Below are 144,179 nucleotides of genomic sequence, written 5' to 3' on the forward strand. Positions count from 1 at the left end.
TTTAAAGATTTATTTATTTATTTATACAAGCATTGGGTACAGGCAGAAGCGCGGGAGGGCGAGAGAACTCATCAGAGCCAGAGCGGGGAACAGAACAGGTAGACTGACAAAGAAATACATTGCTGAGGGGAGCAGCGGTGGCGGCAGGAGAAGTCTGCGCGCCACATGGGCCCCTAGCTGGTGGCCGGGGATTGAACCGGCGCTGCAGAGGCTGCGGGCAGCTTCGCAACCCAGCGCTCAACCGCTGCACCACCTGATGTTTGAATTTTTGCTCAATTTGGAGATGAACATTTTTATAACCAAAATTGCTTTCTTTCACACAGATGAATACTCACCATTGTACTGTTGGCTCGGAACAAGGTAAGCATGGGTTCCAGAGAAGATTGATTTCAAACACAAAGAGTCTGGATGACCACAGAAAATGGACCTCCTTGGCCAGATTGAATTGACTATGACTGGTCCTTTCATAAGGAGGTATTAATGAGCAAGTCAGGCCAGTTTTTAATGAGAAAGAGAAAAGTAACACCTGAAGTCTCTAGCTGAAATTTGGTGTTCTCCTGATAAATAATTTGCAGAACATAAATATAAGGTGAGGCTACTCTATGATCACTTTGCATCAGGACAAAAATAAGACCACTCAGTAATAATGTCTGAACAAGTAATAGCCATGAACATTTTTCACACCAAATAACCAATTGTGATCAAGATGAGTGCTTGTTGCCTCTTTACCAATTACATCTTTAGCTTCAATCCAGATACCCAATCACAGTTATCCACATTTCCTGAGCTTCCCTGAAACCTCTCCACAAATCATAATTACAAATCCTATAATAATATTGTTCTAATACCCTCTTCTGCTCTCCAGTTCCCTGCTGAGTGTTTTCCCTTGATGCAAAGTACCATTAAACCCAACTTATTCAGCCACAGGTGCACTCCTGGTGACCTTGGGCTAGACAGTGTTGACAATCATTTGCTGTATAGACAATGATGTAGAAGTTAATTTTATGAATGAGGTCTTTAAAACTTTTCTATGGCTTAAGCAAAATGATTTGATTTTTATTTCCTTTTTCTTTCCCTTGTTTTGAACTGAGGTGACATTGGTTTACAACTCTGTATGTGATCAGAGGCAGAGGATTAAAAAAAAGATCAAATGTATGAGTAGCTCAAAACATGCAAATACTAAAATGCAGAAAGGCATAAAGAAACATCTGAAAAAGACTTTGATATCATCAGAAACTTGGAAAATCTCTCTTTTTCTCACTCTCTCCTCTATTTTCCTCTGAGTATTTATTTTAACTCACTTCCCTTTTTCCTGTAGAATAGTTTTCTCTGAAGTAATATAGACTCCTTCAGCTGCTAGAAACAATTACAATTTAGTAACACAGGGAAGCTGATTCCAGGGTTTGCATCATAGATAGTCACACATCTGGCTTGTCCCAAACAGAAAAAGTAAGACCACATGTCTTATGATTGAATAAGCTTAAGAACATGACCCAAACCCACTAATGATGACTCAAGGGCTAGGAACAAACTGTAAAAAGTGTTATCACATGTTGGAATTTTATCACATAAGCTAGTTATGGTCTCAATTTTTTTTGTTAACTTTATGACTCCTAAATTATAAACTGAAGAAATGTATATATAGACTCATTTGAGAATTGAGGTAATAGTAAATATTGCAGTCCTTACAATAAGCAGAAATTTTAAGGTATTTTAGACATAATATAACTTTTCCCTAGTATGTACTGTACATTTCATATTTATGAAAACACCCATCCATTTGGTCTAAAACAATAGCAAGACAGTGTTTAAATCACTGTTATGATTAGGCTGTGTTCTGATGGTCTTCCCAATGGCAGTCTCCTAGTCTCCTGGCCTCCATCTCAAATCTCTGAGAGCCACTTCTCCCTCCAGGGTTTGGCTGCTGCTACCAAACCAGCTCAGCTGGTTTGAGTAGCTCAAAACATGCAAATACTAAAATGCAGAAGGACATAAAGGAACATCTGAAAAAGACTTTGAAATCATCAGAAACTTGGAAAATCCACAACCCCCACAGCTGATATAACAGGAAAGTTCTGGGACAGAGGCCATAGATGGTACCAGGAAATAAGCACAGTAAGAAGAGACTCGCAGTCCCAGGCATTTGAGGGTGTCTATAATTCCAAGAATGCTGCATTTTGTACATCTGTTGTGGTCTCCACTTTTGATGGATGGGGAAGTATTGTATCACTTATGAAGGTATCTTCAAGACTCTGCACCTTACCTTTGAACTTCCTGTAAACACTGTGCATAGAAAGCTTCTGAGCCAGCAGGAGGCCCTTACCAAAGAAACAATATGGAATCAAAGAGTTTAAATCAAATGATGTCATACTTGTTTCCTTCCAAAAAGTTCAACCATGATATTAAATACAAGTTCACTGATTCAATGATGACTATGAACTTGAAGGTAAATGGGGAATACAAAGAAAAGGTGCTTCAATGCAGGGACAGGGTAACAGCAGCAATGTCTAAGACCCCAAATCACACATGTTCAGTGGATGGACTCCATGAAATGTTCATGTTTAATGAGGACTACAATATAAAGGCCACCTGTATAAGCAGTCTTTCGTATATGGTCCTCTTAGAGAAGGAAATGCAAAACAGTTCCTTCAGTAGGGGAAGTATGCAGGATACTTGATGTAAGAGTTTGAATTGAGTCCCCTGTACCACTTGTGGATTGCCATTGAGAACCATGACCAATGCATTGAAGAGGGGAAGCACACTTCTGCAGAGCAGCACACACCCCATGCCCTTTTTGCCACCATTCACCTGTCCTATCCAAATGATGCCCACCAGCTAATGCTGGCTACTTTGACTACTGGAGATAGCTATAATCCAGTTCAGCACTAGGTGGGGCAGGTCTCAGCAGTATCTGTAAAAGTCACAGCAGTATCTGTATACTCAGGGTTCCTGAGATTTGTGTTGCCTTTTCTGCTACCAGAACCGTCTTCCCAGTCTCTTCAGAGGAGCTTTCTCCTCCTAGCTACTATGCATACTATCCATGTCCACCAGTAGTCAAGCCAGCAAATGATCACCATGGCCTGTGTGACCTAGGCCAATGGGTCACAATGGAATCACAGTAATTCCACCACCCTCATCCTTGGGTCACCTCCTGCCCCAATGGGTAAACGCTACAGCATCGACCTCAGAGACATGCCACCAGACAACTCCTCATCCCCAAGGTGGGGTGCTCTAGAGTGTAGTGCCTCCTCTCTCAGCTTCCTTACCACTTTATCCCTACATCCCTATATCCACCACCACCACATTCAATCTTATGTCTACCAGTAGTTGCCTTCTGCTCACTGGGGAAATGGAAAATTGTCCAGGCCATGACCTGAGACCTCCATGAGCAGAGTGAACAATGACCTGTCTCTTCCCCCAGCAGCTCAGATCAGTCTCAATCTCCCATGCCCCCCTTTACCTGAGGGAACTGAGGGATTCCTGACTGTACCTTGAATGGCAGGGACCTCAAAGTGGGCAGGGCTAGGGTCCCGGTGTGGAAGGAGGGTTCCTGCTCTGCCCCTGCCATTCCCAGTCCATCTTGACCTTCCATCCTTTCTGCTATCCCCCACTGCAGATGAAAGAACTTATATTTTCTAGTCTTTATAACATCAGACATTCTTCCCCATTAACTTTCATGATCTTGTAGACACATATATGCACCATAAAGGTGGTTGGACAAGAACTTCTGTTACTTTCTGTACTTAAAAGTATTTTAAAATTTAAAAGATATTTTAACAAAAAAATCAATATTTGATCAAATCAATTTTACTTTCTATCAATAAGTATTTAGACTAGCATTGATTGGCTATCTCTTTAACTTTTAATCCTTACCCAAGAATCTCATACTTAACATGTGGTTGAGTTTAGCTTATAGCAATTCACAAAAATAAAATTATCAAATAAGTTCAACCAAGGAGGATATTTATAAATAGACTTGATTGTTGCATAAAGAAAAGGATTTTTATTGGGTAAAAACCAAATGCTTAAAAATTATGTGAGTTCAGGTTGTTCAGTAACATCCTCAGTCCCAAAATGTCATAAAATTAAATTGTCCATAAAATTAAGTTTTCATGCTGAAAACTCATAAGTTTAAAAAATTATTTATTGGCTGTTTTGACTGAAAAAGTATATGTGAACTGTTTTAATCAAGCATTTAATGATTTCCAAAGAATGTAGATAAGTCTCGTTAATATTATAAGGAATTGTTAACATGCTTACATTTGTATTGTAAATAAAATTTTGCTTGGATCCTTTTCAGAGAGATATTTTGAAATGCTTATTTAAGTAGGTTAGTAATTAAGTTTTCAATCTCTTGCAAGAGTGATGTAGTCTTTAAAATAAATGTATACTTACATTAAGATAGATTAATGTTCATAAAGAATGTTTCCCAAAATAATCCCCTAAACACCACCTCATCAATATGCAATATGCTCCGGGAGAAAAGTTTTCTGTAGAACAATATGCTTAGGGAATTCTATACATTGTTTCTTTCTGTTTGATAGTCACAATACATTAAAAATGTATTGCAATCTTGTGGCATAGAGATTGGTTCAAAATAGTTTAACTTGTATTTAAAAATCCTCTATCCATGGAAACCTTTATCTTTAAAATAAAAATTTTTTCTTAGGATAAAATTTCAACTGTGTTGCTACTGAGAAAAATTAGTGTATTACTTGCTGATTTTTTCCCTGAAAATTCACAAAATTCCTCGATAAAAATAAATAATGGCTGTACTCAAATTTGAAGAAAGAAATAAGGTGATTAATGAGGCAATGCATAGAACAACATATATCGACTTTTTGTTCTACTTTAGGTGGCTAGATCTAATTGGAATATTTTTTTCTAACGCTAAAATCCTAGAGGCTTTTCCTCTTACAGTTCAGGAGAAAAGACTCAATTCAACAACATTTATTGATTGCCTACTGTGGGCAATGCATACTTCTAAGTACTATTAGGGAGAGAACAATAATCAGACATTAATTTTTGTCAGACAGAATTTCAGCATCTCGTAGGGAATTACCTTCTCCACTTCTAACACTTATTACTCTAAGATAAATTGTGAAAAATACTTGACTGAAGAATGGACAAAATGTTTACAAATCTTATAGCACAGGGAACAGTAGATAAAGACTTCCTGGAAGAGGATACAAAAAAGATTAACATATTTGAGCTTGGAACTGCTCAGGATGATAGGGTCATAACTTAAGAGGTCAGTTCATGGACAGACAGTTATGAATCGAAATTACACAACAGTTAAGGGATGTGATATGATATGTGGTATGACTGGAAAAAAATAGCCATTGAAATATTATAGGGAATCTATAATTCTAGGAAAAAGAATTTGAACCTGACTTTGTACTATGAAAAACTGGATATTGAGTAGCCAACTGAATATTTAAATCAAGGATTATCTTTTGAGTAAAAAATTTACAATTTTCTAAAGATAATTCCAGTGGAAAGATATCAGACAAACTAAAGATCATATAACCTAGAGACAGAGAGACCAATTTAGAGGCTATTTAAATTATTCAGAAGAGTATTCGAAGGCCTGACTTATAGCAAATAGAAAGAACTGGAAATTGCACATACAGGAAGAATTTCAGAGACAACACAGTGTAAATGATTGAGACGCAATGTGGGAGCATGAAAAAGTTGAGGAAACACAGAGGATATGAAACCTTGGATCATCGAGGAAGATGAAATGTATGTGGTTTTCTAGATAAGTGAGTTAAGCTCTCCTTCTTCTAATTTCTGCTCTTTGCCAGTAAAACCACCCCAACACATAGGGACAACATTCACTCCAGGATCCTCACAAATCTCCATTTACCGGTGGAAATTGAAGTTTTGAGTCTAAATGACTTAGAAGGATGAGGATTCTGCAAGGAAAAAAGGCAGGAGAAGCAAGAATGGAGAGGAAAAGACTGCTACTTACTTGTTCTTTAAAATCTAGAGGTCTTGGGCCTCCCCTGGTGGCACAGGCAGTTGAGCACAGCCCTGTGAAGCTGTCCCCAGCATCTGCAGCACCGGTTCCATCCAGCCGGTTGGCGAGGGTACCCCATGGCGCGGCAGACCTCTCCTGTCTAGCCTGCTGCTCCCCTCAGCAGTGTATTATTTTGTCAGTCTTCCTGTTCTGTTCCCTGCTCTGTCTCTGGTAAATCCTCTCACCCTCCTGCGCATTTGGCCTGGACTCCTGTTCTTGTATAAAAAATAAATAAATCTTTAAAAGAAAAAATGAGACTCAACAACAACAAAGAAACTAATCCAGTCCAAAAATGGGCAGAAGAGCTAAAAAGAAACTTCTCTGAAGAGGAAATGCAAATGGCCAACAGGCATATAAAAAAATGTTCAACATCACTTGTAATCAGGGAAATGCAAATCAAAACTACCATGAGATACCATCTTACACCAGTGAGAATGGCACATATTAAAAAAACTAGCAACAACAAATGTTGGCGAGGATGCGGAGAAAAAGGAACTCTTCTGCACTGTTGGTGGGAGTGCAAACTGGTCCAACCACTATGGAGAGCTGTGTGGAGATTTCTGGACCTACTAAACATAGAGCTTCCATATGATCCAGCAATTCCACTCCTAGGTATTTACCCAATGGACACAGAAACATCAATTCCAAAGGACACCTGCACCCCTATGTTTATAGCAGCACTATTTACAATAGCTAAGCTTTGGAAATAGCCCAAATGCCCAAAAATAGATGACTGGATCAAGAAGATGTGGTACATATACACCATGGAATATTACTCAGCATTCAAAAAAGACAAACACATGCAATTTGCAGCAACATGGATGGCACTGGAAGGGATCATGCTCAGTGAAATAAGCCAAAAAGAAAAAGAAAAATACCGGATGGTCTCACTCATAGCAGGAATCTAGAAAACTTAAATAAGGGACCAGGAAAATGAATAACTATAAGAAAGTGAAAATCAAAATCAACAAAAAACTATGAACCAGAGATACTTTTTGGGGGGTGGGGGCGGGAGGGGAGGGATTGGGGTCAGAATGGGGGGGTTGAAATTGTATGGGGAATATAAAAATAAAATTAAAAAAAATAATGAATAAAAAAAAAACATAGTAATGGGAAACAGATGGCTGACTATACAAATAATAATCCAGTAAGCACTGAGTACTGTGCAGCGTACAGAAAAAAAAAAAAAAGAAAAAAGAAAAAAAAATCTAGAGGTCTTCCATCTAGGGAGCTCAGAAATAAAATAAGTCATTAATAATCAAGACAGTTCAAAATTAGTGTTTTAGAGAGTCAGTTCTTCAAAAATTTAGTGAAGTTAGCAAAAGTTGTTAAATTATGAGATGAAAGCCTTTTAATGGACAGAATGTAGATAAGCCAAGCGTGGAGTGGACATTCTAAGTAATGTGAATAAAGACAAGGACACTTGTGTACATGCAAGTTCATTTACTTAATCTACCATCCATTCGTTTACTAAGTTTTGAATGCCTACTAATGTTCAGACAAAATCTATAGAGAGTATTAGAAGATAATAAAGTCAGACAAAGATAATTGTAGTAATTTATAATCCAAGTAACCCTTACTGACTGACCACTGCAGGAGATTCTTTGCCTACTTCAGTGATTTAATCTTAGTAATATTCCTTTGTAGATAAGCAACATAGTTTGGAGATATAGAGGAACATGGTATCTTTTCAGAGAAGAAAACCACATCAAGCACGTGTTCTGGTGCAATTCTTCTACACATCTTACATACGGTAACTTTCAGGTATGGGTGCAATCATTTTTAAATTTGGAGGTTGAGAATAGAGAAAGATTGTGAAGGATCTCAAAGTTAATGACAGGATTTGTTTTAGTCCTGAAACAGACGGAAGACATACTAATTCTGTATTATCAATTCCAGGCAGGGCCACACATGACTTTCATAGGACCTAGACTCTTAAGCTCTTTGTGTTCCTACCTCCATAAAATGTATTAGCAACTATATTTCATGACTGGATTGGTATAAAGATAAATATATATAGTTTAAGATCTTAAACCATTGTGGGCTATCTTGAGTTTCAGTAATGTTTGTTCTATGTCTTTGAAGAATGCCACTGAAACTTTGATTGCCTTAAATCTGTATATTGCTTTGGGTAAAATAGTCATTTTAACATTGTTCTTCCAATCCATGAGCAGGGATATGTCTCCATTTCTTTGTGTCTTTTTCTATTTCATGTAACAACATCTTATAGTTCTCATGATCTCTGTCCTTTGCCTCCTTTTTTCGGTTTAAATATTTTATTCTTTTTGGTGCAATAGATTCCTTGATTTCTTTCTCTTCTGGCTTAACCACTAATTCTCTACTCTCCTCCCAAGAATAAGGTCTGCTAGCCACGCACCCCTCTTTATTAAATGGACCAGGCACTATTCTTAATTTCCCTTGAGTAACGACTTTCAGTCACATCCTCCACTGGGAACCAAGGGCCTTCTCACCCTCTGGTTACTCCAAGGCAAGTCTCTTATTTCCCTCTCACTGTTGATGCTGTGCTGAATGAAACCAGTGAGATCTGCATGGTGCAGTGAGTTGCTCTGCCAGACATGGAGCACGTGTGATTAATATGCTGTTGTCTTCTCATCTGCCCAGCATCACCTGTCCCTGTTTTGAGTATCATTGTCCTCTTGGCCCAGGAATCCCTCTCTTACCAGTGGATGAATGTCAGAACAGCTTGTTAACACTATATATTAATATTAATGATTTTCTTTGAATCTAGCTCATTTTCTAAATTCGTATTTTAAAAAGAAAGCTGTTTTGTGAACTCCAAATGTATTGCTGTTCCCATACACTGTGCACACTGGAGAAGTAGACACTGGTCCAATATCCAAATCGACTGCAATAATATTTTGGGGTGTACTTTTTAAAATATAAACTCTTTATCTCAAGTGTTTTTAAAAAGAGAAGGAAACAATATGCATCCCCATAATTTTGTAAGGAAAACAGTTCATTCTAAATTAAGCTGTTTTTCCTTTCCTCATTATACCTAATACAACTAGACTTATGATCACCCTTAAAAAGTCATTACCAGAAGATTTGAAATGATATGCTTAAATAGATTCTGATTGCTAAGGCAGGAAGAACATGGACAATATGCTTTAAATCATTTTGTGAGCTATAAAAACCTGCATGAGTGTAATGAGTCATCTTGTCTGGGTCAGTGAATTTTAAAGATTGCTGAAAAAGCCACAGGGTTTCTCCTGGGTATGTTGCGAGTTATTGGAAGGGCATGTATAGAGGTGGGTGGGGGCAACAGGTTCTGCCCTAACCTCTGCCCCTTCCTCTTCTCTCACTCCTGGGTAACTTGAAATAACCAGTCACAAAAGATTTTATGGCAGCAATGATCCTTCTGCACCTGATGTTTTAAAATTTGTTTCTCCTAATCTTATTTATCTCTGACTTCATCCAGCAAATGTAGAAAATTTTACACTTGAGAAACCAGAAGATTAAGTCAAAGTTGAATTCAATAAAACAAATTAATGTGAAAAAAAAAACCAGTTAATTGCAACTTGGTAATAATGACATACGCTTAAAGTGATGAATTGAAATACAAAAATTTTTTTGTTGTTGTTTTCCTTGTTGGAAGATAAATGTGGGCATCTTGAAAAACCCCTGAACAACTTTTTGAACTTTAAAATGTTACAGTCCATTATTTATACCAAATATACACAAACATGTGTATGACAATGTTTGCTAACAATGTATTCTAGGGTTGCCATCCCTTAACAATACATTCCCTCTCAGCTTTCCTATTTATGTCCTCCTCTTACCTACTTCAAGTGGATATAAGAAACACTGGTTATCATCCTGTTCATTACAGTCCTTGTTTTGAAAGAATAATTCCTATTGTCTCTTTTACAAAACCAGGTCTCGGTTTTCTTAACCTTTCTTCATAACTATTATTTTTCAGTTGTTCAAACATCCTTCTGATTTCTCTGGACTTTCTTCATGGCCTCTGTAGGCATTTTAAAAAGTGAATTGATATAATCTCTACCAAAGACATTGCTATTTTGCCTTTTAAGGCAAACTTCACATAACGTGATGTTTTTTCCTTGTTATATTTTTCAGGGATAGTTTGCTATGTACTTTTTAAAGTCTAGTATTATGAATATTCTACTTACTAAAAAGTTTCTGAAGGTTGGGATTATATCCTAAATATAGTTAGTCACCAAACGCCTTCCATGATTGCATGTTATAATCAAAGTAATACAGAAGTAATAAAAGGCACAATGATAAAATGCTCAGAGCCAAAGTGGGAAAGAGAACAGGAAAGAACAGAGCAGAACCAACAGAATTCACCTGTTTCTAGGTGCTCGCCATACTAATCTATTTTCAATATATTCTTAACATCCATGCTATACCAGAATTATTTTTGACATTGAGGATACTGAAATGACAGTAATGTTTCCTGTCCTCATAAATTTTGTGACCTAACAGGTAATATGAATGTTGCAGGAATACTTACACAGTAGTTACTCATGATCTTAAGAAGTGCTACAAAGGACGAGTACTAATCACACTGAGAACACAAATATCAGGGTACCTGCGGGGTGGGGGTGTGATGATATCTTCCTGGGTGGGAAGGATTGATAGTTATGGACTTTTCCCAAAAGTAATGCTTAAATTAGTTTCTGAAAGTAGGATTAGTCTGAAGCAGAGGGCAGTGTGGATAACCAATTCTCTCTCTTACTCTTATAAGAAGTTAGGTGGTACCTGATTAGATGAAATGTAGTGATTATCTTTTCTGTTTTGCTTAAAGATAATTTTAGACTTTTCTAGTGCAACATTTAAAGGAACTAATTGAACCATATTGCAGAGACACTTGCAATTAGATTAATTTTAATTAGTTACAATACATTTAAATTACACAGTATGAAATTGAGTTACTTCTTGCTCTAATATTTCTTTGTGCAGCAGCTTCATGATGTGTTTCTATTTTGGTAAGTGAATGTTACATTTCTGGCTTATTTCAAGTGTAATTTCATTTTCATTTTTTTAAGGCAAATAAATTGAGTGAAAATTAGTTTCCCTTTCTTGAAATTTCATTTGCTTATTAAGGTTAAACCATCCCATAAAGTGTTTCAAAGGATACTATGCCATGTGGAAATAAGACAGATCCAACGGAGGGATAGTTTCCTCTTTATATTAAACATTTGAATGATATTTTTTTCTACAAGTATGTTGCTAGTTAAATAATCCTAATTTAAGAATATCTTTATTAACGATCATCTTAATCCTTTAAGATTAAGGATTATTTTAAATCTTTTTTCTTTTATTCCTCCTCCATGTACATTTGAAATTTATTACAGAGTCAGGAGAAAAGAAAAAAAATGCAAATAATACTTTTTGAGTGAGGACATGAGCATATATTTGATGGAATAACTATTGACAGTTGGTTGTATTGTCAGATCTTTCACTGAATAAGTGAACTCTTCATTAACAACTTTTAACTGAAGAACAGGCTACAATGAAACTAGACAAAAAAAAAAAAAAAAAAAAAAAAAAAGCCCAAACAAAACAACAACAAAAAAAACAAAAAAGATCACATAGATCTCATAGATTTTTTTTAGAATATTTCTCTATCACTCTTGAAAGAATTTCTCCTGTTTATCTGCCCAAACTGTTTGCTCTCATAGCTGGTGTCCTCTGCCCACCCTTTTTTTTGGAATTGATAATTTATATTCTACCTTTCCTTCCTTTTTTTTTTTTTTTTTTTTTGTAAACTGTGAATCCATCTTCCTTTACTGTATGTTAAGTAGCCACTGCTTTTTTTTTTTTTCTTTCAGAAAACTAGTACAAGTCAGATTCCCAGTTACTAGCTTACTTAAAACAACAATTTGTGTAGTTAATAGCCTCTTAGACTAAAATCTACCCAATGCACTGGGCAGCTCTTTGTCTATGTTGTGAGAAAGGCAAAGCCATTATGAATGGTATGTGATAAAATGATAATGACGAAAAATCACAGAGGCTTTCATCGAATGTGCTTCCAAAAACAAGGTCAATGAAGGGGTCTCTACTCTTCTATTTATACTCACATTAAAGGTAATGAAGCTCAAAATTTCCTCGTGATCCACTGGAGTGGAATAAAGACTTCCACACAAATTTGCAAACAGCCATTGAGTCATTCAGTTTAACAATGTGACAATCCGTTCTAATTCTCTGTAGTTAATCTTTAAATGCTATTACACATTTTTTTGAGTCAAGTGAAAGAAATGACCTTAACACAGCTCTTTTAGTTTTTTTTCCCCTTTGATTTTATTTGATTTTTAATACAATTTCCCCAGGTAGCTATTGGCTTTGCATGCATGGACATTATAAATTAAAGTCAGAAATAACTCCTCATTTTATTCTATTTTATATTTTATTTAACTCAGAAAATACATTTTTTAACACTTTTATATGTTTTAGGAATACAACTTCATACCTTTTCCAATTTATGATACTGCACCATGCCTACCACTAAAATTCTAACAACCTTCCACCAATAACCAATAGACTCTCCTCTATCTGTTCCTTTCACCACCACCTCCTACCCTCTTCTCCTCTAGGAACCATCTTTTGTTTTCAGAACCTTATTGAGTAGAATATGTGCGTGTGTGTGTGTGTGTGTGTGTGTGTGTGTGTGTGAAATATGGAAGTGATAAAAGTCCATAGATAGGAGAGTATGGGAAGTAGATTCTCACAAGTCCCTCCAATTAACTTGTGCAGACAGTATAATCCACAAATCACTGATTAACAAGTCACAATCCATGCATAGATGACCCACAGGCAACTTAGTCTTGCAACTATGTTTGCTTGATATTGGTGTTAGATTTGGTGTTAGTATGCAGTATTATAAAAATGGTATCAGTTGCCAATATTTAAAAATCTGACTATTTTGGGGCCTCCCCTGGTGGCGCAGTGGTTGAGCGCTGGGCTGCGAGGCTGCCCATAGCCTCTGCAACGCCGGTTTGTTCCCCAGCTGCTGGCAAGGGTCCTACAAAGAAAAAAAAATTCTGACTATTTTGCATGCATTATTGACTTAGTTTTTCTTGAAAAGGGTCAGTCTCCAGTTTGCCTGCATTTCTGCATGATATCCATCAACCTGAGTTGAGTGCCCATGGCTTCCTTGGGCAGGCCAGGGGCTCTCTAATTTTACTTGTTTTCTTAAATTGTCTTATGCCAGCAGTTAATTGATCTGTGATCACAGATCAAAGTGCTTAAAAAAGAGGAAAAAATTAAGAACTATTTAAGAAGTGTATTTCCACCTTGAGCAAAATATCATATAATAATTGTTGTATACTTGACTAAAGACCCAGCAGATGCAAGATCCAGTGACCCTCTCCCCTCATTTAACTCTAACCAGTCTCTCATATTTATTCAGAACATATACCAAAAAATTAAAATGAATTTTAATTTTTTGGTATATGTTCTGAATAAATTCTTCCAGGTCATATATTTTCTTATTAACTGTGATTAATCTAATATTTAATTTATTCCATGAAGCTTCTCTTTTATATTTCAATAATTATGTTTTTTATTTTTTTGCTTGGTTCTTTTACTTATACTTTTTTCATTGTATCTTTTCCTTGTTTTTTTTTTTTTGTATCTCTTATCATTTTAGACATGTTTTATCATACGTTATAATTGTCACATTATCCTATGTTTCTGTTTGTGTGTCTGCTGATTCTCATGTCATCAGCGGAATGATAGGGTATTGTTCAGTTTGTACGGTCAATCCTATTAAGAGAGGATTTGGGGGCCTCCCTGGTGGCACAAGAGGTTAAGACACAACCTACGAGGCTGTCTGCAGCCAGGGAGCAACCCACATGGTGCAGAAGACCTCTCCTAACTTGCCTGCTGCTTCCCTCAGCAGTGTACTTCAGTCAGTCTGCCTGTTCTGTTTCCCACTCTGTCTCTGGTGAATCCTCTCACCCTCTGCACCTCTGGCTTGAGCCCCAGCTCTTGTATGCATAAATAAATAAATCTTTTAAAAAAAAAAGAGAGAGAGAGGATTTGGTTTGAGTTGGCCAATTGTTCTAGAGACATTACTAACTCAAGAATACTTTGATTTAATTTCTGTTTAACAAAGCATAGGTGATTGAAATTAGTCTCTAATAACTTGTGGTGTAGGATCCATAATTATAAATCATAGAGGAGACTAAATTTTCCATCCAAAATCTCAGGTCCAAATATGAACTTCATTATTTCCTCTTTGTGCAGATATATGGAGTTTTTAAGTTGACATTTTTGAGGAGGTAAAGCTCTGAAAGTCCAGAACTTTGTGCAAAGTATCAGTTCCAATTTTCATCCATACAGGCTTTCACAAGTCCTCCTATGAACATCAAAACACAGAAACCCTCTAGGTTCTTGATGACAATGAGTTCCCCAAGGATGCTGAGTGTCAGTTTTTGTACTCACTACTTTGCCTTTCAATGACCTCTTCGTTTTATGACCTTGAGGAATTCACTTAAATTTTGTTAATAAAACTTTGAATATAAAAGCACATATATAATATGTATGTATACTACATATATATGCATATATATATATAGGTATATAATATTTTACCCAACATTACTATTTGCTTTGTGGAGGAGAGTTTTCAGGTTATCTAACCTATAATATTGCCAGAAATGGAAGTTTCCATACTCAATAGGAAAATTCATTTATTCCAAAAGCTATTACTGAGTGTCCATAATTTAACAGGTAATGTCTATTCTGTATTATATTAAAAACATATCATATATATAATATTAATGAATTTTTAATGTAGTAAGGAATTAACCAATAGAGAAAGAATAAATGATTTAAGTGACTTGCCAATCAATATTGCTAAAACAACCCAGCTTTTTCAATATATTTCATATTTTGAGTACACTCAGAAAATAACACTTCTGATATATTCAGTTTTTCCTGTTTCCTAACACAAAAATACTTATTTCACTCTGACTGCATTGCATTTTACTCTGACATTTACTTTCTGACCTTTTGTTTAAATGTGAATAAATAAATGTTTATGCAGATAGTCCCTAACTTAAGATAGTTCAGCTTGTGATTTTTTGATTTCACAATGGCATGAAAGCTTTATGCATACAGCAGAAACCATACTTTGAATTTTGCATTTTGATCATTTCCCAGGCTAACAATAAATACTCTCTTGGGATGTTGGACAATGGCAGTGAGCTGTAGCTCCAGCTCTGTCACAGGATCTTGAATGAAAACAACCTATCCAGTCTGTTAATTACTATCCATATAGTACTCAATACATCATATGTGATTGTCAACACTATTATAAAACATGTTTTGTGTTAATAATTCCCCAATTGTAGACTGATGTCAGTGTCCTAAGCAAATTCCAACGTAGAAAGTTTGAAGTTGCAACCAAAAGTAAAGCAGAACTACAAGGAATTATATGTTGTGTATTGGATGCATCTAAATGACAATAATAGAAGATGAAATTATAATTCAGTCAATAATTATAAAAAACATTTGCTATTTTATGTGAAAATCAATAGTATATAAATTATATTATCCTTGGGCCTCCCCTGGTGGTGCAGCAGTAGGGCGCTGGGCTGCGAGGCTGCCCGCAGCCTCTGCAGCGCTGGTTCATTCCCCAGCTGCTGGCGAGGGTCCCACAAATAAATAAATAAATAAATAAATAAATAAATAAATAAATAAATAAATGGCAAGCCCATTTTAAAAAAAAAGTATATTATCCTTGTCCTCAATAAACTTTTCTTCTACTAAAATTAGTTTTCCTTTTGTTTAATTTTGTTTAATTACAAATTTAATGAAAACATTTCTAACAATATAGATAACTATATTATAAATAAAGTTTCTTAACCTCCCCAATTCCCAGAAATGTTTCGTTTGCTTGCTGTATACCCTTCAAAATATTCTTTATTATTCATGAAAACACATGTGTACACTCAACTTTTGTTGGTTTATGAAAACAACATTTTACTTTGTGACTTGTTCTGCAAGTTGGTTTTTTAACTAAATATTTTGTGGTCATTTTTCATTGTAGTACAGAAAGACCACCCATATTTTTAGTGGTTGCATGGATATGCTGTCCCATAATATGCAACTATTTTTAAAAATTTCAAATATTTAGGCAAGTTCCAATGTTTATCTTAAATTGAACAGTCTATAAACTAAAAAATATTATCTACCCAAACAGTGATGACCTGCTGAAAAATATCTGGTTGGAATGTATATACTTTTCCCGTTTGTTACCACTTCACTTTGTGCTGTGTAGATCAATTCCAAGGGCTTTCTGAGACCTGGTCTTTAACTAAACAGCACTTCTTCCAAGCCATAGACTACCTCCAGATTCTCCACTTTTAGTTTTTCAAGAGGAAAATTATATTTATAAAGATCTTGAGTCTCATGGCCAATAAGAATACTCCTATATAAAAGTAGGTATGAAAAGAATGAATGAACTGGAGGGATTAAAATGGAAATGCTATCAAAAGCATGCTTTATGTGCACAGACAGCTGTGTATTTCAAAAACACACTAAAATTAACATGTTCAAGTATCTTTGCTTGATCTGGATAAATAGCCTATGGTTTGCAGAAAAAATTACATGTTTATTCTGGTTTATAAAAATCCATTTTAGAGATACAAATTGGATATGGACTATGAGAGTTATGAGTCTTTCTAACTCATAAAATAAACATAGCTAGTTTCCATATATTTAAAGGAATCAGTCTACAGTGCCTTAAGTCTAGACTCTAAAGGGAGAAAAATCATTTCCTCTAATGTATATTTAATAAACAAAACTGTCTACACAGAATTACTAATAGAAATTGCTTGGCCTACCAAATAGTCTCTGACCCAAAAGAAGATCATTAGAGAATGATCTTGCAATTTTTGAGTGAAAACTTGCTGTCTTTTTTTTTTTTATTATTGAGAAACTCCTCTTTGTGATAGGTATATTAAAAAATCTATTTCCTACTGTGTTCTCCCCACTGGCCATTGCACATTTTTCTACTGACCCTGAAACAATAAGCTCACTTCCAAACTGGCAGATAACTTCATTTACTCTGTTGGTAAAACGATATAAGTCTTTTAAAATGCATTACCTCCATTCTCTTCTCTCACCCTAAAAATGTATCTGTAGTTTTAACAATCATCTTTCTCGAATTTATGGGAACACGTATCCTCACACCTCTCCAGAATTAAGCTCTTGCTTCTGCCCTCAATTTTATATTTTATTAAATATTATAATTTTATCATTTATTTATGCATTAATTTCCTCACTGATTTAAGCTCCCATTTAAGACAACAGTGTTTTTCTTATATTTGTATTTCTTCAGTGTCTGCTCTTTATCTCATATATCAACCCTGACTTAAAAGATCTTCAGAGTCAAACTTTATGAAGATATACAACAGAGATGTTGCCAGACTAGGACTCTAGCAAGTTTCTCCTAAATCTTTTTGGTTTATACTAAGCCTTTAAATTTGTACTCATGAGTATCTTTAATAGCTTTTTAGATCTTTCTGGAGGTAGGTTTCTGGAGGTAGGTTTTAGATCTTTCTGGTAGGTAGATACAAACACTAATGAAATAAATGATTTATAAGTATTAAAGTTATCAAAAATCTTATTGATATACATTTTAGATATCTAGAGGTTAACTACCACTGTACTTAGCACAGCAAACTTTTATTAGATCTATTTAGACTCAAATTCGGTTTGACTTTCTTTTTTCATTACCTTTTATTGTTTTTTTTTGTTTGTTTGTTTAAAGTTTCAGAATTCATTTATCTGCATATTTAGTCCTTACAACAATTATCTGGTCATTCAGTCTTCTAATATTGTACATCTTTTAAAAGAAGGGGCATGTTTTACTGAACTGGCTTATGCTTATTTTGAAGGAACTGAAAAATGATTCTTCTAAAATGTCAAGAACACTGTATTATATCCTACCTTTATTCCAAACTTCTACAACACATATATTTCTATACAAAGATTTGTGAGTAGAACTGGTAAGTGAGAAAGTTATAATTGGGAGAGAAACCTGACCTCAATGACTGGGTCATGGCATGCTTTGACATCACTGCTCCAAAACCTGTCAGACCTTCAAAAACTCTGACTAAGCACCTGTTGCCCAACATGAAATGTGACTGAAGTTCTGAGCTGGGAAAAACTGTCCAAACCTTGACATGGGTTGGGGTGGAAAGTAAGATTATTGATAATATTATGATGAGAGCTCACCAATGAAAAACTATAAGCTATTTAAACAAGTTGGAAGTAAACAGAGTACCATAATTGCCTATGCATCTTTTTATAATAAATACACATTTTTTTGTTGTTGTTGTTCAGATGAAGAAAATTGCCAGAGAGAGTGTTTATGGAGAAAGAAAAAGTCTTCCTGATCATTCAGTGGGCTGATGCTCCAGGAAATATGTTTGCAATGAGGCAAATGTCACTGGCCCTTAAAAAGAAATCAACCTACCAGCTTTTCAGGAAGTACAGTGCCAGATGTCTCATCAGTTTCTGGAGCAGAAACTTGCCTTTTACTCAGGCAAGGGAAGAACAAGCAGTACTTCAGGAAGGTGAGGTCAGGAGAAGCTTTATTACTCATGCATAAGGTTTCAAACCTGGGTAGCTCTGTTAGGTCTGAACACTGGTCTAGAGACAAAGGGTCTCTTTTATACATAACCATCTTACAATGGTAACATCAGTCAGTGAGTACAAAAGTTCTTGACAAAAGGGGGAAAGATGCAGATATCCCAGCATGGCTTGGGAGATCAATCAGCCTGGCTAGTGGTCCAACCATGTTAGAATGTCACCTCCTTTAGATATGTTTATTAAGGAAGCAAACTTGTTATTTACATTTACTTTGCATTATTTACTGCACCAGGCCTGTGACTCTATAGCAGGAAACAGGAAAGATTTTGTTTGCTAAGCAGTTCATTTCCTCCCTTTGATGCCTTTGTGAATTGTTATCTCATAGGGCATCACAAGGAGACCTGACCCAGTAGGATATGGAGAGCAAGGATTCATTTGGTAATATACTTGAAAGATGGCAGGATTTGAAAGTAGGAGACTCACACTTAAGGTATACACAGTAAAGAGGCAGGAAGCGGGTGGAGCAGAACAGAGCATACTGGTAACAGTGAGACCTTTCTTGAATAAGTGTGCTGCCCTAACAACTGAGTCCAGGAGACAAGGGACCGACCACTGAAATAGAGACAGTGAAGCATACCTGAGAAACTGCAGAGCCAAGAAGTTTGAAGAAGGAAGACTTGCTTTTGAGGATAAGGAAGAGATTGAGCAGACAGAGAAAGGAAGTAATGCTATTATTAATTATGGAGGTAAATGAATACCTATCAATTGAAGATTGATTTACACTATAAAATGTACTTGCTTACTAAAACATTCTCTCAATATTAGTCACAGTATGACTTGGCACTCTCATAAATCTTGACTCCCAGGCCACTGGTGCTTATGTTACACTGCTAAATTGTAAATTAAGAAGGAGGAGGGTATTAGATTTGGGTCAATGAATTGCTGCTGACAACAGGGTCTTTTTGAGATAAATAAAGGAGGACTGAAGAAATACATTTTCCTTATGCTCTTAGTGATTGTGGAGAGGTCAGAAAAAAAGAGCAGCCTATAGCTAGAAAAGAACATTACAGGCCCTCCCCTGGTGGCCCAGGCAGTTGAGTGCAGCGCTGTGAAGCTGTCTGCAGCCTATGCAGCGCTGGTTCGATCACAGCGGGTGGGTGAGGGTCCCACATGGTGTGGCAGACCTTTCCTGTCTCACCCTATGCTCCTCTCAGCAGTGTATTTCATCAGTCTGCCTGTTCTGTTCCCCGTTCTGTCTCTGGTGAATCCTCTCACCCTCCCGCGCATCTGGTCTGTGCCCTGGTTCTTATAAATAAATAAATAAATAAATAAATAAATAAATAAATAAATCTTTAAAAAAAAATACAAAACTCTGAAAAGAATTCACTAAGTTAAATTACATATAAGAGATTTAAAATATCTCCTGAAAATAATTTTCAATTTAGTCTTCAGTGGAAAAAAAAAGTACAGTTTTAATGTAAAAGTGTTCAAGGCAATAAAGCTCAATAAACAAATATTTCGGGAAATTCAAGAAGGAAAAACCAAGTCCTCCTCCTCCCCCCCAAAAAAACCCCAAACAAACAATCAAACAAACAAAAAAAATAATAGAGTTGAGGAATGGAAGTCTTGGAACCACTTACTGTATTTTTTTTTTCTTATTTCTTAAAGTGGACAAACCTAGAGTATTGAAAAAATAAGGTAGGATTTTTGAGAGAAAAGACTCAGTAATGAGAACACATTTTTTTTTTAATAGAGGCATGTTTTATTTGTTTGTTTGTTTGTTTGTTTGTTTATACAAGCACTGGGTACAGTCAGAAGTGCGGGAGGGTGAGAGAATTCACCAGAGCCAGAGCAGGGAGCAGAGCAGGCAGAAGGATGGAAGTACTAGGCTGAGGGGAGCAGCGGGCGGCAGGAGAGGTCTGTGCGCCATGTGGGACCCTCCTCCGGTAGCTGGGGAGCAGCCAGGGATCGAACCAGCACCGCAGAGGCCGCGGGTGGGCAGCCTCGCAACCCAGCGCTCAACCACTGCGCCACCGGGGAGGCCCATGAGAACACATTTTTAATTGCCACTGATGGAGGACAAGAATAGGAAAAAAAAAAAAACTGAAAAGGAGGTGCACCACAAGACCAGAAACCTGACTCACACAAGGAGGTGGGGGTAGAAGAGATTAGCATAGCCAGTGACACAGCTATGGAAACCAAGATCCTTAGGCGCAGACAACACAGTTATGGAAACTAAGATCCTTAGGTATAGATGACACAGTTGCAAAACTAGTGTCCTTAGGCATGGAGGCCTAGATTACAAAGCATAACATCCAAGCAGGTATCCCAGGGCACATCCAAAGGTAAAGATAAGGAAATTGAGCCCATTGTAGAATCTCCAGTCCCTTTCAAATTCTACATAGTTATACAAAATTAGCAACCAACTGACAACTCACAAGGAGTGAGCCCCTCCCAAATAGAAGAAAATTATATCAGTTCAGTGTCTGCACAGGCTCGGGGCAGCAATCCCACTGCCCACCTGTGACTGTGCAGGTGCTTCTTTTCACCAAAGGGCAGAAGCTTCCTGCCTGCCTGTGACCTGTACCTGCCGGGGCTTCTCTTCACTGATCTCCCTCAGCAGAGGCCACTCTCCTCAAGGCCAGCCTGCCTGCAGCCATGCAGGCCTCTCTCAGCAAACCTGTCCCTTTGGGACAGCTCCTCCAGCCCGCTTGTGTCTATACAAGTGTCCTTTATTCTTCTGTCCCTTTAAATATAACTACCATCTCTGTCTTGTGAAGACACTCACCTGGGAAACTCACCACGTGTCATTGAAAGGGGAGCTCTGGTGAAACTGTTATAGGGCAGGGAGAGGGTCAGCCCAAACCCCGCAAACCTGCCTATTCTATATAGGGTTCTGCCATTGGCCGCATCAACACAAAACATATGAGATTTTAATGGGAAGAAACTTTAATACAATTAGTGAACAATACAGAAAAGACAAAGAATACAGTTTCTAAATCAAGCACCCAAAATTACCCGACCCCTCGTGGGTAAAATTCCATCCAAATGGGATTGGTCCAGAGCAAGGCCCCAAAGCCTGCCACAAGTCTAAAGCATCTTCCAGTGGGGACCCACAGAAAAGGGTCAGAAACAACCAGACAAGACCGGAAGGAAAAGAGCAAAATTGAAATCAAGATAAAAACTGCCATGGTCACCTCCCCACGGGTTTCACCCACATCTGTGTCACCCAGTCCATGACCAAAAGACAAGCGCAGTTTCTTCACGTGTCTCTAGGCCCCATGTGCCTCCTCCAGGTCTCCTTCTTGTTAGGGGGAAAAGGATGTCCTAAAGCTAATTCCATACAGGCTTTGTGGACTCCACCTCCACCCCAGGCCAAAGCCAAAGACACTGGGAACTCCAAATCCCATCACCACCAAAGGGAAGGTGGCTGGGACCTGAGGGTGGGGTTAAGCAGCCAGGTTGGTATAAAGCCAGACACGTGGGCTTTGGAGGGTTTCCCCCATTTTTGGCTCTCCACCAGCTCACAGCGTCTGGCCAGCTCTGAGAGTGCTTTTGGGATTTCCAGGCCGTGGGATCGGGTAGGACGCATTAACGACTTTATTTCCCTATTTTCTCCCTGAGTTGTACATTTTCCTTATTTCCTTTTCCCTTGTAAATAAACCTTGTATTAACCTTTTGTGTGTGCCTGTAGTGGAGTATTAATAAGTCACTTTTACGCGCGCAGGTGAGGACCCACCGCCAGGCAACCCGTTCAATATCGGGGCTGCCCTATAACAATTTCACCACAATCTGTCCTTATGGGATAGCTGGATTTCTTACATGGAAACTCAGAGATCCCCAGAACACAACACGGAATCCACCAGATCTTTATAAAGCAAAAGCTGCTAGTCTCATTGTATCACTTCTACCACGTTTGAACGCATAAATAGTATATGTCAATAATCAAGTACAGTGGACCAATAAAGAGCATGGAACGCCAGAATCACCTCGGAAAGTTTTGCCATTAAAAATTCACATTCCTCCCTCACGAAAGTTATATTCATACCTTCTGCAGACCTCCCAAGGGGTCTAACTCCTTCGGGGCATCTGACTGAGGCTCAAATCCCATTTCTTGGTTTCTAAACCAGGTTGTAGCATGGTTTACACCTACCTGCAGTATTTTCCTATGACTCGGCTCTTTAAGTTCAGTTTCTTTGGATGGAAGACCAGGGATTCAATGGGACAATTATCTGCTTCACATTTGCTGAACATACAATGATGAGAGGGACAAGGTAAGCACAATAAACTCCACCTTTCACAAGGACTGTGGAAGGAGGCAAGGTGCACAGCAGCAGTGTTGTGGCTCAGACGAGGGGCGAGTGCACCCTGTGTGGTCACTAAGGTTGTTTAATATCTGTAATAATTAGTAAACAACAATTTACTTGCCTAAATTAAATCTCAGAATTCTCTATGTCCCCACACATAGGCAATATAATGGATGTCATTCATTCATCAGTCTTCCTCCCAACAGAGGCACATGGCTGGACCCTTCAGTCTGATACAATTCTGCTGAGCAGTCACTCATCCACAGCGATTCTGAAATTCAGAGTCACATGACGCCTGTCCTTTAGTACAGTATAGCCTGGGCAGTGGTTCTTCTTGCTCCCTGGCTTCTTTTTCTCCGTTGCAGGCTGCACACCTCAGTGGCGAAGATTAAAGCTCCATGCATTGCAAATTGTGTGACAAAGAGCAGGTGACATTATCTCTCTGAGCCTACATGTCATCATGGGGATTTTCTACTAGTGAGACTTAAATGAGATATTACATATAAAATCAGTACTATTTTACAAACATATATCACATATTAAAATGAAATATTTAAATAAACTACATGTAAACAACTTAAACTTTATCTGACATGAAGTAATCCTCAATAGAATTACACTATCATTATTGTTTTATATATGAATCTGCTCCATAAAATGTCATATGAAGTGAAAAAAAGATGGTCCTAGAAAAGCATTGTATGCTGCTCAAATAATATAAATAGATATATAATTTTTTCTATGTGCTCATTTACACAAGAAAATAATTTGAAATTGTCAACACTTTATTTGCAATTGGGAATACTTGAAGAGATGAAGTGATAACTGAAGATTAGAGCAGAGTATAAATCTTAAAACTGGAACATGAATTGATTTAGATTATACAGTGCACAAAATCAGTGTAAAAAGTTATAATTAAGTTAATTTTCCAACAAATTTAAAACATGTTCAGGGCAGCATGAAGGACTTTGTAATAGTCTCTTTTTTATGAAAAGGGCACATAATGTAAAATCAGTTGTCATGATGCTCTGGTTGCAGGGGGATGGTATCCAATTATCCTCATCCACTACTAGAAGGCTGTGTAACATGTTACAAGGTGCTGCTTTCAAAGTCCAAAATGACAGTCCCATCAGGAAGTCATATCCTGCTCCTCCTTCCAGCAAGTATTGAAATACTGAGGGAAGTCAAGAAGAGTTGAATCTTTCGGAAGGCCGGGTGAAAGCATTGATACATTGGAAGGGAAACAAAAGTTCCCCCTAGATGTCAGATCCATGTTGTGTGCATAAAACATTGTTTAAAATATAATGTCTGCCCTCATTTTATCTTTTTTTGAAATGTGTCTTTTCGTGGCTCCTCTTGAATTCTTTCTTCAACTTAAGATTCGAAATTTTCCAAGTTGTTTAAATCAGCCTGCAAAGGAGCAAAATGGAAACCATTTTAAAAATAACTTTTTCTAAATAATGGACAAGGATCTGAAATTCAGTCATACACTCAGATCTACAAGCCTTTGGCCCAGTGCTTGCTCTTGGGTTACTGAGTTTATATCCTGAATCTCTCCCTCTGTGTCTGACCTAGGATTTCCTTAATTTATTGTCTGACCTTCACTATCTACTTCCTCAGTGAACAAAAATCTCACTTTTTCCTAGGTGCTTGCTATTTTAAGCTAGTTGTACCACCTTTACTAAGTGATAGAAAATACCCAGCATTTTTTACTTGAGACTGTGTATACTTGGCTAACAGTTGTTGCTCACTCTTTGTGACATAAAATCTCACAATCATTGTGGTTCAGTCTTTTGGTGCCTGCTGCATGAGAGAGATTGTTTGGAATGATTGTTATAATTCTCAGTTCTTATTTCCCTGCTATGAAATCTCATCAACTGACAACCTCCGTCAATTTCTAAGGCAAATCTGCATAGTAAAGATGTCCCTTGGATGCTGTTTTTACACCATCCAGATGTCCCTTTTTGGAACTAATACAATTGCCTCAGTAGTTCTTTGTCTCATCCTATAAAATGGTCTTCACCTCACATCCTACTGTGATACAAAGACTTCTACCTTAACTAGTCAATTTAGGACATGTGTGATTTCTGTTTTGATATTTAATGTGCTGCTTAGTGCTGTTCAGCAAAAAGTTATTGTGACAAATCAACAGCTTTGTTGTGTTTGTTTTCTAATTAAAATGCACCTGTAAAGTGTAGCCAAAAGAAATGCTGCATTTATTGACAGGCTTTACTGAGCAGGATATGTTCTGTATGAAATAATTAAGTCTTTATAGGAAATTCCTTTTAAAAAGTAGAGTTAGTCAATGATGCTAATCAGTGCAAAAGAAAACAAGAATGGATAATTGAAACTAGAGATAGTCCACACACCCTACTTTTCGCATCTTTTTTTTTTTTCTGAGCACTGACCATGTAGGAGTGTTTCAAGTGGGCTAACAACAAAGTTTTTTTCATAATCTTTCCCATTATTAGAAAAAAGAAATGATGTATACAAAAAATCACCAGCAGATGGAGGAAGAAAAGAAATGTTTCCTAGATAAGTAAACAATTATTTCTTATTTCTATCCAAATTCCCCTGAGGTGGTTGAGGAAGGAGACAACAACCTTGTGAACAAGACCCACACACTAGAAGTGGCACTGAAACCTGCCCAGCGCTTGGAGCAGGGGTCATTCCTGCGTTGTTGCAACTAGGAAACCAGACATGATCCAATGGGAACCTTAGCTGAGCCCTGACTGAACACTAATGTCCCCCCTTTGTATCTTCTTTGAACTGAAGATCTACAAGCCTGATGCTTGAACAGCAATGACAGACTGCACTTTGATGGTCAGAGAGATATTTGTAGTCACACATGCTCTTCCAGAGGGTTGACATTCTCCATCAGAGATAGAGTGTGTACTCTCTCTTTTGGAACAGGGGAAGCTATGCTCTGCTCTAACCAGCAGAGTTAGTAGTACTGCTGCTGTTAGGCTTGCAACACAGCTCACAATGCTTTTCTCCTGCAACCCTTCCCCCTGGAGCCCAGCCTCCTATAGTGAGGAAGACCCATCAGCATGAGGTTGTGTATAAAGGAGCTTGACCAACAGCCCAGCTATTGTCTCTGCCTACATGTACTGCCAACATCTTGAGTTTAAGTGAGTCTTCATAATGTGATTCCAGCCTCCAACTTTGAGACTACAGCAAGCTTCAGATAGCCTAGAGCCCTGAGTGGGAAGAAGAATGTTCACTGTGTTACCTATTTGTAACTTTTACAACATATGAATATATTACCAAGTTAAAACTAAATAAGATTTTTTTTTAAAAGAACTATTTTTTTTTAAAAGATCCAACTATATTATAGTAAATTTCTTTATGTATCGGTATTACTGCCAGATTAGGGGCACCTAGGATTTACCCCTGTACAGTCCCAGTGACTGCTGATGTCTGTGCTGAAGACACAACAGGAATTATTGCACTTGTGGGAGGACTTCAAGGTGACCAGTGCAGGCAGGACGACATAGCCACCATCTACTGTGCTAAAGAGATTCAGAGGACTTGAAGTGAAATTCCACATTGCAGATTTTGGGAAGACCTCTGGGAAGAAAGTAAAGACATGTAAGGAATGAGATTGGGCAGGAGTGCCGTGTGGGCATGAGGAAAAGATGTACGGCTTCCAGAAATTTTGAGTAGACTGAGGTGACTGAGGTAGACTTGCTAGAAGGGAACAGTATGCAGTTAAGAGGACAGATCGAGAATGATCTTCACTTGGTGAGCATGAACACGGAGCATCAGTTGTTTAGTTAGTGTAAAGGCCCTGGCAATCAAAACAAAGCTTGATGTGTTTTAATGATTGATGACTAATTGAATCAGGTCGTTGTTGCCAACTATAATTCTTCATCACTTCACTAACCAAGCCACTATATGTGGCTTGTATAACAGATGCTAGCTGCTTGGAATAGGGAAATGGAATTCAAAGAAACAATTTTTAATGCTATAGTACAGATTCAAAAGTTACTCTGTCAACCTCAGAAGACAAAAAAGTAGAAACATTCATTTGAAATTTCTGAACAGATGACTTCAGTTTATATTTACAATTTTAAATCACATCTCTACATACATACAAATTAGCATTTATTATATTAACATCTGGTGTTTATATAGTGCAGACAATCCCCCACATTGCAATTGTCACCTAAAAATGCTTTCGTGAATTTGTTTATTTTCATAGAAATAATGTTGTAAATGATAGCCAATATTCAGGCCAGTTTGCAGAAATTAATCTCAGCATCATGTACCTGAAGTTTTATATGGAGAGCATTCCTTTACCTCGATATCATGATTACACCCCACTCAGTGTGTCTGAGAGAATGCACTGCAACAACAGGAACTTATTTCTTCCAGTATTGCCATAGAGATGAAAGTACCAGCCTCTGAACATGAGCATGTATTCCTTCTCTGGTGATTTTAACCTTTCTATTATGCACAGTGAAGAGTCTAATCTATGGACACTACATTTTGGGTGTTCACAGATGAAAAACAAAGAACAACTGCCAGGGGCTGCTCTGGTCAGGCAGCCTGGATTCAAATATTTAACCTTTGCTTTTCTACATGGTTGACTTTGGACTAGTGATTTAATCCAATGACTTTCAAACTGTGCTACATATTAGAATCTCCTGGAAAAATTAAAAAATCTTCCTGCCACATAGACCTGAAACCTTATCAGTTAAATAAATTCTGAATCACATTTCAGTATTTTTACCCCTTTTCCTCCAGACGATCCCAACCAAGCTTGGGCTTCTGTTCATCATCTGTGAAATGGAAGAATTGATAGTTGCTATCTCTCAGTGGAGTTAGAAATTGAAACAAATAATCTAGGTAAAGCATTTAGCACAGTATCTGGACCATTAAGCTCCTGATAGAGTTTTATTTTTATTTTATAAAAATCACTCTGACAGTGGAATTATTCAAACCATCTGTGTTTTTCAGAAAATGGAGTGATTATCTACGTTCCATCTCGCTCCTGCATTTGGTTTGTAGTCTCTATCCCCTGGATCATCTGTCAGAGTTTCCCTATACCATAAACTTGTATGTGGAAAAAGGATCAATACCTGGGTGCAGAAATAGGTCTGCCCTTATATGAGCTTGTAGATGTTGGGGAAGGCTTTGAATCTGTCTGTGGCATCTCTGCATTTTCCACAGAATTGCATTCACTAAATACCAGCAATGGGCAAGAAGGCATTGCCAGGCTCAGGGATCCAGGACATATAAATATCCAGGCTCCTATTCCCCTTGACATTTCCTGTAATTACTGTTATTGTTCTCTGGAGGGAGGGAGGGAAGACAGAAAAATATATTTTTGTTATATATAAACTGACTGAAAAAAACAGAAATTGGCAGAGAGAAATGCGGTGCTGTTATTACAAAAAACTATCTGAACAGAATGCTGACACTTCAAGACCTGAGGAGAATGCCTCCAAAGGTAATTTAGACATCATCATGGAGCTGCTGCCCCTTCAATTCCAAAACAGGAGAAAGGCATAATTTTGCTCGTAACACTATAGTGATTTCTGCCCAAAGATGTGGGATAAAGGCTTCCCAGAGCCCCAGAGTGAGACCTCTGTTGTGGGGGCAGGAACTTTTCCTCTGTGGGGTAGAGGGTGGGACCACTGATCCAGTAGACCTGGAGCATGGTGCATGGACGAAAAAAGATTATTGTTGAGTCTTAAGATTTCATGAAGTTTCCCTTACTGGGCACTGGACTTGTTTGGGAACTTCATGCTCTTAATCCTTATTTCTTCTTTTTGGAATGGGAATGGCTTTTTTACTCCTATCTTACCATTATATTGTGGAGAAATACAATTAATTGTTTGGTTTCACTGATAGACAGTTGGAGCGGAATTTTACATCAGAATTAATTGTTGCTCAAATCTCATCTGTATCTGATTTAGAAAGCTAGTGCTTAGATGTTACAGCCCATATGAGCAAATCACAGAGACTGAGAGCAGAAGAAAACCAGCTGTGTGATATTTAGGTGACACTTGGGACATTAGCGTTGATGCTGGAAGAGTTAAGACTTTTGGAGTTGGTGGGATGCAATGGACATATTTTCCATATGAGGCAGACAAGAATCTCAGGAGCCTGGGGGATTTTAATGGACTGAATGTTTGTATCCCTCTCAAATATAATATGCTTATTAGTAAGTAAGAACTTTGGGTGGTAATTAAGTCGTAAGAGTGTAATATTGGGCCTCCCTGGTGGCGCAGGCAGTTGAGCAATACACTGTGGAGCTGTCTGCAGCCTCTGCAGCAAGGGTTTGATCCCAGCTGACCAGGGAGAAATCTACATGGTGCAGCAGACCTCTCCTGCCTCACCTGCTGCTCCCCTCAACAGTGTATTTCATCAGTCTACCTGTTCTGTTCTCCCCATCTGTCTCTGGTGAATTCTCTTGACCTCCTGCACCTCTGGCCTATACCCTGGTTCTTGTATAAATAAATAAATCTAAAAGAAAAAGTTAAAAAAGAAGAGTGTACTCTTCATGAATGGGTTTATGGGATTAATGCCCTTATTAAAAAAACATGCAAAAATTTCTCTCCGTGGTATATATACACAATGGAATACTATTCAGCAATCAAAAAAGATAAAGTCATCCATTCACAGGAACATGGATGGAGCTAGAAGGAATTATGCTCAGTGAAATAAGCCAGAAGGAAAAAGAAAAATACTGGATGGTTTCACTTATAGCAGGAATATAGGGGAACCCAATAAGACATCAGTGTAAAAAAATAATTACAGTACAAAACACAACAAAGCAAAAACAGACAATTGTAAACCAGAGACATCCTGCAGGGGAGGAAGAGGGAGCGGGACCAGAGGGAGGGAGGGATGAGCACAGGGGACTGAGATGATGGTGCACAGGTGCCTTGGAGAAGGAAATTCTATGGGGACTATACCTGAGGGGGTGGGGGGAAGCAAATACTGTTTAAAAATGAACAATGATGTAAAATATTTTAAAAAATTAAAAAAATAAAGTAAAAAAATGTCTCTCCCTCCCCTCTCATCACCCCACTATGTGGGGACATTGGGAGAAGACAATATCAATGAATGAGGAAGCTGACTTTGACCAGACATCAGATCTGCTGGCACCTTGATCCTGGACTTCTCAGACTCCAGAAGAGTGAGAAGTGAGAGATAAATTTCTGTTGTTTACAAGTCACCCAGTCTTATGGCACTATGTTATAGCAACATCAACTGACTAAGGCTATTTTTGACCTCTTTCCTAATTATCCTCCAATTCCTCTTCCTCCTCCTCTTTTTATATCTGCTCTAACTTATCTCTATTGAAGATAAATCACTGAGACAGCCTTTTTAAGAACCTGTTCCCTTAGGACAACTTTCAAATAAGACTTTGATATGTGTTAATAACCCATTTGTCTAAAAAATGGCTGTAATCTATTCCTTTTCACTGTGTAGCCAGGTGGTTCCACCAGTGGCCAACATTTCTCATTCCACAAGACTGACAGCAAAGTGGAGATTTAGCGTGGGTATAGGTCCAGCCTCTCAATAGCATTTAATCTAGGAGAGGTTTAATGGGCTTTTCCAAGTCATATGCTTTCCAGTTAATTAACATTGTTGAAGCCCTGATTTATTAGACAGACATCACTGAGAATTAAATGTTTTCTTCTCAGGCTTTAGCTGCAGGATAGGCACTAAGACTCCTACCACAAAACCCTCAGTTATTAATAATTATAAAAGTCATAACCATCATTTTGTGGACATTTCCCCTGACACTTATCTCAGTGCAGGCAAAAGGAAGGAAATTAAATGTGCAGCCGAGTAGAGAATAAGAAGGCAAAAGCTTGAGAATGTACACTGGTTCATATATTCTCTGGAAAACTATAATTGTTTTGCCTCTTCACTCCATTATTGCTTCCTTTCCTCTTTCATTGAACAAATAATTGTTTGGTACAGACTGCTTGCCACTATAACGCAAGAATGAATAAGGTAGATCTCATAACCATCATCTCCACATAGAATTCTGCCCAATAAGAAGACAGACACTGAACAAGTAATTGCAATTACAAAAGGAGGATAAAATGGAGGCAATACAATGTAGACTGGAGATTCAGATCATATCTGGCTGAGAAAGAGATTTTAAGCCAAGACATGATGATTGAGAAGGAGATAATTGAGTCGCATGTAAGAAAAGAAGCATCCTGGTCATATTAGAGGCTTAGAAAAGGCAGTCATCAGAGCCACAGGGCAACAAACAACCATCTGTGCTCCTTAATCTTAATCTCACAAAGACGTGGCCACCCAAATATAAATTTTGAGCTCATGACTTGAGCTAGAGAGTAGGTGTCTGATATTCCAAGCAAAATTTTATTACTTTTATTCAAGGCACTTTCTGGGCAACGGTGTTAAGGTACAATTGTCTTGAGACAGAAATAGCTCAGGCTATAATTCACCACATTGAGAAGAAGAAATTATATCTATAACTGCAAATGCATGGGCTGAAGAAGAAGGAGTAGCTCAAGGGTTACCCCATGAATGACTGCATTCAAGGATAAAATTGCATGGAATTTGGTGAAGCAAGAATTACCAAAATTTTTGTTTTTAATTTAGAAAATGTTTTAAGATATAGAAAATACATAGAATATTGAAATAAATATGCCACACTAATAGCCTATATCGATAATCATCAATACATGATCATGCTTTCAATTAAATTAATCATATAATACAAAGTTGAATTTGAATTTAAGATTTGTATTGAATGATCTATAACAAGCTAAGGATCAAAGAGTTAAGGTTAACTATCATCTCTTTCTTAAATTGGAAAGTGGAGTTTCTGGTACTTGGGATACCAAACATTAATATGAAGTAAAGAAGAGTAGAAAAATGATAATAGAAAGTGAAGTGAATATTTATGAGTTACACTTGGAGCCACAAACTCAAATGTTCATGGAAACCAGAAGGTCAAGCAGATAAGAAGCTGTGAGAAAAAATTTAAGCTGAAGAGGGCAATGGTATCTTAATTGGTGTGAATCTTTCAGGTCACTGACCAGTGCTACTTCAGCTAACAGAGAACTGGGTCTTCCAAGAATAGGTCAAGAGTACCATTAAACTCTGAAAGCCAAGAAAGAGGTTCAAAGTTCTGAATATTACCAAAGAGAAGAAACCTGAACAGTTTCTCACCAATAGGGAACACGGGCAGCACTGTCCTTTTGGGTACCTGGGAAGGTGTACCAGGGAGGAAAAAGAGTTGTCACAATGGAAGGGGTGAAAAGATACATGGGAAGGAGAGAAGAGAGAATGAACCACACAAATGTGAAAGTGATCCCTTGGCAAAATTCCTTTCTTAAAGGTAATATAAATGTGGGGCTTCCTGGAGAAAGGTCAAAATGCCGCATGTATTCTGGGTCCCCTTGCTCCCTAGATGTGTGTTCTTGGGTTAGTTATTTAAATTCTCTGAGCCCCAGTCTCAGAAAATCTCATGGATTGACTGTAAAAATTCATTGAGATAATGTGTAAAAAACAACTCTATAAATCCTAACGTGTTATAAAAGAATGCAATATCATTAAATTGCTGTATTGAAGCATCCTTCAGCATATACGTACTTAGGTGCGGAGGACATAAGCTGCTCAGGCACAGAAAGGAAACTGAATCCTGTTAGCATCTCCAGATATTCTGCTTTCTGGGTATATGCAGCAAACTTGCAGTGTTGTTTTCCAAGAGCATTTTTCAACCCCATAGCGAAAAAATACATGTATGATCACCACAAGGCCATATATTCAGATCCTTTGTGGTTTAGAATTTGAAATTTGAATGTTGGGGATTAATGAGGACTCTGCTAGGGGCTTGTGTTGATCATAAATTTTGCTTCAACATTTGCAATTACATTAATTCCCAGAAGAACACAAATATTTAGTATAAAAAATTACCCAGACTGTTAGCATAGCATTCAAACTGAAGTATGGCAGTTGCAATTTCCCCCCCTAGAATTAAAATGTCTGCTGTTCTGTCATTTTGATGCTCCCACAATATGCTTTACTTTCATCATAATTATTTGCACCACCCTCAAATATCTTTTGCTCTACCTATCAGGGTCCTTAAATTTTTATATTTACAGATTTATTCTGCAAGAATCTTCAGGTATAATTTTTTTTTTTTTTTTGCAAATGGAGAGTGATATAAATTGTTGAAATCAAGATGTGAATTTGTTCATCTTATACATTCAATATTTGGTAATTTGCTATGTACAGCTGGGTCAGTAGCTGGATCATAATGCTCTCTTGCTGATCCTGCTCCCTAAATACCTTTCAAATTTCCCTGAATCTTTCCATCCTCATTACTCATAATAAGCTCCCAGTCTGCACAGTTAGTGTTACCAAATTTCAGCATGGTTGAGATTTATCTGCGAGGCAAGCTAAAATATGCAATGTTCCAGATTCTACTTGAGAAATTCTGAGTCATTTTGTACTGATCTGCTGTGTGGGAATTTGTTTTAAAAGGAGGTTCTCAGGTGATTCTGATGCAGTTGATTCCTGGATCACATCCGGAGGCATACTTTCCTTGATTACCTAATCTAAATGAGCACTTCTTCCTACCAACCCTTAGTAAAGTTGACTTTATTACATCACCCAGTTTATCTCCCAGACAGCATTCATGTACTCTCTTCCTTTAGAATGTAAATTCTCAGAGGCCAGAGTTTTGTGTTTCTTAATTATTTTTGTATCTCTAGTTGCAAACCTAGGACTTAGTTTGTAATGGTACACTGTAAATACTTACAAATAAATTTATGATTATTTTCGGATTGAATAAATTGCATTGATTGCTCCTAGTCTTCAGTACACCCTTCCAATTGTTTCAAAGTTAATTTTGGGGCTGACAATTCTGATCTAACTGCTCTCTCTCTATTGTCTGTGGATCACTTACAAAAGAAATATAAACTCCCTAATACAAATAGGAGGACTTTCAGTCATCCTAAATTTATATTCTCATTTGGGACTGCTATCCCCAATATACTTTCTTCTTTAGTTACATTATTCTTGAAAAATTCCCAGCTTTTATTCCACATGTCCATTCCTTTGCTCATTTTATTTTTATGCCTGAAATACCCTTCTCATTTTTCGCTTCCCCCAAACTCCTGCTGGAATTCCTATTCTTATAAATTTTAAATGAAATGTCACTTCCTTTATAAAGTCTGCTCTATTTCCTTTAGAGAGAGACAGTGATTTGTTTGGTTTTTTGTGCACCCATTTCATTCTTTCAATGCCATTTTTAAGCATCTCCTATATTATTCTGGGTCTCACTTATTTGTTTTTTTTTTTTTTTAAGATTTATTTATTTTTTCAAGCACTGGGTACATTCAGAAGCGCAGGAGGGTGAGAGAATTCACCAGAGCCAGAACGGGGAGCAGAACAGGCAGATTGATGAAATACACTGCTGAGGGTAGCAGAGGGCGTGGCAGGAGAGGTCTGTGCGCCATGTGGGACCCAACCAGTGCTGCAGAGGCTGCATGTCGCAGCTCAGCGCTCAACCACTGTGCCACCAGGGAGGCCCAGTGTCTCACTTATTTGTATCTTAAGGACGTAAGACAACATCTCTTACATGACAAATATTTTAAAAGTGATCCTTCAAAGGTGACTTATAAATTACACTTTTTCTTTCTCAGAATGAGAATGAGGATAGGAAAACATGGAACCCATTTAAAGCATGCATATTTTGGGCTTGCAAGGTGCCCCTCGTCTGCCTGCTAACAATTCGGTAAACAGAATAGTATAAAACACCTCCAAGCAGGAAAAAGTACACAAAAATGCCTTGTCCAAAAGTTACTTACAGAAGTATAGACTCCTGCAAAATAGAGATGAAATCTAAGATAAGGGAAGAAACAAGAGAGAGAGGTGAAAGGAATGCCCAGGTACAGAATTGCCAGCAATCACCTACTCCACATGATCCATCTTTTTCAACCCTGGCAAGAGCATCTTGATTGCTATCAATAGGTTGACTTAGTCCTATGATAGATCTCAAAAAATATCAAGAAGATAATTTTTCATTGGAATTTTATGAAGATACTCAAAAAAATCCCAAATTTTATTCTAGTGAGAACTCTATTGTTTACTACAGAGTTAATTTTACACAACTGGAAAAATATAATTTATTCTTCGCTAAGACTAGCACTTCACTCTTGTGCTACTTTGCTTTTTTTGTTTTCTTTCTGTCCTGGTAACTATATGGACTGCGTCTCAGGTAATCAATTCTGCGATGGAAATTTCTCCTTCATTAGGGCAATGAGCTATACTCTACTTTCTTAGATATGTTTAATTTCCTTATAGGGCACCTCAGTTTATAATATATCTCCTTTTAGTAAAAAAAATAGTAAGAAGAGGAAGCCCTAGTTTTCTATGTTTATTGCCTATGGTAGGACAGCACTTTATATCCACCTTTCTCTGGGATACCCTAATTTTCAAAGTTCATGGTTGAACTGTTAATACCTTCTTTTTAGGCTTCCCAAACACATAATATCTTGAGGAAGGCAAGGTTGTGCAGCTTATAAATACAAATATTCTATAATGAGTTTCCCTGATAAATTATAAGAACAAAATATGAATGTATTCAGTAGTTAGTATCCAAAGTTTTGAAATCAATAGTTAATGACAACCAACCAATGTATCTAGCACTATTGTAAAACTTTAATAAATTAAAAGAATATGTAAAACAGTTCCTGATCATGGTGAATTCTTTTGGAGATCAAATACAGAAACATGAAGCAGAATATAAGATATTGTTTGATATCATTTTATATTGTTTGATATATAAATGTGTGGTATAGATCATGGGTTACTTTGGAAGCAAGAGACAAATGTGTGTTTCTACAAAAGAATAATGGTAGCTCCCCTATTACAAAATGATATTGATTCTAGCTGGCAGTAAAACTCAAGGATTGGGAGTCAGCCAGCGGTTGAACTCATGCAGAGAACCATATGTCAAAACTAGACCTTTTGTGAATAATACAGTCTGTCCACAGCAAAATCTTTGTCACAGACAAATATTTTCAAGATAATCCCAGGGTTCAAAAGTCATTTTAACTCTTAGTGGATATAAACAAAATGTAGAGATAAATGAATTTGAGTGTCCAACAATATTGCCTTACCAATCTGCCATATGATAAACGATTGCAAATTCCAAGTTTTGCAAAATAAACTGCAATGTCAAATTTTCCTATATAATAGGATTGCTTCATTTTTCCCCCAGAAGTGCAGGTTCTTATATGAAAAATGATCCTTCCGATAATAAGGAGATCTTGTTTTTCTTCTGGGGCCTTGTTAAATGTCAGTTTATGCCTAGGGTATAAAAATTATAAAGAAATGGAATAATTAAATCCATAAGATGCTAAAACTCATTATAAGATATTTGAGGTTTTTAAAATGCACCTGAAGGATGTTTGAATAGCTTCAACAACCATTAAGACTTTTGTCTGCCTTCAGGGGAAATACTGCAGATTTTCATTCACATTAAAGATAAATGTAGACATTTAATTGACACTGCATAAAGTTACCTTCAGTTTCAATGCTTTCAATACTTTACATGAACAAGGTAAGTTGTGTACTGCTGAGTTTCATAAATGCTCTGAAGTAGACTTCACAGTGTACTTATCACAAGCTGAAGTAATTTGCCAATGACAAGTAGGTCACACTGATTTTGCTGGCTCATTTTTATATTGATTAGTGATTCTTTTGACCTACTAGCTTTAGTATGTGTCTCCCTAAACTAGGAAGAAGCATAAAAGAAAATGTCTAACATCAGGAAATACTTAAAAATTATGAATTTTTATAATGTAGCAAGTTCTAATTTCCCTTCTGTTCTTTCTGAAGAGATTCATTGAAACATTTCTTAAAGTGGAAGAAAAATCTTATTTTTTTAGCTGTACTATTTTTGAAAAATCTGAATTAGAACCATAAAAATCTTGCATGTTTGAAGTCACAGTTCAACCCAATCTACAAAATGACTCAAATTCTTTCTAGGTGTGTAAACCAATAAGTATAAATTCAGATGACCTCAGAGTCCTTCTTGGAGGCACTGTAATAATCCATTTGAAAGTGTATCACAAAATCTTTGAGAAAGTTACACCATGTCTTTGCCTTTCATTTCACATACATGTGTAAACACCAATCTCATACTAAAATCCCCACTGATATATTTAATTGTTTAAAAGAACATGATGATGTAGGGTATAATAGAAGTAAACATTGGAAAGCAATTACTAAAATGCAAAGAAAGTTAATTATCTTTTTAACCTCTTTGGACTGTAGTTAAGAACACATTACAAAACTTTATGGGACTACTATAATTGCAAAAGCTGGTATCTTGAATGAAACTGAACGGCTTGAAGACCTGTATGATTTTTCTTGGTCTGCACAATCAAGGCAACAGGCTCAGCCATCTCAAGAGTACTTCCTGCAGTGTGGAACTTGTGTGAGGTATGCTTAAAGCAGATGGTCAAGAGGGGCAATGTCCAGCATGGAGCAGTGACCCAGATAGCTACAGGCTTCTGCGAGCTCAAAACAAATCTAGCACCAAATACTGGGCTTGTGGAAATGGTTTCAAAAACACTTGGAAAAAATTCACAAGCTGTTCACTAAAAGAGCCCTAAGCACAGTTTGATTTCTGCCAGCATTTATGGAAAGCGACAAATGAAAGTCTTAAATGGAGAAATGTCTGAATACATGCTGTTCAGTTTGAAAAAAAAAATGTCTTTTTTATGCATATAGTGGTGCTGGGAAAAAATTTCCCAACACCTTGAGTTCTTCTTGGTCTGTTTTAGTGGACAAATGAACATCAGATGAATTAGTAGGAGAAAAAGACCAAATTCGATTACACAGTTATGGTGAATTTACATCCCTATAAATTCTGAAATTGGTGGCATGGACTCTGGATCAATACCCTGATTACCTAGGAATGGGATAGGGGTCTGGGACATCCAGGAGAGAGACGGGGGTCTCATATTGAAGGCACAAAACAAAATACACGCTGGGAAAAGTCTTTTGCCTATTTTAACCATAGTGGTAACCCTTAGAATACTTAGTTGTGTCCCTTAGATCAATAACATGCCAACTTCCCTAAAAGTCCTGAAGCAAACCTCCAGCATTTTCCACTGAGCTTTTCTGTTGACAGATGAAGCAGGGAGATAGGACCCAGACCCATTCTTCCCTAAGGGAACCGTCTTTTTTTTTTTTTAAAGATTTATTTATTTATGCATACAAGAGCTGGGGTACAGGCCAGAGATGCGGGGGTGAGAGGATTCACCAGAGACAGGGTGGGGAACAGAACAGGCAGATTGACCCAAGTACACTGCTGAGGGGAGCAGCAGGTGAGACAGGAGAAATCTCCTTCGCCATGTGGGTTTCTCCCTGGCTGGCTGGGGATCAAACTCATGCTGCAGAGGCTTCAGATTGCTTCATGTGTAGTGCTTAACCCCTTGTGCCATCAGGGAGGCCCACCCTCTTAATAACCTAAAACTAACAGCAGCAACAACTGCCACAAAAAACTCCAAAACTACTAGAAACTCCAAAACATCAGAAACCTGAACAGTCATGCTGACAAGTCAAAGCTTCTCTAAAGATACCCTTATAAAAATCTTACCCCAAGCTCAGAGATTCCAGACTGTAGTCCAGGAAGGGCACAGAGATGGTTCTTTATGACAAAAGCAGACCAGACCGGTAAAGGAGAGTCCTGGAGCCCTCAGTGGCTTTCTCAGGCTTTTATTGAGCTTTTACATGAAGTGCAGCAACTAGGTATATGGCAGGAAGGGGTGCCAGAGGGCTTGGAGGCTGGTAGGCCTCCAAACCCCTGGCAGGCCTCTAAGCCAGGGGAAAGTCTTCACTCTGAGAGTCCCTGGACTTCTTTGTTCCCTTCTCTCTCTTGCCTCTCTCCTGCCTCTGATTCTCTTCTTCAATATCCCAGTATCACTGCCATGGCCCACCAAAGTAAACAATATAATTTTTAACAAAATAACAAAATGCAGGTGCCCCATCACCCAGGGCAATCCTAAAGGCAGGAGGGCAGAAAAGCCTGAAAACCATTTACCCTACACAGACACTTTCATTACAACTGAATCAGCCATCCCCTTGGGAATACCAGTTTTCTGAGTAAACATGGCTTTCCTCGCCAGTTCTTGTATTTTGCTTTTGGCTTAGGAGTGGTGGGCATCAGGACCTGGGTCTTTTGGGATGACTTTGTGTGAAAAAAGGTGGTTTTTTTCCCTAGATGTTTTATCTTGCCTTGAGGTAGGTTTCCTTGATTAAAAAAAAAAAATTATTTTTTGAGATGATCCTAAATCTGGTTAATCTACATTCTTTAAGGATACAGTATCAGTTTGTTTTGAATCCAGCAGGGCCTTCATTGACTTTAGCCCCACAAGCCAAGGTGACATGTACTGAGAAAGCTCTGTACGTCCAGGAAAAATGCTATCTCAACATTTTGTGCACAATGATCCTACACATAGTGTAGTTAAATAGAACTTTGTTTACTCATTTCATTACAGAACTTTGTAAATCTTGCTTCTCCCACAGTTCTGTATAAATAAATAAATCTTTTAAAAAAAGTCTTTAATAATAAGATGAAGAAGAAGAAGAAGAAGAAATGGAGAGAAGTAATGTTTTCCACTTCACGTTCTGTGCTGATAAACATTTGAGTCTAGTCAAGAGAAGAGAGGAAGAGCCTGATAATCATTATGTAGTGAGAGTTAGTAATATGTAAATTAAATATTTAGGGTGTGATTGATAAAAGTAAACTTTGGGTGCCAGCAACTAAGTTTTGTTGTGCTCCCCACTGAGTCTATAAAATATCAATCCTTTTATTTTCCCATGTGGTCAAATCTGCCAAGTAATTATTAGTAATTACTTATTTTGGAAGAAATAATTTTGCCAGAAACTTCCAACTTCCTATAGAGCTCTGTGCTTGGGAATTGCCTCCAACTCTCTTCTTCAAAGGGTCTTTCCTATTTTAGTTTATGTATCTAATATATTTTGAGACTATACTCTAGCAATTTCCTTACAAAATATATATGGGCAGTGTTTTTTAGAGCCTTTGCAAATTTGAAAACATCATAATTCTACTCACAAATTTAATTAGCATAATAGGTTGTTTTTTTTTAAATCATCCTTCTTGGGATAGTAAAATCCCTTAAAGAAGGATCTATTCAGATGATAAATTTTTGTGGGTAGAATTAGGACATTCTCAAATTGCTGTGTGAATGCATGATATTTATTTTTATTTTTTTTTTTTTTACTTTTTTAAAATTAATATTTTATTTTATATAATTCTTACATCATTTTTAATTTTTGCACAATGTATGCATTTTCTTTTTTTTTTTTTTAAATTTTATTGTTATATTCCCCATACAATTGCCGCCCCCCATTCTGACCCCAATCCCTCCCCTCCCGCCCCCCCCCCTAAAAGTGTCTCTGGTTCATAGTTTTTTGTTGATTTTGATTTTCACTTTCTTATAGTTTTCATTTTCCTGGTCCCTTATTTAAGTTTTCTAGATTCCTGCTATGAGTGAGACCATCCGGTATTTTTCTTTTTCTTTTTGGCTTATTTCGCTGAGCATGATCCCTTCCAGCGCCATCCATGTTGCAGCAAATTGCATGTGTTTATCTTTTTTGAATGCTGAGTAATATTCCATGGTATATATGTACCACATCTTCTTGATCCAGTCATCTATTTTTGGGCATTTGGGTTGTTTCCAAAGCTTAGCTATTGTAAACAGTGCTGCTATAACATAGGGGTGCAGGTGTTCTTTGGAATTGATGTTTCTGTGTCCTTTGGGTAAATACCTAGGAGTGGAATTGCTGGGTCATATGGAAGCTCTATGTTTAGTAGGTCCAGAAATCTCCACACAGCTTTCCACAGTGGTTGGACCAGTTTGCACTCCCACCAACAGTGCAGAAGAGTTCCTTTTTCTCCACACCCTCGCCAACATTTGTTGTTGCTAGTTTTTTTAATATGTGCCATTCTCACTGGTGTAAGATGGTATCTCATGGTAGTTTTGATTTGCATTTCCCTGATGACAAGTGATGTTGAACATTTTTTCATATGCCTGTTGGCCATTTGCATTTCCTCTTCAGAGAAGTTTCTTTTAAGCTCTTCTGCCCATTTTTTGACTGGATTATTTTCTTTGTTGTTGTTGAGTCTCATCAGCTCTTTGCAGATTTTTGTGATCAGTCCTTTATCATTAGTGTTGGGTGCAAAAATGTTCTCCCAGTTGGTGGGTTTCTCTTTGTTTTTGTTATTGTCTCTTTTGCTGTGCAAAAGCTCTTTAATTTGATATAGTCCCAGCTGTTTATCTTTGCCTTCACTATCACTGCTTTGGGTGATGTGTCTGTAAAGATGTCTTTGATGTGCAAATCACGTAGTGTTTCGCCTATATTTCCTTCTATATATTTTATGGTTTCAGGTCTTATGTCTAGTTCTTTAATCCATTTTGAGTTGATTTTTGTGTATGGTGTGAGGTGGTGGTCAAGCTTCATTCTTTTGCATGTAGCGACCCAGTTTTCCCAGCACCATTTATTGAACAAACTTTCTTTGCTCCAATGCATAGTCTTTGCTCCTTTGTCAAAGATTAGTTGACCATAAATCTGTGGGTTTATTTCTGGATTTTCTATTCGATTCCATTGGTCTGTATGTCTGTTCTTGTTCCAATACCATGCAGTTTTGATGATTATGGCTTTGTAGTATAGTTTGAAGTCTGGGAGTCTGATGCCTCCATTCCCTTCTTTTTTTTTCAGGAGAGCTTTGGCTATTCGGGGTTTTTTGTGATTCCATATGAATTTCATCAATAATTTTTCTATTTCTTTGAAGAATGACATTGAAATTTTGATTGGAATAGCATTGAATCTGTATATTGCTTTTGGAAGGATGGCCATTTTAATAATGTTTATTCTTCCAATCCATGAGCAGGGGATGTCTCTCCATTTCTTTGTGTCTTCTTCTATTTCTTTTAACAGTATGATATTTATTTTTATCATTCTATTTTGCTGTACATAATCCTCTCAAATTCCTTCCATGTTTTAAAAAATGGTGCATTTCTTCCATTCTTATGGTAATATAATACTCCATGGTGTACATATACCACATCTTTTTGATCCATTTACTGTTGAAGGAGATTTAGGCTGCTTTTTCCATATCCAGGCATTTGGAAATAATGTTGTAAATATTGTGTAACGTGTGATTTTTGTCAGTGGTTTCATATTCTTTGGCTATAAGCCTAAAAGTGATTGCTGAGTTATATGGTATTTCCAGATGGCTTTTCATAATGGTTTCTTCAGTTCACATTTCTTTAAGACTGTAATAGGATTCTTTTTTGTTTGTATTCTCTCCATCACTTGTTGTTGGAGATAATTTTGTTATACAAGTTTTTGTGAATCTTTGAATAAAAAAATATTTTCTTCAAATATTAAAAGAATCTCTGTTTTCTTATTTCAGAAGTTTCTTTTGCTATGTCTCTTGAAATTATAGTATTCCACTCTTTAATATAATATGCATTTTTTTCAGAATTTTTCTTTACCCTTGCTGTTCTGAAATGTCATTGTACTGTACTTTAGTAGAAAACTTTTTTATTCATGTGTGTTGCATTCTAGAGAGTCAAGTCCATATAAATTAGAAAAATAGTCTTTGTTTCCCAACAGTCATTTCTGTTCTCTTTTTCTGAAGCCATATTTTCAGACCTCTTAGATTGCTCCTCTGATTTTATAATTATTTAAACAAGTAAATTGTTGGTCTTTCCTCTTTTATCTATCATATTGAAATTGTTATTATGGATTTTTCTAGGAAATAATCTTTGTTCTTTGAATATTCTCTTAATATGATTTTGTTTTTTCCCAAGGATAAATATCTTTTATAATCTCTCTCATATATTATATATGCTATATAAATAATATACATATCTAGACATACATTGTCAATGTGAGTATTTAACTCTATATTTTTTTTCAATTTTTTTTTCTTTTAGAGATCTATTTATTTGTTCATACAAGAGCTGGGGTACAGGCCAGAGATGCTGGGGAGAGAGGATTCACCAGAGACAGAGTAGAAAACAGAACAGGCAGATTGACTGCTGAGGGGAGCAGTGGGCGAGTCAGGAGAGGTCTGCTGCGCCATGTGGGTTGCTCCCTGGCTGGCCCAGGATTGAACTTGTGCTGCAGATGCTGCAGATTGCTTCATAGTGCGGTGCTTAACCCCTTCCACCATCAGGAAGGCCCTATATTCTCTTTTTAATGACTTTCTATATCTTTTACATGTTCTTTTGCTTTTAAAAATTTGTGATCACAGTTAAGAGTAAGATGCTAAAAACCTGATTGAATGGAGGTAGCTTGTAGATTATCAATTTCTCTGTGATGTTATGAACTGATGTTTGCCCCTTGCCAGTATTATAGAATTTTTTTCTGGAGTGGTTCAGTTTCCATAACAGGATTTTTCAGTCTCCTGCATAATAAGCAAACTCCCAGTTACTAGTGCCTGAGCTAGTTCAAACAAGTGAGACTTTATCTTACACTCCTGTGCTTACTAAAGTGTCTTTAGCTCCTCTCCCTTCCAATAACCACATCCTCTGTTCCCTTAGTGAGGACCTCTCTGTTTCAGACTCTCCAGAGACTACACATTCTACTCTTTCAAAGGCAGGGGGCAACTGTCACCTGGCCCCATAATTAGGAGGGAAATGAGCAGCATGTGAAGTTCTGATTACTGTGAAACAGATTTCCACACAATTCCCATTTCAGCCCCTCTTTTACTCTCAGTCTTTAAGTGTATCTTGTGCCTACATTTTCTAAGCCTTTCTGGAGTTTGTCCAAGAAAATAAAATTATCCTTTTTTCTTTTTGCTTAGGTTTGACCTTTTATCTGCTAAGTCATTTACCTTCCTCTATTATAGTCTATCTTTTTATATTGTTTCAGGGTTACAGATGTTGCCTTGTTTCATAGAAGATGGATTTTTATATTTCTTTTATACTTCTTTTTGGGGTGATTTTTAAGAGGAGACAGGAGCAGAATAGTTTTTTTTCTGCCTTCTATTTGGTTAAGTAGCAGGAAAAATTAAGAGTATTTTTATGACATTTTGTTTTTATCCTATGTGTGTAATGTGTTCTTTAAAATAAGCTCATCCTTCTTAATGATGAATGCAAAGAAGCTTAAAGACCAATTTATGATTCTTCTGTATCTGAATAGGTGTCATGTATTAGTCTGCTAATTTAAATTTTAGTTTCAACATGTTTCACTATCCTTTCTCTTCATTAAGATTGTATAAAATATAATACATTGTATATCATACACATGCATATATATAACACATGCATGCATTTATTTTATTTTGAAATGTATCTATTTTTAAAAGATTTATTTATTTATGCATAAAAGAACAGGGGTACAGGCCAGAGGTGTGGGTGGTGAGAGGATCCACCAGAGACAGAGTGGGGAACAGAACAGGCAGATTGACTGAAATACACTACTGAGGGGAGCAGTGGGCGAGTCAGGAGAGGTCAGCTGTGCCATGTGGGTTGCTCCCAGGCCAGGGATCAAACTTGTGCTTCGGTGGCTGTGGTTAGCTTCATAGGTTGCATCTTAACCCCTTGCACCACCAGGGAGGCCCAAAATATATCTATTCTTATAACTAAAGTAAACCAACTATTCTCTTACTCTCTGGGCAAAAACAGGTAAATGAATATCTAGAGAAAAAAAAAAGGAGGGAAAGAAAGAGCAAAATTAAGGAAGAGAGTACAAAAATAATTGAAGAAAAGACAATTTTGGTATTCTTGTCTATAAATTAGGGGTAATAAAAATTACTTTACAGAGTGATTTTAAGTTGATATATATTGGCATTTTAGAATGTGGCACATGGAGGCACTTAGTAAATAAAAGTCCCATACCAAACACACACCTTTCTTCTTCACTTCTTATAATTGCATGCCAGTGAAAAAGTAAGAGTAATAGAGGTGCAAATAGTAATGATAGTAATGTCTGATGCTACCTTAGAAGAGCCCTACTGTGAGGCAGAAATTGTTCTGAACTTTATACATGACTCATTTCTAGGACTAAAGGATATAACAAACAAGAGCTTAGCATAACAACTGATATAAAAACTGCTCAAATATGTTTTTCTTTCAAGTATTTATTGATTTTCTTCTATAATCATTTATCTTCTTCTGAATCTTTCATTTCTAGTTTGATAGTAGTCAAAGTAAGTACCTAATATGAGGTATTTCTAAGTGGTATTGCTGTTTTCTTCAAGTCTCTATAATCAAAGAACTTTTGTCTGACTGTTCTTTTTTTAGATTTCATGGTCTCTGGGTGACCGGACCAGGTTCCTGGCTTCATACCAACCATGGCCTCCCGGAAGACCAATCATTTTTTCAGGTCATATGGAAAGTTAATTGGAAACATGGGCATTTTAATCTGGGGGAGTTAGCTTAATATTTAAAGCATTGGATATTTATTATTTGCCTTTCAAAGACTGTATGTACTTGTTTTCCTGTCAGCCTATGCACATTTGACCCCTAAATTTAAAAACATAGCTTATTACATGATAACATGCATTTCTGTTACATTCACTTTTATTTCAGTCTTCTATTTAGGGCCTTGTGACATGGATGTTCAATGCCACAGGTTCTCTAGCTGCCAAATGTGGACTTTTTAGCATTTTCTCATACAACTTTTCTAATCATGTTAAAATGCACATTAATCTTATTTTGTCTTTCCAAACACAACCAATCAAGGGCCCAAGGTGGATGATAATTGCCCATTTTTTTCCATTTCTAAAATTGGAAACTAGCATCATTTTTTAAAAATAATCACTGATATCTATCATCATTTCCCAAATGATAACATGCTCTGAGAAGCTGACATTTTTCTTGATAATAATCACAACTAATTTTTCCAAATTTTGAATACCAAAGGTCTGTGCACAAAATGAACTAATAATTACTCTAAGTAGAACTGTAAACAATGAGAGGTCCCGTGGGTTCATTTTTCCTTGATAGGTCTGTGCTGTTCATACTGACTTGCTCTAGAGAAGATGAATGAGACTGACATTCTAAGTGAAGACAAAGTTGATAACTGGATTCTAAATGTTCATTTCTGCATATTGATGTCAATTGAGGGAACTATTAACACCCAATATGATGGTATAAATAGCTTTTAAACTCGTGGCTCTAAAAGAAAAGGAGACTGTAATGGGATCAGAATTGACAGGGATGATTAAGAGAATATTTGTGCCAGAATATTCATATGAAACAACAAAAAATTCTATGGATGATTTTTAAAAAGTGAAAAGACAACATTGATATTCATTTGTGACATTACTTAAATGGCTTGGCTCTACTAAACTTCTGTGATTTATTTTCTGAAATTCTATGATTTATGCTTGGGCTTGAATTTTTTCTTTAAAGATTTATTTATTTCATACAAGAACTGGGGTACAGGCCAGATGTGCAGGAGGGTGAGAGGATACACCAGAGACAGAGCGGAGAACAGAACAGGCAGACTGACGAAATACACTGCTGAGGGGAGCAGCGGGCAAGACAGGAGAGATCTGCCACACCATGTGGGTCTCTCCGCAGCTGGCGGGGATCGAATCGGCACTGAAGAGGCTGAGAACATCTTCACAGTGCTGCATTGGGCTTGAATTTTTGAGAGTCCTAGTTTTCATGATTTAGAAATACATAGAGTATAATGAATGCATATGTATATTAAGTTTATATAAATTTTATTCAAGTGACTGAAAATCTATAAATTTTAATGTTACTGAAGTCTGACTGCTACAATTTTACTATTTTATAATTCTAACTCTTTTCCTCTTGGAAAATCTCAAATTATAAATTCTATTTCTTGTCATAATTACAGATAGAATATTTATCACAATGGGTTTTTTTTTATATTTCTCTTACTGCCATTGTGATTATTACAATTAGTAATATTCACTATATATGGATATATCCTAAAAAGTTAACAAATTAAAAATTTTCCAATATAGTTTACAAAATTAAACTCATGATAACTTTTAAAATGTTCCTACCTTTTAAGGTCATTCATCTTTTATTTATTCATTGGCTGTTTTCTTGTGAGTTACTCTATTCATTAACAATAGGAATGAAGAAAGAAAACCAGAACCAATCAAGCAGCTCTTGTCCCAAGACTGCTTGACTGAGTCTGCTTAGGTGACTCTTTTAACAAACTTTTCCTTTTGAAAAGCAGAAGCTCTTTCTGCCCATTTCTGTCTATGTGAGTGTCTTCTTTTCTATTTGTAAATAAAACTGCCCTTTTTGGAGATATATATCTATATATATATAACTAAGAATTTCTGATCTCATGTTTAAACTATTCAGTAATCTCTAAGACATCTGTCACAAGTAGTGAAATTGAGGGAGTAGTCAATTGCTGTAAATACTGAAAATCTAACTTATTCATCCTCTGAGGCAGCTTTAGGGAACTCTAGCTCTAACTTGGTTTTACAACATGGGGGAATCTCCTGGTGGAAAGAGAAACTTTGAATTGTTCCTCTTTTACCTAAACTTTTCTCCTGTATTAGATTGAGGCTTTGAGGCTAGACTGTTTTAAACTCACGTGAACTTCAAGTCCTATCTCTTCTGAGATTTTGCTTGCCCTGAGTCAACTAAGCAAGAATTTGGCATGTGAGAACAGCACCAGCAGGGTGTGAGGGTGTGTGTGTGTGTTTGTGTGTGTGTGCGTGCGCGTTAATGTGCCTGCATGTCAATAGAACCAATATCTACTAAAGCATAGTTCTAATGCTAAAATTAATTAGATTCAGTCTGTAGTGTATTATTCTATAGATGAGCTCAAATCTGATTCAATACAGAAAATGGTTCATTGAACTGGAAAAGAAAACATGATTATATTTGTATAGAAAACAAGATGTACTTGTGTCAGCATATACCATTTTCATGTGACATAAACCTAAATATTGTGAACATTTCCCATTTGTCAATATGTTTCTAACAGTATTAAATCAAATCTTTAATATTTTGACAGCACTGTTAACATTTGATAAAATGAATCTCATAGATTAGCATCCTAATTTACAATTCCCTGGACTCTTGGAGCTTTGAGAAGAGTATCTTGAACTAAATGAGATGAAATAAATGGAACACTTGTTAAAAGAAAATCACTTCTCATTCAAATGTAAGGATGGAATGCATAGCAATGAAAAGATGCTGCAAGTCAGAAAATATTAGAAATTAAATCAGAAGAACATTGAAGTAAGTCTTTCCAAAGACAATAATATCTGATGGATAAAATGTTATAGTGGTAATCAGGAATTCTGAATTCAACTTCTTGTTCTGTTGCTGAAGTTGTATCAATCACATCTCTGGTCATTAAATCATTCAGCACACTCTGATTGAACACCACCTGCAGGAAGTGGTTATAACATTGTGTAAGATGATGAACTCTGAAACAAAGTATTTGATTTCTCATTTTGCTCCTTACTACTATATGACCTTGTCAATGTAGCTTAAACCCTTGGTGGTTTACATTCCTTATCTATAAAATGTCACAAAAAGATACCTTCTCCATTTGTTGCACTTATTTATTAAAAGAGTTAATATGTATATAGGTTTAGAACAGAACTTGATATTTACTACATCTCTGTTATTTTAATGTAGCACACAATGAAGAGATGCTTAGTTAAGTGTCAAAGTAGGACATGTAAGACATGTACATATATGAAATAGAATTAATTTTATATTTAATAAGATGCATATAATGACTGTCTTTGTCTTTTATACATCTATTTATACTTTATTACCCTTCCATTTTGACATAGTCCTTTACGTCCAAATAGGATTTAGTCTCTTGTCCAACATACGCTCCTAGTTCTTCACTGGGCATTGCCCCAGTCTATCCAGTAAGTTTGTTCTATTCCATTATTCACAGCATTTGGCTGAGGATGCACACATGGAATAATGTGTATCTAATGATATAAAATACTGAAAACTTGCTGATGCAAATTCATATATGCTTAGAGAAAGTCTCACTCTGTATGGCGACCTTGAGGTGCCTAAAGCAGCAATAAAGGAAAAATTTGCATGGGACGAAGGAAAACAGAAGAAAACAATGCAAAAAGATGAGAAGAGAATGAGAGTGAAAGGGATAGGCATGATAATATCAGTTAAGTTCCCAGATGCAGTTCTGCTTTGCAGTTAAGTCATATGCTCATGTTTTCCTTTCTAGCTCTGTGAAGTGGGGGGTGGTGGTGTGGCAAATGACGAGACTCCTCACCAAAAGTAAATACAATATTTTGGATTTTCAAGTGTGACTGACATTGGGGAAAACAAATATGATGTCCTGGACAAGAAATATCATTGACTTATTTATGACCAACAAATGTCAGTTCTCTCTGGAAGCAAGCCACCTCATCTGGCATTTTAAGCTCCTGGTTTAGATTCCATAAAAAGGATTACCATTAAATGTTAGGGCTATTGAGTATTGAAGAAAATTACACAAATGTGGTCTTGTTATTCATTAAGACTAATTATAAACACTGTGTATAAAAATTCAGACCAAAAAGGGTTAAATCTCTTGCTTTGAAAGTGAGTTGCTAGTAATAGTTAACATCTTATGGTAATATTAGTATACATAGGTGTACAGGCTACCCTGAAATAAAAACATGTGAAAAACAGGTATCATAAGGAGGCTGCAATTGAGGAAATCATTGTTTTATGAAGCAGGTTACTATTTTGTCAGTCAACCATGTAGACCTACTATGTGCACTGTTTTCATTTCAGAATTTGCATGCCATTAGTTAGCACAAAGATGGTCATACACAGCTCAATAACAAAACATAACTATGACAGAAACCTTATTCACACTGGAGGACAGTTGAGTTAGCAATGCAACACTTGTAGACAAAGGGCAACGTGCTTTCCTGTATAAGATGATGAACTCTGGAACAGGTATTTGAATGTTGACTCTGCTCCTTACCACTATATGACCTTGTCAAAGAAGCCCAGAGATCAATGGTGTTAATACGTTTTAGTGCTGAACAAATTCATAAATGGAATTTTGTAAAGGTATCTTCGTTTACATTTTTTTCTAAAATTTCTCTTGGGTTTCAGATTCCATTTGAGTTATGACCTTTTATTTTCATTTACTGGGAGAGTAGAATAATAATGATATTAACAATAAGAATAATTGCTGACATTCATTGAGTGTCAACTATGTGTCAGTGTCAACTAAGCCTCTGCTGTGAATAGACTTGTTTTGTACTCAAACAGCCCTAAGGAGTAAGTACTTGGCGTATTGTCACTTTATGAATACAGAAACTGAATTGAGGCATATTGAGGTGAAATATTTGGCCCAAAGTCATGGAAGAAGGTACTTAGAAAGCTTAGTTTCTTATTCAGGGATTCTGACTCAGGAGCTGACACTATTAATACTCTTAAACTGTAAATTGTCAGATCAATTTAAAAAAAGTTTATACAATGTTAACTTTGATTTGTGCAACTAGCGGTAAACAGGGACTATAATGGACCTTTTGACTTTCCTATGTCCTTTTTAAATCCCGATTTGTTTGGTATGGAAATTATCATGCGCACCTTATATCGTAGGGCATGGCCCCAGTTAGTAACTGGTTTCGTTCAATATAATGAAATTTTTGAAGTACCTGGACTCCATTCAAACTATTAATAGCCTCAACTATAATAAGCCCTGGTGAACTATGATTAACCTTTTCATTTCAGTTTCACATATAAGACAAAACAACAACTTCAGGAAAGCCATTAAGTGAACTAATAAGTTATGCCAAGAGGAAAGATACAGCTACTTTCAGAATAAATTATTTCTCAAGTAATAATTTTTTCCTCAGAAAGATAGCTGGAAGCTCTACTTCCTATTAGTGATTCTGCAGTTATTTCTTCTACCTGGAAGCAGGTGAGTGCAACAGGCTGTGGCTTCCCATTCTTTCTGCTTGCACATTATCTTTTAATATGGACTCTGGAATTAATGTATCATGCAGTAGTAGATGGGTTGATTCATGAATTGATATCTGTTTATTCTGGAGCAGGAAGTGACAGGAATAGTTTGTTTTTAGGCAAATAAACAATGTAAATATATATATTATCTATTTATCTGTCTCTTTAAGAAAACACATGTCTATATAAAAACTTATTTTGAAGAATTACTTTGTATCTCTTTAAATTATCCTGACATTCAATATAAAGAAAAAGGAAGACTAAGTGAACATGCACATTAATGAGCATTAGTGTGTCTCTGATAAACTATATAGACCTAAAATAATAAAACAGTAAAAAAAATTGTGTACCAAAATCATGAAGTATGGTTTCATTCACAATTTTATTTGGACTTTTCTCTTGTTTTCTCTTCAGATACATTTTTAAATCACTGTCTTCCTGCTATTTCCAATCTATCTCTCCTGTGCAATGGTGCAATTAAATGATAGTTTGTGTGTCTCCAAGATTCCATAAGCTGAAACCCTACTGCCTATGTGATAGCATTCAGAGGTCCTCTAAAAGGTGATTGAGTTCTTGAGGGTGGAGTCCTCATGAATAGGATTAGTACCCTTAGTGAAAGAGACCTTAGAGAGTTTTCTTTCCTCTCCTGCCTTGCGACTACTTAAGAAGATGGTTATCTATGAACCAGGAAACAGGACCCTTACCAGATACTGAATCTGCCAGCTCCTTGATTCTTGGACTTCCCCTACTTCAGAATTGTGAGCAAATATTCATAGTTTGTAAGTCACCCAGTCTGTGGTTTTATGTTATAGCAGCCTACACAAAGACAAATGGAAACAAGAAAAAAAAGAAAGAAGATATGATTCCATTTACCCCTGAACCTACACCCGCACTCAAAGCACTGTATTGTGAAATGTGTCGCCACTTCCAGGTGATACTTGCTGATTTATGGATTCCCTTTAATCAATTGTTTATAGCCTGTTTCCTATTTTCCTGAAACACTAATTTCTTTACTGTCCAAATCTGACTTGTTGACATTTTTTGGAGAAATTCAAATAGCAGAAGTCAGATCGTGTTCATTTTGAAACAGGTGTTATTCAGTTTTACAACAAGTTATTCAGAAGCATACATTCTAAATAGCATTTTGTTCCAGCATCCCATTGTTTAAAGTTCTTTATAAAATCTTCCTATTGTTCCCTTTAAGGCACCATCTGCTGATCTTGGGATTGTTAGACCTGTGGATATTGCAGGCCTTCTTCTGAACTATTCAAGGCAAATGCCGCTTCTTGGAATTCATATGATCCTCATCTAAACAGCTGAGGAGTGGCAACAGGGAATAATAGTGCAATATGCCTTATCAGTATGACTTTGTAGAGGTCTGAGCTAAGTGTCTATGATTTATTGTGAACACTGGGTACTCTCCAGGAGTTCAAGCCACTATATTTTCTTTTTATAGCATAAGGAAGCTTTGCTTGCACATTTCCCCTCCCCCATCTTATGGATTGATAGATAATACATTTTTTATATGGGTTTGCAGACACATGAACTTGAAGCCTAAGCAATACCAAGGGCATATGTAAAAGTAGCACATGGACTACAGAAAAGTCAGTGGAAACTGGCTGATGAAAAGTTTCTCCTATTTAAGAAATGTCCTCAATGAGACCTCCCCCCTGAATCTTAGAATAAAGTCTGATAGCTGTTTTTCTGATTTCTCCGTTCTTGCAAGACATCTAATTTACTTCTGTGTTGCAGAAGAGGTCTGGCTCTTAGGCTTATGTCTCAAGACCATTTCCATGGTGCTTGAATGCACTTGAAACTGCTATCTGGGCACTCAAAGGTTCATAAAAAAGTTATGTGCAGCAAAGCACTGAAGTAAAGAGGTGCAAAGAGATCACACAACGTTTTACAAAACAATTCATCATTCACAGTGGCATCTAACCAGATATTAATTGTCCTGCAGGAAAGAACAAAGCTGTTCCTAAGTCAAAATATTGAGTCTCATGCTGGGTTATGATGTTATGCATTATTTATCTAAGTAGTGTCTAGAAACAAAATAATTGTTTGCAGAATTCCACCACCACATACAGCTTAGTGGTTCTGACTCATTCCTCTGACTCATCAGCCCCATACTGTTCCCTTTGGATAGATTAAGCAGAATGGCAGGATATTGACCATTAAAACAGTTTTATGGGGTTAACTTTCCAATTAGTCCTAGATGAAATTTCAGATTTTTGAAATTAGTCTCTTGTGTTCTAACCACTAACCACTTTGCCTTAATGAATTCACCACCAATATATTTGAAAAGAATTCTATGAAATAATTTGCAGTACCAAATAATGAAGCATCATGGAAACTTTTGGTCTAATATTTATCATTTTAAACCTAAAGGTATAATTGAAAGTTACTGTTTCCTGTTTCCACAGTAGCACCTATAAGCTAAGTAGGTGTAAAGACCACCCTCAATACTTTAATCAAGGATTCATGATGAAATTGTTGACAATATTTTTCTGAATGTAAGAGATGAGAGTATCTCTTAAGGAAAAATGAATATTATCTTATTTTTCCAATCTAGTTTTAGTAAGAATTATGCTTCTAATTGCTTAATTATTCTAATGCGGCTTCCTCATTAAGACAGAAAGTAGTGTTGTACATGCTTACAAAGATAAAATTGTCCTCATTTTAAAAATGTAAGTTTTTATTATATGATGTTATAAGTCTATATCTTATGCTGAAGAACTCATACAGAGTGACAACCTTGATTTTAAAACAAATTTAAAATATAATGAAGAGAAAAATGAAAAGGGATGTCAATTATCCACTTATCCTCAAACTACTGTTTTTTAAAATGATCCTGATTTACTGAAAATGATTGCTTTTCACTATTACAAGAGATGTACTCTGCTATTATCCTACCTCCTAATCTTTCCTTTTGAAACAAAGTAAGTGAGCTAAACTTTGATCTAGGAGGAGGAAAACTCACAGATTTAACTTTTTTTTCATTTTCTTGCAGATTGCTGGCACTGAATGTATTTTCCTAATCTGTTTGTATGTATGGAAAAATAATCAGATTTTAGGCCATTTATTTATTATATTTATTCAATATACATTTACTGTGTCCCACATAGTACTCCAGCATGTGTTACATCACATAAATAGAAAAATTTCTGCCCAATGGAGCTTTCAATATTTTGTTTTATTTCAAATCAGATCAGGATGGAGAATTAAGAAAGGTAAATTTTTATCCATCACCGAACACCCGTTAGATGGCAAAAATTATACCAGTCAGTATTTGGGGAAACTGTGGGAGTGTAATAAAACACACACCCCCCCACACACACATACCACACACACCATACACATACCATACATACCCCCCCCACACAGATGTGTATATGTAAAGATATGTGGGTATGCATTTACTATATATGTCTATACATTTATTTATTTATTTTAGGACTAAGAAGCTTTTCAAATATTATCTAAATCCTTAAATAAACGTGTTTTATATTATGAAAACACTATGCAGTGCAAAAAGTTTTATCAAAATATTGATACCCTATTAGACCTGTTTCTCTTCCAGTTAACATTTATTTAAGAAATACAATATTCTTAAAGATGAGTTGAAATAATTCATGGTATCTGATAAAGAATGACACTGTCTTACTGATTGACTTATATATTCAAAATCTGTATTCTCATCAATTGTTTTAAACTCTCTGACTATCAGAGTAAATGTTGCAAAATGCTTTTCATTTCTTCCTGAAGAATTAGAAAATGTAGAATATTACAGTTGAATATTTTTATAATTATGAATACAATCACTTTTATTCTGAGGATAACTAAGCCTTGGGCAGAGGCATAGGTATTTTTTTTTCAAAACTCTTATAATTTCTGTTTATATCCAGGAAGAAAAAGCTTTATGGAATTAGGTGAACATTGAGATCCACAGAACAAACTTATTTTCAGGTGGAGAAATTTGCCACTATCTGGACTCCCAAATGTTTATTGTATCAAGTTTCCACACGGGAAATACATGACTTATGGGAAACCTACTACCTAGATAAAATTCATTGATAACCTGGAGTATAAGATTAACATTAATATTGGCTCTCTGGTTATAAAACATTCATGGTGTGTGGGTGGGTCAGGCATAAGGGTCTGAGAGGAGGGGACTGCATTTTAATTAGAGAGCTTCTTTCATAATAGTGAGAATTCAGATTTTGAGAAGAGATCATACTGGTATCTAATCTCCCTCATTTACTATCAATGTGAACAAGTTCATTTAATCCCTCTGAGTTCTGGCTCCTCATTAGTAAAATAATAATCCCAGTATTGCAGAGATTTTGTGAGGACTTACTAAAAAATTTAGTGTGGGGCCTCCCCAGGTGGCGCAGGCAGTTGAGCACTGTGCTGTGAAGCTGTCCACAGCCTCTGTAGTGCCAGTTCAATACCGGCCGGCCGGCAAGGGTCCCACATGGTGCGGCAGACCTTTCCTGTCTTGCCCGCTGCTCCCCTCAGCAGTGTGTTTCATCAGTCTGCCTGTTCTGTTCCCCACTCTGTCTCTGGTGAATCCTTTCACCCTCCCACACATCTGGTCTGTACCCTGGTTCTTCTATAAATAAATAAATCTTTAAAAAAAAAATTTTAGTGTGGTGGTATTCAATCCCTGAGATGATTGTGGTTTCATGTTCAGTGAAGACTTTTGTTGGCAGCTACAATTTTCCTTCTCTCATTGGCCATGTGTTGTTTTCACTTGGCTTTCTATACTTACTGGACAACATGACTAGCATAATGACAATCTTCCCAATTTTGAACCTCTTCTTTCTTTAATTTTCTCTGGTGTTCCTCTGCTTTTCGGTCCGCCAATCTCAATCATCTGCTATGGACAAAGTTACACAACTCTCTCCTTGGATTCAATGACTCTAACTTTTAGTCTATGAATTGCTTGCTGTCAGTGATATTTATCATTTCTCAATAACATATGAATCATAGGAGTTTAATCTGACCATTTTCATTTTGCCCACTACCTCTCTCTTCTGAGAACAGTCCAACCTCAATAACTTGACTTCTTTCTCAATCTGTAGCCTAAAAACCAACTCTCTCTACCTATTTCCCTCTCTCCTTTCTGTAAGTGAAGAGAATTGTCTATTCTCATCTCTAAGGCTAATCCTCCACCTGTGCTCCCTTATTACTCTAATATGGTTTGCAGATTAGAAGAATTGTTTTTCAAATTCTACCTTTCAAATATCCATCAGAAATCTAAAATTCTACTCATGGAAATTAATTGGTTCTAATTTCAGGTTTGGTATGAAAATTCATCTTATTCACCTGGGAGAAGTTCTTTGAGGCTTGCATTTCCAGAATGTTTCTTTTCAAACCCCAGTGAGCAGTTGTCACTCTGTCATATCTGCAATAATCCTTTGTCTTTTATATATCTATTTCTACTCTTGGTTTTAATCATTTCTAAGACAAGGACATGGTTTTCATCCTTATTTATGATTTTGTATCCTGTGTTTAATGTTTGATCCATACTTAGACTTAATGAGTACTTGTAAAAGAAATAAATGCTAAGGTATTTTAAATAATTTAGCAGGATGCATTATTCCATACATGTTTGTGAATTTGATTCAGAGAATTGGTGGTAGAGTTCATATACATATATAACTTGCCTAGAATAGGAGAATTCTGGCTGGGGAATACCCATGTCTAATTAATAGTGAATTTTAGATCTTATATTTAAAGTAATAATAACAATAGTAGGTAACGTTTGTCAATAACTCTTCATGACCAGGGATAAACTTTATTTGCGAGACTGGCCAATTATAGCACAGATGCCAAATCCAGCCTACCATCTGTGTCTATATACCTCATGGTTTATAAATCATTTTCACATTGCTGAAAAAAAGTCACAAGAAGACCAATATTTTGTGGCAAATACTGAAATTTAAATGTCTATCCATACAAAGTTTGAATTTTATTAATAAAGTACTTGGGGTATTTCCCTTCATTCATTTATATATATATATATATAAATGAATACTATATATATGTGTATATATATATATATGTGTGTATATATATATATATATATATAGTTTATTTGTATTTGGGCTCACAAACCCTGAAATATTTACTAACTAGCCCTTTAGAGAAAATATTTGCTGATCCCAGCTCCACCTGCTAAAGAGGGAAAGTAGACCACACGGAGACAGCTAGCTCATGGCTGGATTAGAATCTTAAATTGAGTGACTCAAATTCCTTTTAACTTTAGTACTCTCTGAGGGGACAGGTGTTTATTGGCCTTTTACATGCTCATACACGATGTATTGAGACTACACCATCTCTTCCTCTTCCCACGTGTCTGCAGAGACTGTCTCCAAAGTAACAATCGCTATTTTCAGGGGGTCTCTAACTTTTCATTGAGAGCCAGATCTGTGGCGCAGTCCTTGCCAGCTCATCCCCCCAGATCATGCTGGTGGCATGGAGGAGGTTGAAAGGGAAAGTGCTGAATGGAAGGATTGGCACAGCTGCTTTTGCAGCTTCAGATCCTTAATGGTGCAGACACACGCCTGTGTGTCTCAGCACTTCTTAATTGTCAGCTATAAAGTTCTGCAGCTGCCTCTGTCCAATTTATCTATATTCTTACAAATTCCTGGGAATGCTGATTGGTGTGACACCCACACACATTTTTTACTTACCCCTATCACTGTGTTTCTGTTAGCTAAAGACAAACTCTTATTGGTTTCTAGGAGTTTCTGTTTCTCTTCAAGGGCATCACCTCAGATTTTAGAATTAATTGTGACCAGTCTTTTTGTGTTTAACTGTGGAAGAAATGGCAGCTTATGGAAAGCTAGATTAAAGATCCCAAATCTCTCTCACAGAGCTTGGAATATTTTCAAATAGGTCATATTTTGCCAATGTCATCATAAGAGTTATTCAAAATATATGCACAGACTGAACCTAGGGGCTGACCCTGACTCTTCAAAGGGACTCGTGACAGTGATGATTCAATAACTGACCCACTCAATTGATAATCTTTATGAGTGAAAATATGTATTAAAGAAAATATTCAGCTTATAAGAAAGTCAATTTTAATACCAGCGATTTCTAATATTCAGCTACTTTAAAAAAAGTGTTTTTTCACAAATATTGATTGACCTTTTTGGATCCCCAGAGAAGTAGGTTTGAAGCTTTATGTGTAAGCCAACATATAAATTCAAATAATTATTGATTGCTGTATGAAATAAGTTCACACATAGGTATTACTATAGTGTAATAATGTTTGTCAAGACTAAATATTCAATCTCAAGTATCTTCCACTGAAAGTCAATTGTGTTTGATTCTTCTTTTTTTTTTCTTCTAAGAAAAGGCTAAGGTCATATTAATCTTTTATTCCAGGGAGGGATGATTCAGTTGGGAGGTGGTTCAAGGTATTATATTCTTCTAAACAGGCTACCTGCCCTGAGTCAAAAGTATACCATCAACCCCCTTAGCAATTTCCTATAATGGTTTGGGATGATGGCACCTGCCTTCCCCTGGAATGCCTCACAAAACTATTGGGGTGCATACAATGTCTTTAGGATAGTTTATTTCTCTGGTACAATTATTTTCTTACAGATTTCAACTTAGTTATAGATGTATAGATTAAAATCTCAGTTTGATATAGGCAATAATGAAGAAACTTTATACATATATTTATGTATATATATATATATATTTTTTTTTTTTTACAAGAGCTGGGGTACAGGCCAGAGGTGTAGGGGGTGAAAGGATTCACCAGAGACAGAGTGGGGAACAGACCAGGCAGACTGACTGAAATACACTGCTGAGGGAATAGCGGGCTAGTCAGGAGAGGTCTGCTGTGCCATGTGGGTTGCTCCCTAGCCACCCAGGGATTGAACTTATGCTGCAGAGGCTGCAGACAACTTCATAGGCTCTGTCTTACTTAGCCCCTTAAGCCACCAAGGAGGCCCTCAATCTATTTTTTAAATATTTTATTTTTGCATAGAAGAAATGGGGTTTAGGCCAGAAGTGGGGGCCTGAGAGACAGAGTGGGGAGCAGAACAGACGGATTTACTGAAGTACACTACTAAGGGGAGCAGTGGGCAAGACAGGAGAGGTCTGAGCCATGTGGGTTAGCTCTCTGGCTGGGATAAAACCTAGGCAGTCTTGGTGGGCCTTTGTAATGGTAGTGCTGAGTCTTAACCCATCAGGGAGGCCTGAAACTTAATTTTTTTTTTAAAGAAATGTATCTTAGGGGGCCTCACTGGTGGCGAAAGTGGTTAAGATGCAACCTATGAAGCTGTCCGCAGCCATTGTAGCACAAGTTCGATCCCCCAGCCTGCCAAGGAGCAAGCCACATGGCATAGAAGACCTCCTGACTAGCCCGCTGCTCCCCTCAGCAGTGTACTTCAGTCAATTTGCCTGTTCTGTTCCCCACTCTGTCTCTGGTGAATCCTCTCACCCCCCATAGCTCTGGCCTGTGCCCCAGCTCTTATCTGCATAAATAAATAAATCTTAAAATTAAAAAAAGAAATGAATCTTAAAGTTCTCTTCTCTCATTTATCTGGCAGCCATTTCTCCTTAGACTCATTTTTGGCCTGTGTGCTGTTCTCTGTGGTGAATATTGCTTTTCTTGTCTGCATGTTGCTTACACTTTCCTCTGTTACTAATGCTACTTCTACTGACTTTCTTCTTGACTCCTACCCTTAAACACTCCTCAAACACTCTCACAGTTCAATTTTTGGTAACTGTTACTTTGAGAAATAAGACCTCATTCCTGTTTTAAAATTTCAAGTAGCCAGGAGATTTTGGAATTATTAACATTGGTGTTTGATGTGTATTTCATACATGAACTTGTTTAAGCCTTTAAACATTTGTTTTGAGGAAATAGTATTATTAACTCAATTTTACTTGTAATAGAATGGAACAGAGTTTGTGTTGAAGCAATTTCTATATGTCTCTAAAGTCCCTGTTCTCAACTATCACTATATGGACTGATCCTCTGATGATGTAATATAACAGCTATTTCAAATCCCCATGATTTTTTATTTTCATCAAAAGAATTAGGTACTCTCTCACCTAAGTAGGCTTTCAAAAAAATTTGTTTTTTGCAGAAGTGGTCAACTTTTTCTTTTTAAATTGAAGTAACATTGGTTTACAATACTAGATATGTTTCAGAGGTATAGGATCATACCTCTTTGGATGTATGTCACACCCACCCACCCCCAAGGCATCCTCAGTCCTCAACCATTGTCCAGTGAGCCCCCTCCACATCCTGCTCTCCACCTTCCCCTTCTCATAGCCTCAATTCTACAGTCAGATTTCAGACTACAGGTTTGTTACTGGTTTTATTCTATCTGACCATTTGTTTTGTTCTCCATATTCCACATAAAAGTGAAGCCATCTGCTATTTTTCTCCTTCTGACTTATTTCTTTTGTTTCTGATTTTGTTATTCCTTATGTGTTACCTTTTTCAGCACCTTCACTAGTAAATATGTTTGCAGACTCATTTTTGGGCTATGTTATCCTTTTCTCAATCTCAAAGTTTAAGCAACTTGAGTTAACTCTTGTGTACTGAGGGCAGTATGGCCTAGTGAACACTTATTTATTGAAGTGTGATTGAAAAATCTGCACGTATATATTATATACAACTTGATGGGTTTGTAATAATTGTGCATCTGTGAAACCATCATAATTTTAGCCATAAATGTATCTATTACCTCCACAAATTTCTTCCCTTCTACTTTATTACTACCTTTTTCTAATGAAAACATTTATCATAAGATCTGTGCTAATTATTAATCTGTGCAAATTATTAAGTATACAATACCGTTGAACGGAATTCTTTTTTTTAATTTTTGCATAGAAGAACTGGGGTGTAGGCCAGAGGGACCAGGGGTGAGAGGATTCAGCAGAGACAGAGTGGGGAACAGAACAGGTAGATTTACTGAAATACACTGCTAAGAGGAGCAATGGGTGAGACAGGAGAGGTGTGCTGTGCTATATGTGGATTAGCTCTCTAGCCAGGGAGGGAACTCAGGCCTCAGCAGTGATAGTGCTGAGACTTAACCCCTATGCCACCAGGGGGGGTGCTGAACAAAATTCTTGACTGGGAATCACAAAAGACAAGTTCTGGCTTTCTTACCAATAGCATCAACATTAAGATCTCAATTTGTATTGAGTACTTACTATCTGCCAGGCACTGATTTTTTTTTAAATAATCTGCAGTCTTTAAGTAATTTTTTAAAAAAGATTTATTTATTTTTATACAAGAACCGGGGTACAGGCCAGAGGCACAGGAGGATGAGAGGATTCACCAGCGACAGAGCAGGGAGCAGAACAGGCAGACTGACTGAAACATACTGCTGAGGGGAGTGGTGGTTGTGATAGGAGAGGTCTGCCGTGCCATGTGGGAATCTCCCTGGCTGGCCGGGAGTTGAACCCACACTGCAGAGGCTGCAGACAGCTTCACAGAGCTGCTCTCAACTCCCTGCGCCACTGGGGAGACCCCTATCCGCCAGGCACTGATTTAAATTCTTTGTGGATACTTGAGACAATTTGACAAAGAAGACATTATTATTGCCAAATTATGCATTAAGAACCCAAGGCCCAGAGAGATGGTTTGCACAGGTAACAAGTAATAAACATTTATCTAACAGTTTTACCAAATCATTTCATATCTATGGACTTGGATTATCATTAGTAACACTGATAATCTTCAGTAAATGATTTCTAAACTCCTTTCTATTTCTAAAATTTACTGGTATTTTCCCTATTGATCTTATTTTAATATTCTGCAATTAGGGAAACTGTCTGTTTCATCTCTATTCATTTACATTTTCTTCCTTTGACTTTTTTCTTTTCTGAGGTTTAGGACTAAATCGCACAACTTTACCCATGGAGTTACCTATTTTATCATCAGAACCCCGAAGTCAGTAAATCCTTAAGTAATATTAACATTTTTCTTTCTGAAACTGCTAGCAGCAAGTGTGGTTGGTCCATAGTAGAGTCTAAGGAAATATATTTATGTTACTTATTTATGTTACTTATAGGTATGTTACTTATTTATGTTTATGTGCTTATTCTTTGTATCTTGTTTTGTTCACTGAAATAAATTTACTGACGATTTTCTGCTGACAGTTGAGTTGGGAATAGAGCAATAATTAGATCTATTTTGCCAAAAGTTAATTTTGAACTGCCCAAACTACAACCCATTTTTCATTTTGAGTATAACCTCCAAAAGGAAACTGCGTGCAGTGCTTTCTTCATATTTCAGCATTTTGTGCACCCTGAGCATTTGGGAATCTTGCTGCCTTTATTCACTTTTGTAGATGGAAGCATTAATCTCTTTTGAGCACATACCCAGTTAACTTTGCACATATGAATATTGTACAATTTGTCACAAGGTTTACAGGGAAACAAGGAAAAGGCATGAGATGGAAGTGAAGACTTTAGGGTGCTATCTATCATTATTTTAATATTCTACTAATTATTGATATTAAAGAAAAGCAAACTATTTAAAATTCCAATTTTAAAGAGAGTGAGGGGAAGCAACAGCCAAAGAGCTCATTTTCCTTAGAACAATAGTTATATGTTCATGTAAATTATTAGTAGTCTACAGTGTTTTTGTGTGATATTTCATCTTTCCATTTTTATCTCCCCTTTATGACTGTCACTCACTGACAATACAATTATTAATTTTAAAGGTATGCTTGTTCAGCATTTTTTATTCCTGCTCTTTAGTTTTTATGAACTGAAAAGTTTTAAAATAAAATTCATATTTGATTTCATTAAGCCCTTGTGTCACGTAAAGTCTCTTTGTTTCATATCTTCACAGATTAAAGTATTAATGAATAAACACGAAACTCCAGAATGTAATTTCTCAGTGTATTTTTAAAGGTGACAGCTTTTAAGGTAATTAATTATTTTAACTGAATAGCCAGAGCCATGCAAAATTTTTGTTCCTCATACTTTATATGATAGTTTTATAATACCTATTCTTAACAATTCATTGGATCTAACTAATCAATCTATTAAGATAGGATTTTAATTATTTTATAAAATCACATCTTAAGGTTAACTTCACTAATGATTAGTATCCAGTGCTGCCATTTTATCTTGCAGGAGTCATCCTTCAATTCCAAAAGTTATCGAAAAGATATCTAATGAGAAATAGAACATCAATTATTTTCCACTATTCACTCCAAAGCAGTGAAATTTGAGGATATTTGAAAAAATTTGAGCCTTTCCTGGTGGCGCAGGCAATTGAGCGCTGTGCTGTGAAGCTGTCCCCAGCCTCTGCAGCCCAGATTTGATTCCCTGTCTGGTCAAGGAGATACCCTCATGGCGCAGCAGACCTCTCCTGCCACGCCCGCTGCTCCCCTCAGCAGTATATTTCGTCATTCTGCCTGTTCTGTTCCCACTCTGTCTCTGGTGAATCCTCTCACCCTCCCGTGCCTCTGGCCTGTACCCAGGTTCTTGTATAAATAAAAAAATCAATAAATCTTTTTAAAAAAAGAAAAAAAAGAAAAAATTCAAGCTGGTCTTAGTGAGGAATGTGAAAGAAAAGGATGTAAAGAAGGGAGAATAGATGGAGGGAGGGAGGGAGGGAGGGCAAAATGATGATGAGTGATGAATCCTAAGAATAATCCCTAGAGGAGGGACTACTTTATCTTCTTGTCCAATTTGGGGGCAATATCAGCATTGATTATAAAGAAGACCCCGGCAAGCTATGGCACAATAATGATAGAGTGATGGTTTGGATTTTTCATTTTTTATGGACAAGTTGATGATATTGCAGTTACTTACCTCTGGCCTAAAGATATTGTATTTACTTGATAATACAATATTTTTCTTTTTCTATTCTGCTTCTACTTTATATCCATAATGGCTCTTTATGAATTAATATGCAATATTGATATCAGAATTACTTAGGATGACCTGCACGCCCCCCACACACGCCCCCATGCACATACACGTATTTCACCACATCCCCCCCTTGTTTTTGTAATTGAATTATATGAATATTAAGAGGCATTAGAGATTATTTAGTGTATATTTTTCACTCCATAAGATTATTTAGTGTATATCTTTCACTCCATAAGCTTAAATATATATATATATATATATATACTCTCACACACATACATATATAAATAAATAAATAAAATAAGTTAACTAATTTGCTCAAGGTTATGGATTAATCATGATCATTTATACACACACACATGCACACACAGATGTGCAGAGATAACATGTCAAAATTGTGATATATAGATTTTTTTTACTCTTAGAAAATTGAAAAATGAATATTCCCAATTATTCAGGATTCTTATGGGGAAAGGAAAGTTAAAATATTTAAAGAGAGGAAGGAGAACCATATAGTATAAGGAATTTCAGACCTATTTGAGTAAACTCTGAAATAGCAATTTTATATATACATTTCATTTAAGATTCATGATATTCCTACATGGTAGATATCATTTCCAACTAATAAATGACAGAATTGTTTTTCCAAGGGATTAAGAATCTTGTCAAATTAATAAAACAAGGGTTTAAGTTCAGGCTTCCTCAGTTGAGAGCCTAATTTTTGTTTATTTAATAAAATCTTTAGAATTTGAAGCATAGATAATAATGTTTTATGTTGGTATACTGCTTTTATATTTCCCCACAATTCTTTATGCCCCACCAGTCATTTATTTAAATGTATTTATTGAGATTTATTACTGGTAGCCTCTATGCTAAGTGCAGAGGTAGATAAAGACCTTCTGTTCCTGAGAGCTTACCATATGGTCTGTTATTCAGGCAACTACGACAGTATGTCATGAGAGAGATATAAGTGACACAATAATGCAAGGGTGGGAACAATCACTTCTTGTTTTCAAATCATCAGAGATTTTCATGGAAGATATGGTCTTCTTTCTTTCCCAAAGGACTGTGATTTATTAGGGAACTGATGTTCCATGAGATGGAACAGAATGTGTGAATGGACAGGGTTTCAAAATAGAGGACATGTTTCAGGAGCTTTAAGGAATACAATCTGATCAAAGTGTTCCTACTGTGAAAAGTTCTGCATAGATAAGTGCAGACCATTTTCCAGAAACCTTTGATGCCAGAAACCATGATAAGAATTTTCAATTTTATTCAGTAGATAATGCAAAGTCACAGAAAATTGTTGAGAAATTGTATCACGTAATCAAGATTGGTTTAACACTATTTGTACCAAACTGATCCAGTGCTTTGAGCCTTGGTTTCTTCATCCATAAAATAGGGAATAAAATGCTTTGTATGTCACATCTTGCTTGCTACAATAATTCTCTGTAACAAACTTCCCCAAACTTGGTTTCTTATAATCATAAGCATTTGTTTTCAAGCCCACAATATGTGGATAGACTGTGTATCTCATCTGATTTAGCAGGAACTCAATGGAGCAACTCTCAGTTTCCTGGTGGGATTGAGGTTCTCTTACGTGTGTTTGCTTTGGAGCCCAGACTAAATGACAATTTTTAACAATGAAATTTCTGGGAAACAGATTCTGAGATGGATAAATACATGCAAGAAATACGTTGGGAATGTTAATAGACTTAATATCTGTGGGAGTAAGTGGGAAAGAAGATTGGGTAGGAGGAAGAGTAGAACTCAATGGCGTCACAACAAAGACCTTAGCTAATTCCACAAGATTCTCAGAGTAGTTACGCTTGCATGGATATTGATGATGGTTCAGTTACTGTGTCCAGTAAGTTCTTGAAATATATGGGTATTATTCTGCATTTCCAAATATACAGATCCAATTATAAATCCCTTTTAAGAGAGAATTGGGAAAATTATTCCAATATTCTTTATGAGGTTGCCATGTCCTTCCTACTGGTGAATTTAGTATTTATTATTAGGTGCAAAATCTGGTTTAGATTTGGAACTAGGGGGAAAATTTATCAAATGACATTATTTGGGGGCCAACTGCTCTCTGACTCCAATCTTCCTCTCTTGATTGCTTCTGTTTATACAGATTGAGCAGTACCAATAGTGGATCCCTCTTTATTTTACTCAAGTGAAATCTCTGTTTTATGGACTTTATCCATAATTCTCAATGGATCAGGCTCCCCTGAAAACCTTTTCCATTTTGCTGCTCACATGGATAACTGCACTCATCTTGCTTCTGACAACTAATTACTGCCACCTTCCCTCTAATCTAGTAATTCTTTTATATTTACTGTTCCTAGTGGTCTGGCTGAGTAATGGCATTGTTCATCATGAAACATAATCTATAAAAGTCAAAACTGATTATAGTGAAGATGGACTCTTTCCTCAGCACATTTCTTGTTGCTTCTTATTGTGCTCTAACATGTTTTCTGGTCTTTATTGACATAACTCACCTTAACACTCTTACTTTTCTGAGCATTTTATTTTTTCGTTCCACTATTTGCCATGACAATTTTAGATTTCTACTTTTTTGAGGATCAAGACTTTTTTCACCTAGGAGGTACTTCTCAGCATGCCTGTACCATATCTGAAAGATATTTTTTTAAAGATTTATTTATTTATACAAGCACTGGGTACACTCAGAAGTGTGGCAGGGTAAGAGAATTCACCAGAGCCAGAGCAGGGACCAGAACAGGCAGACTGACAAAATACACTGCTGAGGGGAGCAGCGGGCATGGCAGGAGAGGTCTGCGTTCCATGTGGGACCCTCGCCGGTGGCCAGGGATTGAACTGGCGCTGTAGAGGCTGCAGGCAGCTTAGCAGCACAGTGCTCAACCACTGCGCCACCAGGGTGGGTCCCATGTCTGAAAGATTTTACAGACATATTAAATAATTTGTCCTGGTATGTAGTTAATATACTCTCTTTTCTGCAAGTAGTATAATCAACAATTGTTGGTCCAGCACCTTGACAATCCAGCTCATGTGGAAACATATTGGCTATCTCCTATGGAAGCATGTTGGTTAAATACTGTAGTTCCTTCTTGGTATACTCTTTTATGTTGTTTTTCAGACTCAGTTTCTCCAGTTGGGTTGTGTATATGTCTGTGTGTATGTGTATACGTATATGTATGTGTGTGTGTGTATATATACATATATATTTTTTTAAGGATGACTTTATTAGGAAAAGGATAAAGAAAAAGAAAGGCACTTGCATAGTAGGTAGGAGACTGTGGTAGGAAATCTTGGTGGCTTATATTTTAACTTAACATTAGTAACCAAGAGAATAGAAGGAACATAGCAGATCCTGGGAAGGGTTTGGTACATTTTGTCTTATAAGGAAGAGTTTTCTGAATAATCTTCAATAAAGACAGGAGGGAAGGAGAGAGCAAGAGCAAGATCACTCTTAATAAGGAGGTAAGGAGTGAAGTACTTTTGCAAGCTCATATGGTTCATAAGAATATGAGCTTTTAAGATATCGAGGTGAAACAATCCATATGTCTTATAATTATCCCATGTGTCAGGATGCCATTCTTTCCCTATTATCACCTTGACTTCCATCTTTTATGGAATTTCAGATTTCTCTATTGCTTGCCTACTGTTACCATTAATTCCTATGATTTATCAACATTTTCTGACAACCTACTATAGGAGATGAGAATCCTGTTGCCTTCATATTTCGCTTTTAATAGTCCATTAAGCTACCAGATTTTTAATTTTCTTCTCTACAGAGCATAAATCAAACTTCGTTATAGCCACTGAGTTCCATTTTCAAATCAGTTACTATTTTTCTGAATATTCCTCAAACATCTGATACTTTGTGACAGTGAATGTAGCTGTTTTACCAATCAATTTCATCACCAAAGAAAGTTGTAACAGTCCTGCAATCATAGTCTAATATCATTCTATGTTCTACATACTACCATTCATAGGCTATTCACTTCCAAAATTCCATTTTAGTTACTTGGACCACTCGTGGTGTCAGTTACCACATTCTCTAAGATAATGGATAGAGGGCAGAAAGAGAGACTGGGCAAATGAAGAGGCTGAGCTGTGGTATAAACTGGACAAAGTCTTCCTGTGACCTTATTAGAAACTCTGGAGCTGGGAAGGTCCAATGTGGCATGATGGAACTTGGACTTTCACCCTTATATTGAGCAATCATTGAACATGCACAGCTCCAAGAAAGAAACACGGCCTTGGGCAAAATCATTTTCTTCAACTGAAGCAATCCTTAAAGAGGGCTGAAGCTGAGACATACCTCCTGGTACCCTTATCAGCACTGGAAACAATAGTTCTGCTGACATTTCTGATGGGATACCTGGCAGCATATCAGAGAATCTACTTCAATTATGTGCCCACCTTTTTAATTATAGCTTAAAAGTATCTCACCATTTTCTAACATTTATAATTCTTAATCCATTAAAACAAATCCAGCATACTCCATCAATGTTCTCCTTATGGTTGTTCTGGAAAAACAACAACAACAACAACAACAACAACACTGTGCCTGAATTTTGTCCTTGGTGTGACCTGCAGTAATTCTCTTTGATAACTTAGGTAGTAGAAAGTGTGAGTGGGAGACAAATGTCCCAGCCCCCTGGCCCCATGTACAGAAGTGAATGTGTGGGGCTACTAGACTTAAGTGGCCTGTTCAGCCACCATTATGCTTACCTGCAGTTTTGCATTCCTATACAAAGGTCAGAACTGTCCAGTCACAGTCATATGAGCCAAACCTTACAAAGTGCCTTTCATATCAATCAAGAGCAGAAAGCTTGATCACTCTGGGAAGGGTATGCATCAAGAGGTATGACTGGGAACACCCGGGGGACTGAGAACCAATGTATGACAAGGGACTCCAGAAGATGATCAGTGGAATGCCTTGTTGATAAGATTAGGACCATGGCCGGGTGTCTGGGGTCTAGTTTCCATTACAACGCATGGTCATCAAGCTGATAACATGGTCAGCAGCAGACTCGTGTCCCCCAAGCCCTAGATAACATTCCTGAGTTTCAACCATCCTTTTCTCCTTGTCCTCCTAAGGCACGTAGCTGAGGCTCTATGATTATTCTATCAATAAAAATGGCCTAGATCTTACTCTCAGCAGCATCCTGCCTTGTGCAGCCTGCTCCACGACTCTTGTGTCTTTGTCAGTATGGTGTGGCATGACACAACATGATTGTGTTTCTAGTCCAGATGATTTCCTCATAAAACAGTTTGTATAATTTGGTCTGAGACTTGCCACATTTTAATGTGTCCTTTTGTATATGTGCCTGTTTCTTATTCAAGAATAAGATTCTTAAACAATGATTTTTCATTGCACCAGGCACTAAAATTCAGAGATGAGCAAAACCAAACTGTTCACCTGTATAAACAGACAATACAATGAAACAGGGAAGAAAAGACAGGAAACAACTTTACAAAAACGGTTACAACAAAGAACTATAACAAAAAATACAGATGATATTTGTACTTTATTATTATTTATTTTATACAAATATCTGCTAACTCATATTTTTCCTTATTCATGAGGCACTTCATAGAAAAGTTTTACTTGATGTATATAGACTCATGTTGAATTCTTTGTCCTTATACAGTCTTTACATCATATGAGATCAAATTAAAACTAAAGCCATTTCCCACATGTCTCACGTTGGTCCAGAAAACATAAATTTCCGTTCCAATCAATTAATTAATAATGTAATCATAATGCTAATGTAAGAAATAAATACAAACAAATGAAACAACTAGTTCAAATGAGGTGCTTTAGGGATGAGATTAGATCCAGTTCTATGTCTTTCTGCCCTGCTTTCATTCTACAAATCTAGTTATTTATTTCACTTATTGAATTGGACTTCTGCAGAGAGTCCCTTACTTAGGTAAGGATTGCCTACACACCAGACCAATATAATGCTGAGGGTTTTATTGGTGAAGCTCATAAAGAGTTAATAAACATTTAAAGGCAGTACCACAGAGAATCACACAGCCCAAATTTCCAGGAAAGGCATTTATCAATTTGGGGCTGAAGAATTAGCAGCCAGGAGGTAGCAATAGAGATGATGAACATTGTCATGTAAGCTAAAGAAACACTGGCTACTCCCTTAAATCCATTGACCTAACCAGATGCTTATAGACTTCATTGGTGGGTCTGTCCTAGTGGGAATAGCTTCACTTTCTCTGAACAGATGAAGGTAACAAATCAGAATATAAAATACCTAAGCTTTGGGACCCACACTCCACCCTCTCCCTCGTTTCAATTCTTGACTTGCAATGAAGACCTTTGCCATGCTAGGGTTGTTGAAGGAATAAGTATGGCATTTCTAAAGTAACATTTTCTATCTGAACATTTTATTCTGGGGAATGCCTGCTAACATATATTATCTAGTGATTGATAAATAATTCATATGGTGCCTTGTATTATTCAGGGTTTTTCTACAAAAGACTGACACCACTCTATCCACTGAAATCCTAATAATGATAGTTCTTACTATGACTCCATCATCATAATCACGCTGAAACTCTGCAAAGACTACTTTTCCCCCTAAATTTAGACAGAGAGTTAGAGTGTGTCTTTTGAAAAGTATTCTATTGATGAATTTCCTGCATAATACATTGCATCATGGAGAATTTATAAAAGTGATGTAAGTCTCTAGAAGCCCACAGTGAGAACTGACTCATTGGAGCAGATTAATTCAGGGTTTTCTTATGGTAAAGCAGTGAGCGAGATGATTCTATCACTAGAATAAAGGCATAGACTTTTAAGGTGACTTGGTTCACTTGAGGGAAGGGAGGTAGACTAAATGAGTATTTGAAGAAACAGATGAGTGGCCAAAGAATTTAATAAGATAGATTGCATTGCAACACATTGAATACTTGATAAGTATTAAATATAATAGGCCCCATTAAAATGATCCTCAAGAGATTCTACATTTAGTTATTAAATCAGGCAATAAAGGCCTGTTTTCCAAAGGTTTACACACACACACACACACACACACACACACACACACACACACACATTATCATTGAAACTCTGCCTTAAAATTAATTTCAAGTGTAACTGACATTTTAACATTACAGAGGGAAATTTTCATTTTAACTTTAAAATGTAGTAGTACAGTTCCTCATTGATCAACATATCAAAATAAATCTTTCATAATTCAAATCAAAAAACACTTCAAAATTCTCAAGTTTTAGGGTTAAATTGTAAATTTACAATTGGCAGACACTGGGCTTTTAATTTTTTATTTACTTGTATCATAATTATATAAGACCAGCAATATTTGATTAAGGCATTCTGTAGTATTAATTGACTGCCAAGTCTGAGTCATATACAAATTCTTGTCTTTGTGTAACTCACATTTCAGTAGACTCTCTTGTGTGTATTGTCCTTTTGAGATTTAAAGAATTTCTCTGTTCTTTTCCAACCATTATACATTTCCCCATAAAGGGTATTTGGAGCAGGCATTATTAGCAATAGGTTTTACAAATGAATAGATAAAAGCTTAATTAAGTGATTTTCCCTAAATAATCTAAATCATATAGGTGGCAGAAAGCACATTATTTCTTAAAATTGTTAAATAATAAACTTATTCTACTACTCCTAAACAATACATTTTCTTTTGACTTACAGCCATAAAATGCAATACTTTTATTGGTATGCTAAAATAGAATGTGACACTTAGAAGAGTTACCTAGGGAGCGATACTTCTACTTGTACAGTCTAACTGTGGACTGTAGCTCAGCGATGGCCACACCTACAGTAGGTAAATGAGGAACAAATGCCCATTTATAAGATATATATAAGACAGTGATTTTAGTCCATTCATGATCAGAACTTACCCTATTAAGCAATCATATTAGGATTCAATCACAGATGTGTGAAATCTGTCATAAAGTTTTCATTAATAAATAGTCATAAATTGTGTTGCTGCAATTAATAACTAGACAACCTTTTCTATTAAAGTCCCTGAAGGCATCTATGAACTCACATGTTGTGGAGCCAGTTAATAGTCAGTTTACTACATTCTGCTGCATTCAGACAGACAAACATGGAATTGGAGTGGCTCGAAAAAATCATTTCTTACCCTATTAAGCAATATAATTAAATGACTTAGTAGAAAAGATTGTATAGATATTAATTACAACAACACAATCAATGACTGTTTATTAATGAAAACTGTATGACAGCAGAGATTCCATACATCTGTGATTGCATCCTAAGCGCCTAGAAGAGTGGTTAGGGGGGAAAAAAAAATCACTGTTTAGGAACTATTTCTTAAATTAACAAGACTAAAATGATGGCTATGGTAGATGTAGAAACAAGCTTTATTCAGCTGGACTCAGTATTGTTTGGAAATTCAGCCAATAAGGGGAAATCTTTGCTCTGAGACTATAATAGTTAGAAATTCACCAGATATATGAAAACAGGGAGAGAAGACAAATTTGCAGAGAGGTAGATATGAAATAGCATTTCATGGTGCATTAACATGGTATGTGTAAGGTTCTTTTATGAATTAATAGATAAAGTTGTTTTCTTGCTTTTTTATTCTTAAGGCATACGTGTATTAAGTGCTGGATATGCTTTTTTCTCAAGTACATACTTGAAAAATCTATTAATGAGGATTGTTGCTAGTAAATTCTTTTAGTTTTTAATACTCTTGCTAGAAAACACCTTTGTTCCAACCTAGTTTTTGAATGATAATCTGGCATATATAAAATTCAAAAAACTATTATTTTCTCTTATTTAACATTATTCTATTGTCTTCTGTTATTGAGAATTCATTGTCACAATAGTTTTACTTTTTCCTTTAAAGGTAATATGCCTTTTCTCTCTGAAAATCCCAAATGTATTTTCCAGCTCTATAATATTCTTTTTAGCTGGATTCCTAACACATGGATGATGGTATTTCTTTTTCAGGCCTCTACTTCCTTGTACTTTTATTATGTTCTTCCTATCACTCCATTCACTAGATTGTCCTTTGAATGTATAAGGCTATCACAAATCTTGAATTCATTTCAACAATTATATTTTTATCACATTTTCTATTTCTATCCATTTCTTCTTTAAAATTATTGATACTTGCATCATACATCAAGTTTCTTTTATATCTTTGAAGTTATTCATTATGCTTGTTCTAATTTTTATTTATCTATTCAGTTAACTTTGATGCTTCTAATATAGGTTATTCAGTTACTTTTTAGGGAGTGAACAGGTATAACTATTAACCTTGCTGCAGAATATTGGTTAAATGTCAGTCTTGTTCTTCCTTCTATACTCAGAACATTCTCTTTCCTTTATTCTAGTGAGATAATTTATCCACCCTTAGACTTTGTCAGTAAAGGCTATATGAGAATTGCCATTCACCCCAAATTCTTTGTTGATTTGCCTTCTCAGATGACAAATAAATTTCATAGAGACATAGAGAACTTCATAAAGAGGTATCATATCATAAAGATATATGACATATGAATAATATACATCAGCATGGACTTCCCAGTTATATATGTGTGAAATAGAATTGAAATGTGCCTGGACTCAGGACAGAAATAGTTTCTGTGCCTAACTTCAGGGTGATTACATATTATATCTGTTACCTGGTTGTATAGATGATTCATCAAGATCAAATACTTTATTTGGAAATATCAGGTACTATTGAAACTAGATGAGCTAGTTCATGAGTAGATAACTATTGAAATTTTGCTTTATAAATTAGCAGAATGGATCTATCATAATTTTTGTTAGAGCCTTACTTGCTCTCCAGGTTGCACAATAAAAATGATGGAAGTACATATCAATAATATTATAACACAGTCTTCAATATATTGAAGTAGAAGTAATTTCAGATGTTGCATTACAGCTGTAAAATGTGGCTAACAGTATATGCTCTGAAAAATGATTGGGTTCAAATCCTATCATCACCTCTTATTTGTCATGAGGCAATGGACAATTAACTTAGTGAACTTTTTAAAGCATCAACATTCTCACATGTAAAATAGAGTTAGAGTTTTAATGATTATAGCGCATCCTAATGCACTTAAAATTTCAGAGCAGGGGCCTCCCTGATGGAGCAGCAAATTGAGCGCAGCCCTGTGAAGCTGTTCGCAGCCTTCGAGGTGCTGGTTCGATTCCCGCCTGGCCATGGAGATTCCCACATGGCGCCCTGTCTCCTGTCTCGCCCGCTGCTCCCCTCAGCAGTGTATTTTGGTCCTTCTGCCTGTTCTGCTCCCTGCTTTTTTTCTGGTGGATTCTCTCACCCTCCTGTGCCTCTGGCCTGTACCCCCGTGCTTGTATAAATAAATAAGTCTTTAAAATAATCATTGCAAAAATATATTTAAAAAACTAAATAAAATTTCAGAGCAATATGTGATTTCCTGGTAAATGCTCAATTAATGTACATTAGCTAACAAATTCTATAGACATAATAAGACTCTCAATAGTTTTTCTTCTGTTTGCTGAGCAATTTTAGTTGATGCATATAAAAGAACTTTTAGAAGATTTGGAATTCACATAGTCATAGAGTTTAAGGGCTTAAAAAGAATATACATTTTATGAGCTATAATCAAATATTTTATGAACACAGTAAAGTGACATATTTTATGAAGTGATAAATATTATACAGTCCACACCAGGTATTATTTTAGAGTCTCACACTTTCCATCACTCTTCAATCAAGGCATTCTCTCTCACAGATGCTAGTATCCATAAGGGGAATTTGAAATTACTTAGAAGAATTGGATGTTGATATTTCTCAATATAAAAGTGGCACGATAGTGAGACATAAACTAGCATAATCTTGCTTCTCTATCTTGACCCTCTCTTTAGACTTTGCCTAAAAATAGTTAAGTTTTCTACATTGATCAGAATAGGGTCTAAATGTACATAAAATAGAACTAGTTAAAAATGAAATTATAATATTTTATACACCTGATCACATGCCTGGGAAAATGCAAAGAACAATGTTTATAAGGAACAAAGTCTGATGAAGGAAACAGATTTATTTAGGAAGAAAAGTATAATCATAAACAAGATGAGATCTCAAAATGCCTGAGACTTAAAAGTGCTAAATGAAAATGTTTGAAATGAGTGGATTATAAAAGAAAGAAGAATGGATTATTCAGTGGATTGATACTTACTATTTAGGACTTGTGCATGATGTTTTAACTAATGTGGAGGTTAATTTAGTTTCTATTTTGGGGGTGTGACCTCTCTGGATCTGTGAGGACACAGTGACTCCTGATGTTTCACTCAGAAACTTTACACTACTCTAGACCCCATTATTAATGCTGGTGCTCTTTCTGACATGTTGGAAAATAGGACATTTTGATGTCATGTCTGCCAGTCTAGCATTTCCTCTATCTATCACATGATGGGAATCACTAAAGTGGAAAAGTATTAGAAAATAAATCCTTTTATATTGGATAGTATTTAGCTAGTTGGCCCAGGAAAGAGGATACATGTGTTTCCCAAATGTTACTGTTTTCTCAAGGGTGGAAATGAAACGGATGTTTTCCCACCACCACCTACTGCTGCTTTGATCAGATTCTCTGATGCACCAGATGGTGAAAACAAAGTTACTCTTCTACAGCTCTTTTGGTTGAACAAATATTTATGGGCTGATATGATACATTTATCCACCTTTATTATAGCTTCTCATCCTTACAGACAATAAATCCAAATAACACCGTCCTGGTAACTTGCTAAAATTTATGCAACTGATGAGCTAAAGTGTATGGGGATGTTTATTGGACTTATTATTCACCTAGAACTTTATTACTTTTCCAAATTGCAGAGAGGTATAGAAACTCTGTTAAATGTAAAAAATCATGCCTTGTACTTAAGTAAGTACACTCGCATAAACAGCAAGGATACCTGCTAAATGAAATCAAACTCAACTATATTAAACTAGTCATAATAGTTCATGGTAGTTTTTTTCTTGACAGGTTTTGGATATATTATCACAATGATATTTAACTATAAAATGTTGATCTAAATGTGTATATCTGTTTAAGATCATTATTATCATTCATAATAATGACACATGGTTACTGAGAAGTTTTTCCTAAAAGCTTTTACTATTTCCATTTGACCATCAGCTCATATTCCCCATCTCTTTGACAACATTTGAACAAAGCCCATAAATAAAACTTCTTCAAACTTGCTCTTAAATTCTTAGCATCTCAGCAAACCTTGAGGGCATCTGTAGTAATTTATATCTTTGCTGGACAGATTCATAGTCTTTTCATTTTTACTTGTAAAAATGAAGTTCAGGGCCTCCCTGGTGGTGCAGCGGTTGAGCGCTGGGTTGCGAAGCTGCCCGCAGCCTCTGCGGCGCCGGTTCGATTCCCGGCTGCTCCCCGGCCACCAGAGGAGGGTCCCACATGGCGCGCAGACCTCTCCTGCCGCCCGCTGCTCCCCTCAGCAGTGTACTTTGGTCCTTCTGCCTGCTCTGCTCCCCGCTCTGGCTCTGGTGAATTCTCTCACCCTCCCGTGCTTCTGACTGTACCCAGTGCTTGTACAATTAAAAAAATAAATAAATCTTAAAAAAAAAAAATGAAGTTCACAGTGAAAATCTGAAGCCGAAATGTTTATTCTAAATCCTCTTTTACCCCCACACTCATTTCAAGTTAAGCATACCTTGAGTCATGGAAAATTTAAGCTAAAATTGATATAAATGTTTTCTTTTTCCTGTTATGACGATGACTTATCTCAACCTCATGCTTCACAAAATTGCTTCTCAAACAAACATGTATGAATGACTAATCACTTTAAAATGCTTCTTCGGAGTTCAAGTCTTGTTCAAGAACTCTTTAGTGGTGCTGGAGGTTTTAGAGTTCTAACCAAGATCAAGTGTTGCCTATCTTGGACTACTCGTGAGTAGCAACATTCTTATAAGTCATTTTCACATAATTCAACTTCCTGAGCATTTGCTACAATTTTGATGGTGAATTCTGCAACTTTTATGATTTATACCTAAAGTTTGGATTATGACTCTGATCTGGATTTGCTGAATTAAGAGGAATTTACTTACTTCTTCCCACTACAAACTATTTATCTATAGATCAGTGGTTCTTAAGTCCCACTGGTTGTCGCATCCATCTGGGAGATGCTGGTTCTCTTCATCTTGTGTGGATTTGGACTTATTTTTTTAAAGGGCTGACGGTTTTTTAAATTGGCTAATGCTTAGCCAATTTGAAAACACAAGATGAAGGTGGGATGGTGCATAAGATTCACTTTTCTACATGTCATTAACCATGGATTAAGTCAGTGTTTTGCAAACTTTAGCATTATCAGCATCTGCTTGCTGATGGGTGTTAAAATACAAGTTGCAGGATCCCATCATCAAGAGTTTCTGATTTAGTAGGCATTGGGTAAGGGTCCAAAAATTTCCATTTCTAACAAGTTCCCATTTGCAGCAGATGCTGTTTGTTCAAGGACCATACTTTGAGAAGTACTGGATTAGGCTGAGGCAAAGATAACTTACATAGATTTTTGAAAGTTAGTGAATTTACCTCTACATTTGATATTTATAGTTCCTTAATATCCAGCCAACATGATTTATTCAGACTCCATATTATAAAGATTGTCTACTAAGTAAATTTCCAACAAAAATTACATGAAAAGAAAGATGCTATATAATGTTTGCTGTTGGATGTCTTTGTCATTGTAACTGCACTAAATTTCATATGGATAATTTCAAGGCACTACACTTTTTTCTTTCCACATATTAAAGGAATTAATCCATGCACCAAAGGAACGAAAAAGAAAATTATCTACATCACAATGACATTTTCTCTCAAATACTTCATTCAATCACTTAAATGATTTCAGCAGTATTTTCATTATTATCTATAAGTAGTTAGTCTCATTGTAGAGCCACTGGTAGTCATTTTTCAAATCACTGAATTTCACAGGAAGCAGTAGAATTTCTGATACCTTTTTCATTCAAGTTATAAAAGAAAATTATTTTACTTACATGGATATAACAACTTGTTAGTTTATTTTTAAGAAAAACTTAAAAATAACAAAATGAATCATACTTTTATCAAAAATTTGGGATCTTGTTCTTTGTTCTAGATACAATATAGAATATTAAATTGCAGAAACAAGAAACCATCATCTACAAGGACATGAATATTGATAAATAAGCAAAAGGAATTCTATGGATATTAATAACTAGGGAAGAATTTCAACTCATATTTATTCTCTCTGAAATAAGAATACATTTTTTTAAGGTTTATTTATTTATGCATACAAGAGCTGGGGTACAGGCCAAAGGTGTGGGGGGGTGAGAGGATTCACCAGAGACAAGGTGGGGAACAGAACAGGCAGAATGACTAATATACTGCTGAGGGGAGCAGTGGGCAAGACAGGAGAGGTCTGCTGTGCCATGTGGGTAGCTTTCTGGCTGGCTGGGGATGGAACTTATGCTGCAGAGGCTGTGGAGTTAAGCTTCACAGTGTTATGCTTAACTCCTTGCAACACTAGAGAGACAGTTTCTAGTTCTTTTTTAAAAATTGAAGTAACATTTGTTTATAATATTAAATAAGTTTTAGATATAGAGTCTTATCACTATATGGTACATCATTTTGGTCCCCAGATTTCTCATTTTCACCTGTCTTTCTCCAAGTTTGTCTCTTTGCATTCTTTTGAATTTATACTGATTATTATATACTTGAGGAATATGTCTTTCCTTGCTTAGCATTCTCTGTAGTAACTAGCAGAAAACTTACCATACAGGTGGTGCTCATTTTACTGTAATATATACATCTAACACTAAAGTCTAGCATTGTTCCCCAGTGTTGAATTCATTTAATGCTAACTATTAAATAAATTATTTTACCAGACTGCTTGTATTGCCTTGAACTTGTTGCTAAAATTCTCCTTAATTTTAAAGTAGCTACAATTGAGTCATGTCATCAAGCTAACACCTTTCTGAAATTAATTTTTGTTTATGAATATGTAATTTTCACTTAATTTTGTTAATTTTATTGGTTTGTTTTTCAAGATTTGAAGTACTAATTCCAGAGCAGTGTTCACAGAGGTTATGTAAACACCCTGTACTCTAATGCTAAAGATGTATGCATTCATACACTAAAGGAATGAACATTTTCATTTGGCAGATTTTTTCCCCTTATATTATCTTTGACTTTCAGCTAAAAGTAAATATGCTATTGTGAGACAATAAATTTATATTGTTTTAAGCTACCTGATTTTTGGTACTTTGTTATGGCAAACTTAGTAAACTAATAGACTTTGTATGCATTATTCAAGTGGTGTTCTTTCCCTCAGTTTAAAACTACAAAACATCAAGAGAACAATCTGCAACAATACCAATAACTATAATGTAATAGTGACAAAACAGTAGAACAAGCAGAGTTCATACTAATGGAGCTTTCTAATGGCATCTATAAATATTGTTTAGATATTTAGATATTCACCTACAAGCTTACAACAGGTGTGACAGCTTGTAAACTTGCTTCCAGAAATAAAAGCAAGACTTTTCCTTTAAGGTCATATTGATATTATAATTCTAAATAATGCACTTTCAGAAATCAATAAAATTATGAAAATCATATAAAATTATCTTTGTTGATACATCCTTATTTTGTATAGGAGAAACAATTAGCATGCCCTTTGAAGCATTTGAATGTATCCAAATCCAAATATTATCAAGAGTACTTGATTCTGCATTTAATTCCATCCACTTTTGATGTTCTTTTTTCACAGTGAGAGTATGTTTCTAAAATCTTTTCCTGATATTTGACTTTTTAAGTTGGTAGAGATATTGTTAACTGAAGTTGTTATTCATAATGTGTAGCACTATGTCAATATGGATGAGTCATTTTTTGTTAATAATCACCAGCACTTACTCTCAGGCCAGAGATAACTCTGATCTGTGAGCTTCTCTGTGCATGTAGTGCATTCTTCACCACAACAGATGGATTGGTCTCAAAGTTGTAGATTTTGTAATGGAACTATATCATGCCTGTTTAGTACCTAAGTTGATTGTTTCAAATTTTGTCTCTTTGGAGAGTGATGTTCCAGAATCCAATAAAAGCAACTCTCCTTGACTTCATTCTATGTAAAAAGTTTTCCTAGGAGTACTAGTTCAAAGGACATAATGTTCTGTATCCTTAAGTGGAAGCTAGTATAGACAATTGATTCTCTAGATATGTGATTTTGGTTGCACTGTCTATGTCAATGTATTTCATTAAAAACAAACAAACAAATAAAAAATGTGAGTTCACTAAGGCTACATTTCTGGTATTTTACTTGGACAAAGCAGAATGAATATTGGCAAGACCAATGAGCAATGTCATCCCTATTTTCTCTGATGACATTCACAGTCATAATGATCATTATGTTGGTATCCAAATGGAGTCTCATAAGGAAAATGACCCAAAATCATAGTTATAAGAAATTCTATGGTCATTGAAAAATAATACAAAGTTCTTATTTTTACCCCTATTTCCATGGATATCATGCTTTATGATCAATTAAAGTCATATATCCTACAGTCCATTTTGAGAATTTGTTTTCCTATATATCTGTTATCCAGTATCATCCTGCTTGTATTATTATTGATTCATATCATGTTAGTTGTTTTAGTTTACAATAGAGTAGGAATCAACTGTTTTATTTTCTTGAATTCTTTTGTAGCTATTTCATTTTATTTTTCTTTGTGAGAGTGTTTATTTTTTTAAATTTCTTATTGGTGTAGCAATGATTTATAGTGCTTATATGATTCAGAGGAATAGGTTACACGTCCTCAGATGTACATCACTGCATTGTTATATGCGGGGCTGCTAGACTTAAGCAGCCTGCTCAGCCACCATTATAGTTACCTGCAGTTCTGCATTCCTATACAAGGTGAGAACTGCCCTTCAGAATTGGTCAATCAGCCATATGAGCTAAACCTTACAAGGTGCCTTTCATATCAATCAAGAGCAGCAAGCTTGCTCACTCTGGGAAGGGTATGCATCAAGAGGTATGACTGGGAACGCCCGGGGGAGGGGGGTTGTTGGAGGGTGGGGGGGGGACCTGAGGATGGATGCATAAACTTACTCCTGATTCATGGAGGTATGACTGGGAACGCCCCGGGACAGAGGACCAATGTATGACAAGGGACCCCAGAAGATGATCAGTGGAATGCCTTGTTGATAAGATTAGGACCGTGGCCGGGGGTTTGGGGTCTAGTTTCGATTACAACACCTGGTCATCAAGCTGATAACATGATAACATGTGTTCTCTCTTTTTTTTTTGGGTGGGACCCTTGCCGGCGGCCGGGGAACAAACCAGTGCTGCAGAGACTGCAGGCAGCCTCGCAGCCCAGCGCTCAAGCGCTGCACTACCAGGGGAGGCCCATCAAGCTGCTAACATGGTCAGCAGACTCGTGCTCCCCACAAGCCCTAGATAACATTCCTGAGTTTCCCCCATCCTTTTCTCCTTGTCCTCCTAGCACATGTAGCTGATGCTCTGTGATTATTCTATCAATAAAAACAGCCAGCATCTTACTCTCAGCAGCATCCTGCCTTGTGCAGCCTGCTCCACGACTCCCGTGTCTTTATCAGTGTGTTGTTGCACGACGCAACAGTTATACTCTGTCAGATTGATTTAAATGATTTTAGAAATAATTCATCAAGTTAAAATACTGTTTTGATTAATATTTTGCTTCCTATCTAAATCATTTAAAGGAATAGTATAATCTTTGCAATCAAATTCATTTTCAGTAAGAAAAGTAATGTATTTTCTAAATTTTTTTTTTCTACCCTTCTGAGTAATTTCAAACAAGTCTCATATTTTTATGCTGAATATATTCAGAAAAAAGGGACTCCCTGGTGGCACAAGGGGTTAGGCACTGCACTATGAAGCAATCTGCAGTCTCTGCAGCACAAGTTCGATCCCTGGCCGGCCAGAGAGAAACCCACTTGGCACAGCAGACCTCTTCTGTCTCACCTGCTGCTCCCCTCAGCAGTGTGTTTCAGTCAGTCCTGTTCTGTTCCCCACTCTGTCTCTGGTGGATCCTCTCACCACCCCCATTGGCCTGTACCCCAGCTGTTGTATGCATAAATAAATAAAGAACTGGGGTACAGGCCAGATCCGCGGGAGGGTGAGAGGATTCACCGGAGACAGAATGGGGAATAGAACAGGCAGACTGATGAAATACACTGCTGAGGGGAACAGTGGGCACGACAGAAGTCTGTCATGCCATGTGGGACCCTCACTGGCTGGCCAGGATCGAACTGGCGCTGCAGAAGCTGCGGACAGTTTCATAGCACGGAGCTCAACCGCCTGCGCTACTAGGGGAGGCCCAAATAAAGAAATCTTTTAAAAAAAAAAAGAAAGAAAAAAAGTGGCTACATCAGTTAATAATTGTATTTGTCTGATATGAACAAAAAGCACAAGGATCATTACTTTAAATAAAATAGAGGTCTATTTTTTTACATGCAATTAAGTAATTAGGTTTTCCAGGTTTACTATTGTGATTGTGTGATCAATATCTATTCTATTTTCCATTTGTACTGACAATCTTAGCAAGTAGCTTCCCTCTGAAGATTACCTCATGGTTTAAAAATGGCAACTTCAAAGCTAGTCATCTTATCTACAAAACCAGCCATCACATCTAAGACTCAGAAAGGATTATGAAGGACAAAAGGCAAAAGGCACGTGTCTACTGAGTGTATCTCAATCAGAGCTTTATTGGAAGTCTCATCCAGGGATTTCTACTGATATATTAGCAGGCACTCATGTCTTAAGTGTATCTTTGTAATAAAGATTTATTTTTTGATAGGTATATTTCTACCCTAAAATACATTGGATCATCCCATGACTAGATATTGAGTTAAGAAGCATAAATGATAGATAGATAGATAGATAGATAGATAGATAGATAGATAGATAGACAGATAGATAGATAGACAGATAATAATTAACTTAAGGCTAGGCCACCATATCTCTTTCTTTACCTAACACTGTCCATCAGTGATCATTTACCACTATCCTTACTTTTAATTAAACAAAGAAATTTTGCATGGCAAAATTGGGTTCTGAATAATAGATATGTTCAAATATGTATGTTAAATTGATTGCTAAGCCACAGGTTCTCTTAACATTTTTAATGCCCCTAGTACTATTTATGCCATGGAGTGACTTAATTTCCTCACCATTTTTATTTGTTCAAGCTACTGTTAAAGTTTTCTTTATACAACATGACATGACTTCATTTGTATGTGACATAAAGGTTTGATTCATTTATTAAATTCTGTCTCGATTCTTTTTTCATCAGCCTGAGAGAAACTAGTACAATTATTTACCATATCCCTTTTTATGATGTCAAATCACACTTTCAATTTATTAAATAACTTGGGAAGTAAATCTATGGCTATGAGAATGTCTTTCAATTATAAATTAAGCCAGGATTTTATCAGTCTCCTGTCAGCAACAAAAATGACTCTTGATATAGCAAATAGAGGAAATTTAACAATGGTAATTGTCTGCACAGGTGATAGAAGACTTAGAAATGTGAAGACTAAGAAATGTGAAACAGACCTGACAGTGGAAGCAGTCACCCCTTGTCTAAAGGGACAGAGAAGGTAGTATTACCTCAGTTCAAAAGCTTGGACTTGTCATTGAAACTAAAATATATTCTTTTTATTTTAGATTTGTTTTATTTATTTATACAAGCACTGGGTACAGTCAGAAGTGTGGGAGGGTGAGAGAATTCACCAGAGCCAGAACGGAGAACAGAGCAGGCAGACCAAAGTACACTGCTGAGGGGAGCAGCGGGTGGCAGGAGAGGTCTGCACGCCATGTGGGACCCTCCTCCAGTGGCCTGGGAGCAGCCGGGGATTGAACCAGCGCTGCAGAGGCTGCGGGCAGCTTCGCAACCCAGCGCTCAACTGCTGAGCCACCGGGGAGGCCCTGAAACTAAAACATATTCTTGATCTGCCCTGTTCTGTTTTGCCTTGTGGGAGTTGTGACAATGGCAGAAGGGTTGTGCAGTGTTAGCAAGAGTACAGAAAATATGTGAACACTCCTTACAATGTTTGAGGTAGAGAAAGATGGGGACAGATAGCATGATTTTTTGATTTCCTGAATTCCCCAGTCTCTGCCTAAAAACTCCCAGTGACTACATTGTTAAACAGGTTGGCCTAAAGTCTTGCAAATGGAACTTCCTGCTAATGTCAGATCAAGGAAAGACATATAATAGATTAGAGAACAAACCGGCAAATGACCAGAACACTTCTGTTTTTCCTTATAGATTTTTTCTCAGCTCTTTCTGCTCAAATCTGGCACTCCAAAGAGTGATCTCCATGTTCTGCATCACCTGTAGTCTCTTGCTTTTGGTTCCAGTTGCGTTTGACACAGGTTAAAAATTGAGGAACTGAGAGAAAGGCAGTCGTGGGTAGATATTTTCCTGATTCTTCTATGCCTATCATTTTAAAAAAGTCAGTGTCTATGATTGGTCCTTTGTTCGTAGTTCTGAGTCTGGATTTTGGTAACATTTTTCTCCATTTATTCCTTTGGGTTTAGGTATGATTGATAACAGTTCCTTATTCTTGCTATTTTCATTATATTTCATGAACCATTATTGGTTACTTTAATGCTGCAACTACATCTGTAAATACACCATTAAACTACCTACATGTAAATCCTTTGTATGTGAAATCTGTTTTCTGCAAGTCCCTGTTTGTCACATTAAATAAATGAGTTTTGTCTTTATCACTAGGGGAATAATTCAACACAAGTGTAGGATAATTGTAATTTTGACATTTGTTTTTCCTCTCTATTAGCAGTTTTTTAAAAAAAATATTTATGTATATAAGAACTGGGGTACAGGCCAGAGGTGTGGGGGGTGATAGGATTCACCAGGTACAGAGCACAGAGCAGAACAGGCAGATGTACTGAAACACACTGCTGAGGGAAGCAGCGTGCTAATCAAGAGAGATCTGCTGCGCTATGTGGGTCACCTCCCTGTCTGGGGATCAAACTGTTGCTGCAGTGGCTGCAGATTGCTTCATAGTGCTGCATCTTAACCCTTTGTGCTACCAGGGAGGCCCCTCTATTGGCAGTTTGACTTATCTACTAATATATTAGAAGTAGCACCCTCTCATTTTAGGTAATTACTTGGAACAACTTAATCTTAAATTCACATGCAAATATAAGTATTAAAATCAAACAACTTTACTTAGCTATAAAATAGTTCAGGATGAATCTCTGAAGTTAGGTTGCCAAGAAGTGTTCTACCTGAGAAATGGCATTCATCAGTCATACAGAAAACCAGAGACTCTTTCATTACTTTTTACTAGGTATGTGTAATTGGTGGTCAGATGAGTGCATAGACAGTGTCTGGAGATATGTGACAATGTTCATCAAAAATATTGCTCATTGGTATTGATCATAAGCTTCTTTCTGTCCATAAAAAATAAATGCAGCATCTCTGGAGAGTAACATCCATATGGGTACAAGATTTGGAAATAGGAAACACATTTAAATAAACAAAAATATTTTTTGGTTTGGGTACACTCAGTTACACCAAAAATTCCAGGACTTCACAGTTATCTTAGTAGGAGAACACTTTTATGGAACAGAATCTAGTAACGAACCAAATGCAAGCATTTCAATATTTAAACAACAATTATGGGTATATGTATAAAGATCTCAATTTTGTAAACACTGCTTTATGTAGTAATGATTAATCTATTTTCTATGTTGTTTACACATTATTAGTAGGTAGGATTTTTTCTAAGCAAATATGTAAAGGAACATTATTTCAATGTAAGCAACTTTTTCTTTCATTACTATATTTCTTCATGTTTATTGTAGTAGAAATTTTGTTTCTATAAATAATTACTGGAATCTTTACCATAATCATCACTAACTTGAGCTGCTTTGCTATTATAAGAAAACAGAGCAGAAAAGTGGGAGGCAGAGGACAGGGTTTGAGTGGGGGCATGTAGGGAGAAGTTGGTTGGTGAAAGAGAGCAAACTTTCAACTATAAGATCAATAAGGTCTGAGGATCTAATATAAAATATAGTGATTGCAGTTGATGGCACTGAGTTTTAAATTGAAATTTCCTGAGAGTAGAACTTAACTGTTCTCATAAAAAAAAAAAAAAATGTGATGTGTTAATTAACAAGATGTGGGGGAGACATTTCATAATGTATATACATATCAAATCATCACTTTGTACAATTGAAACATCATACCATTTTATCACCCACAGCATTTTATATATTAATTATACTAAATTATAAAATACAATTTTATATGTTAAAAAAGGGAAACGAAGCAGTCCATTGTCTTGAAACATGTTGGCAGAGATGCCTCTTGCTACTTTTGAAGTTCTCTGTTGTGTGCCACCCAGATATACTTGCATACCTTGAAATTTTTATTAAAAATTTCAGTAACCTCAGGATTCATTTTAGACCTTGCAGGCTCTTGAACTTAATTATTTTCCAAAAGATCTTTTACATCTTGTAGATGAAATTGAGTTTGACAAGCTGAAGCAAACGAGGTTTAGTAGCTTTGTCTTTTTTGACATTTTCCAGCTTCATTTTCACTTTGCATTATGCAGTTCACTCTTTCTGGTATCTTAAAATGTCACTTTCCCCCCCACACAGTTCACACCCCACTCCCACCACTGCCAGTTAAGAGACATCCAGAGGAAACTTGGTTAAAGAAAAAAGTTCTTAACTTATGTTCTGCATTTTTATTAAAAATATAAATAATTCTAAGTTTAGCTATTTTGTTTATAATAGCAAGGTACTATTTAGTATTTCAACAGAATGGATTTTTTGTCAAAATGCTATAAAATTATATACAAATCATGTGCATATACTAAAAATGCAATCTTAAGATTTTCAGCACCTGAACTTGAAGCTGCACAACTCTTGCTTTTCAGTATTGGTCTTTGCTCACGTACACTAAACATTTTGTGTGTAGATTCAAAAGTACAATTGACAACAAGCCATGACCTTCTAAAATATATGGGTTTCCTCTGAAACCATCTCCATGGTAACTAAGATAAAATTTCCCAAATGAAATAAATTCTTTGTTAGTATTACTTTTCATTTTTTCTTCTGAAACTCTATTTTCTTAGACTGTGTTCTTTTCAGAAGCATATTTTTTCAGTTGTTTTTGATTATATGCTTCAAAAGATAATTTATATTTTTGTTTTTATTTATGAAATTATCTCAATCTTTTTCCCTTCTTTATTCTTTTCTCTCTTGCTTTATTGTGACATAGTTGATACCTAATATTGTGCAGATTTAAGATATACATGTTCATTTGATACACCTGTTTATTGTACCTATGACATAGTGTTAGCTAACACCTCAACTGCATCACATAAATTATCATTTCTTTTTTATGTGATGAGAACACTGAAGGTCCATTCTGTTAGCAACTTTTAAGTATAAAATACAATATTTTTTATCTATAATCACCATGCTGTGCAGTAGAGCTCCAGAACTTACTAATTATATAACTGTAAGTTTATATACTTCCATCAATATTTTCTCATTTCCCTACCCTTTACCCACTGGTAATCACACTCTATATTTTTATGAGATTGAGTTTGTTTTAGATACTACATATAAATGAGATCATACAATTTTTGTCTTTCTCTGCCAGACTTATTTCACTTAGCTTGATGTCCTCAAGATCTATTCATTATATTGCATATGGCAGTTTCCCTTTTTCTCATGTTTGTATAATATTTCATTATACATGGATACATGGAGATATATATCACATATACATCATATCTCTTTACCCAATCTTCCATCAATGAACACTTAGAACTTAAGTTGTCTCCATATCTTGGTTATTATGAATAATGTTGCAGTCAATGTGGAAATTCAGATTATCTTTTCAAATCTTATGTGACTTTCCTTGGATATAAATCCAACAGTGGGATTACTGGATCATATGGTAGTTATATTTTTAATTTTTGATAAACCTCCATATTCTTTTCCATGGTGACTATATCAGTCACACCCTACCAACACTGCACAAGTGTTTCCTTTTTAGCCAAATTCTTGCCAACCTACCTCTGTCTTTCTGATGACGACCATTCTAACAGGAATGAAACTCCTTGTCTCTGGTGAATAAATGTTACTTTCTTTCTAGTATAGGATAAACAACTTCCATGTGAGGAAACTTATCACATACTTTCAGGGGAAAAAGAAGTTGGAACACCCTTCTGGCACCTGCTGTTTTTCAAGAGCCTTTAGCTCAAAATAGTCCTCATTTCCTCCATCCCCTTATGCCAAAGTGTGATATTTTGGGGTAGCATATTCTGCTAACTTCCAAGTGTTAAGTCAAATCCCTTTACCCTTAGAAAATTTCTTCCATGCAGTAATAACATCAGAAAGGACAGAAGAAGAAGTACAGAGTTAGGAATATACTTACATGATTTCCCTGTGAAAGGAAACATCAGCAAACAAAATAGGTGACTGGAATAGAAGTTCTCTGATCCATAGACTCAATTTAAGTTCTTTGTATATAATCCAAATTCTTTCCTTCCTTATATTACTCATTGTGGGATGCATAAAACCTTCTTTAAAAGTCATTCTTCCTAGACAGTTTCCCAAGTTAGAACTATCTACACAGCATCTTTTTGAAAAAATACTCTCTTCTTAGTTACTATTGATCAATTAGCATATAACTTTTCCCCCAATAACATCATTTGTATAGTGAAAGACCCCTGTTCCAAGGACTGCTAGGATTGGCTCATTCTCTGTTTAGTCATTGCTGAGATCTCAACTCTCCTTGGTCAAACTTCGAATACACCTTTAACTTGCTACGCTCCTGCAAACTTGCTGATGCCTTTTTCTTGCTCTCTGCTTCTCTCCAGCATGTCACTGGCCTTTAGGCACACTTGCTTCGAATTCAGTGAGTTTAACTCATCTTATCACTAGTCACTATGCCCAAGAATGTTCTCTTCTTCAATGGGAGGGATCTTTTTTATGCACAATACCACCCACTAATACCCAGAATGAAGTGATGATCTCAGTGCCTGGCATATAATTAATGTGCAATTAGTGAAAAATATTATGACATGATGTTTATGAGATGATAATCTTTCTCTTTTTTATGGTGTATTGATATATCCCCATCTAATACATTGTTTTAAGGGGCAAGAGAAGTAATAAATGTTAATGGCTTTCTGTTTAAATTTCTACCAGATTGAGGAGGAGATTTGGGGGTGGATACAATACACCTAGAACCATAATTCGAAGGGAGTATTTCCTCTGAATCTAGAGATAAATTACTATTAACTCTAGGAAGCAAATATGAGAGTAGAGAGCTATAAGGTGAAGAGCCCACATCCCCTGAGTACTGCCAGGGTGGGAACTTGCTTAAGTGAGGATGGAGGTTGAACCAGAGGCCAGTTGTGAGAACTACTGACTGATGTTTAGCTCCTCCTCTTTCTTCTCTCCTTCCTCTGATAATTTCATTAAATTCTTGATCCCAGGGTGTTCAAGTGAACAAGAAACCTGAAAAAGGACAATGAATGTTTACTTTCAACTCAGTGTTATTGGCCTCAGAACAGAAATTGCTTTATGTCATAGAAAAAGAAAATACCTTTTAAAACAGTTGAGTTTGTGGACTATGGCTTTTAAATGTTATATTATTATTATGATCATTATTTTATTTTCATTATTCTTATTCTTTTTGTTAGTACCCTGGAGAGAAAGGACTTATGGAAAACAAATGTCCCAGGGTCCATAGTCCCAGTGGTCCAGGGGAGGGGACGCAGTACACAAATCAACTTGGATAAAGATTTAGCAACTTATCATATAACCAATAGCAAAAAGTTCAACTTTTACTTATATATTCTCATCACACATGCACATAATCATGCATTCAGCTTATCTTTTTGCTCACCTGAAGCCCACTGTCCTCTTATCAGCAAATATAATTATATTTTCATGGACTTGCTTCACATTTAAATTTTTTTTGCCTCTCTCCTGCCCCAGGTTGCTCCCTCTTGAGTTGTGTAAATTCTCTTTCCCCTCCCATCATACTCAGCCTTGAAAGTGTGTGAATTTCCTTGCCTCAGCTTTTTAATCTTGGGCATTTTCACATACAGGGTTTTCATTTATTTTTTGTTTTGGTTCACACTTTTCTTTTTCTCTTGACTTCTTTATGTTACTTCCTCTTTTTGCTGTCCTGTTGTGTTTTGATTATTTTTTCTTTTTTTCTCTTTAAGTCATTCTTATAATACTCTTTAAAACGAATGCACCCTGTAATTTTAACTATACTTAAGTCAGCTTCCATATATGGTGTATTAAGAATTTCTATCATATTATTGTTCGAGATGTTTCTTTCAGCACATTTAAAAGGAAAGGCAGAAAGAGTCATTATTATAAATATCACTTCAGAAACATTTCTTCATTTGTGTAATAAAAGTATATTGAGCATTCATTGTGAATCAGGCTTTGTGTCAGACCCTATAATTGAAAGGACACTCTCACTGTTTGCAAACTTTTGGGAAGCAGAAATGTAAAAATTTCAAGGCAAAATAATCCTTGCTATATTCTATAAATGCAGAATTTTCAAAGAAACATTCCTAGGGACCCAGTGCAAAGAGAGGCAAAAGTCCTTTATATGAAAATTTGAGTATACCGGGTTCCTAAAGAGGAGCTGTATCTTAGGAAGGGCAGGACACTTCAACAGAGGGAGCACTATGGGGAGCATACCTAGTGGAGCATGGGGGATGTCTTTGTGTTACAACAGGTAAAGAGGGTGGATTGGAGAGACAAAGCATGATGAACACAACTGAGGGTAAGTATGGACTCAGATAGTGAAGTAATTCCTGTATCAAGCAGGACCCTTTATATTTTATAGTGTAAAGTTATCTTCTCAAATAAAGAATACATACCTTCAGTGTGTGCTGGGTTAAATCCTAAAAGGTATAGAATCAATATGATGACTTTGTGGTGAGGTATAAGAGTAATATACTTTTTTAAAATATTTTATTTTATATAATTTTTACATCTTTTTTCATCTTTGCACAATGTATGCATTTTCATTTTGGTTATATTCCCCATACAATTGCACCCCCCCCCTCTTATTTTGACTCTAGTCCTTTCTTTCCCTGCCCCTCTCTCTACCCCCCGCAGTGTGTCTCTGGTTTATAGTTGCTTGTTGATTTTGATTTTTACTTTGTATTGATTAGTCTTTTTCCTGATCTCTTATTTAAGTTTTCTAAATTCCTGCTATGAGTGAGACCATCCGGTATTTTTCTTTTTCTTTCTAACTTACTTCACTGAGCATGAGAGAGTACTATACATTTTTAGTCTATTTTAAATTGCTATGTGGGAAGTTATTTTAATGTTAAAATGCATACAATTATTTGTAGTAGAAGATAAAAGTGACATGCTATTCAAGCTAAAACAATATATTTCAAAAATATTTGTCTTGTAGTGAGACATTTTGAGTATTTCTCTGTCTCCAGAATTCAGTTCCTGATTCTCAATGAAAACATTGGAGAATTACTACATTGGAGAATTACTACTTACGGATGCAAAACCAATGAAAATTTTCAAGAGGGTCATGGCATTATCTGATTTGCATGTGCATACGCCTGGCATGATAGTTAAAGATGGATCGGAATGTTGCATAGATTAACGAAAGGAAAATGATTTGAGGACTATGACAAGATAGTAGAAATGAGAGATGATGATGGTGTTTGACTTCAGTTTTGTGGTTTGACTGATGACAGTTTTTAAGTCATATGTTTGCTTTGTGTCTCACAGCTGAGAAAGTTGAATTGTTTGGTATTTTCTCCTTTAGCTCTGGCAGGCAAATCAAATGACACAAGTTCCTGATCACACAATGGAACACTCATCCTGGCCTATACCCAAACTGCAATAAAAAATAAACAAACCCTAGCCAGTCTCCTTTCTTTGTTCTCTCATGCCATTTTCAGACCTGCATGGGTAGCCTGTCAATAATGTCCCAGAAAGCCGTGTTCTGAAGGTAGCACATTTTATGTCCTCTTGTTATGTGTGTGGTGCCATCAGTCTTGATATACATCAGATCTTGTGCAGAGTCCATCCTGCATCTGCAGAGTGATCCAACACATAAGGTAAACATTTAAGATATGAGAAGGTAAAGATGGTGCTTAATTGGATGAAGGAATAAGGGAGAAGGTGGATTCTCTCAAGGCAATAGAGAACAAGGCCAAGCCACACCTATGCAATTAGATTTATTAGACATTTTCCAGAAAATGAGCTTTGAAAGACTTTTGAAAGAGTCCTTTTTGAAAGGAGGAGTAAAAGGAAAAGGGAAAGTAATCAAAGAATAACCTATTGTATTGAGTTTCTTTGGCTTTTCACTACTAAATAGGTTCAGGAGTTAATTTTAAAGGCTGAAAATAAATGTATCCACTAAAACAAGGTTTAGTGAAAATAGAAAGATACCTTTTAATGTAATTTTTAAAACTGAAACTGACTTAACTGCAGCAAACACACACAAACACAGATAACTTTTATCTGATTGTCACAATGGGTCTGTATGTCTAATAATGGGAAAAATAAGAGTAAAATGAGAAAAACTGAGAGTCATTTTTTTTTCTTTTCTGTCTCTCAATCCCAAAGTTATATTTTTCTGATTTATTTAGTAGTTTGCTTATTTTTTTCCTTTCAGAAACTATTTCATATTGCAGCTTTGCTAAAAATCCTTCAATAGCTTCTATCAGTATATATAAACAAAGCAACCTCCCCAAGCCATTAATTTCTTCAATAGCCCTGTTCTAGACTTCAATTCTGTCACATCATATTTTCATCACCATGTGACTTCTTACTTTCCAGCCCTTAAGGTCTATCCATTTGATCAAAATATTCCTTTTCTTATTAACATTTCCCTGTGGTTTTATCCATACTTATTTACCCTACCTGAAAAGTCTTCTTAACTTCTTTTATTATTCTCAACACTATTTTTTAAAACTCTGACTAAATAAACTCTCTCCTCTAAAACACTGAGCTTGAAACCACTCTAAGCAGTGACCTCTCTTTCCTCCAAACACTGCTGTCCTTATCTGTCATATCATTTAGCTTATTATTTCTAAAGTAGGCTTAGAATTTGAGGATGTATATGTCAATTTATGCTATCAATGAATTCTCAATATGGGGAATCAAGCGTTTGTCAATTTGTGGATTATTATTGTTAAAATTTCCTCACTTGAGACACTAGCTGAATCTCATAAGGTGGTTAAACCTTACAGTTTTGAATCATGCATAGATACACAGGCTAATTGTTTGGAAGGGAGCATTTTTGCGTCTCTTCATACTTTGATGTGACTTAGACTTCTATTTGGGCACCATGTGATTGTTACTGCCTCTTTACTAACTGCTATAATTATGGGGGAAATGCTAGCTTATCCCTTTAACACTCAGTATTACTCATGTTTCCAAGTGTTGGTTTTTTCAATAATGAAAATCATATCTTGAATCAAATATGTTTAATCCTTATGCCTAGCTCAGTTTGTCCTGAACTGATTTGAAGAAAGGAATAATAATAATTAGACTCATACAAACTCCAATATGCTTCTTTGCACCCATAGTTACTAAAGAGATTTTGACTCATTTACTTCTTAAAACAGTGATTTCCAAAGCCACGTATTATAATAGAAAAAAAAAAATAGCCTGATTTAGAGTAAGTAGCTATTCCTATCCTGAAGGGATAAAATGAGGAAAATTCTTTCATTAAAGTTCACACACCTGACTATACTTTATATTGATTGTGATAAGTAAGCCCAGTTGTGATACCTAGCATTTTACTTAAAAAATACATTTTTATAAGACTTATTTGTAATTTTGAATGTAAAGAGATGACAGAACAACATTATTGGTTTTTAATAGTATATTCTATAACTTATTGTTGCTTCTGCATTTTTCCTATCCTCAGTGAACATGATGAGTTATTTTTATGAATGAGGTTACCTATCCAGGGATTGCAAAACCACCATTTTATTTTCATTTTTATTTCTGAAGTATACTTAGGATACATTAAATAAAGTAGGGAGAAAAGACTTAAAAGTTATCAGTGGAACGAACAGCTGTGACATTTTTTATTATGACAAAATTTTCCTCTTTAGCTTGAAAAGATTGCTTTCTACTATTATGAAAAGCTCTATGTATCCATTTGATGCATAAAAAATAATATTATTTACAGAAGAATCTCTTCAGCTAGCTCTAAAATGTAAATAGCTAAATTGTTAAACACAATGATTCATATTATTAGATTAAAGAGTGAAAAATGATATACTTGCTTGAAATTGTATGGGCAATTTAGGCTGAAAACACAATTTCTTGGCATGAAATTTAACTTGGACTCTTTAAAATAGAAATAGAGGATCTCAAATGACAATTCTTTGTGTTGCTGTTTCACTTGAAAAGCCAATGAATTCAATAGCTAGCAAGTCTATGTTTTCCTATTTTACAAATTTATTTTTTAATTCAAGATCAAAATACAAGATCAAAATAAACATATTCCAGAAAGTTTGGAAAACAGAGAAAAAAAACAAATCACTTATTATCAGCAACAGTACTGCTCTCTGGTTTGAACTGTGGCTTAGTCTTTTGGGTAACTTTGAACAAGTTACTTAACCCCTCAGAGACACTGATTATACTCTTCAAACAAGAAAGAATAAAATTATTTTCTATCTTGCTGAGTTGGAGTAAAAATTGGACTGTGTATATATATATTTATATATATATATATATATATATATATAAATTTGATACTGAGCTGAGTTCAGCAAATCTACTTATGAATGAGGCAAAGCATAAGTTTACAAATAGAAAAAAATATGTAGAAAAGTACTTATTTTGATATATTTCTTGCCAAGAGTTTTTTTTAATGCATTTAGTTCCATCTATCTTTATATATATACAATTTTGTAGCCTGATATTTTTCCTATAACATTTTGTAAGTCTTTTCTGAAGGACTTAGTTCTACTCCATTCTAGAATGATTTCTCTTTAAGAAGTTTACATAATGGTCACTAAGGATTTTCCTTAATTACAATTTAGGGCATTCTTTGTAGTGCTCTCCCCTTACATGAGGGCTAGACTTGATATTCGCTTTTAATGAATAGAAAATGGCAAAAAAAAAAAAATGGGATGTCATTTCTGACAATGGATGAAAAAGTTTGTCTATTAGGTGTGTTAACTGAAAAATAAAGTCTCAAGAATAATTAGACACATCGTTTATTAGATAATCAAAGTGAGAATTCAAACAGCGTAGCAGCCCAACAGATTACACTCTGTGAACATTATCCCAGTAAACATAGATTTGAATTTAGTTTATATAGTGAGTCTGACCTTAAGAATGTAATTATTCTTGATAAGAGGGGCTTCTTTTTTTTTTTCAAAAGATTTATTATTTATTTTTATACAAGAACGGGGTACAGGCCAGATTCGCTGGAGGGTGAGAAGATTCACTAGAGACAGAGCGGGGAGCAGAACAGGCAGACTGATGAAGTACACTGCTGAAGGAAGCAGTGGGTGAGACAGGAGAGGTCTGCCTCACCATGTGGGACCCTCGCCGGCTGTCTGGGATTGAACTGGTGCTGCAGAGGCTGTGGACAGCTTCACAGCGTGGCACTCAACTGCCTGCGCCACCAGGGGAGGCTCAAGGGGCTTCTGTTCTACATTTTCCTGATCTAAATATATGCTAATGATAGGGGAGAGCAATGCAGTGTTTAATCTCTTCCCTTCTGAAGAATGCTCCAGCAGAGATGCAAGGGGGTGGGTACCCATTGTTAAATCTGACTCTGAAAAGACTGATAGACACCTTCAGGCAGCAGATTAGTGCATGTAAAATGAAGCCTGTGAAGATGGCTTTATTCCTTTGCCTGCACCCACACTTAAATCAAGAAATTGAGGTACACATAAAAGACAACAATATCCATCTAATGAGCTGCCATTTAAAGCCATGTCTGCCCCACTCTTGAACCCATACTTGAAAGTGAATTTGTAACAGGGTGGTCCCCAGGAAAGGGGGAGGTTCCAGTTTCCCTGCCCCACCCAAATGGAGGGTGGAGCTAAGTAGGGAGAGATAGAAGCTGCAGAGGAGACTGAGGAAGGAAGGAAGCAGGATGGAGATCCAGGAGACCTGGAGGATGCACATGGGGCCAAGAGACATGTGAAGAAACTGTGCTTGCCTTTTGGTTGTGGACTGGGGACACAGATGTGGGTGAGAGACCCGAGGGGAGGTGATAATGGCAGCTTTTATCTTGATTTTGATTTTGCTCTTTTCCTTCCAGGCTTGTCTGGTTGTTTCTGACCCTTTTCTGTGGGTCTCCACTGGAAGATGCTTTAGACTTGGGGCAGGCTTTGGGGCCTTGCTCTGGGCCAATCCCATTTAGATGGACTTTTATCCACGAGGGGATGGGTAACTTTGGGTGTTTCATTTAGAAACTAGATTCTTTGCCTTTCCTGTATTATTTCCTAGTTGTATTAAAGTTACTTCCCATTAAAGTCTCATATGTTTTCTGTTGATGCGGCGGATGGCAGAACCCACTTAGAATAGGCAGGTTTGCGGGGTCTCAGGTGCCCCTCACCCTGCCCTGTAACAGTTTCACCAGAGCTCCTCTTTGGGTGACACACGGCAAGTTTCCCAGGTAAGTTTCTCCACAAGACAGAGACGATAGTTATATTTAAAGCCAGGTTTATTAGGGAAAGGGACAAAAGAGAAGAGATACTTGCATAGACACAAGTGGCCAGGAAAAACTGCCCCAGAATGGACAGGTTTGCTGAGAGAGAGGCCTGCATGGTTGCAGGCTGGTGGCCTTGAGGAGAGCGGCCTCTGCTAAGGGAGGTCAATGAAGAGAAGTCCCAGCAAGGTACAGGTCATGGGCAGGCAGATGGCTGCTGCCCAGCAGAGGGAGAGTGTTGGTGAAAAGAAGCACCTGCATAGGCACAGGTGGGCAGACGGAGTGCTGCCCCAAGCCTGTGCAGAGAGTGTACTGCTGTAGTCTTCTTCTGTTTGGGAGGGGCCCACCTCTTGAGAGCCTTCGTTTGTTGCTGATTTTGCATAACTTGCAGAATGTGAAAGGGGCTGGGAGATTCTACAATGGGCTCAATCTCCATATCTTTACCTTTGGATGCACCCTGGGGATACCTGCTTGGATGTTATGCTTTGTAATCTAGGTCTTGGCACCTAAGGATCTTGGTTTCCATAGTTGTGTCAATGGCTATGCCAATCCCTTCTACCCCCACCTCCAGCTCTTGGCATTTTGTGAGCCAGGTTTCTGGTCTTGTGTCCACCTTCCTTTCAGTTTTTTTTTTTTTTAATTCCTGTCCTCCATCATTGACCACAAAGTACAAACCCTTCTGTATGTGGCATTTTGATAACCTATCAGCATGTATTGAGTGCCGAGCTTCAAAGCTCACAGCATCTTTTACACACATTTCATATAATTTCCCCAAAAGTCTTTGAAGAGTCAGAAGTATTGCTGTCCTTACTCTACAGTTGAGAAAACTGAAGCCTATAAAAACTAGTTTATTCAAGTTCAAATAATATATTTATGTATTTCAGAGCCAAGATTCTGAACCAAGTCTCTCAAATTATTAGGGGGTAAGGATGTCCTGAGCTAATTCCATACAGGCTTTGTGGACTCCACTTCCACTCCAAACCAAAGCCATCAAGACACTGGGAAAGACAAATCCCATCACCACTGAAAGGGAACTGCTAAGAAAAAGAAAATCTTTCCCTGTTAAAGAGTCATAGACCTGGAAATGTAAAGTAAATAATAAGTTTGCTTCCTTAATGAGCATATCTAAACAAGGCCTGGCAGCAGGCCATCCTGGAAGATCTGTATCCTTCCCCTTTGTCAAGAATTTGTGTGCTAACGAACCAACTTTATCAATGTAAAGTGATTGTGTATTAAAGAAACTCTGTCTCTAAACCAGTGCTCAGACCTTATGGGACTACCCAGGTCTGAGACTTCATGCATGAGTAATAAAGCTTTCCTGACCTCACCATTCCTAAAGTAAGGCTTATTCTTCCTTCTGCCTGGGTAAAAAGCTAGAATTTATTTCTGCAACACCACCAAAGGGAAGGTTGCTGGGACCTGAGGGTGGAGTTAAGCAGCCAGGTTTGGTATAAAAACCAGACATATGGGCCTTGGGGTCTCCCTCTTCTTGGCTTCACAATGGTGGCTCACCGCCAGCTCTCAGAGTGCCATTTGGGATTCCAGATATGCGGAACAGGTAGGACACATTTAAGACTTTATCTCCCACTTTTCTACCTGAGTTGTACATTTTTTTCATTTGCCCTTCCCTTGTGAATAAACCTTTTATTAACCTTTTGTGTGTGCCTGCAGTGGAGTATTAATAAGTCCCTTTAAAAGCGTGGGTGAGGACCCACAGTCAGGCACCCCGTTTTGTATCGGGGCTGCCCTGTAACAAACTCAGTGCTCTGTCTGCCCCACGAGGTCTGCTGAGTGTTCTTTTCTTTGTTCTTTTCTTTCTGTGAACACTGCTCTACCATTTATTTAGTGAGAGAGTGCCTTACATTTCCCTTGAGAGGGACCGCATCTTACCTGAATCGAGCAGCCCTCTCAGTGATGACTGATTTTCTACCTTAAGTCACTTGGAACCAACTTATCACCATAGTGTTTTGTTTTGCATGTTCTGGAGCTCCTTACTTAACTTCCCTAGCAGGCCTGCTATGACTTGCCTCATCCATCACCATTTGAAGAAACTGTCAAGGCTTTTGTGAATCACAGACCTAAAACATTTGTGCAAGAATAATTATCTATTTCTTTGTACTTGTGCACACTCCTGATTTTGTAACCAGACCATATTATCAGTGGCAGCCTTTATTTGCCAACTGTATCAACCATTCTTATGTTCTGTTTAGAATTATTAGATCCACCAATAAGAAAGAAGCAAAATTATATGTTAAAAACCTATACGCTACAGGGCCTCCCCTGGTGGCGCAGCGGTTGAGCGCTAGGCTGCGAAGCTGCGCACAGCCTCAGCAGCGCCAGTTCGATTCCCGGCCACGGGGCGAGGGTCCCACATGGCGCGCAGACCTCTCCTGCCGCCCGCTGCTCCCCTTAGCAGTGTATTTTGTCAGTCTGCCTATTCTGCTCCCCGCTCTGGCTCTGGTGAATTCTCTCACCCTCCCACGCTTCTGACTGTACCCAGTACTTGTATGAATAAATAAATAAATCTTTAAAAAAAAAAAACCAAAAACTATATGCTACAAACAAGAAACGTGAAGAAATTCTTAGAAATTTTTAAAAACAAGAACAAATTTCCTATTATTTACTGAAAATCTGTTTTAAGTAATAATTAATCATGGATGTTAGGAATAAATAATTCAGAGAAACAATCTGGTAATAAAATACATTCATCTATTTTCTTCTAACAAAAATAGCTTGGAAAGTATTATTTCTTTGGCTTATTAATATCTTTCTTATTTTTATTATCTTTACTAGTAACCCCTAATAAGTAGAAGATTATTCTTATTTCTGTCTCTTAATTTTATATGCTAACTCATCCTAAAGTTGTTTTAATCTTCTAACCAGTGGTTAATATTTGGCAATTCCTTTATGATTGAATTGAAAGAATAAATACCAAACACTACTTGCAAAAAAAGAAGCGGCATTTTAAAATTGGTCTAAAAATACTTTTTAAAATTGGCTAATTAAACACCAAGTATTTAAAAATCTATCTACTGACAGCTTGGCTAAGATTTCAAAATCTGTAGTTCTCTTCTCTCATAGCTGCAGACATTGAAGTCATATGCCTTGCTCCACATTCTTTTTTGTGCCTTTGATTATTCCACACTGATGGAGCTGTTATAGGTCCATATTTTTATTAAGATAGGTTTATTGAGGTATAATTTATATCTAGAATAACTCACTTTTATTTCAGAAAGTATAGTTCTATACATTTTGAAACCCCATCAATGCTGCCTCCTTGCAATTAAGATATATACGTTTCCATCATGCCCCCATGAAGCATTGTCCTTTATCTTTAGTCCGCTTCTTTCATATTCAGATCCTGGAAACAATAGCTCTGATTTCCATCTCTATTGTTATGCCTTTTCCAGAAATAATATAAATGGAATCAGCAACATGTAGACTTTTGAGTCGGGTTCTTAACACTTGACAGAAAGCTGTCAAGATTCATCAATGTTGCTGCAAGCACCAGTAGCCTCTTCCATGTATTACTGAAAATTGTTCCATCAAATGGATATACTACTATTTGTTTAGCCATTCATTAGTTGAAGGATATTGGGCTATTTCCATTTAAGGAGAGATTGTTGTTGCTTCTAATTCATGGAAGATGTGAAGGGAAAATACTTAATTTATAGAGTTTTTTAAACTAAACAAACAAAGTTAACATCATTAGTAATGTTGTGTTGATATTATGTACCCCCAATATGACATGATGGGAGCACAATTCACCTCTGTACTCTTTTGCACAAAAGCTAATCATGAGGAAAAAAACCTGACAAACCCAACTTTAGGAACATACTACAAATATCTGACCAGCACTATACAAAATTTTCAAACTCATGGAAAATACAGAAAGACTAAAAAGTTGTCATAGGCTGAAGGGAGACTAAGAAAACATGATGACAAAATGCTATGTTTTATTCTATATTAGATCCTGAAACAGAAAAAACGGAAAAACTGAAGGAATAAAGTTTGCATTTTAGTTAATAGCTTCGATCAAAAGTTAAGTTGTTATATTTGATAAATATAACTTGGTTATGAAAGATATTAACATTAAGGCAACTTGGAAAGCTTAGGCCAGAACTCTTTGTAATTTCTTTGAAACATTTTTGTAAATCTAAAATTATTTCAAAATAAATATATTTAGCAAGAAAATTATAATCTTAATTGCCTTTACCTTTAAAACAACCTATCAAAGAATTTAAAAATAAAAGCACAATAGTAAAAACAAACAAACAAACAAACAAACATGAGGATAATCAAGATTATAAGGGCAGGATGACCAAGGGCTGGTTTCTTTATGATTCCCGCAGACTGGTAAAGGAGAGTCCTGGAGCCTTCGGTGGCTTTCTCAGGCTTTATTGAATTTTTACATGTAGTCCAGCAACTAGGTATGCTGCAAACAGGCCCACAGAAGTAAACAACAAAACTATAACAATGAAACAAAATGCAGGTGCCATCAGGCAGGGCAATCCAATTAGTAGGAGGGCAGAAAAGCCTAAAAAACATTTACCCTACAAGGAGAAAGAAGTGAATTAAAACAAAAGCAGAAACAAATACACCTTTAGAATATTTAGTCCTATAGAAACAGAACCAACTCGAGAACACTCACTAGTACAGATATTGGTACTGAGAATGGTTCTGGAGGAACATAGTTTTTTTTTTTTTTATATACATGAGAAAAGAATTATTATTAAGAATTGCATCGTGTTATTTATGGAAACTGAAAAGTCCCACAACCTGCCACTGGCAAATTGGAGACCTAGGAAAGTGAGTGGTGTAGATCAGCAGTGAGAACCTAGAAAGCTGATGGTGTCATCCCAGCCCAGCACAGGGTTCACAGAAAATGAGAATCCCAGTTCAACAGTGAGTCAAATGCATTGTTAATTTGCTGGGCTAGATTTACTGTACAAGTATGGGAACCCCGAAAGAAATAGTAAGGAGGAAGGAAGGAGGGAAGGAAGGAAAAGAGGAGAGAATTCAAGACAGAAGGGAATTGTGAGAACAGAGAAGGCATTCGATAATGTGTATGTTCATGCAGAGAGCAGAGTCGAGAATTACCAGATTTCTGTTACAGAAGCTTAATGCCTTACCTTTCAGCAATTTGACTTCCAAACGGTCCAAAAGATAGAAATATCCCAAGTTTTAGTGATGGAACTAAGCAGTTAGGGTGATCAATTCCTTCTATACCTGTAACTCACACTGTGTGTTCTGAAAATCACTCCAACTGGTTAAAATAGTGCTTCAACTGAAAACAAACACATCTGAAATCATTGTAACCTTTAAGCAGTAAAATAAAAATTCAGTATGTCCAATATTTCAGTGAACTAAGCAAATGTAACTCATGATTGTGATTCATTTTTATAAGCCTAGATGTCTTGATTAAATAATCTTGAAAGTGACATTTTGTTCCATCTTTCTCTGTATGATTCTTTTCAAAACTAACAGAAAAATAAATATTGTGAAAGAGCATTTTCTATCTTCAAATAAGGTAAAATGTAGTCTGAAGTTATAGTGTTTATTCTCTTAAGCTCTATGTTAACAGCAGAAAAGAGTATTTCATGAAAGAGAATGTTAACCATTTATTAGATTTTTTTCTTGAAGCATGAAATTTACATTTATCTGCAAGATATTTTAAATTGCTAGACTTTTGATGAAAAAAGTTTTACCCTCTTTTGACATCATCATATGCTTGAATTTTCACCACAAGCATTTTGGGCATTTTATAAAAAGTCAATGTTTTTAAATCTCAGTCAACTGGACACAATGTGTTGTCAGTTATCCTAGAATGGGATTTTGGTTTTCATCACCAGGTTAATCTTTAGAGACCTGATGTGCCAGCTTAAACCTGAGGTTCTGATCTCAACAGAATATTCAATCAAAATAACAAACTGCAAGGTTTTAATAGACAAATATTGAACCTTCCCACATCCATAAATGTCTACCTAAAATACAATTTATTGCTGAATACATAATCTCACCTCAACTATTTCCTATTCAACTTATACTTTCATTCATATCATTTTTATGCACTCCTGAAATTATGTCTTAAATAGATAAAGTTTGTTTATCTATCATTTTACTACTTGTAAACGCGTATATGTACATTTATGCTATAAAGTCATTTGAATGGAATTATATTATCTTTGGTAATCAATTATTATGGATTAAAATGTTACTCAGCTGGGGCAGAGCAACATGGCGGCGAGGAGACGCTGCGAGTAAGATCTCCCATTAAAAAAAGTGAATAGGGAGGAAAAGCGGCAGGTCCCAGTGAGAACTGGGACACGGAAGATAAACGGGTGACGCCAGCGAACGGCCCGAAGAAGAAAGTGGCCATAAAAGAGGACTAGAAGGGAGGGAAGCGCAGAACCCTGCTCCCCTCCCCCGCCCACAGAGGCGGCACTCTCCGACCGGCAGAGAGGAAGAAACAACAAACCAAAACAACCCACAAGAACAAACGACTCAGCAAGCGGGACTGTGAGTGGAAAGGAACTATTGCAGCCACCACAGCCCGTGAACGGGAGCTGAGGCGAACCCTGCAGGATCCGCCGCGGCGGTGAGCGAACGGCTCCTGGCGCCATTAGAGAAGAACAAAGACCCCGGGAGACGCGCACACAGCCCGGGCTGCCGGTAAGCTGGCGCGGGAAAGCGGCGTGCTGGGCGCGCTTGAAAAGCAAGTGCAGACCTGGATCGCGGCTGCCCAGGTCCCCGCGCCTGCGACCTAGGCTTGCGGGGAGACGACCTAGGCTTGCAGGGAGACGCGCGGAGGTCCTCACTGAGGTGAAGGTCCCTCCCTGAGTGAGCAGGAACCAGGCGTCCAGGCACGGGAGCAGTGCAAAAGGCGCCATTCCCGCGCCACTGAACTGGGCTACAGCCCGCGTCCTGGAACTGAGGGCTTTGAACTGAGACCCTGGGCACGAAAATTCGGGGCGTGGTTTCTCCACGACGGTGGGGCACAAGGCAGACACAGCACCCCAAAGCTGTTGAGGTGTACCCTACCATTCCCGCTCTGTTCTCTGTCCCACGGGGTGGGGGGAGGCGAAAAACAGCCCCCAAGGACAATAGGAGAGATCTCTGGCGCCACCTAGCGACCAGGAAAAAAAAAAGTCACTAACACCCTATAAAACAGGACATTTCTTAAGACTGCTTGAAAAGGGCAGAAGGTTTCTGGAGGACCCAGTGGCCAGCCGGGAAGTTATTCCACACCAGGCCCCTTCCGACCAGCAGTCTGAGCCCACAGAGGGAGCAGGCACCCACGTCCGGGGCAGACCGGGTGCGCAGAAGAGTGTGCCTGAAACCGGAGGCGCAGGGACTGCATCCCGCTTCGCCATTTGAGAACAAGGACATTTCTTCAGTAAAAACTGCCTAAAACCAGCAGAAAGCTCCCCAGAAGACAGAGATGGCTCCTGGAAGAGCCAGAGGGGAGCAGAGAAGTTCACCCAAGATGTCAGTCAGTCCGAGCAACACAGTGTCCCAACGCATACGACAAATTAGAAAACAGACAGTAGGGAGTAGAAGAACCACACGCAACCTAAAAACTCCTCAGGAAAGAAGCACACCACAAAAAGAAAACCACTCCCCAGATTGCAACGACAGCAACTTGGAAGAACTTCTGAGCCTTCCAGAAAGAGAATTTAAAATTGCCATGATTAAAAAAGTGATAGATCAGAAGAAGGAAATTGAGTCCCTAAAGAGGGAAGTAAGAGAAATGCAGGAGATCAAAGAATTAATGGAGGAACTAAAGAACTCTGGGAAAAGCAATGAAAGCAGAATAGATGAAATGGAAGAACGAATAAGTAATCTTGAAGACACAGAAATAAAAAGAACCAAAACAGAAAAGGAAAGAGAAGTACGAAGGAAAAAGAATGAAGAAAGACTTCGGGAACTATCTGACTCCATGAGGAAAGGAAATATAAGAGTTATAGGAATTCCAGAAGGAGAGGAGAGAGATGTAGGAACAGAGAAAATATTCATGGATATAATTGAAGAGAACTTCCCAAATGAGAAGAAGGAGCTGAAAATTGATATACAAGAAGCAAGAAGAACACCAAACTTCCACGACGAAAGGAAAAACACAGCAAGACACATAATAGTAAAGCTCCCAAGAATCCAGGACAAGGAAAAAATAATGAAGCTGACAAGAGGGAAGAAACAGATAACATTCAAAGGAAAACCAATCAGGCTGACATCAGACTTCTCTGAAGAAACACTACGGGCAAGGAGAGAGTGGAGGGACATAGTCAACAGACTCCAAGAAAACAGATGCCAACCAAGAATACTCTATCCCGCAAAGCTCTCTTTCCTCCATGAAGAAAGAATATGGACCTTCCCAGACAAAGAGAAACTCCGGAATTTCATTGCGACTAAACCCCCACTCCAAAAAATACTACAAGGAATCCTAAAGCCAGAACCTCAGAGGGACGAATAACAACGAAAGAAGACCAAAAAAAAAAAAAAGTTATTAAAAGAATAAATAAATAAAATCAAAGGAAAGACAAACATAATGGCAAATACAGATGCTAACATATCAATATTAACTCTAAATGTAAATGGACTAAACTCTTCAATAAAAAGACACAGAGTTGCAGCCTGGATTAAGAAACAAAACCCAACCTTTTGCTGTCTCCAGGAAACACATTTAGCTACAAAAGATAAAAATAGGCTCAAAGTCAAAGGATGGAAAACAATCCTACAAGCAAATGGGCCAAAAAAGAAAGCAGGAACAGCTATACTTATATCAGATAAAACAGACTTCAAACTCAAAAAAATAAAAAGAGACCCCAATGGTCACTACATTATGATTAAGGGGACAATACTTCAAGAAGAAATAACACTCATTAACATATACTCACCAAACGAAAGAGCACCAAAATATATCAGACAACTGTTGTCCTCTCTGAAAACAGACATCAGAGAAAACACATATGTAGTGGGAGACTTCAACACACCACTATCAACAATGGATAGATCAACAAGACAAAAAATAAGTAAAGAAACTAAAGCTCTAAATAAGGACCTAGAGCATTTGGGCTTAACAGACATCTATAGAACACTAAACCAAAAAAAACGGAGTACACATTTTTCTCAAGCGCACACGGATCATTCTCCAGGATCGATCACATACTGGGGCACAAGACAAACATCAACAGATACACCAAGATTGAAATCATACCAACCATCTTTTCTGACCACGAAGGCATCAAACTAGAAATAAATCATAAAAAGAAGGCAAGGAACTATCCTACCTCATGGAGATTAAAAGCCACACTACTGGAAGACCACTGGACTAACGAGGAGATCAAAGAAGAAATTAAAAAATTCTTTGAATTGAATGACAAGGAGGACACCAATATCCTAAATGTATGGGATGCAGCAAAAGCAGTAATAAGAGGAAAATATATAGCAATAGAAGCTCACATCAAAAACAAGAAAGAACTCAAAGAAACAACCTAATCTCGAAGCTCAAAGATCTAGAAAAAGAACAACAAAAAACCCCAGAACCAGTAGAAGAAAAGAAATAATAAAAACCAAAGCAGAAATAAATGAAATTGAAACTAAAAAAACAATCCAAAAGATCAATGAAACCAAGAGCTGGTTCTTTGAAAAAATAAATAAAATAGACAAACCCCTAGCCAGGCTCACAAAGGAAAAAAGGGAGAAAGCACAAATACACAGAATCATAAATGAAAGAGGAGAAATCACAACGGACACAGCAGAAATCAAAAGAATAATCAGTAACTACTATGAACAGTTATATGGAAACAAGTTCAACAATCTAGAGGAGATGGACAAATTCCTACAACTCTACAATCACCCAAAGCTAGATAAAGAAGAAATAGAACACCTAAACAGACCAATTACAAGCAGCGAAATTGAAATGGTAATTAAAAACCTCCCCAAAAACAAAAGCCCAGGACCTGATGGATTTACAAATGAATTCTACCAAACATTCAGAGACGAATTAGTGCCTATCCTTCACAAACTCTTCCAAAAAATTGAGAAGGAAGGGACAATACCAAACACGTTCTATGAAGCCAATATTACACTAATACCAAAACCGAATAAGGACAACACAAAAAAGGAAAACTATAGGCCAATCTCCCTAATGAACACTGATGCAAAAATCCTCAATAAAATTTTAGCTATCAGAATCCAACAATGTATCCATAAGATAATTCACCACGACCAAGTTGGATTCATTCCAGGGGCACAAGGATGGTTTAACATCCGAAAATCAATCAACGTTATCCAACACATCAACAAAAAGAAATATAAAAACCATATGATAATATCAATAGATGCTGAGAAAGCTTTCGACAAAGTGCAACACCCATTCATGATAAAAGCCCTTGAAATTCTTGGGATACAAGGAACATACCTCAACATCATAAAGGCCATCTATGACAAGCCAACAGCCAGTATCATTCTCAATGGTGAAAAGCTGAAAGCAATTCCATTAAGATCTGGAACAAGACAAGGATGTCCACTCTCACCACTGCTTTTCAATATAATACTGGAAGTCCTAGCCAGAGCAATAAGACAAGAGAAAGACATCCAAGGAATCCAAATAGGAAAAGAAGAAGTCAAACTATCACTATTTGCAGATGATATGATAATATACATAGAGAACCCCAAAATCTCCACAGAAAAACTAATTCAACTCATCAATCAATTCAGTAAAGTGGCAGGATACAAAATCAACACGCAAAAGTCAGTAGCCTTCCTATACACAAACAATAAATCTGAAGAAGAAGAAATCAAAAAAACCACCCCTTTTATTATCGAAACAAAAAAAATCAAATATTTGGGAATAAATCTAACAAAAGAGGTAAAGGACCTATACAAAGAAAACTATAAAACACTGTTAAAGAAATAGAAGAAGACACAAAGAAATGGAAAGACATCCCCTGCTCATGGATTGGAAGAATAAACATTATTAAAATGGCCATCCTACCAAAAGCAATATACAGATTCAATGCTATTCCAATCAAAATCTCAATGGCATTCTTCAAAGAAATAGAACAATTATTGATGAAATTCATATGGAATCACCAAAAACCCCGAATAGCCAAAGCTCTACTGAAAAAAAAGAAGGAAATGGAGGCATCACACTCCCAGACTTCAAACTATACTACAAAGCCATAATCATCAAAACTGCATGGTATTGGAACAAGAACAGACATACAGACCAATGGAATCGAATAGAAAATCCAGAAATAAACCCACAGATTTATGGTCAACTAATCTTTGACAAAGGAGCAAAGACTATGCATTGGAGCAAAGAAAGTTTGTTCAATAAATGGTGCTGGGAAAACTGGGTCGCTACATGCAAAAGAATGAAGCTTGACCACTACCTCACACCATACACAAAAATCAACTCAAAATGGATTAAAGAACTAGACATAAGACCTGAAACCATAAAATACATAGAAGGAAATATAGGCGAAACACTACGGGATTTGCACATCAAAGACATCTTTACAGACACATCACCCAAAGCAGTGATAGTGAAGAGAAAGATAAACAGCTGGGACTACATCAAATTAAAGAGCTTCTGCACAGCAAAAGAGACAATAACAAAAACAAAGAGAAACCCCACCAACTGGGAGAACATTTTTGCACCCAACACTAATGATAAAGGACTGATCACAAAAATCTGCAAAGAGCTGATGAGACTCAGCAACAACAAAGAAAATAATCCAGTCAAAAAATGGGCAGAAGAGCTAAAAAGAAACTTCTCTGAAGAGGAAATGCAAATGGCCAACAGACATATGAAAAAATGTTCAACATCACTTGTAATCAGGGAAATGCAAATCAAAACTACCATGAGATACCATCTCACACCAGTGAGAATGGCACATATTAAAAAAACTAGCAACAACAAATGTTGGCGAGGATGTGGAGAAAAAGGAACTCTTGTGCACTGTTGGTGGGAGTGCAAACTGGTCCAACCACTATGGAGAGCTGTGTGGAGATTTCTGGACCTACTAAACATAGAGCTTCCATATGATCCAGCAATTCCACTCCTAGGTATTTACCCAAAGGACACAGAAACATCAATTCCAAAGAACACCTGCACCCCTATGTTTATAGCAGCACTATTTACAATAGCTAAGCTTTGGAAACAACCCAAATGCCCAAAAATAGATGACTGGATCAAGAAGATGTGGTACATATATACCATGGAATATTACTCAGCATTCAAAAAAGATAAACACATGCAATTTGCAGCAACATGGATGGCACTGGAAGGGATCATGCTCAGCGAAATAAGCCAAAAAGAAAAAGAAAAATACCGGATGGTCTCACTCATAGCAGGAATCTAGAAAACTTAAATAAGGGACCAGGAAAATGAATATAAGAAAGTGAAAATCAAAATCAACAAAAAACTATGAACCAGAGACACTTTTTGGGGGGGGGGGCGGAGGGAAGGATTGGGGTCAGAATGGGGCGTTTGCAATTGTATGGGGGAATATAAAAATAAAATTTAATATTTAAAAAAAAAAAAAAAAAAAAAAAGAGGTGGGATCTGGGAAATGCCTAGCTCATGAATGTGGAGCCCTAATGAATGAGACTAATGTTTTTTATAAAAAAAAAAAAAAAAAAAAAAAAATAAAATAAAATGTAAAGACAAGAAAGGATGATAAATACTTCAATATAAAAAAAAAAAAAAATGTTACTCATTTAAAAATATATTTTAATAACCACTTTTTTAAAACATGTTTTCATTTTAAAAGACTTTTGACAAAACGGATGACTTCAGGTTGAGATTGAGTTCAAATCCCTCATTTACCATTCAACACTTTTTAAGAATAAGACACTGATATAACTTTTCAGGTTTATTTCAGATAATTGCCATGAATTTACAATTAATTTTATTTAAACTGGTCTGCATAGGGCTCCCTCAAAATGACTTGCATTTTTCCGTTCCCTATTTTGATCCATTTTCTTCTCTCATTTGAGTAAACTACTTTTTTCCTTTATGCTTAATTACATTTACACATAGTATAAGACTAAGTTCATTTCTGGCTCTTTGGTTGTCCTTTTTTTAACGTGTCTTCTTTTTTTTAAGTGAAATTATCTCAAACTTTTCTGAAATCTCTAAATTATATGCATAAAGAAAACATTTTATTTGTCTATTGCCTTATTCTTCTAAATAATCTGGGGAGATTTTCACCAAATTTGAGCACTCTATATGTGATAGTCTGGTAATATTGTAGACTAAATGTGTTGCACAATGCTTAGGGTGACATGTAAACCTTCCCTTTCTGTCATTGACCCAGTGATACTGGGGTATAGATTTGCTTCAGTAATGGAGAATATGTGAAGTGTGGCCTAACTACCAGGCTGTATGACACATGGAAATTAACTATGGGGAAAGAAATTGGAGAACTTAAATAGGTAGTCATTCCCTTGGATAACAGGAATGGAAGTATAACAGATTTGTTCTTTACAGGTATGCCATTGATGCTTAGGTGCCACAGATAGAGAAAATATATAATAGTCTCCAAAATAGTTTCAAATCAAAAATCACAAATGTAGATGTTCTGGATTGCAGGAAGAGAGTATTAATTGAACTGTTTTTTCATAGAAAACACTAAATAGCATTCTCCAGGTAAGAAACAGAGTAGAATTATTCACTTCATCTTGCTTGAAAATGAGTGAGAAAAGCACAACTTAAATATTTTCCAATTTCAAAAGTACAATATTAAATATTGCTTTTACTTTAGGCTTGAACAATTCATGTACACTTATTTACCTCTGATGGCACTCTATATTGCTCTTTGACATATTTTACTCATTATTTTGTGAGATTTTATCTTATATATAGTGTTTTAAACCAATGTTAGCAACAAAAATGTTAGCAAAATTTATCCTAAATTCTATCTGCAAAGTTCCTTCTGCAGTTCAAAGCAACAAATTCATTGGTTACAAGGATTAAGAGTTATAAAACATCTTTGAGGTTCCATTATTTAACCTATTTCATCCTCCTAGTTTTTTTTTTTAATGAAAAAGGAGTGATTATTCCTATTAAGTGCATAAAGCTTTCAGAGCATTGTACAGCAGACACAAAGAACACAACAACTATTATTTGTCTACTGTAGTTGTTGCTGTTGTTACCATTACCATGATGTGTCCTTGTAGCAGCAAGAAAAAATGGATATCTATGAAATACAACAATGTGGTGTATATATACATGTTGATTCTCAATGATGAACAAAAATAACTTGTCTGTTATAACACAAAGCTACTTCAAAAAAAAAATCCAACTCTATTTCAGAGCTAGATGTGATTTAAACTAATTTATTCTACAATAACCAATGTAAGAAAATATCCAGTCAAATATTTTATAGTGTTTAACAATAAATATGTGAACTAATTTATCACCTTCCCTCCTAAGTCTCAATTTTAAGAGGGAAGCACTATTAACAGGGATTAGAATGGATATTTCATGATAAAAAAATGAACATTATTATTAGATTATCAAAGTGAGCATAAAATGTAGCAGATTAACAAACCAAATAAAATTCCCCATGAAGCTACTAGACACATTCCCAATATCAGAATCTGCATACAAACAAGAAACAAGAATCTGACCTGAAGTGGATAATTACTATGAGTATAAAGATGACAAGTCTTTTCCCCAAAACAAAGCCATTTACTAAAATACAATGGAAATTAAATAAAAAACAGTTTACCCTCAATTTTGTGGAAAATAAAAAAGTATGCTCATAAAATCATGATATAAATTTTAACACATAGATTACCTTTTGAGGAAAGTAGAATATAGTGTTGACAATTTTTTCCCTTTTTTGCAATATCTATCTATATATATATATATATAGATAGATACATATATATGGCACTGTAAGATTAAGTGAAGTTTCTAAGATTAGAGCTAAGTCAAGGCTACCACAAGAAATTAATGAAACAATAGATATTTCTACTTCTTATCAGCTGCCTAACTGGAACAATATCATCCACTCAGAGAGAAGGCCATTAGCCTCTGCCCAAACCTTCCCATATTTATAGATTGACTGAAAAGATGAGGTGGCAATTCAGTCAATAACCTTTGACACAAATTCAGACAAATCTTGTGCTCCTCACAATGACAAATTACTCTAGAAAATTAACTGTCGAAAGTGTGGCAATATGATGAAGATTGATTATTTTATTCTTGCAAGTCTGCTTTGAGTTAGAGTAACAGCCTCATTTGGACACAGATGGCACCTGATGGGAAGGACAGATTCTCTCATCTCAGTTGAAAAGGAGAAGATGGATTTTCATGGGATAACAAGGGTGATGATTCTTTTTCCCACAGAAGGAGCTTGTGTTTTGTGAGTGCCTTTTTAAGATTATCTTTTACAGTCTCAGCAAAGAAGAAGTTCATATTTTTAAGCATTTTGTTACCACTTCTAAATAAACCACCTAAAGGCAATTCAGCCCCTTCAGCTTTTCTGCAAAGTGAAGTTGAAGAAACTTTTCTTTGACTTTTATATTTTTACTGATAAAATATGATGATTTTAAATATTTTAACATTATATGTAGTGTTTTCACAAAAGACATAAATATGTATGCATTAAGTTTGAGATTTTTCCTCCAAAGATTATAAGTAATAGCCTACAGGCTAAATTATATGAGAAACCTAAGTCTCTTCTTGAAACTCAGGGAGATATATTGGAAGGAATATTAATCATTTCAAGCAAAATAAATCAGCAATCTACCTTTTAAAAGTTTCAACAATTTATTATTTGTTTGATCTCACAACAATACCTCTTAGTGCCTGGTAAGATACACTTTTATAGAGGAAGTATTTAGAAAATTATATTGCCCCTCTGCCAAAAGTAACTGTGAATTCACTGAAGTATCACAAATATAAGCTGGAATCAGTCCTCTAAAAAAAAAGTTTCCTAAAGCATACTCAGCCCATGACAGTCGTATAAACAATTATTGGGAGATTTGGGGTAAAAAGAAATGGCACCATATTATTTCAGAGATTGGAGGTCTAAAATTCTCTTTTATAACAAGGGTTGGTTGTGAAGAAGATCCAAAGGTGGGGGAAGGGCAGGGCGCCATGGATAACATGGGCAAGTGACAGCTCCAACGTGTCTACAAGGACACTGCAGAAGTGGATGTGATGGGAAAGCTGTCAAGATGTGAACAAGATGTGTGGCCAAGGAGATACTCCAGAAGCAAATTCTTCAAATAAACAGGGCACTGTTGCTCCCCTATGCATCCTAACTAATCGATGAAGTCAATTACAGTCTTTCAAAGAGAAGAAGAATGTGATAAACAGGAAGCATGGGATCATGTAGTTAAAATATCTGGATGCCACCCACCTCTGATGGGCAGTTAGATAGAATACAGTATTGTTACAGTGTGTAAGTGCCATCAAATGGGGAGTTTCCATGTTCCTTGTCCAACCTAATAATGAGTGGAGCTGAGCAGTGAGGAGGAGACTTGGGAGAGGACTTGGAGGAGAGACAGGAGGAGGCACATGGAGCAGAGAGACATGTGAAAAAGCCAGCTTTGGACTTGCACCAGGGATTTGGAGGATATAGAACAAGACATGAGAAGTCAAGATGTTTTAGAGATGTTAGCGGGAAGAATGAAGAGACCCCTGGACTCCCAAAACTACATGCTCTAAATGGGTTCTGCCATCCACTGCATAAAGACAAAACATACCCTAGCAACTAAGACCTTCAATAGAAAGAACTTTAACACAATTACAGAGGCATGTGAAGAAGCCACAGTGGCTTCTTGGCCTTGAACTTGTAATAGGGACTTGGGGGACATGGAAGGAGACACTTGAAATTTGCTGCTTCAGCATGCTCATTCCAAGTTTCTTCTCAATGACTCTCTCTGGCTGAATTTCAGGATATAAGAGTACAAAGAATCCTAACAGTTTGGAAAGTCTTGTTATAGGCGTGAAACTATTTTTGTTTGGTGAGCAGTCCTACTACAGAATGATTTGTTTGCCTTATTATACGTGAGTCTCAGGAAACAGTTGTTATTACAATGAGAATATGACTTTATTTCCAGGCTATCCTCAAATCCAAATATATTCTGAGATTTCTTATCATAAAGCATATGGCCACTTTACACCTGGTAAAATACATTATTTTCAGATAATTCCAGATGGGAAGTAAGAACTATGTGTAGCGTGTAAAGATGGATCTCCTCTGCTTATAAGAAGGACTTGAAACCAGGCCTCAGAGAAGCAGCTGGCTTAGAGTCTGTTATCCAAGGAGAAAGTCCAAGGTATTCTTTCTTTTGCCAGGTTCAGTATACAATACCATCCACGTTTGAAATGCCTAGATTTTGAGGAAATACTGATCAAAGTATGTCATGCAAAGCTATTTTCACTAAAAACAGTTAATACGAGAAATACACTTGTACATTAAATTCTGAGGTACGGTGTCTTAAGACTTGAAAGTTGAAGCAATTTCTTCTCCTCTTTTCTACATTGTCTAGTCAAAATGATATGCCATGAGTCTCCAAGTCACATGTCCATGATTTTCTTTGTGAATTTTGGTTTCTGTATTTCCCCTCCCCCAAATTTTGGCTCCTAAATTCTTCATGGTATGAATCCTGTCTAGTTTCAGTTCTTTGGAATGAGGGGATTATGATGTGTACCTTCTCTGGATTAGGTTCTAATGACATACTGAAAAGAAAATCATCATATCTGCAGCATGTCTGATTATTATTATTTTTTTTAAACCTGGGTCTCAGGCATCCTTTTTTTTTTTTTAAAGATTTATTTATTTATACAAGAACTGGGGTACAGGCCAGATGTGCAGGAGGTTGAGAGGATTCACTAGAGACAGAGTGGGGAACAGAACAGGCAGACTGACTGAAATACACTGCTGAGGGCAGCAGTGGGCAAGACAGGAGAGGTCTGCTGTGCCATATGGGTTTCTCCCTGGCTGTCTGGAATGGAACCGGTGCTGCGGAGGCTGCGGACAACTTCACAGTGCAGCGCTCAACCACCTGTGCCACCAGGGAGGCCCATGTCTGATTATTTTAAGGTACGTGGAAGTGTGCTCCCTGAAATACAAAATCCTGTTAATTCCACTGGAAACTCCAAATGGGGTTTGATTAAATGGTTTTATGTCAAAATTGGAATTAGCAAATATTTATTCTTGTTTATGCTAATGTTGCAACTGTTACATCTTTATTTAGCACTCCACAATTTAGTGATTTTGTTCCGTTAAAGGTATAGAAAGTAAGTCTAAGTAATTGTACTTGGGATATTAGAGTAAATGTGGTTGATAGCAAGAGTTGCAGTATGTAAATAGACTATGCTATGCTATATTATTATATATGCCAAAAATTTTGGAAAGATATGAAGAATCAAACTAGCTTGTCTGAAATGCCTTTTCAATAGCTCTCTCAAGTTCTGTGTATGTGGAGCTATGAATGAAACTGGGACAGAAATTTCCTCTGAGACAGCTGCTCTTGTCTCAAATGAACTTAGTAGGAATTGAAGTTTGTGTTGAAACTGAAAAAAATAATGAATAAAGTTTTTTTTTTTTAATTCAAACCAAACTTTCCATTTGAAGTGAATGAAGAACTGTATTTATACCCTTGAGAGTTAAATAGCGTTTTAAATTAAGACTGAATTGGCTTCATACGCACTACTGGCTGGCTGAAGAAAGACCTAGCAACCAAGAGAGAGAATTTTAGCATTTAGCAAGTCACTGCAATGTAGGAAAGAAACTTTCCAGATTCAGATGATAAACACATGGAATTAACTCCTCCTTTCTTTAATGTTTTGTTTCTACTGGCATGTATAAAGGCCAACTATGTACTAAGCATTATCCTGATCCATAAATGACTCATACAAAACAATAACAAAAACAAAATAACCTAATCAAAAAATGGGCAAAAGAGCTAACTAGACACTTCTCCAAAGAAAACACACAGATGGTCAACCGGAACATGAAAAAATGTTACTTCCATAAAATAGTAAAATTTAAATAAATTTCAGGTGTCTAGTCGGGTATTGTAAGATAGTATATAACAATGTTGCTATTTGGATCAGGAAAAGAAAAATCTGCCTTTGAGTCTTACTGCTTCCATTTATAATGTGAGACAAGTATAATACCACATATCTTTAGGGCAAAATTTCCTCACTTAAAAATGGGTTAATAATATTTTGTGCTTTTTTTAGGGAATGCTTATTCCTTACCTTTAATTTTTGTTTCTGTAGCTAGATGTCATTTTAACAAATCATATAGGTATTCTTTACTTTACTTATTCTACCCAATAGGTTTTAAATAAACTAAGTTATAGTACACTGCATCGATCTCAATAAATATGTTGCTTACAGTTTACATAGGTCAATCTGAAATTAAATAAATCTGTAAACTGAAATGCTGCTCCCCTGGCATACTTTCAATTAAATATTGAAGCCTTTCATTGCTAAAGGTAATATTTTCCTTGAGTGATTATTTAAGAAGTAATATAATGTAGAACAACATGTTGGCTGGACTTAACAGTTATCCTGGACTCTCCTACCCTCCCCCCAGAACTGATTTGCAATACCTGATATGCTAACCAATCTAAGAAGCTCGAGACTTTTCCCTGAAAAATTAAAATATCTCTATTCTATACCTTGTGAAAGTAATAGGTTGGCAATATCTACCAGCCCAGTTTAAATTAAATACATTAGAATTTATGACTCATACAAAATGACTCATACAAAACATGACTTTACTCTTTAGTTACCTTCTAAGTTTTTTATATTTTACGGAGAAAGCTTGAAGACCTCAGAGTGATAGAATATTTTTTACAATAATCTATTTTTTCCAAATTATACTTTCAAGATTACTGTGTAATTAAACTTTCCCCTTCCTTTTATTATGAATAAACATTTAACTTTTATTAATATTTTTTGTGTACATCCTATTTTATTAAAGTACCTCTTCCATAAAAAATGACTGAATTATAATACTGATGACAGTAAATTTAATAACAATATTGTTGAGAGATTGCCACATACCAGGCAGTTTAATTATCATTGCCATTTTACAGATAAGGAAATAGTGCCTGGATTGCTAAATAACTTAGGTAAGATTACAGAGATCTCCACTGTGGAGCAGGGAGTTCAGGGGCTCTGACTTCAATCATAGGTGTTATTAAGAAAGAGAACTTGTTTTCTCTTGTGACCTGTATCTTCAAATAGCAGCACTGAAATGCTTCACTCTTTTTTTTCTTAGACATGTGCCTTCTAAAAGAACTCACATGATGTTTCTTTATGGCTTTGAAATGAGATTGGCTAAAACACTGTGATAGAACAAACAGATGATAGATTACCAGTAGAAAAACCTATGTTAAGTGTTGTTCTTTGTCAAAATTAAATAGTACAAGTACTATATATTAGAATATATATAAGTACTGTATATTAGAATAAGGATACTAAACATATTCTTATTCAAATGTTTTTAATAAATTTTTATTTTAGCAAGATGAAGTTTTGGTGTGAAAAGAGAAGTTGGCTAATCACAGACTGACTCTAAGAAAGAATTATTCATTCATTATCAGAATTTATCTGCAAACTAAATAAAAATAAAAAATTTCTCCACCAATTCACTAAATAACTTTGACTGAACTCCCATTTTGTTATAGTGTGATCTCCTTTAAAAGGGGGAGTTATGTTCCCTGCCCTACCTGTTGAAGTGTGGAGCTGAATGGGGAGGAGAAGCTGAAGAAGACTTGGAAGATGGGACTTGGAGAAAGAGACTTGGAAGAGCCACATGGTGCTGACACATGTGAAGAAAAAGTCCTGCTTTCTTCTTGGCTTGGGGGACATATAAGGAGACAGTGGAGTTGAGACATCTAGAGACATTTGGAGGAGACACATAGTGAGAGAGACCCATGGGGATGCTGATAACGGTAGCTGGTACCTTGATTTATATGTAAATTTTGCTTCTTTCATCCCAAGCTTACTTGACTCTTTTCTCCCCTTTCCTGTGGGTCCTTGTCAGAGGTGCCTTAGACTTGTGGCAGTCTTTCAGGTATCAGTGGGCCAGCTTCATGCCCACCCTTTTTGGCATTTACCCACAGGATAAATTTTTATTGCATAAAAATTATCCTTTCTCTTATTTCCTGTCAATGCACACCTATTAAATTTCCTTCACATTAAGAGTAGCCTTTATCTTTATGCGTTGGATGGCAGAACCTTTTAGAACAGGCAGGTTTGTGAGTCCCAGGGAGCTCCTCCTTCTTCCCACTAAGAATTTGAGTAAATATCGTGTTTACCTATTTTCTTCCAAAATTTGAATTCTATTGTAGTTTTGGAATGTGTATTTAATATTGGAGAGTTAAGCTAAATTGTAAACGTAGATGCATATCTGAACCATTTTAATTTTTTATTAGGTTTGATATAAATTGCAAACTTGTCCTTTAACATTCTTCCCCAAATTGACCTAGAATATTTCAGTGGAAATACGTATTTCTAAAAACATCATTTTACACTAATGAGGCAGAAAACAAGTATTTAGCTTACCTCTCTTCTGGTAAAAGTGAAGTTAAACATATTCTTCTTTGTCAGAGTAGAAATATAACTTTTTATGAAAGACTTGAGGACTTCAAGGATAAGTCTAGGTTCAAACATTATCATATGTTATTGTGTTCTTTTTCAAGCAGAATTATATAATAAAAATTGTTTTGATATTCTAAAATGAAAACTAGAAACACTTTAAAGGATAGAACTTCCCTAAGGGGAAGTAGATGAGTTGGTTCACATTGAACATTTGCTCAGGAATTAAAACACAGAAGCCAAATGTCCTACAAATGACAAGGTGCCCCAATAACAATCCTGGAGGCTTAGTAAGATATGTGCCTGGTAAATGAGGCAGAGGAAAAACCTGGAGCAGTGTCAGAAAAAAAACCTACAAGAATAGTTCACCACCCATTGTTTCTGTTGTTTAATGTCATTTCTGAGACTTCAGGAAAAGTAGTCCAGTAAGTTCAGGACACGTTTCAATGTCATAACCGCCCAGTATCTGAGACGAACAAACTCACCAAGTTTGGAGCATGCTGATGTTACTGAGATAACGCTGCAGTAAATGTGGCACTGTGTTTGAATGTCAAAGGAGGAATTCACTTGAGAAAAAAGAAGAGAAGTTTCTGATCGATCCAGCACCACAGGGAGCTGTGCTAGGTATAGGAGCTACTTCACTGGATGACAAGAACACCTCAATCAACACCTGGCCCATTGTACTGCAATTGACATTAAAACAGCGCCCTAGGGAAGGATGCAGCTTGATGGTGTCTTTCCTGCTAGAAGAGCATTTCTTAGAGGCAATTCAGATATTAATTTTAAAATTCTCTCTTTATAATTCCGAAATCAATTGAAATGAATTCAGGATGTGTTGATGTTTACACACAGAAATCAGTTTGGAGTTACAGATACATAGAATATTTAATCTGTGATCACTGATAAAATCATTTTAAATTTTGAGTTGAGTTTTGTCTCACACACTAGTTCTCTGTAAAGGTTCTGTCAGCTTAACTCTGTAAAGGCTCTGTCAGCTTATATGAAAACATATAAGCATCATCTTATTCACCACAAATATTTTGAAAAGATAACTATTTTATTCAAAAGCAGAGGTAACTTGTGTACATCAAGAGTTTACGAAGTTATAGTTGGAGATAAGTAACTTCAGGTTAGGAAGATTCGAGGGAACCTCTGAAAAAAGTGAACATTAAGTTGGATGTTAATCTCTGATTTGTGACATGAAAGGGAGATGTAGGACACGAAGATGTTCAAAACTTCCTTTGATAAGTGAGGTATAGCAGCATAATTTGCTTACTATTTTCTTTTGTTTCTGCAGGAGAAATCTTAAAGAACTGACTCGTTCTAAAGAACAGGGAGATTAGGAATTAGATAAGAATATTGCCCTTAGCAAGATACTATCCAAAGAAGTTATCCTGCGTGGCCAAAGCAAACTTTGGCAATGTACAATTAACTGAATTATAATAAAGACATAAAAGTGAGTTAATGAGTTAATATCAAGATATCAAGCAGGTAAATGGCATATTATATATATAAAACATAGAGTAGATATTGAATATATATATTTCAAAAACCAAAATAAGCCTGAAAATAAGAGAATGCATAATGAGACTGTAATTCAAGAATATCGAGAATAAGTGAAGTGGGAGGTTTTAGATCAAAGATGGTAAAAATTGGGTAAAGAATTCTGCAGGAAAGGAATGCTTTATACTGGATTGATTCAGAATAAACTGAGCAACAAAAAATTAAAACAATTCAAGGAAAATTCAGGATTAAGTAAGAATCTGATAATGAATAAAGGAAAAGAAAAAATGATTTCTCTCTCTCTTCCCTCAATCTCCACTGAATTTTCTTGACTGTTAGGAAAGGAAGGAGGAGGAGTTAAATAGTTCTTATGTCAATTAAACATAGTTTTTAGCTATAGGACTTTACCTGTAGTTCTGGAGAGATATATAAGATGTTAGGATTTCAAAGCTATTAGAAAGCAAATATTCTACAAGAAGAAACCAAGTATTTTTCTCTTTGAAGTTCTGAAGAAGAAAACAACTCCAAATAATAGAAGTTAATTTTAATAAGAGTATAAAATCACAGTTAATTCTTTTTTTTTTAAGATTTATTTATTTATTTATACAAGCACTGGGTACAGTCAGAAGTGCAGGAGGGTGAGAGAATTCACCAGAGCCAGAGCGGGGAACAGAACAGACAGACTGAAGTACACTGCTGAGGGGAGCAGCGGGCGCGGCAGGAGAGGTCTGCGCGCCATGTGGGACCCTCACCTGTGGCCAGGGATCAAACCGGCGCTGCAGAGGCTGTGGGCAGCTTCACAACCCAGTGCTCAACTGCTGCGCCACTGGGGAGGCCCTCATAGTTAATTCTTAATTAGCTTTGAAATTTGGTCTAAAACATTACATTATCAAATGTAAAATTACTTACATGTAGAAAAGTGTTGAAGTCCACAATTTGTTTAACTACAGGGTTATTGAGGTGAATTAATCATTTCAACATATTTATGAAATTCCATATACATATGTATGGAATTCATTAGCAAACTCTTTTCTACATATAAGTAGTTTCTACATATATATATGTAATGAGTTAGTGTTTAATAAGTTTTATATTAATAAGAACAAAATACTGAAAAACATAACGGAGGTAGTAATTCTATTGGATGTTGAAAGACAGCATTGGGATGGATGATCCAACTATTAGCAAAATTTACACTGTATTTTATAGTTTGAACAGAATTTTGCTTGATGGAAAACAGCAGGTAAGGGTTGTGTGTGAGTGTGTGTGAGTATGTGTGTGTGTGTGTCTATATTTGCAAAACTTCTGAGTGTGATTTGATCTTCTGTGGGACAGAGGGTATTGGTATATTGAGATCTGAGACTCATATAGGCAGTATAAAGTCAGCATGCATGGTATTAAAGGATTAATTCCACAAAAACAGGTACAAGAGGTTATCAAACCTAACACACAATTTACTGCAGAGGTTCAAGCATGCTAACATCCAAAGATGAAGGTCAAAGGGGTACAATTCATTGCAATTAAGCTGGATAAGACCACCTACTTGAGTGTGCTTTGAGTTTTGTTAAGGAATTTTAGCTTTATTCTAAAGACCCATGTCAGAAACAGCAAGCATGCCAGGTTCTGTCTTCATTCTTACTTTCTTCTCCTTCCTACAGGATATTACTTCACCAACAAAACCACTTACAGGCAGATGTAAATTACTTTTTTTATCCTTTACTCTTTGGCAGTCAAAAAAAATTCTAGTCTGTCACACCCATGCATACCCCCACAACTACATGCACATATGCTTACACACTCAAATGCTGTGTTCTGCTTATTTAATCCATTTCTTTGCTGATTCCCTGTTTGCTATCAAAGTGATGTATGATATGGGCATGAGGGCCCCACTTTGAGTCCCATCAAATGTATAGTTCATTGGTCTGGTGGCACAGTAGGGATTCTTTTTTGCAGTGGCAAGTCTAAATTTAACATCACATACCCTCTAAGGTAGGAAGTTAAAATTAAAGCCATGATAAAGCTGGTAAATGCTGTGTCTCTCCATACAAAATTTCTATAGAAGAAAAAGCATTAACTATAGTTACAGAGAAAAGGTGAAAAAATGTTACTTCTTAAGCTATGTGATTCATAAGAGTAAATAAAATATGCACCATAAAACTCAGACTTACTAACTCTATTATAACAATTGATTTGTTGTAACCACTGCTAAAGCAGTGTGATGTGGAGGCATAATTTCCTGTTAAAATAGATGCTTAGTTTCTGCAGTGTGCTAGGGAAAGGTTTGAATGTTCTGTCATGTAAAAATTAAATATTGTAGTAACTGATGCTGTATAAAAGGTTGTGACTCTATAAACTACACAAAGACGATATGCTGTTATTGAATCTGCCACGATACACTGATTCCTATAAAAACTACAGGCAATCTCCTACAGATTTTAAATTTTAAACATTTAAGATAACTATTTCCATGAATCAGGTCTAATATAAGATTAAATAGATTTTACCTTGAGATTTATGTGAGTTAAATCACTGTCATACACATAAATTACGTTTTCTAAATAGTCATTTTAAAGAAGTGAACAAGTGCTCAGTAATATGAATGATCTAAAAGAAAGGATTAAATGAACATCAGGAACATTAAGAAGTACCTGTAATTTTAAAATATTAAGTTATAGATGAACATTTCGTGGTTATAAGCCTCTTGGGGGCAAATGAATACTCAAGTTGAACTAATATTTAAGAAAAATGACTTTAAAATAGTTGCTAAACAGATGTGCTGGGTAGTACTAAATTCTATTTATTTCCATTTTAAGCATGCATAAGGGGAAATTAAAAAAAAAACCCTCTAGTTCCTTGTATTTCTGCCAACATGCAAACTGTTATAGGTTGTCTCTATGATTAAGCAAAATGTGAGAAGTTACTCACTGCTCTGTCATAGATACCCCTATGGCTGGGTCTGAGACATCACATTAATGAACCAGGCATCAGCTTTGTTCTAGTCCCCTCATTAATAGGAAATGGCCACTCGCTTATATCAGGATTGTAATAAAAAATAAAAAAAACCAAAAACGTATTTACTCATTGTCTTCTGAAAAAGCTAGAGTAAAGCCCAGAAAGAATGGACTCCAAAATAATAGGGAAAGGGTACATTTTTATTGTGTATTCTTTGAGGGGATAGGAAGTGTAAGTGTTTGGGAATCAGGTGTATTTCTGTGACCCCTGGGTTATGAACTTGGAGAGGTGGCAGCAAGTGCCTTTACTCCACGAAGCTTAGAACAGGGAACACACCGAACTGTGTGGCAGTTTCTTGCTAATGCTAATCCTCATCTTCTGAATGATTTCAAACAATAACATGTCAATTTCTGGTATAAACTTCATTTGTAAAGTGATATATGAAATTAGATATAGTTTCTGCCAATGAAAAATGTCTGCATAAAACATAAGCAGATGTAACACCCGATAACTAATGAGCAAATGTATTACCATATCATGGAAAATGTAAAAAAAAAAAAGCAAACCATAAACATTGTGACAAAAGGGTTAGAGATTTGTATCTTTTTTTTTTTTTGGCAGTTTAGAGAAGTAGGTGTTTATTTATTTATTTATTTATTTATTTATTTATTTATTTATACAAGCACTGGTACAGTCAGAAGCACGGGAGGGTGAGAGAATTCACCAGAGCCAGAGCGGGGAGCAGAGCAGGCAGAAGGACCGAAGTACACTGCTGAGGGGAGCAACGGGCGGCAGGAGAGGTCTGCACGCCATGTGGGACCATCCTCCGGTGGCTGGGGAGCAGCTGGGGATCGAACCAGCGCTGCAGAGGCTGCAGGCAGCTTCGCAACCCAGTGCTCAACTGCTGCGCCACAGGGAAGCCCGAGATTTGTATCTTTTGAGCATTTATTATGTACATGGCTTTATATTGCGTTCTTAAAAAAATCTTGCTTAATCCTGCCAATGTCTTCATGAGATATAAAAAGTTTGTAGTCATAATTTGTCATTTCATGCCAGTAGATTAATATAATTTCTCAAATTTATAACAAATATACTTAAGGACAAACACTCTGCAGGCATAAAAAAGGTTTTGAAGAACATTAAATCACAAGAAAAGACAAGAGGAGACTTCTTGATCTGTAAACAATGATTTAGTTGGATAGCTTTAAACCTTTCCAATCTTAGTTTTTACATGAATTTACCAATTTACATATTTTCTTTGAAATTTATTTCTTTTTTAACTTTTACTTTATTTTCTTACATCATTGTTAATTTTTTTTGACAGTATTTGATTTCTCCCCTCTGCTCTAGTCCCCAAAACTCTCCCACCACAATAACACCCATGTTAAATTTTTTCTTAAGTGCATAGAAGAAAAGATTTAATACTACTTTTTGAGGAGTAAGGGAAAATTGGAATTGAATATTTACATTTTGATTTTGCTTTTAAAAAGCTTGTAGTTGGGCCTCCCTGGTGGTGCAAGGGGTTAAGCACAGTACTATAAAGTGATCCACAACCTCTGCAGCACAAATTCGATCCCAGCCTGTCAGGGAGCAACCCACTGGCATGGCAGACCTCTCCTGCCTTGCCCACTGCTCCCCTCAGCAGTGTATTTCAATCAATCCGCCTGTTCTGTTCCCCGCTCTCTCTGGTAAATCCTATCACACCCCGGCACCTCTGGCCTGTACCCCAGTTCTTGTATGCGTAAATAAATAACTCTTTTAAAAAATGAAAAGATTGGGTTGAGCAGAACACATAAGTAATGTCAAAAATAGTAAAAGTTTGAAGCCAATTATTCTAGCATTAATTGGATCTCTCTCCCTATGAATTGAAATTATGCATCCATACTCTTTGCTGTGCAAATTCATTGTGTCTTTTAGTATGGGTGAGTTACATTTTTTCACTTTGTGGATTTTGGTATGGGTGGAATCATTTGCTTTGATCAAAAGTGGAAGGAACAATGTATACATTGTCAGCAGAAGCCTTAAGAAACATCCTGTGCTTCCACATAAACACCTAAGATCTTTTGATCCATGAGTAAAAGAACATTCAATGGTAGCTATTTCAGTCATGGATATGAGAATGAAGAGAAATGAAGAGGATCTGAGAGGAAACTTGGAGTCTAGCCTGATCCAGATGAGCCCAACTTACGTCACTGGACTTTTCAGTCCAACTGCATGCAAGGCACCATGAGAGAATATATTCACTATCATCCACTGAGATTTTGACATTGCTTTATTTTTTCAGCAAAATATGACTAATACAGCTCTCGAACTATTTTTAGCAAGAATCATTTTTCATCTTTTTAAATTGTATAATCTTGCAGAGTTGAGCAGGAGAAGTCATGCATTGCTTTAATAAACTTTTTGGACTATCTTGTACAAATTAAATGTTGTACAAATTAAAAATTGTGTGATACCCTAGACTAGATCCTTACTCATCAAACATTTCATATGTTAACTCATTGTTTCTACATCTCAGCTTTTAAAAAAGCTATTTTCTAAGTTTAATTATAAGAATATTGGATTTCTAAAGGGAGAGTTAAACATATCCAGTGATGATAATTTTAAAGTGAATTGTTAACAAAAGGGTTGGCTTTTTCAGGAATTTTATTCAATCCGGTATTAAAATTGAGTAACACAATTTCCTTTATCAAAGCTTATAAAATCATCACTGAACTGTTACATTCTAATTAAGCAAACTCTTATTAGCATAATAGTTTTAGATGTCATAAATCTTACTAAGTCTGTGCGAAGAGGACTACAGAAGGCTCTGTTGGATTTCCTTCTATTTTTGCAGTATAGTCAGTACTTTATTGTTGTAAATAATGAGTGTTTTAATTTGGATCAGTTCCTCCCAGATTTAAGGAGCATATGGCATATAAACCACCTGGAGATCTTGTGAAATGCAGATTCTGAATTAGTAGGTCTGGGGTAGAGACTGAGTATTAGTGTTTCTAACAAAATTTCAGATTGCACCCATGGTTCAGGCCTATGGAATACACAATGAGTAGCAAGGTCTTAGAATATTTTTTTGGGTGAAACAAATAAACAAATAAACACCCCCCTCAAAATGTGCATGAAAGATAAATAGTTTGAAGGACTGACATACTGTGTTGCAAATAATTAAAGAATAATCAATGGTTTGAGAATGTAGCCTTTATCAAAGATATACTTCAACTAACATTGAACTTAACCATTACTTTTTTCAATAAATAAATAAATAAATCACACACAACATATACTATATTGATAAATATTTATGTATTTGTAATACGTATTACACATATTGTGTTAATGATTAACAGCATATTTTAAAATGGTTGGAAATACCAATCAAAATTTCAATGACATTCTTCAAAGAAATAGAACAATTATTGATGAAATTCATATGGAATCACAAAAAACCCCTAATAGCCAAAGCTCTCCTAAAAAAAAAAAAAAGGAAGGGAATGGAGGCATCACACTCCCAGACTTCAAACTATACTACAAAGCCATAATCATCAAAACTGCATGGTATTGGAACAAGAACAGACATACTACCAATGGAATCGAATAGAAAATCCAGAAATAAATCCACAGATTTATGGTCAACTAATCTTTGACAAAGGAGCAAAGACTATGCATTGGAGCAAAGAAAGTTTGTTCAATACATGGTGCTAGGAAAACTGGGTTGCTACATGCAAAAGAATGAAGCTTGACCACTACCTCACACCATACATAAAAATCAACTGAAAATGGATTAAAGAACTAGACATAAGACCTGAAACCATAAAATACATAGAAGGAAATATAGGCGAAACACTACGTGATATTCACATCAAAGACATCTTTACAGACACATCACCCAAAGCAGTGATAGTGAAGGCAAAGATAAACAGCTGGGACTACATCAAATTAAAGAGCTTCTGCACAGCAAAAGAGACAATAACAAAAACAAAGAGAAACCCCACCAACTGGGAGAACATTTTTGCACACAACACTAATGATAAAGGACTGATCACAAAAATCTGCAAAGAGCTGATGAGACTCAACAACAACAAAGAAAATAATCTAGTCCAAAAATGGGCAGAAGAGCTAAAAAGAAACTTCTCTGAAGAGGAAATGCAAATGGCCAACAGTCATATGAAAAAATGTTCAACATCACTTGTAATCAGGGAAATGCAAATCAAAACTACCATGAAATACCATCTTACACCAGTGAGAATGGCACATAATAAAAAAAATAGCAACAACAAATGTTGGCGAGGGTGCGGAGAAAAAGGAAATCTTCTGCACTGTTGGTGGGAGTGCAAACTGGTCCAACCACTATGGAGAGCTGTGTGGAGATTTCTGGACCTACTAAACATAGAGCTTCCATAGGATCCAGCAATTCCACTCCTAGGTATTTACCCAAAGGACACAGAAACATCAATTCCAAAGAACACCTGCACCCCTATGTTTATAGCAGCACTATTTACAATAGCTAAGCTTTGGAAACAACCCAAATGCCCAAAAATAGACGACTGGATCAAGAAGATGTGGTATATATATACCATGGAATATTACTCAGCATTCAAAAAAGATAAACACATGCAATTTGCAGCAACATGGATGGTGCTGGAAGGGATCATGCTCAGCGAAATAAGCCAGAAAGAAAAAGAAAAATACCGGATGGTCTCACTCATAGCAGGAATCTAGAAAACTTAATTAAGGGACCAGGAAAATGAATAACTATAAGAAAGTGGAAATCAAAATCAACAAAAAACTATCAACCAGAGACACTCTATGGGGTGTAGAGGGCAGGAGGGGAGGGATTGGGGTCAAAATAAGGGGGTTGCAATTGTATGGGGAATATAAAAATAAAATTTATTATAAAAAAAAAGAATAAAATGATAAAAAGTAAAAAAAAATAAAAAAAATAAAATGGTTGGAAATAATAATTTCCCCATGTGAATTCCTGAGCTTGTTTATTCTACTAGTAAATAGAAAAAGAAAGGGTAATAGAGTAGAAATAATAATCTCCTATAGGAGCATGATTGATTCATGACTATTTTTTAACAATAATTATGATTTTAATGAAAAGGACAAAATATTTAAAGTCTAAGAAATCTTGAGTAAATGAACTTCATTTTATCCTAGATCTTGCCAATATTATGTTATTTCTAGAAAACATAGCCAATTGCAGAACCGATATTTTCTGCCTCTACCTAGGTTTCTGATACCATCTCTTGTAACTCCATGGGAATTTGGCTTGCTCTTTGTCCCCAGAAACTTTAAGGTATACACATACTATTTTTACTCTTAGTTTGCATAAAAACATTCGTCCCTGAGTGTCATGTTTTACAAAACAAGTAAAAAAATTCCTTTTCCTTGGATTTTGAAAATTCCTAAAAATATCATATTATTTTATCCCTTATTTCCTACTATGATCAAACTTTAAATAACTCACTTTGCATTGTTTTGCTCTTTTCATGCCATCCATTTTCTCCTTATCTGGTTTCCATACATAGACATGATTTCTCTATTAGAAGTATTTCAAGACTTTCCCATTGCCTGCATAATAAACTTCAAACTTCCAAATTGTTCCAAAAAGACTTGCTTTTACTTTACAACTCCTTTACAAACTCACTTCTCATTCCTTCACTCATTCATTTTCCAGAAGCTGTAATAAATTATTCCAGACTGTAAGTAAATAAATGACTCAAAAGCTTTCCATAGATAAGAATCTTCAGGTTAAAAATATTATGAAAAATTTACCTTAACAGAAATGACAAAGTGATAAAGCTCCAGGAAAATGTTTAATAAGAAATGTGTAAAATCTATGTGAAAGAAACAGTAAGTGTAGAGACTGATACTCTTAGGGGAAGAGAGGATATGCAGAGACATACACGGGAAGAAGGCAATGTGACCATGAAAATAAACTAAAATGATAGAGCTACAGCAAAGGAAATGTCAAGAATTATTTGTAAACATGAAAGCTAGGAGAGTGCATAGGACAAATTTTCCCTTAGAACTTCCGGAGAGAAAAACCATGACGGTCAGGCAATGTTGACATAACTAATAATCCCAAACATAATGCCATGCTGCATTTCCATTCAAAGTTAACTATAGATTAAAGGGGTAGAGGAGGGAGGTCTGCATTGCTTCATTCTCAGCCCAAGATCTGGGATGAAGGAACAGTAATTATTTTAAATTGCTTCTCAACACAGTAGATAAAAAAGTTGAAACATGCACTGACTCTTAAAACTTCTACCCAGAATTGATACATGTTGCTTCTTTTCACATTTCTTTGGCCAAAACATGTCACATGTGCCCTTCTAATTTCAAATGGGAGGTCAAATGTAATCCTGCAGTGTGTTAAGAAGTGAGAGCCAGAATATTTGTGAATAACACTAATCATACTACATAGAACTTTTAGTTTTTGGATGGTTTATGACCAAAGCTTTTGAAGATGATGAGCATATAATTTTTTACACAATTTTTACATATAATTCCAGGATATTTTTAGATTTCCATCCATCAAATCTGTCTAAATCAAGACAGACTTAATTATATTATAGTAATAAACAATTTTCTAGCTTGATTGGCCCAAAATAACAAACCCTTATTTCTGTATGCTTGACTTTTTCCATAATATGTTGGAAAGGTTCCCTCTCATTGTTGTCATTTAGGATCACAAGCTGAAAGAGTAGCCTTAACTCAGACATTGCTGGATTGATAAACAACAAGGAAATGTGAACTCTAGAAGAAATAACTGTCACTTCCATTCAGCTAATTTGCTAAAACTCATCACATGCTCTGCCTCAATCAGATGACAGACTAATGCAATTCTACTATATATTCAAAGAGGTAAGACTCAAAAATAATGGAAGAGAATTCATGTGAACTACAGACCACACCCAAGTTAATGACTCCATACATTATAATGAATCACAAAATATGGCATGACTCTTCCCCCAGGCCAGCACGCATTTCTGCAGAAATAGCATGAATTAATATATTTACTAAATATAAAAACAAAATTTTCAGCCAATGTGGCAAAAAAAATCCCTTTTATATACATTGGGTTTCATTAGTTCCAGGAATAAATCTTAAAAGAAGATTTTATATCTTTATCATAGTTATTTTAAATAAATCATCACCTTAAAATGAAAATTTATAAAATCAAATTCTCCTTTTAACTCCTGATATTAGTTATCTATGCTACTATAACTTTTCTGTTTTAATCAATGTTTCTATTATTCTCTTACTTGATATTTTTGCTGTGTTTTGATTACTAATCCATTGCCATTTTATTCTTCAACATGATCCTGTCTGCAAATATTGAAATATTAATCAAGATGGAAAGGAGTTCTTTGTGGTTATGTTTAAATAGAAAATTAACCTGTTCTGCAGAATGCCTCTCGAGGGCATGTTTGTTGGTGCACCATGCTATTGAATTTCAGATGCAGCAGGAATGCAGTGTCTGTCCATCACTGAATTGGGGTGACTTGATTATTACAATGGAAGGCAAATGAGGGTCAATATCTACTAACTTTTATTTATTAAGTGTCACCTACCATGATATCAGCTAATCTCCATCAACTACATTCACTCTATTATTTTAATAAAACGCATAAGGTTTAAAAGTAAATATTTCAATGATAAGTGGAAAACGTGCACAAAAATAGAGTTGCTATTCTAAAAATGGGCAACCATAAAATAAAAGCAATAATAATTTGCTAATTCAAAAAAAACCCAGAACTTCTCTCCCTCTCTCCTGCATTTTTTACATCACATCAATCATCAATTTTTGTTGATTCTCCCTTTATTATTCTCTTGTACTTTTGTATTTCTACTGTGATTTTCATGTTTCAAGTCTGTGGTCCATTCAAACAGGACTGTTGCAATAAATCTATTATTTCTTTTACTATCACCAGAAATATACACTCGTAATTTAGATCCACTAGAATTAGTTCCTTATTTCCTTTTCTAAACATTTTCACAATTCCTTATTTTCCATGCCAGTGTTTCTCAGTGGGTGTGGTACTGAAACCTAGTGTTTTGGAATTTTGAGGTCAAGATTTTGTCTTTCACAATTGTGGAGATGCTGATAGCATCATGGAGGGGGCGATGAAGATGGCAGCTGCATGCAACAGACTTTCTTGGTTTCTTGCACCAGTTCCATCATTTGGTCAAAAATCTACTTAAAATGAAAGGAATCAAGGAACCAGTGTTATTTTGCATAGGACATAAACTATTTTGTACATTTTAATATACAGTACATTTTCAAGCAGCTAGTCACATTTATATTGAAAGATTATTTTTAGAGCTTGATTATAACTTACTTAGTATTTCTAAACATTGCATCACTAAATATTATATTTGTGAGCTTTTAAACATAAATATTAAATACTTTGTTACACACTTAGAGCTTGATTTATGGTGATTTTGCATAAAGCTGCCTTTAAGCTTTGCTTTGTATTCCACCATGGTTATCTTGATGCATTTGCAGACCAAAATATCGATTATTTCATTATCAAATATTGATATTTTCACTTATAATCTTTTTTCTATATTACAAATAAGACATTTGTATTTTGTAATGGTTATAATTTACTTCAGGATATTAATAAGGTAGTATTGTCACAAAGTATTTGTTATAAAAGTAGTTTGCATCTAACTTACTTGAGAAGCTCTTCAAATGAGTTATGAATTATTTTACTTGGGCATCTCTTCCTGCCTACTTTTGTCTGTGCAAGTCTCGTCTTCCTCTTTCTATTTCCTAATAAACCTGTCCTTTCAAAATGTAAGAAAAAAAAAGAAGCAAATATTTTACTTGTCTTTTTAGACCCTCCAACATTTCCTCCTAGAACCTCCAGGATCTCTGAACAGGTACCCTTTTCTTTTAGCAGCATTGGATGAATTCCTCTCTGCTGAGTAATCTTCAGCACTGCCAGGAATGCTTTTTCCTGTTTTTTCTTTGCTATCAAAAGTCTCTTCATTCTTCAAAACCAATCTTCCCTGGCTGCCCGACTTTCAGCAAGGAATCTATGTCTTTAATCTTCAGTATCATCTATTAGTCACTTAAATCATGCTGTGTCTATTTTTTTGTCTGTGTCTTCCAAATCAATTTTCAGTTTCTGCCGGAACTCTTACTCTGATTTCTTCATCTTCCCCATCATGCCTAGCACACTACATATGGTAAGTACTTAAGTGTATTTTTAATTGATTAATTTTATGTTTAATAAACATCTCAGTGCTTCACAAAATAAGGTATATCAGGACTATTTGGTAGGTTATTAACTGTGCAAATAGTAAAAATGGAGCCCAGATCTCTTAAGTCTGTTAGTGTTAGGGGGAAAAGGATGTCCCAAAGCTAATTCCATACAGGCTTTGTGGACTCCACCCCCACCCCAGGTCAAAGCCAAAGACACTGGGAACTCCAAATCCCATTACCACCAAAGGGAAGGTGGCTGGGACCTGAGGGTGGGGTTAAGCAGCCAGGTGGATAGAAAAGGCAGACACGTGGGCTTTGGGGTTCCCCATTTTTGGCTCTCCGCCAGCTCGGAGCGTCCGGCCAGCTCTGAGAGTGACTTTGGGTTTCCAGGTCAGCAGATCGGGTAGGACGCATTAAAGACTTTATTTCCCTATTTTCTCCCTGAGTTGTACATTTTCCTTATTTCCTTTTCTCTTGTAAATAAACCTTTTATTAACCTTTTGTGTGTGTCTGTAGTAGAGTATTCATAAGTCCCTTTAAAGCGCGCGGGCGAGTACCCACAGCCAGGAACCTGTTTAATATCGGGGTTGCCAACTCCGTCCAGGGTTCCCAAAGACTACACGGAGCCAGAGATGCAAAAGCAAAAAGGCTTTATTGCTAGCTTAAGCTAGGGCCCAACTCTGCCTGGAGTACTGACACAGCAGTCTCATCAGGTTGAGAGAGGGACCCCCTCTCAGAGCAACCAACTGTTTTTGTACTTTGCTGACAGGATGCGGGGACTTTTCACACCAGGGACCAAGTTCGGCCTGATTGGGTATCTTTCCTTGGCACTAGTTAAGTTTCGTTTACCCTTGTCTTGTGGTTTTTACCCCAGTCTGGTGGTTTTTGCCTTGAAACGAAAATAGGGCATAACTGTGCCCTTTAAAATGTCTGTTTTTCTTAAAATGGCTGCTGTCTTGCTGTGCCTAATTCTTTAATATCTTACAAGTCTACTTTATTGATTTTGTAAACTCTAAGCAGAGTCTATGCTGACCTCTGATTAATTTTATTGATAATTCTTAATATCTTCCTAGAATGTAGCTGCCCTTATTTGATGTTATACAGTATATGTGATGACAGCTAGTTAAGTTTTACTACAATTTGTCAAATAAAGCTGGTACTATAAGGTATAAAGATCCCATTAGCCTTTGTTGACAGGGTTGTTCAGCTTCTGGAAAGAATAGCTTTTTGTTCAGGTATAGAATCAACCAGAATGACAAATATTCCTGACTCCTATGTTCACTTCCATTCCACTATCCAGTTATAGTTGCCAAAAGATTAGAAACTTCTGATAAATCACAGTAAAAATAAATTGTAGGCTGCATTTCTTTTGCAGTGTTCATAAAATTTCCATATCCATCAAAACTTAGTACTTTCCTTGCTTATTTCCAGGAACACATTGTTGGTTAAGAATTTAATCATTGGACTACACAATGAAATACAGACTAAGGAAGGAAGAAAACAAACATAAAAAATCTTTTCCTCCTTTAGTATGATATTATCTTTCCAACTTCCTGCAAAAGATATAATTTCCCTCATTGTTTTATTTTATTTTTATATATATATATATTTTAGGAATTTACTTATTTATACTGGAACCGAGGTCCAGGCCAGATGCGTGGGAGGGTGAGAGTATTCACCAGAGATAGAGCGGGGAACAGAACAGGCAGACAGACAAAATACACTACTAAGGGGAGCAGTGGGCGAGACAGGAGAGGTCTGCTGCACCATGTGGGATTCTCGCCTGCCGGCCTGGATCAGACCTGCACTGCAGAGGCTACAGACTTCCTAACAGTATGGAGTTCAACTGCCTGCGCCACCAGGGAGGCCCTCCCCCATTATTTTAATAAGCATCCTTAATGTTACTGATTTACAGAAACTCAGATATTACATACACAAACATATTTTCTAATATTCTTTTTATTTTTTTAGAAAAGCACATGAAATGAACTACTAAAAAAGATGAAATTTGGTTGAAAACTCTAACAATTTGGTTATTATTTTCTTCTCCTGTCAAAAGAAGCTGTCAAATATTCTCTTGTGCAGATTGAAATCACCTTGAAGCAGTTTCGAGGAGGGTATCTCAAATTATATGAATGTGTTAGAGTCTAGCTCTCTGACCAATGGAAAAGGTATAGGTTATTCCATAATTCATTTAGTAAATCACCTACTCATTTTTGAGTCCTCCCTGTGAGTGACAGTTTTTAGTATTGGGAATAAAACAGAGAACAAGTCTTTACAATCTTGTAACTTACCAGTGAGAAAGAGGATAAAATAATCTAGATATGTAATAAAAGCCTCAGGATATGTGACGTGCCCTAAAGGATAATCAACTGGACTAAGGTTGTAGAGTGATAGCAGGTACTCTAAAATTTTAGATTAGGATTGTCAGGATAATCCTCTCTGATGAGATGACTTGTGAACTGAACAAAGGGAATTTCAGGCAGAGGGACAGTATGTGCTTAAAATTTAGTATAATCATTAATAGTTTAAAACAGTGGCAGACAAACTTTCTCATAAAGATACAGGTAATGGGGATTTTAGTCTGTGGGTCAATAATAATATCAACTTGTATACAAAGTGCTTGATAACTATTTAAAATGCAACCAGGTAAACTGTAAAATTCATTCTTATCCCATGGGCAATAACATAAATAGAGCCAGTGGGACAGGTTCAATATGTGGATGTAATTTGCTGACTTTTTGGTTTAGAAAATTTTATTTAAACTTTCAACTTCTTGAATTTGGAAATTCTTGTTAAATTTGGAAAATCAAGTCCTTTAGGGTGGCAATATGATTTATTCACTAAACCTGTGAGAGTAAAAAGTGCTATTCCACATATGGTGCGGCCGACCTCTCATGTCTCGCCTGCTGCTTCCCTTAGCAGTATATTTCAGTAAATCTGTCTGCTCTGTTCCCCACTCTATCTCTGGTGAATCTTCTCACCACCTGCACCACTGGCCTACACCCCAGCTCTTCTACACAAAAATAAATTAATAAAATCTAAAAAATAGTGCTATTATTAACTACATTGAAACTATAGGTATAAAAAGTGACATATACAATTACCCTAAATTACTTTGATATCTGACCTTTAATATTTACAGACATGCCAAATTTTCTAGTGCAATAACTAATTCAGTCTTTTCCTCTTTCACCATACTCATTGTCAGTTTTCTATTGCTGCTGTAACAGGTGACACAAACTTAGTTTCTAAAAACAACTACAAATTTAGTATTTTCAAGAACTGTATGTCCAAAGTCTGACACAAGTTGCAACAGGCTAAAATAAAGATGTCAGTGAGTTTTTATTTCTTCTGTAGGCTCTGGAGAAGAGTCTAACCTTTGTTTTTTTTTAGCTTCTAGAAGCCATCCATATATGCCAAGTCGTAGCCCTGCCCTCCATCTTCACAATCAAAAATGATGTATCTTTCTGATTTTTCTCCCTTAGTCACATCTATAGCTCCGACTGTAAATAGGAAAAATTATGTACTTTTAAGGAAATATGAGATGAAGATTGTTCCAGAGGGATAAGATGCAATAATGTAGGAAAATTTCCCATTTTAATTTCTTTAACTTAAACCTATCTTTAAATTCCTTTTTGGCAAATAAAGTAACATATTCAGAGATTCTGTGGACTAAAATGGCAGCCATTTTTCTGCTGACCACAGTAACATCACGGATTTGATTTTTTCTGATTTCAGTGTTTCTTGTCAAATTAGCAACCAATTTGATATTTTGTTCAAGTGTTCATATGATACAGTCATCTTCATTACTGAATTATCAAATTATCTAGGAGGCCATTCATTCATTATCTTGGTTGATTTAAAATTTATCTGTTGTCCTTACTATTTTTGTTGTGAACTCCAGACTCTTTCTTCTGGATCTGCCATACTTCATTAGGACAAAATAACTTAGATGTGCTAAAGTGACCCTATGTGCAGGAATGAATAAATTGTGTGACTTAGAAATAATTGGAATGTGTAGCCCTGTTCCAAATTTGTTTCCAACAAATTCTATTATCATGATGCCCATAGAAAAGAGGAGTGGATAATTAATATGCCATATTATCAAGCATATTTATAACTGGAAATAAATAAAATTACCATTTTGAATAGACATTGATAAGAAACAAATTTTTTGCTTAATATTTTACATATGATGATTGGACTTATTTCCTGCAGACCAGCTTCTGTCTCTGGAATCTGTTTTATTCCCCTCCATTTTCATGTTAGACACTGTATAACATTTTTGTTTGCTTAATTTCCATTTTATTGGAGAGTAATTTTGCTAATAATCATAAAGTAATTTTTAATGTAATTTTCTTATGCTAGAGAATCTCTTGTCCCACAGTTTCAAGTCAAGGTAATGTGTGCAAAGAGGAATATTCTAGAAGCTAGCACCAACTTAACCATACATGAAACTAACAGCAAACCAAGTAAATATATCCTATATAATCTAGTCAATTATATTAACAACTCAACTTCACTTCACTGGAATCCCCTAGCTGAAATAAAATTCATTCCAATGCTACATGACAAGAGAGAAAAGGTAGCCTGGAGGATATCAGAGGGAGAAAAGACAGATGTCTAAACTACTTGTACTTAAAACATACTACTTTGCATATTGGTAAAGCACAGGTGTTAGAACACACCTATTCCAAACAAAGGCCCACACTTAAAGTTTCTGTAGCATTGTGCTATATCCTCCTTTGCTAATTTGAAAATTCTCCTTCTTCATTGATACTGCTGATGAATAGGTCTGTCCATCTTTAAAAAGTTTCTCTACATAAGGAAAAGATAGATCAGAGGTAGATGGAATGGTACCTGTCACAGAATGGAAGCCTTTACCCAGTCATGTTCTTCAGGCAGGGTTAGCTTTCAATCAGACATCTGGGAACATCCACTCATGGTGCTTGATTCAACAACACATGTTTAAAAAGGCATGCTGGGTACATTCTGTTTCCCAAACACAAGTGAGTTATCAGCAACTTGGAGCAGGTGAAGATAATTTCCTGTATTTTAGGATTTTCATCTATCAGTGGTGAGGAATCAATTTTGCACTTTGGTATTAGACTTTTGATTCTGGCATTATTATAAAGAGATTAGAATTAGAATTTTGGAGAGCTTTAAAAATGAAAATGATATTTATTTTGAGCTCTGAATTCAAGCAAGAGATCAGAGAGACTGTCAAAGAGGGGAAGTTTGAGCCTACTATTATATGTTGAAATTTCTTATTAAAATCTGGGTGTTTTTGTGGAGGTATTATATTCTAAGCCAATGTGCAATAAAAACAACTGATATATAAAGCAAATTATGAAAGTAGAGATTCTTTTTTGAATACCTATGGTGGATTATAATAGCAACCCTATAGGGCAGGTATTCATTTTGCATATGAGAAAACTAAGATTTAGTTTATTTAAATAAGCGTCTTATCCAGTGTCTACCGAAGATGACATAATAGTAGAACTTTGACTCCAAAGTAAGACTATTCTTATAATTATGTTTCTACTTTTTCTTAGAAGCCATATTTCAAGATTCTCCCCATATTGGAAAATTTTAATAGATAAAACAATTTTCTGTACTCAATAAACTTTGTGATACACATGGCAGATGCTTCAAAACATAAAATTACAAGAGATGTTGAAAATCAGGGGCCATATATGTTGCACAATTAATCACATATAAATATGTCCTGTGTAATCTGAAGTTATTGACTTCCAAACCCAGAGGAAATTGCTAAAATTTATCTTCCATAATTGATAGCGCATTCAATTATAATTTTGAGAACATTGGAAATAATATGATTTGTATATTAACAAATAGGCTAACTTTTTATCTTTCAGTAAAACTTTTCGATATCTTATTTTTCTTTTTATTCTTTTCATATAAGAGAGAGACTCAGAAAATGATTGACAACATTATGGTTCTTGATGATGATATGGTTCTTTGTGATGAGTGGAGATGTGCTTGGCTTTCTTCGTATTAGTGAAAAAGTGACATAAAAAATGACTTGCATTCAAAGAACTGATATACACTCCATCATGTGTCAAGTAGGGTTACAGGACATTGCCTTAAGTCTTCTGAACTGGTGTGGGTTAAATTAAAAGACATGGTCTTTTATAAAAGTCTCACCTTTTCAGTTTCATCTTGACAATTTGATGATTTAAATATTTTTTGGTATCTTCGTAGTATAATATTTTCTGAGGGTAGAGTGGGTTTGATAAAACATTAGAATGATAGGTTCTAGACAATCCCTTCCAGCATTTTAGTTGATGTCACTTGTGTGAAAGATCCTTACAACCAATGAAAGACACTTTGCTCCACTCTTGAAAGATACCTATTTCTCTGTCAGCTTGAAGAAATCACTGCAGACTACTTCCATACTGATACAGACTTCAAGTAGAAAATCAAATCTAATAAATATCTTATTCTACGTACAAAACTTTTCCTATAACATGTTATTTTATTAAGTGACCAAGGTGATATTTATTATTTAAATGTCAAATCACTATCACTCTCCTGAAATGTGAGAGGGTAATCATTTTTTAGTTACTTGTTATAAGAGGAAAAAGAAAGTACTATAACAGCCACATGTTTTGACGGTTCATAATAGTTTGAAAACCTAAGTTTATATATCTAACAAACTCCGAAGATGTGTAGAATTTATGGTCATGTAAGTATGTGTCAATATTCCATTTATTTTTTCTTTTTGAGAAACTTTTTTTAAAATTTTCTTTTTTTAAAAATATTTATTTATAAGTGACTTCTTCAAGTTAATGTAATTGATTAGTATACAAGGCAGGATTTATTTCCTTTTGTATATTAAATTTTATTTTTTTATGACTAGTATCATATCTTTATCATACTATGATGTTTCAATTAAAAGTGTAAACTCTGCAGTGAGGTTACCTTAGATTTGTAATTTTGTGACTTTTGAAAAATTTCTCAGTTTCCCTCTGCCTGTTTTCTTCATAGAATTGTTTCCTCTGCTGAGGAGCATCCAATTCACAGCATATCTTTTCTTCTTTTCACCTTTCCCAAGTTACCTAAATTTTAGAGTAAGGTCTTTCTAAGTGCTTTTATTGTAACGGTGCTCAGTCTCCCATGGTGCAAATTCTCCCTCAACAAAATGTGTCAATGAATGCAACTTTACTCAACTACAAGTGTGCTCTTGGTGGTCTTTGCTGCAAGATATAGAATTGATCCAAAATACCTTACCTCAGTGTGATCTACTCCTGACCAGAACTTTCACCTAGTTTGAGTAGATTGGAAGCTGTAATTCATCTTCAACCCCAATTCTTTCATTTCCTGGGTCTAATCTATTATTGAATCATTTTGTTTTCCCTGCAACAGTTTTTCCCAACTTACTAGCATCTCTTACTTAGACAAGTTCTATAGTACTCTAACAGGCTTCTCGTTGTTCATTTTTATTTCAACTTAATTTTTTTTTAAAGAAACAATATATCCAAGTCCCTCCTTTGATAATTTGGATTTTTTCTGATTGTGCTTATGATTAAGACCAAGACCCTTATTATATATAGCCTGTACCAAGAAATATTATAAAGTGTTATTTGCCTTGGAGAGTCTAGATTTATGCCTGGTGTTCTAGAAAATTAATGTTCCCACCTTTTGCTCTCAAAAGTATAACTGTTTAGATGATAAGTTGTAGGGTCATCACATTCACAGGGATCCACATTACCTGCTCTCTGTGTACAACTCCATCTTCATCTTATGCTGTGCTCCTTCTCTTCCCCTCATTGTGCCTTTGTGTTCCATCTTCACTTGCCTTTTTGCTTTCCCTTTGAGACTGGCAATCATGTTCCTTGTTTAGTAACCACCTTTCTCCATATTCTTTCTTCAACATCCTTCTCTCTTTCTAGTTAAGCCCTTTATATCTTTTGAATTTCAGTTCAAAATTCATTTTTTAAGAAAACTTCTCCTGACTTTTACATAAGATCAGAATGTGCTTTATGCTTCTGTTGTGCTTGGTACTTATCATAGGTCTTATCACACTTATTCTATTGTGGGTTATTTTGTTGAGTCTTTTTCTTTAACTGGACTTCAAGCTACATAATATACAGGACACAACTGGGTTTCTTTTTGTTTGCTTAATCTCCATTTTATCCAAGAGTAATTTTGGTAATAATCATTAAGTAATTTTTAATGTAATTTTCTTATGCAGAACAGGTGACCCTATTGACATTCTGTTAACCAACAAAGACAGTTAATCTTAGTCAAAACATCTGTTTATCTCTTTCATTTCCAGGAAGAGATGTCTCAAAGATAACCACTGAATGATAATAAAAAACATCAATTCACTCTAGACAGGGATTGTTCTGCTTGTTTGCTCACAGAGAAAGAGGAATTAAGGACAGGGTAGAATGATTGATTATATCTTCTCTAACTTAACCATGTAGGAGAGGATAGTTAAAGTGAGAATTTTTTACAGCTTCTTAAAAAATATTGACTGAACAGGAAAGGATGGAGTAACAAATTACCCAGTCATCAAATCATCCTTTCATGGTGCCAAGAAAGGCTAGTTTCTCCTCTGTCCCAGTTATCTCCTTAGGGATGGATACAGCCACTGGCAGATATAATGTGCATGATCCTCCTAGGAACAAGTACTTGACAGTCTAACATCCCAGTGGTACAACTATATCAGGAATTTCACCTGAAAGATTGGTATCAATGAGAACATTCGTAATATACCAACTGTTAAGAATACTCTTCAGTTCTTCAGTATCTTCACAGACAGACAGATGGAAACACATGCAAACACTTAGGGAAATTGTCTACGTTTCATTGTTCCAAATATTCTAAGATGTAATAACATATTTCTTACTGATGTACTTATTTACAATATGTTTAAATTATGTCTATCTGAACATCAGGTGAGAAAATCACTAAATAGAGACAAAAGAAATTTACTGTTTTAATGTAAAAGAGAATATGCTGTATTCATTATTTTTTGTGACATGCAAAATGTGGGAAAGAAAATTCTTTCTGGAAGTCTGGATTCAAGTTATAAAATTAGTATTGTGATACACATCACCTCAAATTTATTTTCACAACTGACATATTTGGTAAGCATAAGACAATAATTTGTTATCTTTAAAAAGAGATGAGAGGTCAGAGAAAATGAGGTGGAAAATAGAGGAAGCATTTTGTAGCATAATAAGCTATAGGTATCTGAACTGACTTTTAAAACTCATATTCAAATAGGTTTACTAGTTTATATTCTCCATTACTGAAAACCAACCATATGGAAAATTTTCTAGAACAATAAAGATACAGAGTTGAAAGTTACAGGCTTTCTTTCCTCTTCAGAGAATCATTTAAATGTGAATTTCCATTTTCATTGAAGTCTAGGGCAGCAGGTACACACAGGTAAGGCAGTAACAGTGATGCATTTTCTACAGTCAACACCTGATTTTCTTTATTAGGGTTTATAGATCTTTTACTACATACCTATTCATTTATTACACAGGTTTTGTTGGGGGCAAATAGAAACCACAGAAGAATAATCATTTATTGTTATTGTATATGATAATAAATTATTAATTGTCTTCAAAAGAAGTTGATAGAGGTATTCTGTAGCAGTTTGTCTTCAAGAGATTTGGTGTCATGTTGTAGTTTTCTGATAATCAATTAATGAAGACTTATGGAAGCTGGGAAAATATGTTGAGTTATGTATGACAGATGGATGTTTGCAATAAGTCAGAGCTTATGCAGTTGAAGGCCAAAAGATTGGCTAAAGAAAAGAAGACACAGGAGGTACTTTAGGTTCAAAGAAGCAAAGAATTGAATCCAGGAAATGAATTAAAGCAAAAATAAGTAATCTGTATTAATATATTAGAGAGAAAAATATCAGAAATTAATTAATCAGTCTGAGATGGCAAGTCGCTGGCACCAGAAGCAAGAAGGAAAGTTGGTATTGAACTGTGCCTCTCTGATTAAGCTGTGATTATTTATAGATATAGTACCAAACATCCAGGATTATTTTCAGTGATGTCTGTCTCCTGGATGTCTCATCTTTGTGCAATCCTCTTTTACATAGTACCATGATTTATTTGTGACCATTTTCATATTGCAGGAGTAATATCAATTCTGAGATTTGGTTATGAAAGTCTATAGTTTCTATATTGCTTGTAGTTGTACAAATGGTCAAAGATCATACCTATGTACTGGTTCCCATGTTATTTATTTCTTCACAGCAGGATAGGACCACTAGCTTGATGCCCATGGGTGCCAAACTCAAATTCTTTTACAACCAACTGCTTATATATAACCCCAAATAAGCATATGTTTATTTATTTTGAGCCTGTCTGCTTTGCATACCCCAAGAAAATATCCACACCTGCTAGCCTTAGATAAGACAAACCCTACAGCTATAAAACATTTCAAATTATGCTGCATTTTAGAACTCACTGATCCAACAACTCCCACCTTGACTGAATACATCACCTAGACACGCAAGCCTCTTTACCTGTCCCCTAAGAGCTATCTTTTTCTCTACCTCTTCTGAATGGTGGTCTCATGCTGTCTCTGGAAGGCCTCAGGCTCTTAGGGACTCCCATCACTTTGCAACCCAGTCCCTATGAAAATTGCTGTGAAATTCTGCCATCTCAATATTTTGCTTTTTACTTGATTGGAAAGGAAGGGCCCTCATCTCAGATGCGTGATAAGCATGGTCCCAGGGTAGAAAGCAGGAAAACACAGGTGATGGGAATAATGACTGGTAAGTTCCTGCCACTTTTAGTTCATGTCTAAACATGAGATTAAATTGTAAAATCTGGTGATTAAAATTGATCTTCTTTCCCAATGAACTTGAAAACATGTGGACATTTCAATACTGAAAATGTAAGAGAAATTGACCTTGCTATGTTTAGTATACAGCTCTCTGTATCTGTGTCCCACATAGGGAGAATATGTAGTTATTTAACAGTTCTAGAGACTTTTTACTTTATTTTATTTTTAATGTAGGGGATACATTTAAGTAAAGCTCCTTAGTAAAACAGCGCTTCATGTGTCACATCAGATAAATTAACAGAAGGAATACATTGTGAGAAAAGCATTACTGGGTGATTTTGTCCCTGTCTGATGTTATAGACTTTAATCACACAAACCTAGATGGCATAGCCTGCCACACATCTATGTATTATAGCCTATTAGGCCCACCATCGCATGTGCAGTCTGTTGTCCACCAAAACATTGTTAAGCAACACATGACTGTATATATACAACAGAATATTATTCTGCCATGAAAAAGAAGTGAATATAGCCTTGTGACAACATGGATGGCCGTTGTGGGCATTAGGTTAAGTAAGATAAAAAAAAGGCAAAAACAAATACTGTATGATATCACAAGCCAAACTCATTAAAACAAAGAGTACAATGGTGGTTATTAGAGGCTTGGGCTGAAGACATGTGGGGTGGCATTGGAGAGATGTTATTTAAAGTAATAAACTCGTAACTATTAGCTCAATAGGTCCTGGAGATCTAATACACAGCTTAGTGATGATAGTCAACAATATTGAATTAACTTCAAAATTGCTAAGAGGCTAGATCTTAATTGTTCTAACCACAAAAAAGAAATAAATATGTGATATAATAGCAGTGTTAGCCCTATTGTGTTATGGTGATAATTATATTGCAAGATTAAATACATTAAATCAACATAATGTATATCTAAAATTTATATGATGTTATTATGTCTCAATTTAGGGTAAGTGATTTTCAGGCTTTTCTACCCTCTGGCCATTAGGATTGCCCTGCCTGATGGGCACCTGCATTTTGTTACACTGTTATATTCAGTTGCACTGTTTACTTCTGTGGGCCATGGCTGCAGTATTGACGTATTCACCAAGAGAAGCAGAGGCAGGAGAGAGAACAGGAGAGGAAAGGAGAAAGAATGCTAGAGAGCCCAGAGTGAAGACTTGCTGGGGCTTGGAGGCCTGCTGGCCTCCTGGCCCCCCAGTACCCCTGCCTACTATGTATCTGGTTGCTGCACTACGTGTAAAAGTTCAATAAAAGCCTGAAAAAGCCACTGAGGGCTCTAGGACTCTCCTTTACCCCTCATAGGGTAAATAATTGTCAGGCTTTTCTGCCCTCCTGCCATTAGGATTGATGATGGATCCCTGTGGTCCTGAATGCATGCCTGATGACAGGACCCTGGAGTAGGATATGGGCATATGTAGGTGGGTATACCTGGTCTAAGACTGGGCTTATAAGGGCAGCGTCACAGGGACACCAACAGAGCAAAAGAGCGAAAGAGAAGACCCACAGAGCAGCAGAGGCCACCAGAGAACACCAGAGAACCCAGAAACAGTGATGACTTGCCGTGGGCTGGGAGACCAGCCTGCCTACTGGCGGCACCCCCGCCCCCCACCCCTGCCAGCAATGTACCTGGTAAATCCCAA

General features: G+C 36.1%; 1 long non-coding RNA gene across 3 annotated transcripts; it reads left to right on the forward strand.

Moving 5' to 3' along the window:
* The first annotated feature begins 3,137 nt into the window (after window positions 1-3,137).
* LOC129144705 (uncharacterized) lies at window positions 3,138-90,564 on the forward strand. 3 transcript variants are annotated; one of them, XR_008549147.1, is made up of 6 exons: window positions 3,138-3,221; window positions 7,670-7,786; window positions 45,219-45,300; window positions 62,710-62,786; window positions 83,294-83,384; window positions 90,539-90,564. It is a non-coding gene; the product is annotated as an uncharacterized LOC129144705 (long non-coding RNA). The 3 variants fall into 3 exon arrangements; XR_008549146.1 differs by lacking the exon at window positions 90,539-90,564 and having other exon boundaries at window positions 83,294-83,413; XR_008549148.1 differs by lacking the exons at window positions 62,710-62,786; window positions 90,539-90,564 and having other exon boundaries at window positions 83,294-83,413.
* The last annotated feature ends 53,615 nt before the right edge of the window (window positions 90,565-144,179 follow it).

Source organism: Talpa occidentalis, unplaced genomic scaffold, assembly GCF_014898055.3.
Source record: "Talpa occidentalis isolate TD23 unplaced genomic scaffold, MPIMG_talOcc4v2.1 talOcc4.6, whole genome shotgun sequence".
Lineage (NCBI taxonomy): Eukaryota > Metazoa > Chordata > Mammalia > Eulipotyphla > Talpidae > Talpa > Talpa occidentalis.